This window comes from Triturus cristatus, chromosome 12, assembly GCF_964204655.1.
Source record: "Triturus cristatus chromosome 12, aTriCri1.1, whole genome shotgun sequence".
Lineage (NCBI taxonomy): Eukaryota > Metazoa > Chordata > Amphibia > Caudata > Salamandridae > Triturus > Triturus cristatus.
In genome coordinates this window covers 544767886-544912064 of record NC_140595.1, presented here as the reverse complement: position 1 = coordinate 544912064, position 144179 = coordinate 544767886, and the positions used below count along the sequence as shown (strand labels likewise).

Below are 144179 nucleotides of genomic sequence, written 5' to 3'. Positions count from 1 at the left end.
AAATATTGCACTCACACGGTAAATACCGAGGTGCACATGAAACGTGACGAGTGGTCAGGTGTATAGCACGTGTGCCATTCGTCCCACAAGAGAACAGACATAGCCAGTATCAATTCAGTACCGACGGTGGCGTGCTAAATTACAATTAAAAGTGCTTCACATCACAGAATCACTCTCGGCGACATGCGTGCGTGAACGAAAAACAGCCGGGACAGGACTGGGGAGAAGAAAGAAGAAAGGCCGGAATGGCCAGCCTTACTAGTGTTGCGAAAAAAACGTGCCTCGAGGGTGCCGAGGTCATGTTACCAAGTCCTCCCACAAACTAGAGAAAGGAGGACAGTAATTAAATCAAGTTATCTGTCAAAAGCGGGCATGCTGTGTGGAGCCCACCCACATGGAAAGGAAGAACTTACTTGGTGGAAAAAACGGAACCGCTATTAAGCCTAGAACCGTGACCCGCAACCGCAACCGCGTCTCGACAATTGCCGAGATAAGGTTGAGCACAGAAGCGGAAGTCAAATAGTCACAGAAAGGCGGCCATTGGAGGACCGGGAACCAATCCGCGTGGCTCATTACGGAGTAAGAGCAAATCATCAAAGCTCAAAGAAAAAAGAGAGTATCTCGAGCGGAGATATACAGCGTGATTGGTTGCTAGGGACGCTTGTGTTTAGACCAGCGAAAATCAATAGAAACTAAAGGCGTTGAATGACACCAAAATGACGGTCTACAAACACGTGTAAAAACAGCGTGTAGGACAAAAGGAGGGGGGGGGGAGGAGGGGGGAAAAAAGGGCAAAGTCCCAAGCCTAAGAACACACGTAAATATATTTGATGATTTGCTCTTATTCCGTAATGAGCCACGCGGATTGGTTCCCGGTCCTCCAATGGCCGCCTTTCTGTGACTATTTGACTTGGTAACATGACCTCGGCACCCTCGAGGCACGTTTTTTTTGCAACACTAGTAAGGCTGGCCATTCCGGCCTTTCTTCTTTCTTCTCCCCAGTCCTGTCCCGGCTGTTTTTCGTTCACGCACGCATGTCGCCGAGAGTGATTCTGTGATGTGAAGCACTTTTAATTGTAATTTAGCACGCCACCGTCGGTACTGAATTGATACTGGCTATGTCTGTTCTCTTGTGGGACGAATGGCACTCGTGCTATACACCTGACCATTCGTCACGTTTCATGTGCACCTCGGTATTTACCGTGTGAGTGCAATATTTCACTTGTTGGTTTCAATTGGATACACGGAGTGATCACGGGTGAATGCAAGCCCGGTCTAGTGTTTACGCTTTGCGAGACACTATTGAGCACGGTCATATTCACTCACTGAAGGTGACATTATAGTATGACTGTTGTGTTTAGTCAAGTACAACAATATTCCAACATTGCTGGATGATTGAGAGAAGCTAAAAACGATGATGTGTACAGAACATATGCAGGTGTGTATATACTGTTTCCTTCTCTTTTCTCCAACAGGTATTTTCTGCTTATGAAATATGAGCAAGGATTATCCCGCTGACAATACAGTAGGTTTTTTACATTCTAATCAAGGGTAGGGTACACCTTAGCGTGTGTAGACCGCCCTGGTTAGCACTGGTCCTGACAAAAACCTGGATATCTTCCTTTAAGGTTGAAACATGTAGACCTATTTTCACTATTTTTCACTTCACTTTTTGTTGATACCGTGGGTCAATTTAACCTGATATGGTATCCTTGCCTAATCCTTTTAATATTGTCCAGTTGCTCCACGATTAAAGAATTTTTGATAGAGAGTTAATACTGACCAATTTTTAAATCACTTCTTGCACCTGCACCTACACCAAAACTCAAAACCAGCTCCACTGTAATCAGATGTCGCAGCACACCCGGATGACATTCGGTTGTCCGGGTGGGACCCCGATGATGAAGCATGTCACCAACTAGGTTGGTGAGTGAGGGGTCTTCTACAAGATAAGAAAAGCCTTTCTTTTCGGTGCACCTCTCTACCTCCGAAGCATTAAAATTACCTTCAAGGGTGTACTCCTTTTATGGTTTGGTTAATTCATGTCAGGGGACTAGGAGTACCCCAAGCAACAGTACCCTTTCTCTCCTTTTGTTTTTCTAATAAATGCCTAAGTATCTAATCGGATGTGGGCCTCGACTATGTATCGATGCAGGGAGATCAGACGGAACTGAGTTAAATGTAAGGATCTCTGTTTCTGCTTGATTAACTTTATACCAACCTACCCTTGTAAATTTGTGGATTTCCTCCATTGCATTCTGCATGCAGGACTCTTCAGCTTTAAGATATAAAATTATATCGTCTGCATACAAGTTAATTTTAGGCATACTTTCAATGGGGGGCACAATCAACAAATTATTATGGATTTTGACAGCATGGGGTTCTATAAACAAAGAAAACAAAAGAGGGGATAAGGGGTAACCCTGCCGCGTGCCTCGTTTAATAATCACCCTCCCGGCCTCAACCCCATTGACGATAATTTTTGCTTCCGCCTGGCTATATACATTTTTTTGCTTTTGTATTAACTGGGCGGAAAAACCAAACTTATTTAAAATCGCAAATAATGTCAAGAATCAGTCCCAGGTCCAAACACTCCTCAGGATTCGGGCGACGCTATATGGGGTCCACCTCTCGACGTCACCAACTTCCTGCACTAACGGCACGGAAGACTGGAGCAATCGAGCGAGGGAAGGGAAGGATGGGAACAGCGGGGAGTAGAACCTGTAAAGAAAGTTAACATACAAAACAAAACATAACACAATGCGAGACAGTAAATACCTACTCTCAGTAATTTCTCACTAGTTTGTCTCATGAGGATGAAGAGCCTCCTTATGTCATTCGAAACATAACATCACTCTTGTCGTAACCATACACAACTGTCATAACATCAATTACGCCATAGAAAACACAGTAGGTATGGGTCATTCTTATTACACCCCCATCTATGAGAGAGGGTTGACTGTCTCCTCTCTCAGCTACTTAGTGATGGACAGTACTGCACGCACTCTGGTCAGTGTTAATATACAGAAGGCAATAATTCGCGAAACGAGCCCTCCGCCGTGATGCTTTGGTGGGTTTTATGTTTTAGTCTCGGTATTGAATATTGCATACCGTGTGCTGGATACTCTCTCCAGCGTTAGCTCCACAAAAGGAAGTAAAGTAAATGATACCCCACCTATCTAGGCACCAAACAATTCTCCTATAGTCTACTTCTAATGACTTCTCACTCGGATGTCAAACAAAGTTAGATGTAGGTCTTAATCCAGACCAATTACGGGAGAACAACTTTCAACGGCCAGCCGGCCATGCACGCCTTATGTAGCAGACTTGCTAGTACGGTATGTCACCGACACGCCTACTCTATAGATACTTGCTGTTTGTTTGTCCGGGCACCTCCGGGGGTAGCGGGAAAACTCGGAACCCTCCTGCTCCGCTACTCTGATGAAGCCAATCAGCTCCCCGTCATTCGGCCGTGAATCTATGGAACCGGAGACAACCCTCCGCTGAACAATCGCGGAAATGCCGACGAGCTCGGCCAATCAGGTGCAGTTGCTCCCAGTCGTTCTGCCGGGAACTCAGGATCCTGCGACAGGGCATTCGCGTTTTGGAAGTCGGGAAACGCCGAAGCTTTCGGCCAAAAGGTGCTGCTCACCCTACGTCTCCAATAACGCGTGAACGTGTTGTACGGGTCGCCGCCCGTCAGTCCAGGAAATTCATTAATTACGCACAACGACGTGCGTACGTTCCGGGCTTTTATGCCCGTGGCTCCTCCCATACTACTCCTTGGGTTCTGGGAGCCGTAGTCTCTGCAGGCGCGTAGTCTCGGCCGGCGCTCCACCCCCGGATCCTGACAAATAAAGCACACCAATCCACCAAATCAAAACCCTTTACCGCGTCCATCATTAAGATAGCCACTTTAGTTTTATTAACTGAAAAATAATCAACTGCTTTTTGGGCACACGGAGTAATCGTTCTAGCCCAGATCTTCATAAACAGTTTGTAATCTATATTTAGCAAACCGATTGGGCGATAGGAATGTGCATCACAAGGATCTTTATCCTTTTTGAAAAATTTACAAGAACTGATTCCTTAAAACTATTAGGGGTATCCATCCCATCCTTGATTTGATTAAACATTTTAATTAAAAAAGGGAGTAGTTCTTCCTGAAATACCTTGAATACTTCAACCGGCAGCCCGTCTGATCCACTAGCCTTTACGTTAGACATACTTTCTAAAACTTCACAAATTTCTGGCTTTTCTATTGTTTTATTCAGCACCTTGATGTGCTACTCGGATATCTGATATAACTCTAGTAATTCTAGATAGGATTGTAATTCTGAGTCCTCAACTACTAATGTGTCTGCATAAATGTGTTTAAAATGAGAAAGGAATACCTTAGATATTGCCTGCTTATCATTTTCCAGCAAGCCAGTAGATGGATTTCTAACCTGGCTAATAGTCTGCGCCGCTTTCTTACTTTTCGTAGTCCAAGCCAGGAATCTGCCAATTTGCTGACTTTCCTCATAGACCTTTTGTTGGTTGTCCTTGCTACCTGTGATCTCTTCTTAGAAAAAATAATCTTTCAAGCGCACTTTTGCTTTTGTCAAATCTCGCTGTAATATTTTAAAAGTATGTTCTGGAATCGCAATAGAGTCTAGGTTTTGTCTCGCCTCCTCTAACGTGAGCTGTAATTCCGAGATCTTTTGCCTACGTTGTTTATTTAACCTCAGTTTATAGGCTATCGCTTGTCCTCTAAAGGTGGCTTTGAATGCCTCCCAAACCACAAATATTGGGGCAGTATGTATGTTCAACTGGAAAAATTCCCAAATACAAAATGTTAGTCTCGGCCACCCAAGTGTTGTCTTCCAATAAGGATTTCTCGAACTGCCATCTTGCTCTCTCTTTTGGTATAATCCTCAACTTTAGTGTGAAGGAAACTACGGAGTGATCAGAAAAGGAATTAAACACTATCTTGGCCAACAATTTATCAACAAGAAAGAAATCTAAACGAGAAGCAGTTCTGTATAACATGGAATAACATGTAAATTGAGAAAAAACGTGTTGTCCCTGCCTCCAAGGATCCGTTAATGCGAAATCTGTTAACAGACTTTTTATTAGCTCCGCCGTCTTAGGTTTTAACTGTCGTTTTGTCTTATTAGAGGTATCTAGTGCCAAATTGTGTATATAATTAACCCCCCCCCCCAAAATCAGTGTACCTTCTGCGGTTACAGCAAGTTGCTAAATCTGCTCAAGTGCCACAATATCGTCTTCTATGGGACCGTAATAATTAAATAAATTTAGCCCAATCCCGTCCAGTTTAACCTTCCACCATAGAAGCAGTCGAATGCTGTAGCCAAGGTCGATTCCGCAGCCGGGCTAAAAGCTAAAACTCGTTTAGCTCAGGCAAAAGCCACGGCGTTAGTAGCCAGAACTGAACATAGCACACATCTTCCCGGTCTGAACTCTAGATTTGAAAGCTCAGAAGAAAAACAACATTTGTCTCCGGTTCAACTAAATGGTGAGACAACTGAGGTTCAAAAATCTATGGAAAACACACCTGCGTCAGTAAGGGAACAACAAGGCGCTAAGTATTTTCCACTCTTCCTAAAAAAGGCATCTCTATTGGCTCCCCCTAACCTTTTAGAGAAGTATCAAGAGACATCAGGACAATCATTAAAGGTTGCATCTCAGGCCCTGCTGTCTCCACCACAAGCTCAAATGTTTGGGCAAGTTCCACCTGCTTCTTCAAAGGGAGGTACGGCAACACCAGGCCAGGGCAACTCTTTGAACGATCCAGTAGCATCGCTAGCCTTAATAACATGCACAACGCAGAATCACACTCAGCCAGCGCTACTTATGCCTGAAGATAATAGTATATCATCAGTAGAGGCCCAAAAACAGCCACAGGCTCTGCTCCTGCCTCAAATACAGAGTGTACTGTCAGTTAAAAGTAGCCCAAAGGTGGAGGGTTTACTAACCGGAAATCCAAATCCTAATGGAAATTCATCCCAGGTCAGCTGTAAACCCCTGACAGAAGGGAGCTTTTCACAACAGATGGAGATAAAGGATATGCTGAATCTTATCATGGAAGAGATTAGGGAGATAAAAAAACACAAGAATTCGAGATTGCCTCCCTCCATCAGTGGCTTGGTAAAATTGAAGAAGCTGTGGCATGTTTTCCAGCCAGACTGCAGGAGGCGGAAACAAGAATCGCGTTGCTAGAAGATCAGATGAGCGACATGTGTTTGAAGACGAGTGAAGCAGTGAGAAGTAAAAACTTTCTAGCGAACAAACTTGAGGAACTCGAGAACCACTCTAGAAGATCGAATCTTCGAATAGTGGGGGCGTCAGAAGGAATTGAAGGGGCTCAGACTCTCCAATGGGCCGATACGTTCATTAAACAAAAAGTCTTTCCAGAATTTAATGGAGATTTAACAATTACAAGGGCACATCGAGTTCCCACTCACCCCCTGCCGAATTCAAACATACCACAAACAATTTTATTGAATTTCGCTGACTTTCGTGTTAAAGAGAGAATTTTAGCGAAAGCTATACAGCAAAGACAATTCTCTATAAATGAGTCTGTTAAATGTTGCACTTTTTCTGACATGTCAGCTGCTGCAGCGCGTAAGCAAAAGGAATTTGTGAAAATGCTATACCTGTTTAAAGCTCAGGGTGCCCTGGCCTCAATAGCGCAACTATCTAAGCTCCGTGTTCTGGTGAAAGGGAAGCTTCATATTTTCTCTAATCTAGAAGATGCCCAGGGTTTACTGGAAGGAATCTCCTCTAGAAAATGAAAATGATTTGTGGGTAGAAATTAACGTTTTTGCATTGCTGGGGGGAGCAAGGGGTGGTAAGGTCACCAAGGGTGTAATTCCATGACACCCAACAGGTGTATAGGGTGGGCTGAACTGTGGCTAGCGTGGCTAGTGGGGTTTTCTAAATTTCAGGAGGATGGGGTTTTGGGTGGAGGGGGTGGGGGTAGAGCAGTAAAAATTAGCAGGAGAAAAATGTATTAGATCAGTCATGGTTTCAAGTTATGAAGAGATTGCATAGTATGGGTAGGATGGGAAGTGGTGCTCAAAGAAAGGTGAGGTTTATTGAAGGAAATTTCAGATTAGGCAAAGCGGGGATAGGTTAATAGGGATGGATCTAATGTCGAAAGATGTAAAAGTGATAACATGTAATGTTAATGGATTACTGAATCCGCGTAAAAGTTCCGCCTTTTTAAATTGGCTAGCATCCCTTTCTCCTGAAAAAATATTCTTGCAAGAAACGCATTTTAGGATGGAAACTCCAAAAATAGCGCTACCTAAGAAATATTCATTGGCGTATTTTTCGTCAGCTAACTTAGCGGTACGTGGTGTGGGAATCCTCCTAGCAAATACATTAGATTGGCAGGTTGAGGAGGTTCTGCGCGATGGAAAAGGGAGACAATTAGTATTCCTCACGTGCAGTTAGTTTAAGTCAATGACTTGGAGAGGATTGATGAACAAGAATGTGTTCAGGTTTGCTCGAGGAAGCGCAAGCATTGGTGCCTTTTTAGGCCTCGCCTGGCGTTGGAGCGTGCATGCGCTCCTCGCCCTGCGAGGGCTATAGTAAACACTGTAAGAAGGGGAGCTTTAATCCACGCCCCTGTGTCTCGACCGTTTGCAATTGGCTTAGGTCATGATTAATGTTTTTTACGTGCTTTTGGTTTGCTGGCTGTCACTTTTGTTGACGCCCTTGCAGTTCTGTGATGCCGCCCATCGTGACAAGCGCATCTGTTTTCACTCAGCCCATGTGACAGCCTGCAAACCAAAAGCACGGAAAAAACATTAATCACGGCCTAAGCCAATTCAAATAAGTGCCTGAATGAAAACAGATGTCGAGCGTTTTTTTCTCTCTTTGTGCTTCACAGCCCTAGTTTAATGTAGTACTGCAGACTCCTGGTTTACATTTTGCACTAAGCCGGTGCTGTAAAACACCTGTCCCACACTCAACCCATTGAGAGAATTAGCTAAAACACGAGAGGTTGTTTTTAAAAGTGACCACATAAAAGTTGCTTGCAGGACGAAAACGGAGCGGTGGTGGGCTGTGTAGTGTGGAAGCAGTGAATGCTGCACGGGAACATTTTCTTTTGTCTGTGTAAAGACATGGGCTACGAATTGTGCGATTTTGAGCCTGCGTTTCTCGATAATAGAAGGGAATGCCGAAATTGTTACTTTCCGGGGGCGCTGTTTTTGTACATGGCCAGGGATCCTTGCTTTCTTTTGATTGTAGTGTTTTTTTCTCGCATGCATCAGTGAAGGAGGGCGTGAGGAATTTGACACTCGAAAGTAACAAGTAAAATGTTCTTGAAACAAAAGTGACCTCTCCCTACAGCACAACTTAATTAAGTACACATTTGTTTAAATACTATTTCTATCCTGATGTGAACTGCTGCAGATGGAGGGAACATATAAATTGGTGTCTGTTGGGAAAAGGTAACTTGACTCTTAGCTGTGTCAGATGCCGGAGGCTGCAGTTTAAAGACTAAATGATGCCCCACACTTGGGGTCAGAGGTTGCAGTTTGCATTAGCAGTGAGATTCTATCCCTAAAACAGCAGGCAAAAGGTATCGCTTAGCAAACAAAGAAAACACGATAGAACTAGAGCGCTGGAGGGAGAGAGCCGTGCCATTTATCACCAATTACTTGCTTGTTTTACTTCCTAGCATTGCACATTCCATGCCATTTGCAGCCCAGAGATGGGTCGGTTGGTTGTCCTTATTGTGTGAGTGTGGAAGGGGAGTGTCTCACTGCCATCTGTTTTTAAGAAACGTGTCTTTAGATAGCGCCTTTGCGCAATGTCTTGGCCTTGTAGTGCTGTGAATTAGAGAGGTGTTGCTGAAGTGAGGTAACTGGCAAGTGCCATATGAGAGGTCTGTGCGCTGCATTTTGGATAGTTAACAGAGGTGTGATCACTGGAGGTTCAGCCACGTGCTGCGAAAAGTGTAAAATTTCCAGGTTCATGTTAAAGTGTCTGTAACGTGCACTGGAATAACTAAGGGGGTTGAAGAGCACAAGTGTTGCCTGAGCTGAGCTTGCAGACGAGTGAGGGGATATATCCATCCCCACACAGCCTTTAATAGTAGTTTATAAATGTTGCCGTTCTTTGGCAGATAAAGCAACTTTGGCATACGTGAACAGTTTGATGCGCCCAGGATCACACGGCACGGTACAATTTGGCAGGGAGGATAATAAACCGTGTTGATTGTTTTCACATTGACTTGTCATTGGGTCATATCTTTTTCATATTTGGCTATCAAAGATGAAACCACTGTAAAATCTTCCACTAAGCTTGTGCAGTACAGCGAGCGCTTGGAGGCGCTCGCTGTACTGCACAAGCTTAGTCAGATACTATTGTGTTGGCCACACAATAGTATCTGACTTCTGCATCCTGGCGTTTGCACAGTTATAATATGGAGCTATGATGCAGGCAGCACAGCTACAATCACCAACCGCTTTTTCTCCAGCATAATATATCTTTTTGTTTTGTTTTCTGTTGCGTGTGCACTTACAGTCTTACACAACTGTTTCAAAAGCTTTGTAGTTTCGGACAGTAACATTTCAATTTTTTTTAATGTTTAAACACTATTTTACTTAGCTACAAGCTGCAGCTTTTTGTAAAAAAAAATTTTCATTTTCCCATGCTGAGGAACTAAATTGCTGGCACACGCTTTCATTTAAATGGAACAAGAACACAAAGCTTTACAAAATACAAATGACACAAAGGGTTGTAGCTGGAAGGTGCAGTTGACCACTCCCTAAAAGGCAGCCATTTGGTTATTTTAACTAAGTACAGTTTCTTGCATTGTGTTCACACCACTTGAAAGCAGTTTTATGGGTGCTCTAGGAAGGACACAGTCCTATTATATAGCATGCAGGAGACAGCCCTATAAAGATAAGGATGAGGAGTGAAACACTGTCTCCGTTTGTTGACCTTCTTAGCCATTCGGTTAAAACAAGCATGGCTTGTACATCAAATAAGCAGGCTGAATGAACAATGTGACCATAGAATTACATAGAAATATTGCACATAGCTAAGAGCGCTCAAACAGAGTTCTGAACTCAACATCTAATTTCTGCAATGATAGCAGGGTAGTCAAAATAGGGGATGCCAATATTGTTTCCATGAATACATTACACAACATATAGTGAACCCTCATTAAGTTTTGAAGACTGTATGACTGTTTGATTTCACTCATGTAATGAGACAAACATGTAACATATTTTCAGAGAACTGTTTAGTATTCTGATTGATTATGTTACACTGCAGTTTAATGAATGTATTGTGAAAAATACAAAAAAGAAACGTCATTGATTCAATTCTCAGTCCAGACAAAACAAACCAGAAGTCAGCATGGTGGCAACAAGCAGAAAAAAAACAGGTCACCCACATCAAAGGAGAAAGCTACCAACTCTTCTGGGAATAACGTTTTCACTTTTTCAACTATAAAGTCCCATTTTGTTGGTTTGTATTTGAAAAATTAAAACACTGTATGTGATGCCATCTCAGAATGGCCGGCCGGCATTGCACAGTTTTACTGAATATGCTCCAGCTATGCCACCAAAGGTACTTTTTTGGCAAGAAAAAAACACTGTATAGATGAGGAACTTCGAATTTAGTGAAGGGCTTGCATCTGGGTGGAATAAGTGCTGCAAAAGAGCAGGCTTCGGTGGTCTCTCCATCACACATGGATATAGCTTCAAACCTAAACAAGCATTTGCAATGCAATCTGTCTCGCCTTACTGAATGTTTGATCTATTGGCGTTCCTAATAATAATAGCTCAAACTTTCATTATTGCGAAAGATATTGCTTCTTAAATTTTTTCTATTTATTTATTTTTATGCAATCACAGCAGCCGTGCTTATTTCTTAAAAAATAAATAAATAGAAAAAACATTTGCAATGCAATATCTCTTGCATTACTGAAAATGTGAGCTCTTGGCGCTGCATGATTATTAGTAATGCCAAGAGCTCAAACTTTCAGTAAGGCGAGACCGATTGCATTGCAAATGCTTGTTAAATGTTGAAAAGCACCGTCATATTCATGGAACGGCTTATATTGTTTGTAGCTTGTTTCAGTTGCTCGTGAATAAAATCACAGCCCATGCTCTCGCAATTGCTCGAGGACTGGCTCCGTCTGTGAGTCCAGACGGCAAGAACCTGTCCTCCTTTCTTGGTAATTATTGTATTGAAATTAAAAATTCCTTTTTTCTCTAAATTCAAGCAAATAATTTTCTCTGTTTATGAATGTTGAATTTTGTCTATAATTGTGCGCCATCACTTGATTTGTTTTTCACATGATTGGTTCTAATATCCAAGAAATAGCTATACCCGACAGAACCATTGTTCCTCCCACAGGATGGGCTGGGTCCACAAGCTGCAGCGGAGGTGGAGCAATGCAGAAATAAAACAGCCTATGAAGAAGAAAGGAGCACTTTGCGTTCTAGTCTGCCAGCGTTTCCTTTTCCGTCCGGGTCATTTACTCACTGCTTCTGGTTCCCTGCAGCATCCTGAGGTCACGCATCACAGCGGTCATTGGCTTCAGCATCCTTTGGTTCCTCTGGAGTCTTCGTGGAGTCAGGGACACCATTTCCCTGGAGGTAGCTGGTGGTTGCCTCGCGTTCTGGCATTGCCTTGATTCCACTTGTCCTGCGCTACAAAAGACAAAGAAAAATAGACAGAGTTAAAGTTTCACAAGGCTCTTCCAGTGTGGTAACGCGCTTGCGCTGCTATGTGATGCTTGCATTAAAAAAATAAACGACTTATCGGACGTATGTTCCCCTTGGCTGTTCATAAGGACATATGTATTCATGTTTTCTCCATGAGAAGACTGCGTTTGGAAATAGCAGTCTGTGGTTAGCTTGCTGAATATTAAGGAGGCCACATATTAGCTTGCATATGTTTTGCATTTTTGTTTTGTTTAAACGTCCAGCTGGATACATGCATATATCGTTCTGGCTATTGGGTGTATGTATAGAGATTCAATTTTTGGACCATCATTTTTTTCCCCTTTTCTACATAATGGGTAAGGAAGTTGTCCAACATTCGTAATTGAACAGGCGAAGGTATATCCCAGCTTATCTTTACCTATGTATTTCTTCTTTTGTCTATAGAACTGTTCTGGCTCCTGAGGGATTGCTTTTCAGATTATAGTGGGAGAGGGTAGTATTCAGGTAGTGAATAGTACTTACCTCAGTGACATAAAACACTGTAATACACTACTGCCATTGCAGGGCCTCATTCTTGCTCTCTATTACAGGGATCCACACTACTTCCACTCACAACTCCTTTCTGCACTGGTCACCCGAAGAATCCTCTTCAGTTATCTTTCCTTGTTTACCCTCTTGCCCCTGTACCCTGGTCTTGCTTTGGCCACGGTGGGCATCCTCAGTGGTAGGGGGATGGGGGGACCTGTCCTTTAATTTCTTGCATCTCGGTCCTGTGGAAACATCAGGTGAGCCTTGATAGAATGTGAAGCCCATGTGACTTTTCTGCCTGAGCGAGATGGAAGACCTAGCTCACATGATAGGGAACCTACAGAAAGAAACACAAGCACTCTCACTAAGGGTAGATAAATTACAAAGGGGTTCCAGAGCTACTTCCACTACAGAGTCTGCCACAGGGTCTGCAGGTGGTGTTTTTTCTCCCTATTCCTCTTCTCCTATCCCAGGAAACCCAGTTTTTCATGTTAGGACACCTCCTACTACACCTCTAGCCCCTCCTGAAAGATTCATGGGAGACCTCACCTGGTTCACCTCTTTTATTAATCATTGTCAATTACACTTCATGTGTAGGGCAGTTTGTTTTCCCACAGAGAAAGCAGAGGTGGCATTTGTATTTTCATATTTAGGGGGAACAGCTGCTACCTGGTCCATTCTCTTGGTTTGTCATACCAATCCTCTTCTTTATGATTATACTGCTTTCAATGACAAATTAAAAAGACTATTTGGCAGACATTCTTTTATCCAACTTGTTGATTAGGAACTGTTATTTTTAAAAAAGGAACCAAAGATCTGATGACATATATTTCAGATTTCAACCGTTTAGTGACTGAAGCAGGGTGGCCGGAATCAAAACGCAGTGCCTTGTTTTCTAAAGGACTTAAAGAAGAACTAAAAGACCTTTTGGCTCAAGTGATAGACCCCCCTGATACATGTAGTACCCTTATAGATCGGGTGGTAACACTAGATTACAGAATGTAGGAAAGAAAGAGAGAAAGAGGTCGTTCTGACACATGGTAGTACTATATAAGGAGAATGAAGCTGAACCAGAAAAACCCATGCCTGACGTAGAACCTATGAAGATCGGTAGTATCAGAGGTCCCCTTAGTGAGGAAGAGTGACAATATTGCCGTGAAATAAAGCTATGCCTGTATTGTGTGAAGCAGGGCCATTTTTTGAGGGATTGCCCTGTCAAACCTAAAAGATGCAAGGCATCGAGAAACTAGTACGCCCAAAGTCTTTGGGACAAGAGCTTTGGTGGACCTAGGTTGATAGCCTCCCACAACGCTATTCAGAACAATGCAGTACTGTCTTCATATCATGTGTTTGTTTCATCTTGTTTGCACTGGGTAGATCAGTCTATTAATGTGCAGATTTATGTTAGATTCTGGTGCCACAGGAAACCTCATGGACCTGCACTGGGCCAAACACATGAAGATACCTTTTGTCTTAAAGACAACTAAAGAAGAAGTTAAAACCATTGACGGCAGTACACTCAAATCTGGTGCCATTACTCATACCACAGGAGAACTGACTTTATGTATCAATGACACTCATAGTGAAACATTGTCTTTTGACTTAATCCAGTCTCCCCAATTTCCGACCATATTGGGTGTTCCCTGGTTAATTCAGCATTATTCTGTCATAGATTGGAGGCAACAGTCATTGACGTTCCATTCTGATTAGTGTATTCATCACTGCCTACATGCCTACATGAAGAAGTAGAACAAACAGTCATAGCTGAGACTTGGGTGTCTATTGGTCCAGAGTTACCCTCTTGTTATCAGGATTCAGCTGAAGTATTTGACAAATGAAAAGCCACAATTCTGCCTCCACATAGACACTAAGATTCTAGAATTGACCTACTCTCTGGAGCTCAGATACCATGTAGTCGGATCTGTGCTCTCAAAGAAAAAGAGAGCATCTACCTGAGAGAATACCTAGAAGAAATGCTTGCACATTGGGTTTATCCGACCTTAACAGTACCATGCCTCCTCTCCTCTTTTTTTTATTCCGAAACGGGAAGGAGGTCCTCAGTGCTGCATTGATTACAGAGCATTAAATGAGAACACTATACAAAATTTGTATCCTTTACCTCTGATACCATCCTTGCTGGATCAAGTGAAACATGCCGAAATCTTTACTAAACTAGACCTGCGAGGAGCATTCCATTTAGTAAGAGTAGAGCAGGGGGGCGAATGGAAGACTGCCTTCTGCACCAAGTTCGGACTATATGAATACTTGGTAATGCCTTTTGGGTTATGCAATGCCCCTTCAGCCTTTAAATTTTTTATAAATGAGGTTTTGATGGAAATGTTAGACATATATGCGATAGCATACATTGCTGATATATTGGTTTACTCTTCGATCGTAGCTGAGCATGAAAAACATGTAAGGGCAGTACTCACAAAGCTGAAGGAGAATAATTTGTTTGTAGATCTGGATACATTTGAATTCCAAACAGATCGAGTTGCCTTTCTGAGGTTTATCATAGCTCCGGACGTGGTGCGTATGGATCCCTAAAAGGTCTCAGCAATTGCAAGGTGGTAGTCTCCCAGATCAGTGAAAGAGGTATAGAGTTTCCTAGGCTTTGCTAACTTATACAGATGATTCATTGAGAACCTTTTAGCTCTGGCCTTCCCGATAACCAAACTTCTTAAGAAAGGAGTGTCCTTAATATGGTCCCCTGATGCCTAGTACGCATTTATCAAACTAAAAATGGTCTTCACTCATGCCCCAGTACTAAGACACCCAGAACCATCGCAACTATTTACTGTAGAGGCCGATACTTCACAGATGCCCATAGGAGGAATTCTGTCCCAAGGGGTTAGGGTCAACAACCTACTATACATTCAAGGTGGTTTAGCAGTCCCACGGTGGGGTTACAAAGTCAGGCATTGGAATGGAGTCATGCTCACTTGCTCTCAGGTCATCCAGGCAAGAGTTCACATCAGGTTCCTACTGGGCTTCTGGTTCCAATGCCCATTCCTCTGGGTGCCTGGCATTCCATTTCTTTGGATTTGATAGTAGAATTACCAAAAACCACACAAGGAAACATTGTCGTTCTAGTGGTGGTGGACATGTTAACAAAGATGTCCCACTTCATTCCTTTAAAAGCACTTCCTACATCCAACAAATTGGCTTTACTATTCACATAACACATCGTGAGACTACATGGGCTTTCTTCTGTGATGAGATTGGACCACGGCCCACAATTTATTTCCAGGTTTTGGAAAGGGTTGGGTGGCCTTTTACAAATAGATGCGCATTTCTCATCAGGGCATCACCCACAAACAGATGGACGGACAGAAAGGGTAAATCAGTGCCTAGAATATTACATTAGATGTCAGTTACTACAATCAAATCTAGATTAACAGCATACGCTCTTCTAGAGACACTTCCCCTTTCTACTGCTCCTATAGGTTTCACCGATGCTTTCTGTTGTCCCTTCCCACAGCCTCTATACCCATTCCTGCCGCGCTGGAGTTTGTCAAGCAGATACATGACCTGCAAAAGGCTGCAGCAACGAATTTTGCAAAAGCGGAGTATATAAAGAATGAAGATCTCCATTGTCGACCTGGTCCTGAATACGCCATTGGGGACATGGTCTGGTTGTCTACTCACCATATCTGGGTTAAAGGAACAAGAAAGTTCAAACCGTGCTTTTTAGGCCACTACAAGATTATAAAAGTAATCAATACAGTGGCCATGAAACTTGAACTCCCTTCTACCATGAAAATACACAGTTTTTCACATGTCCCTGATGAAACCAGTGGTACAGGGTACAGAGTTGCCTGCACATCTGGCTCCCTTAACCTTGAAAGATGAACCTGAGAATGAAGTGGGTGCCATTGTAGATTCTCAAAGGGTATGGGGTAAACTGAAGTATCTGGTGCACTGGAAAGGCTATAGTCCTGATGATCGTACCTGGGAACCTGTGTGTCTTGTCCATGCTCCTCGTTTAGTGCGCCTTTTTCATAGACGTTACCCCTGGAAACACAAACCAGTTCGGATGCTATCAGGGGGTGTAGTGTCGGGGTTTTTCCGCACCCACGGCAAGCTGCAGCCTAAGTGGAGCAACATAGAAATGAAACTGCCTGTGAAGGCGGAAGGAGCACTTCAAGTTCTAGTCTGTGAGCATCTCCTTTCCGATTCGGGTCATTTACTCACCACTTCAGGTTCCCCACGGCATCCTGAGGTCACGCATCACGGCGGGCATCGGCTTCAGCGTCCTTTGGTTTCTCTGGAGTCTCCGTGGAGTCGGGGAAACCATTTCCCTAGAGGTAGCTGCATTGCCTCAATTCCACTCGTCCTGCGCTACAAAAGACAAAGAAAAATAGACAGAGTTAAAGTTTCACAAGGCTCTTTTAGTGTGGTAACACGCTTGCGCTGCTATGTAATGCTTGCATTCAAAAACAAAACTACTTCTCTGACAAATGTTCCCCTTGGCTGTTCATAAGGACATATATGTTCATTTTCTATCCATGAGAAGACTGCATTTGGAAATAGCAGTCTGTTGTTAGTGTCCTGAAAATTGAGGAAGCCACATATTAGCATGCATATGTTTTGCATTTTTTTTTGTTTAAACGCACAATTGGATAAATACGAATATTGTTCAGGCTATTGGGTGTATGTATAGAGATTCAATTTTTGGGCTATATTTTTTTTCCCTTTTCTACATAATGGGTAAGGAAGTTGTCCAACATTCATAATTGAACAGGGGAAGGTACATCCCAGCTTATCTTTAACTATGTATTTCTTCTTTTGTCTATAGAACTATTCTGGCTCCTGAGGGATTGCTTTTCGGATTATAGTGGAAGAGGGGAGTAATCAGGTAGAGAATATAGTACTTACCTCAGTGACATAAAACACTGTAATACACTGTTGCCATTGCAGGGCCTCATTCTTGCTCTCTATTACATGGACCTACACTGATTCCACTGACGACTCCATGCTGCACTGGTCACCCCGAGGGATCCTCTTCAGTTCTCTTTTCCTTGTTCCCCTCTTCCCCTGTACACTGGTCTTGCTTTGACCACGTTGGGCATCCTTAGTGGTAAGGAGACGGGGGGACCTGTTCTCCAATTTCTTGCATCTCGTTCCCGCTGAAACATCAGGTGAGTCTTGATATGCATGACCCAAGTGAGCCAGGAAATGGTCATCTGTGGCACTGTTGAGGCAGTTCATCCTCCATGAGTGACCTGTTATGGGGGGATAAAAAAGATTCAAATGAGTTAATCTACAAGACACCTGCAGGGCCCTGCTCTCCAAAGAATTCCGCCTGATATTAGAGGCTATGGCACAAATTAATAAAAACAGCCACTGAGGGGCAGGTGCAGGCAGCGATCCACGGACCCCAACAGAGGTGTGGGTCTTAAGCCAGGGGCGCCAATGATTATATTCCGATGTGCTATTTCCTCACAGAGGCATGGAGATACACTGGCGCACCACTCAGAAAATTGGAGGCTGTAGCGGTTTAGAGTGGGGTTAAATGGCAACATGGGCAAGCGGCTCTGGCAGATCTCAAGTCGGCAGGGGGACGCCGAGCCCAGGCACGCTCCCCAACCCAATGAACCTCCTCAGAAAGATGGCTGTGGGCTCACTCAAATGGAACTAGACAACATAATAAATACATTTTGCAATTTGTGAGCAAAGGTGCTCAGCTGTCGGGGCAGGTGCAGTACGGCAAGCTCTGTGTAACGCAGCGTCTCAGAGTTACAGTTCAGAAGGCGGTCACCAGATCCCGTATTTGAGAACAAAAAGATGGTATACCAGGGGAAAGCAATAACAGGAGTTTTTAGAGGTTTTTTCATAATTAGGCCTACGTGTTCAGTTGGTGCTCAGCTTTACAGACAGATTTCTTTTGAAAATGCAAGCATGTGTTCGAACATAGGACGTTTTGTTTCAAAGTTCATTTGCTATAATAAATAATATTGTGACCCTTATAATAGCTCTTCTATCATCTTGGGTGCCAGGAAACAGCTGTCATTCAAAAGTAGATTGCACATCTCTTTAAGTTTCAGATCATTAGCCCGTGTTCCCAAAAGAAGCTAGAATAAGGCAATTGCTCACAAGGAAAGATTTGGACATAGTTAAGTTAACCAAATTTCTTCTGATATCTTAATTGAAAACTGTTAGACAGGAGTGTCTCAAACCAGCTGCAGCCTTGTCTTGAAGCCAGTTAAGCCTTTGCTCTCGGCCCATGTCTAGCTGTTGTTACATCTTTGGGTATAATCATCAAATGATACTGTTTTTCATTACAGGTTGTGGAGCTTTAGGGTAGTAGGGTTAGTCACTTCAGTGTATCTACTCCTTGGAAAGAGAAACACTGTGACTTCCTGTGAGTTTTTGTTGTGCCCTGTATTCATTACATCATCGGACTCTGAGATGTTACTTACACTGTTAAATGTGCAAGCATATCATTAAGCTAATCTCACGTATAGCCATAGTATACAGTCAAATCATATCCTTACTGCTCCCATTTCTAGTTCCCACTTTGCTGGAAGTGGCTGTTGAAATGCTTCAATGTCTGAACTGGATGCAGCTTAACTGATTGAAGGTGAGTCCTAACCTGAGAGATGGTTAATTACCTGGTCCCAACCGTATCTAAAAGCAAGGCAAAGGATGGCAATCATCCAGTTTAGTTAGAGGGAAGCTTGGCATCTCCTTTTGGCTTAGGAACGGAAGGGTTGTTGCTCAATTCTCTTCTTTTAGCCACTTTGGATAAAACAATGTTGACCTTTGAAAGAATTACTGCCTTTGTATGAGGTTGTCTGGTTATCAAATTTGCCATAATGTTATTACAATCCAATATAATGATGATGGCTAGAGGAACCTCAAAATAATTAAATAGCTGTAAATCCCGTTGGCAATACATCAGTGGATTTTAGCCAGCTCTGTATAGGTAAACAAGAAACAGTGTGCACTAGCGGTGGCATACCAAAATGTGAGGGGGCCCCCTGCAGGATATGCTGCAGAGGCCCCTCCCAGTCACATCAGTAGGGGCTGAGGGGGGCCCCTCTAGTATTGGTATGGCTGGGCCCCCCGCACCGCAGGGTCTGGGGGCCATTTGTTACATCCCTGTGCTCTAGATAAGCAAGATCATGGAATGACACATACAGAAAATAGTCAGATGAAAATGCACAGGAAATGTGGTCAGAGAAGAAACGAAGTAGTTGCACAAGCATTCATAACCACTAATGATGTAGATCATGCCCTTGACCAGAAAACTATCTGAGACAGAAACAATCACCCCAGCACATGCAGGAATATGCAAGAAGGAGAGATTGAGCTAATCAGCAGACAAAGAGCAGCCAAGTGACCTCAATAAGGGAGCTAAGTGAATCCTGCCTGAGCACTTGTCTCAACCAAGTCTCAGTTCCCAACATGAATCTGCTAGGCTGTGCTTGAATAATGGAGAGACAAATTCCCTTTGATGATATAGTTTATTAATAAAATCCTTGATCAAGTGTTCTCTGATTCAAACTGGTCCTTTACATTTAGAAAACAAACTCACTTTTCAGAGTACTAATGACTTTAAAACCCACAGCTTGATGCATCCATTAAGCTCTGCCAGCTGGATTGACAGTAATTCTGAGCGTATTAAATTGAATGATTACTTACCAGTAAAAATAAATCAAAATCCCATGAGTTTGGTTTCTTTGGGTATCTATGGATCTGGTTAAAGCTTGCACATGGAAGGTAAGGTAGAGAAACTCCTCAAAGATCCCTTTCTTCATTTTTCATAGTTAGAAATAATAGCCTGGTTCACTGAATTATACTTAGCAAATGATCAGAAAATTATTGTGTCCCAAAATTAATTCTACGGCGTACTCTTATCATAAAGCCCATTGCCTGAGTGTTTGTTACAAAGGATTCCTCTTGTTCACTTTGTCTCTTTGATCACATTAACTTGTTGGTGCTTTACTGCACTGAAATCTCATAGCTGGGTTTACTAAATGTTTTTCTACCACCTTCTACACTGGTCAGCAATCAGCTCTTGCAACTGCCCTTCATGTCAAAATCACCAGGAATTATTTTCATACCCAAAACTGAAAGTACTTATGTTTGAAACCTTGTAATTGGAACCTTCTGTCTTTTGCATGTAAGTAATAGCAGAGGCGATGAACACTTCCACCAGAACTGGGGGGAAACACAAATGGTAAAGGTTCCACTAGTAGTACTTGTTGAGAAAGGGGCTATTGACTCTAATTTGCTAGTTTTTGTTCTTCAGATTTCTGTAACAAAATGAATCGATCAACTGTATGCATCAATGACAACCCCCTTTGCTTTATATTTAATCTGATTTATTATTTCAGTAAGAGATAGTGATTAGCATATGCAGTTCACACAAACCATTGATGATAGAATGATAATATATCAATAGAGATTGACTGTTACAAATTAAAACTTGTATTTTTATTCATGCTGCACACTGTATTTTTATATAGTCATCACAGACCTTTCATTTAAAAATTCCAAGAAATATTGCCATACTCTATAGACAGTGTTTGTTGCATAATTCATTTGGATGAAACTTTCATTCATTCTGCTATAGGATCATTTTGTTCAACTGGGTGTGAATGAAGATATGGCAAAGGACCAGAAATTCTGTATTAGTCATGCAACAAGATTAACTAAAAGTATTAAATTCTGAATGACATTTAATCGTGGAATCCATTTTTGGAGAGAAACCCACTGCTATTGGCCTTATCAAATGTGTGTGATTAGTCATATTACCAACTGCCATATGTGCCCCAAATAATGTATCTTTTGATCAGAAAGGCAGTTTGAAACCTTTTTTGAGACCACAGTGAGCCAATTCTTGTTCATGTCTGGACTCTCAAACTTTCGCCATAGAGGCTTCTCATAGTTGCTTTTGAGCCTTTACTATTGTATGACTACTAGTGGGAATTGCTTTCTTTTCACTTAACTATGCTTATAGAGTAATGATTCATACATTATCATCCTAAGACCCTTAGATTTTCTTAATGTCAGACTTTGTCAGGTTTCATTTTTTTTAAATTGAAAATATATTCTTCTGTTCATTCTCGCATTGGGAGATAGAAGGGAGAAGGGAATGATACACATTAGATGTGTCTTACTCCTGAATTTCCAGGAGTATGTCACCTTTAGTAAAAGAACAACACATTTGAATCAGCCTTGTATGTTTTTAGTGGAAAATAAAGCTCATGATATACTAATGGAAAGAGTGACACTTCAGTGTAATAACATAAAGCATTCACACTTGGACAAGACCACAAATGCATGCAACAGTACATCAAGTTAAGTAGCAGAGCATATTGATTTTAAAAACTTCACTAGAGGCATACATAAATAGGAGATGAAGAAGTGCAAGGAAAAGAATGAACAAGTAGTCAGTCCTTCTCCATCAATGCACCCACGATCTGGAATGACATTTCATGTCCTTCGTGACTTCCACAACCATGCCCCAATTTAGTAAGGAACCAAAGACATATCTTATTAAAGAACACTACATTGCAATGCTGAAATGCTGCTTTCACTCTTAGAAACTGTTAGACCTGATATCCTTGATATGGTTTCCACTTTGCCTTCACTCCCGTGGCTTTGCTACACTCGATTTGCTGGCCTTAGGACTCTGTGCATTTTGACACTACTTACCAGTGTGAAAGTTCTTGTGCTCAGTCCTTTAAACATGGTAAAATTGACTTACACCCAATTGGCACATTTAATTTACTAATAAGTCTCTAGTAAAGTGGCATTACAGGTACCCAGGGCCTGTAAATTAAATGCTACTAATGGGAAGCACTGACGGAGGCTACATGAGCGTGTGAACGGTAGTGTAAACATTGAGTTACTTGCTGACATTCATTGTGTTTAGGATTCATTCGTGTATGGGGCTATTGTTTGACCCATGTGCAAGATCTTTAGGTTTTGTTCCTTGTCTACACTGAGCCCTGATGAAGGTCTTGCGGACGTATTTGTCCATTTGAGACCGAAACGTCAACAGTTTGTCCTCCTTAACATCTGACTGTCCTTCTCCTGCAGCAGCACTTGAGCCAGCGGCACTGGTGTTCTATGTGGCTAGAAAAAAAAAATAGCAGTGACACCCCTCTATTCTATATCAAAAGCTCTACCTAACCATCTATTCCATCTACCTTACCCTGTAGTAGAGTAAGTCAAGTTTCCTTTCCTTGCAGCTCAACTAATGAATTTGTTGGAAATAATTTATGGTGGTAGGCAAGGCCAGGCAAAAATACAGTGCTTAGAAATCAATAGCTCCAACTCGAGCTATGTGGTGGCACTTCAACTAGGCAAATCCAGAAGTTCAGTCCGACCACAATGGAGCACGGTCAGATACAGGAGTCGTGCAGATTCGCTGATTTTTAAAATCTAGAGTTATTTGGCTTTAATACTTTTCTGACAGACATTCAGTGCTAGACGAGTGAGAAGAACCCTACCCAGTACCTTAGCTGTGGCGTTGATCAGTGAAGTGGGCCTGATCTCCCCTAATGCCCTTTTTAAAAACAGGGACCACTATTGCCTTCTTGCATGATGCGGGCAAAGGGCCAATAATAATTGCTTTAAAAACATTCATTAGTAGAGGTGCCCATAGATTTGGATTACTTTTAAAAAGGTCAAGGGGCACCCCATCTGGGCCTGGAGCTTTCAAACAGGTACCATGCCCTAAAGCTTCCTCCACCTCAAATACTGTGACGGACAAGCTAAGTTGAGTGGCTATGGTTAGGCCAGTGGGTATGTCACTTGGGTCCTCCTCTGTTACCTTGTGTAGGGGTAAAAGATACCAGAGTAGTGAACTTCCCATGCTTCACCCAAGATCAGCGAAAAATGGGCGATTAATAATTTCCCAGAATTTTTTGAAGGCTTTTAGGGATCCTGCTCTTTCCAGGTCCTCCCATGCCATCCTCCTCAATTCTGTCTTTCTATTTTCAATCACCTTTTTATATTTATGCCTTGTGGTTTTAATTAGATCTTTATCGCGGGGAGTGACACGGAGGGCGCTTACTAGAGCAGCCATAATTGACAATTATCTGTCTTTAATTCCAATGGCCCTGCTCTTCTCCAAATGCCATTCACTTTCTACCCTGACTCCAAAGAGGCAGATGAATAATAAATAAGATACTATATTGCACACCTCCTGTATAAAATGCGGATATTATCCTTACTACTTACCAAACATTTATATGTAAGCAGACGTTGGGGAAAATAATGCACTACACTACAGGGAATGGAACGGGCTATATAGATTGTATCTGGCAAGTTCGTCACAGAGTATCCCAATCGCCAAACCTGAAATCAAACAGAAAGAAGAAGAGTCAGTTGGAGGGAGAGAAGCTGCGGCAGGGACGGGAGGTGGTAAGTCACATTGCTTGCTTATTGGCAATTACATAAGTATACAAATCTGCTTTTTTATAGTTACACCGGCCATTATCAACCCTTACTACATATTGGGATTTGCACAATCTCTATAATCATCAGCTACACCTAGCACCCGTACCAGAACCTTGGAATCATCATTGACAGCAAACTGGCAGTAACTGCACAAGTCAGCACAGTCATCCTACTTCCACACCCCGAAGATGCTGAGGAAGATTCTATGGCTCCCAAGTAACACCAGAAAAAAATCTTTTTTTACATATATTTGATTATTGGCATTTTAGAAAGAAGTACATAGTTACAGTGAATAGATGAATATTGCCAAGCATTACAATAACAAGCAAAACTGTATCAGAACAGGAACAAATAAAACCACAAAAAAAGGAAGCAGATCGTGATTATGTGAGCGCAGACTACACAGTATTACTTTGGGGAAATATATCACGTCTTAATTATAGCAGACATGTGGACACCAAGTCTTTACATTAAGTGACCACTAAGCGAGAACAGCGGCTTGATCTTGGGCTGAGTTATAATCCATCAACCAGGTCAGGAAGGGGATATGTCTCTGGGCCTGGATGCTAATGGCATTAGTTCTAAATATGTTTGCAACTGTTCTTGGCAAAATGTAGTATCCACAATCCATGTCTTAATGTCGGGGGAGGTGCAATTATCCCAGTGCATAGCTACTCTGCGCCTGGCCAGCAATAGGGGCATAGCTAATAGCTTACATTGTCGAGTTGGGGCTTCTTGTACATAACCCAACAGACCCACTTTGGGTGATGGAGTTATATCGATCTCTAGTATCTTGCCTATCGTCCTGAATACTTCATCCCAAATTTCTCGAGTATTGGACAACTCCAGGCCATGTGAAGAAATGTATCATTGGGAGTCCTGCATTTCCAGCAATTCGCATCAGTGTGAATTCCCATGTGTTTAGTTATGTGGGAGCTCTCTATATGCGATGCAAATATTTAAAGTGTATGAGGCATAGTTTGTAGTTTGGTGATAGCAGTTCCAACTGCCCGCAGCAAAACCGCCAGTGATCATCTGGAAAGGGTCCTCCAGCTCTGTATTCCAGCTCTCCAAAGCCTTAGGCTGTGTTACTGGGCATGTACACTGCATGAAGTTGTAAAGCCTAGTGATGAGTTTATTGGGTGATGGGTTGGTAAGCATAGATTCCAGAGCCAGGAGGGGAATCAAAGGGGACGAAAATGTGTCATGTATTTGGCGACATGTACATCTGATACTGTAATATAGCATTAAGTCAGAGAATCTACAATTCTCACCGGACTCTACTGTTGGAAGGTTTATAAAGTTGTAATTCTGGTATAGGTCGGCAAAAATGACTTGTTGCGTGTGCATGTAGCGTTTCCCCAATCTTCTAGTATTGGCAACAGAGGGTTTTGGGTAAATGTAATAGACGGTGCATATAATGTTTATTTTTCTCCCTCGGTTGTGAAGCCTGTCCCAAGCCCTACCCAGTGTATCCAACGTATTTAAAGTGGTGTGTTGCCGCTTGTGAGGTTGATAGAGAGTTACCATTAGTGGTATTGGGGCTTCGATGTCAGCTTCAGCCGCCATAATGCGGTTGAAAGGGGGTGGGAAAGAATTGTGTCTGTGCGCAACAAGCATATAGGGCTAGATCTGGTGACCCCAATCCGCCCTGAGCCAGCGGGAGTGTCAATACCTCTCACGATATGCGTGGTTGTTTCAGCGATGTCAGTAATGATATAAGGGATTTCAGGAAAGCATGGGTTAGTTGTAAAGGCAAGTTGACGAATAAATACAAGAGCTAAGGCAGCACCACCATCTTGGCTATCTCTATGCAACCAGCCAATAAAATAGGGAGTCTTGATCATATGACTATTTTCTCCTCTAACCATGAAATAGCACGGCCAAAGTTCACGTCCCATAGCTCTTGTATGTTGATGCTCAGTCTGATTCCTAAGTATCGGATTGGTCCTGATGCCCATTGGATGGGATAATCTGGTACAAAGGGGGTCGTCGCTTGTGTAAGTGGAAGTAAAGTCGACTTGGCCCAGTTTATGTATATACCTGAGAGCCCACTGAATCTCGTAAGTTCTCAAAGGACGGGATTCAAGTTTTCAGATGAATCCCGTAGAGATAGGTTTATATCATCAGCATAGAGAGATATAATAAAATCTCTAGTCGAAAAGTTACGTCCTCACACCTTATGATGTTGCCTAATCTTTGCAGCCAGGGGTTCCATGGCAATGGCAAACAGAAGGGGCAACAACGGGCACCCCTGTCTGGGGCCACGTGTAATATCAAATGGAGCTGAGATCAGCCCACTCACACGGAGTCGCGCAGTCGGTTTGGAGTACAAAGGTCTGATTTGTTTAATATATAAGGGGCGGAATCCTAGTCTGGCCAGAATGGCAAAGAGATATGGCCATTCAAGCGAATCGAAAGCTTTGGTAGCATCGAGAAATGCCACCAAGGCCTCTATGTGAGGGTTCAGTTGGTGCACTGCAAAAGAAACGTCCTCAAATTGTGCAATGCAGCCTGCCCTGGAATACATCCGGATTGATCGGGTCGAGTGATAAGCGGCAACAGAGGTTTCAGTCTATTGGCAAGGAGTTTTGCATTGATTTTATTATCAATATTGATGAGGGAAAGGGGTCTGTACAAGTCACATCTGTCTGGGGATTTGCTCAGTTTTAAGTAATGCTAAAATGCCTCCCTAGTGGATGGGGGAATGAGGCAACCTGTAAGGACTCTTGGTACATCTCTATGAGGTGGGGTGCTAGGAGCGTGGCATAGCACTTATAAAAGGCTGTGGTTAGTCCATCAAGACCCGGGGCCTTGTCAGTTGGGAGTCTGTTTATTACTTGGACTATGTCCTCCTCAGTGAAGGGTTCGTCAAGATAGTCTCTGTGTGTGTTGCCAAGCCAGCGCAGCTCCAGTGAGTCTGGGTGTGTAGTGAGTTCACCATCTACATGAGGTGTCGTTGAGGTGTATAATGAGCGATAAAAGTGTGTGAAATGGTCATCAATCTCTTTCGGGCCTCTTAGTGGTTCCCCTGCTTTGTTCAGGATTTCGGTTATGTAGGGTGCTCTGCGCGGGGTTTAAGAATGTTTGCTAACATTTTGCCCGGCCGGTCACCCTCCCCACACCTCCTAGCTGTGGCATATTTCCCCAGAAATGTTTATTCCCTATTTGCCTCCTCCTCAAACTCAGATATCTTAGCGCGAATAGGTGCCAGCTGCGATACATCATTTGTGTCAAAATATTGCACTTAATACCAGAAACAAATGTTGATTACATTTTTAGAACTGGGTTTTATCTTTGGCCTGGTGAATAGTACTGGTCAAAAACATATATATGATCACTCTGGTCAACGATTACATGTCACCCTCACCACCAGCAAACTAGACTACGGAAACTTTTACCGAGTACAAATTCCTGAGACAGATGCAGACATGGACAGAAAGATTTATGCTTCGTAAGACTGTTGTTGTACCCTGTTTACTAATCGGCATTACCTCCCCTTTTCTCTAGACAATCTTTCCAACACTTATGGTTTGCCTACGACAGACTAATAGAAATTGACGCTTATCTTTTGACAGGTCAGTTTGATCCCAGTTTTTGATTTACTCGGTAATCATGGTATCATTTTCAACACTCAAGCGAGTTCTTTCAGTTCACATCAATCACGTTTAAACAGGAGTTTCGTTTTATCCTCGAAATTCACGTCGTTTCAGTCACAATTCACGTTTTCTCTTTGACAGCGTTCCCGCACAAAGCCATCACCTGATAGCCTTAATTGCATTAATCACGTTCAAACAGGAGTTTCGTTTCATCCTCGAAATTCACGTCGTTTCAGTCACAATTCACGTTTTCTCTATGACAGTGTTCCCGCACAAACAAGTTCGCCATCACCTTATAGCATGAATTTCACATCTTCATAGTCCGGCACTCTTCCGCTCACAAACCAATGTACTTCTTTTTAATAACAAAATGGGTGCTAGCGTAATATGTTTTGACAATTTTTGATGAAATCTGTGTTGTACCTGATTATTTGAACATAATGTTTTATGCTTTCAGAAATGTAAGTCCCCTGAAGAAGGGTTCGCCCGAAATGCATAGGGCTGAAATACTTTGAACTTGATTATGAACTTGTCGACAACCTATATGGGTTATACTATGCTAGAAATAGTATGAATGTCAAAGAAATTGTTCACAATCTGAATTAAAGAACACCTTGCGAAAGAATTCATTATTAATTGGATCACCGTTATTTGAATTTTGACAACAACGGAGTGCTGCGTAAAGGACGTTACTCCAACGGGAGACAACGCATTCACATTTACTATTTTCTCCTCTAACCATGAAATAGCATGGCCAAAGTTCACGTCCCATAGCTCTTGTATGTTGATGCTCAGTCTGATTCCTAAGTATCGGATTGGTCCTGATGCCCATTGGATGGGATAATCTGGTACAAAGGGGGTCGTCGCTTGTGTAAGTGGAAGTAAAGTCGACTTGGCCCAGTTTATGTATATACCTGAGAGCCCACTGAATCTCGTAAGTTCTCAAAGGACGGGATTCAAGTTTTCAGATGAATCCCGTAGAGATAGGTTTATATAATCAGCATAGAGAGATATAATAAAATCTCTAGTCGAAAAGTTACGTCCTCACACCTTATGATGTTGCCTAATCTTTGCAGCCAGGGGTTCCATGGCAATGGCAAACAGAAGGGGCAACAACGGGCACCCCTGTCTGGTGCCACGTGTAATATCAAATGGAGCTGAGATCAGCCCACTCACACGGAGTCGCGCAGTCGGTTTGGAGTACAAAGGTCTGATTTGTTTAATATATAAGGGGCGGAATCCTAGTCTGGCCAGAATGGCAAAGAGATATGGCCATTCAAGCGAATCGAAAGCTTTGGTAGCATCGAGAAATGCCACCAAGGCCTCTATGTGAGGGTTCAGTTGGTGCACTGCAAAAGAAACGTCCTCAAATTGTGCAATGCAGCCTGCCCTGGAATACATCCGGATTGATCGGGTCGAGTGATAAGCGGCAACAGAGGTTTCAGTCTATTGGCACGGAGTTTTGCATTGATTTTATTATCAATATTGATGAGGGAAAGGGGTCTGTACAAGTCACATCTGTCTGGGGATTTGCTCAGTTTTCCCTCGAGAAAGCATGGAGAAGAGACCCAACGCCGGACAACATGACTACCCTCAAGCTCGCCACCCGAAGGCACCATCAACTGATCCACGCCACCAAGAAAACAGCATTCAAGGACCGGTTGGACAACAACGCACACAACAGCAAGGAACTCTTCAACATCGTCAGAGAGCTCTCCAACCCCAACGCCGGAACCAACGACATCACCCCATCGCAAGACCTCTGCAACTCCCTCGCCTCCTACTTCCACAACAAGATCGCTGACATACACAACAGCTTCAGAACACAACCAACGCTCCCCACGACCAAACCAACGCCCCCCACCACCACCCTCAACGCCTGGACACCGATCAACCTCGAAGACACCATCAGCACGATGAACTCCATCCACTCCGGTTCCCCAACCGACCCCTGCCCTCACCACATCTTCAACAAGGCCGACGCTGTCATCGCACCCCACCTGCGGGACATCATCAACACCTCCCTCAACACCGCCACCTTCCCTGAGAGCTGGAAGCACGCCGAACTCAGCGCTCTACTAAAGAAACCAACGGCGGACCCCACCGAACTCAAGAACTACCGCCCCATCTCGCTCCTCCCGTTTCCAGCCAAAGTCATCGAGAAGACCATCAACAAGCAACTGGCAGCCTTCCTCGAGACGACTGGTTCCCTCGACCCTTCCCAGTCAGGCTTCCGGGCCAACCACAGCACCGAGACCGCCCTCATCGCTGCCACAGACGACATCCGAACCCTGTTGGACAACGGAGAAACAGCGGCCCTCATCCTCCTGGACCTCTCCGCGGCATTCGACACTGTCTGCCACCGCACCCTAGTGCAGCGCGTCAGCAACGTCGGGATCAAGGAGAAGGCACTGGAATGGATCATCTCCTTCCTCACCGGAAGGACACAGAGAGTCCGCCTGCCCCCGTTCAGATCAGAAGCCACGGAAGTCACCTGCGGCGTCCCTCAGGGCTCCTCGCTCAGCCCCACCCTCTTCAATGTCTACATGAGCCCCCTTGCGGCCATCGCACGCCAACACAACCTGAACATCATCTCCTACGCCGATGACACCCAGCTGATCCTCTCCCTGACCAACGACCCCGCCACCGCCAGAGCCAACCTACACGAAGGGATGAAAAACGTGGCCGAGTGGATGACGACCAGCCGCCTGAAACTGAACACAGACAAGACGGAAGTCCTCATCCTGGGCTCCTCACCCTCCGCCTGGGACGACTCCTGGTGGCCCCCTGCCCTGGGCAACGCACCCAAACCGACAGACCACGCACGCAACCTGGGCTTCATCCTGGACTCCTCCCTCTCCATGACCAGACAAGTCAACGCCGTCTCCTCGTCCTGTTTCAACATCCTGCGCATGCTACGTAAGATCTTCCGGTGGATCCCCACCGAGACCAGGAAAACAGTCACCCAGGCCCTCGTCACCAGTCGACTGGACTACGGCAACGCCCTCTACGCCGGTACCACCGCCAAGCTCCAGAAGAGACTCCAGCGGATCCAGAACGCCTCGGCGAGACTCATCCTCGACGTCCCCAGACGAACTCACATCTCCAGACACCTGAGAGACCTGCACTGGCTCCCGATCAACAAAAGAATCACCTTCCGGCTCCTCACCCACGCACACAAAGCCCTACACAACCAAGGCCCGACCTACCTCAACAGCCGCCTCAACTTCTACGCTCCCAAACGCCACCTCCGCTCGACCAGTCTCGCCCTCGCAGCCGTCCCCCGCATCCACAGAGCGACTACAGGAGGTAGATCCTTCTCCCACCTGGCCGCCAAGACTTGGAACGCCCTCCCCACCGAACTACGCCTGACCCAAGACCACCTCTCCTTCAGGAAGAAGCTCAAGACCTGGCTGTTCGAGCAGTAGCGGACCCCCCCCCCCCCCAGCGCCTTGAGACCCTCCGGGTGAGTAGTGCGCTTTATAAATGCCTTTGATTGATTGATTGATTGAGTTTTAAGTAATGCTAAAATGCCTCCCTAGTGGATGGGGGAATGAGGCAACCTGTAAGGACTCTTGGTACATCTCTATGAGGTGGGGTGCTAGGAGCGTGGCATAGCACTTATAAAAGGCTGTGGTTAGTCCATCAAGACCCGGGGCCTTGTCAGTTGGGAGTCTGTTTATTACTTGGACTATGTCCTCCTCAGTGAAGGGTTCGTCAAGATAGTCTCTGTGTGTGTTGCCAAGCCAGCGCAGCTCCAGTGAGTCTGGGTGTGTAGTGAGTTCACTATCTACATGAGGTGTCGTTGAGGTGTATAATGAGCGATAAACGTGTGTGAAATGGTCATCAATCTCTTCCGGGCCTCATAGTGGTTCCCCTGCTTTCTTCAAGATTTCGGTTATGTAGGGTGCGCTGCGCGGGGGTTTAAGAATGTTTGCTAACATTTTGCCCGGCCGGTCACCCTCCCCACACCTCCTAGCTGTGGCATATTTCCCCAAAAATATTTATTCCCTATTTGCCTCCTCCTCAAACTCAGATATCTTAGCGCAAATAGGTGCCAGCTGCGATACATCATTTGTGTCAAAATATTGCACTTAATACCAGAAACAAATGTTGATTACATTTTTAGAACTGGGTTTTATCTTTGGCCTGGTGAATAGTACTGGTCAAAAACATATATATGATCACTCTGGTCAACGATTACATGTCACCCTCACCACCAGCAAACTAGACTACGGAAACTTTTACCGAGTACAAATTCCTGAGACAGATGCAGACATGGACAGAAAGATTTATGCTTTGTAAGACTGTTGTTGTACCCTGTTTACTAATCGGCATTACCTCCCCTTTTCTCTAGACAATCTTTCCAACACTTATGGTTTGCCTACGACAGACTAATAGAAATTGACGCTTATCTTTTGACAGGTCAGTTTGATCCCAGTTTTTGATTTACTCGGTAATCATGGTATCATTTTCAACACTCAAGCGAGTTCTTTCAGTTCACATCAATCACGTTTAAACAGGAGTTTCGTTTTATCCTCGAAATTCACGTCGTTTCAGTCACAATTCACGTTTTCTCTTTGACAGCGTTCCCGCATAAAGCCATCACCTTATAGCCTTAATTGCATTAATCACGTTCAAACAGGAGTTTCGTTTCATCCTCGAAATTCACGTCGTTTCAGTCACAATTCACGTTTTCTCTATGACAGTGTTCCCGCACAAACAAGTTCGCCATCACCTTATAGCATGAATTTCACATCTTCATAGTCCGGCACTCTTCTGCTCACAAACCAATGTACTTCTTTTTAATAACAAAATGGGTGCTAGCGTAATATGTTTTGACAATTTTTGATGAAATCTGTGTTGTACCTGATTATTTGAACATAATGTTTTATGCTTTCAGAAATGTAAGTCCCCCGAAGAAGGGTTCGCCCGAAATGCATAGGGCTGAAATACTTTGAACTTGATTATGAACTTGTCGACAACCTATATGGGTTATACTATGCTAGAAATAGTATGAATGTCAAAGAAATTGTTCACAATCTGAATTAAAGAACACCTTGCGAAAGAATTCATTATTAATTGGATCACCGTTATTTGAATTTTGACAACAACGGAGTGCTGCGTAAAGGACGTTACTCCTACGGGAGACAACGCATTCACATTTACTATTTTCTCCTCTAACCATGAAATAGCACGGCCAAAGTTCACATCCCATAGCTCTTGTATGTTGATGCTCAGTCTGATTCCTAAGTATCGGATTGGTCCTGATGCCCATTGGATGGGATAATCTGGTACAAAGGGGGTTGTCGCTTGTGTAAGTGGAAGTAAAGTCGACTTGGCCCAGTTTATGTATATACCTGAGAGCCCACTGAATCTCGTAAGTTCTCAAAGGACGGGATTCAAGTTTTCAGATGAATCCCGTAGATATAGGTTTATATCATCAGCATAGAGAGATATAATAAAATCTCTAGTCGAAAAGTTACGTCCTCACACCTTATGATGTTGCCTAATCTTTGCAGCCAGGGGTTCCATGGCAATGGCAAACAGAAGGGGCAACAACGGGCACCCCTGTCTGGTGCCACGTGTAATATCAAATGGAGCAGAGATCAGCCCACTCACACGGAGTCGCGCAGTCGGTTTGGAGTACAAAGGTCTGATTTGTTTAATATATAAGGGGCGGAATCCTAGTCTGGCCAGAATGGCAAAGAGATATGGCCATTCAAGCGAATCGAAAGCTTTGGTAGCATCGTGAAATGCCACCAAGGCCTCTATGTGAGGGTTCAGTTGGTGCACTGCAAAAGAAACGTCCTCAAATTGTGCAATGCAGCCTGCCCTGGAATACATCCGGATTGATCGGGTCGAGTGATAAGCGGCAACAGAGGTTTCAGTCTATTGGCAAGGAGTTTTGCATTGATTTTATTATCAATATTGATGAGGGAAAGGGGTCTGTACAAGTCACATCTGTCTGGGGATTTGCTCAGTTTTAAGTAATGCTAAAATGCCTCCCTAGTGGATGGGGGAATGAGGCAACCTGTAAGGACTCTTGGTACATCTCTATGAGGTGGGGTGCTAGGAGCGTGGCATAGCACTTATAAAAGGCTGTGGTTAGTCCATCAAGACCCGGGGCCTTGTCAGTTGGGAGTCTGTTTATTACTTGGACTATGTCCTCCTCAGTGAAGGGTTCGTCAAGATAGTCTCTGTGTGTGTTGCCAAGCCAGCGCAGCTCCAGTGAGTCTGGGTGTGTAGTGAGTTCACTATCTACATGAGGTGTCGTTGAGGTGTATAATGAGCGATAAAAGTGTGTGAAATGGTCATCAATCTCTTTCGGGCCTCTTAGTGGTTCCCCTGCTTTGTTCAAGATTTCGGTTATGTAGGGTGCGCTGCGCGGGGGTTTAAGAATGTTTGCTAACATTTTGCCCGGCCGGTCACCCTCCCCACACCTCCTAGCTGTGGCATTTTTCCCCAGAAATGTTTATTCCCTATTTGCCTCCTCCTCAAACTCAGATATCTTAGCACGAATAGGTGCCAGCTGCGATACATCATTTGTGTCAAAATATTGCACTTAATACCAGAAACAAATGTTGATTACATTTTTAGAACTGGGTGTTATCTTTGGCCTGGTGAATAGTACTGGTCAAAAACATATATATGATCACTCTGGTCAACGATTACATGTCACCCTCACCACCAGCAAACTAGACTACGGAAACTTTTACCGAGTACAAATTCCTGAGACAGATGCAGACATGGACAGAAAGATTTATGTGAATTACAACATTTACTAGAAACACATGGATGCATTTATTTTTACCATACAGTTTAAAATTACACACTTGGCTTAATGGTTTTAATGCAAGATAGCACCAGGCTGCAATCAGAGTCAGCCCAGTTGGACGCCTGAGTTTCAGGAGATCAGGAGCTTTGGGTCTGCTCCCTTCTGCCCGTCACTGCCTCACCATGACTGCCCTGTTGCCATTGGTAGCGGGGTGGAAAATACTAGGGTGCTGGGTGCGCGGTGGGTGATTCACACTGTGAAACATGCAGCACGTGCCAACAGCCTAGCTCAAAGCATGACACACGGACCTCTTGAAGGAGCGGGGACTCTGGAAAATTGCTCATCAGCCCCCATTAGGACATTGCTTGCATGGAACTGCATGATGGACTACTTTATTAGTGTATTGCTCTAGGTTTACTCCTGCTGGCATCCTCCCATCACTATCTCTTTCCAGTGTGTCTAGTTCTTATTTTTTCATACCTGATACCCTCTTTCATTACTCCCTCTACCCCACCTTCTTTCCCAATGTGTGCTCTTCATTCTTTTCTGCCCACCACCCCATCTCGGTCATCCATTTGCCCCTCCCTCTTTCTCCTGCATGCTCCTCATAAACAACCACCGGCCAACCACTTGTGTTCCTCCTTCTTTTTCATATAGTCTCCTTATTAACTTGCCTGACATGCTCACATTCTCCCCAGCCAACCTTTCCTCCTGGTGATTTCAAATTAATACCACCAGAACCACAAGTTATTTCCTTTAATAAATATTTTACAACTGAAAGACTGTCGACAGTGAAAGCTCGCGTCCCTTCAATGCTGTCCTCTTTTTGTTTCTACATCAAATAAAGTTGGACTGGCAAGGAAGCTTTCTTTTTATTCCTGCTTGCTTTTTTTGTCATACAATATAAAGAAATCCTCTAGCGATGACTACCATGCCTTCTAACCTTATTTTACATTGAAAAAATAGGACTGTATTGAATGCAAGGGTGCCTTCCTTTTGTTTCTTTGTATGACTTTAATATATCTATACTGCATGTGCATAAGCACTTTAAATCCATACCTATTCATATTGATAATAGTTGTCTTTTAGGTCTGGCATTAGCCAAGACTTTTTCATTCAAAAAAATGTATATGTACAATATACTTATTTAAATGGACTTTCAGCCAGCTTTCTTCATCCATCGGTCTGTTGGTGTATTATTCACATTTCGCTTCAGGCCACTGCAGCATACATCATGTGGCAGGGAGTCAGCCCACTTCAGGCACTGGATTATTTCATTTTGAGTGAATGCATTTTGATCTTTCATAAGGCGCAAACTCCCACACAAGCTAACTCCCTTCCTTGCCGATGTGTTTTTTTAATTTATTATTTTGATGTTGCCTTTGTGTTTAGAGTCTGATGTGGCAGCAAGGTGTTTTACCAGATGTGAGCACAGGCCACAGCCAATGCTTTATCAGTTCCTACCTCCTGCCAATGCTGTTAAAATTCTTTCTTGAGTGTCCTTTGTTTACTGTTTGACTGCTGGTATTCACAGATAACAGACTGCATCCATTTGAAACTGTTCTGTTTATAGAGATCGAAAGCTTCAATATTATACATGTGAATTCATAAGATGACAATTCTTAAGAACACATTTATTCTGGACTCAATTTCACCAATGGTTCCTTAATAAACTTTGCCCAGGAAGAATTCCAGCCATATTGTTTAATTCGCAGCACTTCTAACACCTTTTTTCGATTGCCTTCTTTCCTTTCATCTTTCTTTTATCTTTCCTACTTCTTTTTTACTTTGTTTATTTTTCCCTTCTTTCTTGCTTTCTTTCATTGCTCTTTCATTCCCATTTGTTTCTTTTCATTCTTCCATTCCTTTTTTCTTTCATTAGTTTATTTCTTCTTTCTTTTATTCCTTTTTGCTTTTCTTTCATTACTTCTTTCCTGCTTTCCTTTTTTCTTTTATTCATTCTTTCCATCTTTCTTGCTTTCCTTTTTTCTTTTATGCATTCTTGCATTTATTCTTTCATTCCTTCTTCATTTTTTCCTTCTTTCTTGATTTCCTTTTTCTTTTATTCCACTTTTCCTTCCTACTTGCTTTTTTCAATATTTCTTGTGTTTTGTTTCTTTCATTTCTTCTTTCCTTCTTTCTACATTCTTTATTTCTCCCATGACTTCCTTCTTTCTTTGTTTCTTTTCCTCTTGCCTTCATTCTCCCTTGATTTTATTCCTTCTTGCCTTATTACTAGCTTTAGTTCTCTCTTTCTTTCTTTCATCAGTCTTTCTCTCATTCTTTCTTGCTTTCATTCCTACTTTTTTGTTTTCATTCTTTCTTTCCTGCTTTCCTACCTTTTTTTTTGCCTTTCTTTCTTTCCTTCTTTCTTGCTTCCTTTGTCTTTCTTTTTCTTTATTTTCTTTCTTTTTTCTCTCGTTTTCTTTCTTTCTCTTTCTTCCTGCTTTCATCCATTCTGTCCTTTCTTGCTTTTATTTCTTCTTTCTTGCTTTCTCTCTCTCTCTCTTTCTGTCTTTCTTTATTTTTTCCTTCCTTCCTTCTGTCTTGCCTTCCTTCTTTCTCTATTGCCTTTTTTTCCTTCTTTCTTGTCTTCCTTCTTTCACTTTTTTCTTACCTTCTTTCTTGCCATCCTTGTTTCTTACCTTCAACCTGTTCTTCTTGCCTTCTTTCTTTCTTTGTTTCTTTCCTTCGTTCTTGCCTTCTTTCTTTCATATCTTCTTTTAAAAGGCTGACAGAAGTCTTTTAAAAAACAATTGGCTTTTTAGGGCTTTGTTATCTTACAAGTTTTGGTTTTACTCACAGTATTTATATGGCATAGTTAACTTATAGGGATTTTCAGCCACACTTAATCCATTTGCCATTGGTTGTGTCGTTCACATTTTTCTGCAATCCACCAAAGCATGCACCAAGGGACACTGCGTCAACCCACTTCAGCCACTGGCTGACTTCACTATGAGTTACAGAATGCTGCCCTTCCGCAAGGAGTACATCCACACACAAAGTAGATCCCTTCAGTGCCAGGGAGTACTATGGTAATCTGTGCTTTTAGTCAGTGCCTTTTTTTTTAGATTCACAAACTCCTGGCAGCTTAACAAACAATAAAGCTTTCCAAAAGCTATGAAAAAACAAACCACAAATTGTCAAAAAGCTGACCGATGACGCAAGACCAATTGGGTTTTTAAGACTAAGGGAATCACCCAGGTTGTTAACCCCGCCCACATAAAAGGCTTCATCTCAGATTTGCATGATAATCAGGTATGCAAGAATGAAGTGGAAAATAAGAACTGTCTGCACCCACCTCCGCTCCCGCAGAGCCAAAGCCTCATTACCAAATTATGACAGCCGCAGGGAGTGAGCTCCCATTAGGAGGTAATAAAGAGACATGAATGTTCCTTATAAACGTCTTCAAGAATGCAAAGCATTTCACAAGAGAAACGGAAAAAGTGCATTTTGTTTTCTAAAGCTAATGAGCCATGGGTGGCATGTAGAAACGAAACAACAGGAGCTAAGAAGCTGCAAAATCCTGCCATTAGGTAGGTCAGGAGCACGGATATGTATTTAAACAGCTTTACACAATTACAATCAATCAGGTTGTTAATAGCATCGCTGCTGCTCGAATCCCTGTGAGGGTTAGTTAGCTATGCCTTTCATCCTCTCAGATGTGTAAAATTAGCTTACATCCATCAACTAATAGGTGCAGGAGCAGGGAAAGAGGCAAACGGACCACGTTGTAGATAGTGACAGATGATTTGAAATCTGTAGAACCTGTACGGGGAAGCAAGGAAGCTAAAGGCAATCTTTGTGCAGAAGAAACTTGCTGACACTGCTGGAGAGAGAGCAAGGACATCTTAGGGATTTCAGGGGACCTGGGCCAAACATATTTTGGGGGGCCCTGTTCGAACCAGCTTTGAATGTATGATTCAGTTCCAGCTCTTTCATGCCCTCTTGCCCACTGTGCAGGCACAGTGGTCCTAATTAGAAATATGTTTACACCTGATATTCAGGAATAGTGATGTGTTTTTTTTGATATTATGATGCCAACAGCCCACTAATATTATTGCAGTTAATATTTGTGACCCCCTCCCATTCCTCAAATGTGAGGCCGTGTTTTGATCTAAAACAAGCTTTTTTTAAATAGATGTTGCATGGTTATGAAGAATACATTTTTCTCTGCAAAATTTCAGTAATAGACTCCCATACACCACTCATACTAAAAATAAATTGAAGGAAAATGGTATTTAAAACAATCTGTTTAGAATTATTGAAGGTCATCAGGTCTGGGCTCCCTGCGGATCAGAGCAGGCTTTATCAGTGGGCCCCTGAAAGGCTCTCACCCTCGGCCAGGTTTCACTTTGCCCATACCTTAAAACCTCTCTGGTGAGGGAGTTCTGGAGGGTAAGTGATGGTGACATTATGCCTGGGAGATATGCCAGCCAAGTGCTTTCTGATCAGCCTCCTGAGGTTTTATTTACCATAGAGGGAATGATGTAACCGTAAATAAATATTTCTGATGTTCTACTCCTTCCTATTAAACCACCCCAAACCCCATAGTTCTAGTGCTTAATTTGTGCTGGTGGTTGCTGGTGTTGGGCACAAGCACTCATTTTTGGGATCAGGCCTTAAGTTTCATCATCAGACTTTGAACAAGAACATGATAAAGAATGGCATATAAGGGAGGATGAAAAGGGAAAAGGAAGTCAGTGACAAAGAGAGAAAGAAGTGATGAAAAAGAGTGTATGACTGTGATAAAGAGACAGGAGGTATAGGAGGTGGAAAAAGAGGTACCAGGTGAAGTAAAGACTAGTCAGTCTTGGAATTCCTCAATCCTGGCATTTGGCCGTACTGGCCGATGGCTCCTGCATGTCTGTTTTCTTGTTGTTTTGTTTTTTACAAATTATGCACCGCACAGTTCTACTGCTTCTTTTGCAGTTGACAACTTAGGTTAGCAAAAACATTAGAATTACATTTTTCTGAGATGAAAGAAAAGCAGAGAAAGATATACCTGACTTATGTGTTCTAAATTGCAAATAATGCACACAGTGTGACGTTATCATGTGTAGACCAGAGAAGGTGGGTTGGAAGAATGATGTTTTAAACAATCTTTTACTCTTAAAAAGTGACAGACAGAAACTGAGGGGCACTGAACCGGAGAGAGCAATGCAAGAAACAAGATTGGCCTAAAATGACCCTGGCCATGGCAGAGTGCCAAATGTTCACAACTCTCTGCTCCTTTCTCTGTTGGTAAAGACTGGATAATGTTTTTTTAACTCCTATTTAAATACAGAACCAGGCTCAGATCTCCAGCATTGTGATTATCACAGGATGCAGTCTTATATCCACCTGCAAAGGTGAGTTATATGCACGAAGGAATAACTCTTTCTTGCCACGTGCTCAAATAGATTTTTTGACGTGAGGTCTCTCATCAGTGATGTTCTCTTTGGGCGCAAAAGGACAAAAATGTTGCTGTGGTAACATACCCTTGTACTGTTTATGGCTTACTCTTAAATAGCCCTGGGTGGAGTTCACACAGAACTCCGTGAAGGGACCTAAACACTCCGTGGCGCAGAGTTTCACGAGCGGCGGAGTTTAATATGGTTGCACATTTTTAGTGCCAGGTGTATGTCCTGCGCGGAAAATCAATGCAAATGGCACCATGCGCAGCGCAAAGAGGGTGCTGCTTCTTTCTGCCGCTCAAGTAGATTTTCTACTCGAGCGGCAGCTTCCTTAACATGAACAGATGTTTCTCAACGCAAGCGGTGGTGACCATCTGAAACCGCCCGCATTGAGAAATCTCAGTGGTAAGTAGTCTTGCTTTGGATTTTCCTTGCTTGGCTCACCAACTTAATATTGGTGAGCGCGAGCGTGGACAAAAACTCCGCTCAGCGAGTTTTTCGCAACTCCGCGTGATCTGTGGAGTGCGGAAAACTCTGCAAACTCCGCAAACGGTGTGGAGTTCACCGCTCAGGCCTACTGTCAAGAAGTAGGGCAGGAGTTTGCCTGCCTTACTCTTCAATTCCATGAGTAAGCCAAAAATACTACAAGAATAAATCATAGTTACTCACAGCAAATTCTTTGTGTTTCAGGCCCTTTGAGTTTCCCTCTTTTGACTTTTGTGCTCTAATTTCCCTCCATCACAATCCGAAGTCAGAGCAATACCACTGAATACAGCACTCTTTTAACCTTTTAACTTTAAATGCCTTTTCTCATTAGATGCAATAATTCTCTTGTATTCTTTTTTTACACAATTTTGTCATTGCACTTTAAAACATGTTTATTGCTTTTGTCAGATTGTGCACATGTTCAAAGTTTTTTTTTTTTAACACATTCAGGGTTATGTATTGGCATACCCCACATCCAAGTTTGCTATCACACTGACAAAATAATGCAAATATGAAGATTGTTTCTGACCACACCTGCATATTCATGGATGTTAGGCTGGGGACTACCCTGCACCACAATAACAGTTGAGAATGAATGGCTTTTTAGCTGATTCTATTGACTTACAAAAACTCATCACTACAGACATTGCTCACTGGATAAATGAAAAAAATATTAATAATACTTCCCCTGTGATCTTCTGGGATGCTCTAAAAGCTACCATAAGAGGCTCGATGATTAACATTACTACAGCAAAACATAATAGTGACCACAAATGTCTATCAGATTTAGAAAAGAGATAAAAACACTCAAATTCATGCTAAGTCATAACAAAGTATTCTCCACACTTACAGGAGTAAAAAACCTAAATTATTAAAATAATAAATTACTAAGTCAAAATGCACAAAAATGGATCTCAGTTAAAAAGCAGAAAATGATGCATCAAAGATAAGGCAGGCTGTGCTTTAACAAACTGGCTTAAACATAACAATCACTCAACTACCATTTCAATTATTAAAAATAAGCATGGCCATAACATGACCAGATCCAAAGATATTCTAAAAGCATTTCAAAACTTTTATGAGCATCTGCATACCCCAGGCAAAACTATTTCTATTGAAGACTGCATTTCTTACCTCAACAATATTACACTCCCTATACTGAAGGAGACCATAAAAGAGAACCCTAATAAGCACATAAATCATTCAGAAATCCTGACGACAATTCAAAGTCTGAAACCTAGTCCAGCTCCTGGGTCCAATGGGTTCACTAGCAAATTCTATAACACATACACCCAATCTATAATTAATCCTCTTCATATTCTCTTTAATCACTTTGCTGATACTGGTACTATTAGTGGCATGGCAACCCAAGCCACCATACTAGTAATCATCAAAGAAGGTAAGGTTCAATCAGACCTAAAAAAGTAACATCCAATTACCTTAATAAACCTAGATTGCAAAATCTATGCAAAAACTATTGCCAACAAATTGGAACCTGCTCTAACTCATCTGATCCACCCTACTCAATCAGGCTTTCTCAAAGGATGGTTTGCTAGCGATAATTTTAGATTATTTTGTCATTTTTTAGAAAAGGCAGAGCTGCTAAACTCCCCTACAGCATCCATAGCACTCGATGCAGCGAAGGTTTTCTATAGGGTTTTCTTGGACCTTTCTACTGGCTACCCTTTACAAATTTGACTTGGGCGATGAATTTATAAGAATGACGATGGCCGTATACTCAAATCCTCAAGCCTCTGTTAAAGTCTATGGTTCTCTCTCTACCTCCCGTGTCCCTCAATCGTGGCACTCTCCCACTCCACTTACACACCCACATAGCCACTTACACACCCACTCACACACCCATATAGTCTCATCCCCTTTATTATGTCTTGAACGATAGAACCTCTTCTTGTTTCCAGGAGATTAAATAATAACATCCTAGGAATCCCTTTCTCCTCCAGTACAGGAAAGGCTGTCACATATGCAGGTGCTGTCCTACTATTTACAGAGGAAGCCCACGCGATGATTCCGCATATTTTAGAAGAAATTGGAAGGTACTCTATGGTTTCTGAATACTCACTAAATATGGGCAAAAGCTGTCTTCCATCTAAACGTCCATTGCTCAGCAGCGGACATATCCGATACAAGCTTGAAATGGCAAATTAAAACACTAAAATATCTATGCCATATATTTTGATGGGGATCTTTTAAAAAACATCACTATAAATGAACAAAAAACCCTGAAGAAAATCAAAGACCTACTAGGACAATGGTCACCGAGATCAATCTCCTGGTGGGGTTGAATCAAGACCATCACGATGATGATAACCCCCAAATTAACTTCATAACTAGTATGCTTCCTTTTTGATTTTCTCATGCTTTCTTCCATTCCCTGGACAAACTTTTTGTCGACTTCACCTGGGAAAACAATAAACCCCATATATTGATTAAAAAACTTGGACTGAATGAAGACAAGCAGCTATAAAATGCCCAGACTTTGCTAACTATCAAACAGCTTTCACAATCCAACAAGGTGTGTTAGAAATGGGGGTCTCAAGTTGGTAGGTTGTTACCCTGTCCACGTAAGGACCCTTCTTCCTATTCAGGATAAGGGAGTTACACTTCTTAAAAAAAAAAACTACTCACCCCCTTGGTAGCTTGGCACGAGCAGTCAGGCTTATATCAGAGGCAATGTGTAAAGCATATGCACATAACACACAGTAATACAGTGAAAACACTACAAAAGGACACCACACCAGTTTTAGAACAATAACCAATATTTAGCTGTGTAAAACAAGACCAAAGCAATAAAAATCCAAAATACAGTTACCAAGATACAAATAATGCAAACATATGCTTTAAATACAGTTCCTTGAAGTTGATAGCTCAATCTGGGCTATTACAGCATCTTGAACAAACAAATACAACGGTTTAGGGTGGCCATGGGGTTGCAGACCTCTACGGTATCGGGAAGACCCTCAAAACAGTACCTTTAAAAATGCAGGGTATCTGGGACTTGCGATGAGCTGCGAAAAGCCGGCGTGGGCAGGTAACGGTTCCCGAGGTTGGTGCAGGAGTTGTTGGGCCCTTGAAGTGACACACGTACAGGTCAAACTCTTTGAGGTTGAAGTCGGGAGCGTTGGCAGGCATCGAGGCTGCGGTGTGAAGTGGAGCAGTGTGGCGTGAGGTGCCCTCAGTTCGCGGTGCAGGCTGCGGATCAGTGATGGTCATCCAGTGGTGTCGGTGAGACCAGGGCTGTGGTGAGAAGTGAGGCAGTGCTCATCGCGGTGCTGGCAGGTCACGGTGCAAGCAGTGGTGTTGTTGCTGAATCACTTTTGTCGGTAGACCAGAGGCTGTAGTGTGATTCGGGGAAATGTAGTGTGTGGGGCCCACAGCTTGCGGTGCATGCTGTGGAGTCAGTTGATGATCTGGAGTCCATGGAGCTAGCTTCGGTGGGCCAAGATTGTGATGTGGGATGGGGCAGTTCATCGTCCTTTGCTCACTGTGCCACGGGAGTCAAGCTAGCCTGGCTGATGAGGGTTAATACCCCGAAACCTGTCCCAGGATGCATGTTTCCAGTCCAAGGTGGACCTGGCTTGGTACTTCGGGCTGGGCTGTTCCCATGAGGAACAGGATCAAGACTGATTTGCAAATGTCTGGGTCCAAACTTGGGTGGCATATTGAGAAAAAGAACGATGGATTAAACCCAGATCTGTGACTGGGGGTGAGCGTTTAAAATATTTCAGCACTCCGTCTATCACCTTGTTGTGTTTGCTATGTTCGCCCTAAGCGCCCAAGGGTATGCCAAGATGTGGGTCCCTTGCTCACTGTGCCACTGGATTCAAACTTGCCTGGCTGATGAGGGTTAATACCCCAAAACCAGTCCCAGGATGCTTGTTTCCGGTCCAGGGAGGACCTGGCCTGGCAGTTCAGGCTGGACTGTTCCTATGAGGAACAGGGTCAAGAATGATTTGCAAATGGCTGAGTCCATACTGGGGTGGCATAGTGAGCAAAAGTTCTATGACTGGGGGTGAGTCGTTAGAAAGTTTCAGCACTCCATCCATCATCTTGTTGTGTTTGCCATTTTCTAAAAGTGGCATCTTCAAACACACAATATAAAAATAATCTTCACTAAAAGATGTAAATTCTGAGTTCAGGTAGCCTAAATTCCAATTCTCTATCTTGTTCTGTAGTGGAGGCAGCGTTTTAGCAGCGTGTTAGCATAAGCACGTTAGATGTTAGAAACGCCCTCTTGCCACTTTTGCTGCTTTTGCACACGACACTACAGATACATGTTATTATTTGAAAACTGCTTGCTTGCCTTTTCTTCACATGGGAACTGTCTGTTGTTCACATCCCTAGACGTGCACTGCGACCTTGGTCTGAACATTGTGTGCAGAGACGGACTGAGCCACCAAACAATGTATGTTTTTGAGTTCAGGTTGATTGGCCCACGCTCTAGCCATAACACGCACACAGCTGCAAATACCTGAAAGTCGAGAGCCTTTAATATTGCAGTTTGCATGCATTAGATACACATTCTGGAGAAGAACCTTTCCAGGCGCAGAGCAAAGCTGATCCTGTGATGTGATTCACCTAAGCTGATCTTTACGGTATGGGGTTCCCCATTCAAACCTAGAGACCTTCTATTAGTATAATAATACTAGCTCACTAGCGAAGGGAGGGTGGTTGTATTCCACTGCCATTTGTAATATGATTTCTCCCTTCATTTTCTATGGCATTGTAACAATGCTGATGGTTTTAATTATAATCATTTGTCTGCTTATGTTAGCTAAGGTACTGCATCTTAGAACACGTAGTTTATAAAATAAACATTTTAAACTTTACCGTGTCTCTGATTACTCCTGTTGTGGACTGATATGAGAATAAAAACAAACAGGTATTTCAGATTCCCACCATTCCTGAGAGCACTCTAAGTCGCTTGTTCTGGGTTGTCTATACATTGGGAGCTCCGAGAGAATATGGATAACAAATGGGACACTGATGCTAGTCGGATAGGGGTTCTGGGTACTGAGGTGAGTTTTTGGTACACCGCAATTCACTGAGGTCCTAGTTTCCTGCGCATAGTTCTGTGCATGAGCAGAATCCCTGCAACAGTTCCAATGGAAAGTTATGCTTGTAAGATGTTACAAGGCAGCTCCCATGTTAACCTATGGGACAAAGAGCCTTGCAATAGTGAAAAACTAACTTGGCTCTATTTCACTACCAGGATATGTAGACCACACCAGCTCATGTCCTGCCTTTCACATACACTGCACCCTGCCCACATGGCTACATTGGGCCTACCTGTGGGTTGGCTTACATGTAAGAAAAGGGAAGGTTAGGTCCTGGCAAGTGGGTGCACTTACCAAGCCGACATGGCAGTTAGGAACTGTGCGCAGACACTGCAGTGGCAGGTCTGAGACACCTTTGAAAGGCTACTTGTGTGGGTGGCACAACCAGTGCTGCAGGCCCATTAGTAGCATTTAATTTATAGGTCCTCGGCACACACAGTGCACTGTACTTGGCACTTACTAGTAAAACAAAAGCACCAATCATGGAGAACCAATCATAGCACAATTTACAGTAGGAGCTTGTGATCAAGTGGAGGCTGTCGCAACGGACGGCCCCGAGAATTCCAACAATGCGGCCGTCTCTCGCAATCCCAGAAGTGAGGTTAGCGGTCTAGACCCTCCGTCGGAGTCCGGAGAATGAACACCGCCACCAGAACTTAGGAGGAGTGAACGGAGACATTTAAGAAGCCGCCGCAAGCAGCAGAACAGAAAGGAATACATACAGAGGAGCTCAGGAGCAACCAGGAGACTGACCCCCTTAGGAGAAAACGGACAAAGCGGAGGATAACGGTGCCTCTCCCCGCGAAGAGAACAAGGACTATGCTGGAGACCACTCAGGGAGCATCGCGAGCCAGTCCAGTACTCCCCAGAGGAAAGAGGAGGCTGCGACGCCCCTCCTCACGGCCCTGGAGGGTTGTGGGTCCAGGCAAGTGCACTACAAGCCCTTATCTTCTCTAAAGGGTTGGTGGGCAGGTTTTCGGGCTGCACCATCATAAAGTCACCAAAGTGTTCCCTCACTAAAGCACAGCACCAAACAGGGCACTGGTGAAGGATGCACACAAAGCCCTCCCCTTATCTTCTTTTCTTTTGATGGCCAAGAGAATTATATCCTGACCCTATTTCCCTGTTTTCTTTGCCGGTTCCTCTGTCCTTACAGTGGGAGACTGCCCCAATGCAGCATCAGCAAGAAGCAAGGGACAACAGTAACAACCCTTTCACGCCACTGAAGACTGTGACCAACAACCACAATCTCTTCACTACCACAACCCTCTCTGTTCTTACTTTGTTTCTTATCCCAAGAAGTATTGGGACTTACTAACTTACTACTGAACAATTAAATGCCCTGTTCTGCATTCCTGAGTTCTGTGGTATTAAGGAAGATAAGGGGACTTAGGACACCCAACCCCGTCACCCTATAACAGAGCACTTGCACATTAACATTGAACAGCAGCAAGAAAGTGCACAGAGACACTAAACCTCAAAAACAAAGTCCAGTATACTATCAAAAACAGGAGGTCAGAAAGTAAAAAGACAGGGGAAACACGAAAAAACAAAAAAGGCCAGGTCTAATATGGTGCCTGGTGGTTATATTTGGAGCAAAATAATTCCCCAATATGACTTCCTACTGAAGTGGATCTCCTCAAACCTCTTCTCCTAATAATCCTTCTGATAATACCAAAGATCAACCTTCGCCCATTAGCTCACTCCATCGACATAATTAACAAAATGACCCACCACCTGCCTAAATCCACCCTAGCCTTCCTAGGGCACAACAATCACATTCAAATTGATGGCAAAAGAATTTACACGGACAATTGGGCAAACAATGGTATTTACAATGCATGACATTGACACTACAGAGAACCCCAAATCGTTCTCAAAACTCCAAACTAGCCATAACCTGTCCAACAAAAAAACTAAAAGCAGAGCCCAAAAGTAAGGCAACATTTGCATGCCTATTCTTCCATCATTAAAAGGGAAGCTCTTTAAACAAGGCCACATTACATCTAAGACATACAAACTGCTACGTACTTCCAACATCCAACCAACAAGGGACATTGTTACGAAATGGAATGTAACACCCAAAGGCTCAACTGACAATACTATTCTATTGAGATTGTGGCCAAAAATATGGTGCTCCTCTTTCAAAGGAATAATTTCATCCACCCTTGCCCAAACCAGTTTCTGTCCATACATGACGTGTTCTGGACACCCAAACAACTCCATAAACTAGGTCTAATTGAATCCCAATAATGCTGGAATTGTAGCTAAGAAACAGTTGACCAACCTTGCATGCGATTACACTATAAATATATTCTTCCTCTCCAGAATCAAATCCAAAACTTAATACAGAAACTGTTCAACATTAATTTTACAATAGCTATCCCAATGGTCTCACTATGGATCTTTGCCTCCACAACTCTGCCTCCTCTCAAGGTACCATACCTTTTTACTAATTTACCTCATACTAGTCTCAGGGAATAAACTAATCTTGTCAGAGTGCAAATCTACCCCGAATATATCCTATCACACTTGTTGGGAATGGCTTTGCTCACAGGAAGTTCAGACAATGACGTAACACATTTCACAAACTCCCTCCCTCCCACACAATTGAATCTGGGATACCTTAAATGCCTACCTTCAAACTCATAAACTGCATTAGAATCTCCCAATAATACTATTGGGGTCCTCAACTGCCTCGCTCCTTGCATACTCCATGTCCACAAACTATTAATCCTTATTTACCCTACTCCACTCTTCCTACAGCTCTTGCATTTGCTCTTTGGTCTCTCCTTCTCCCATCGTAGCCTGTTGGCATTACTCTTTACAAATGTATCTAAACGATTTCCTTATGTAACATGCTTTATGCTCTTCCAGCGAAGTTTGCAAAGACATACATCTGTTTCATCCCCTAACGACTATGGATTTTCCCAACACTTATTTGTATCCCATTGCTGCACTTCTCCTCATCTCACCCAACAAGGACTTTTCTTCCTTTAAGCAATTACTTTACTGTGACTTATTGATTTGAGTACATCCATCTGGATACTACTATCGCCAACTTTGTTTATTGGCTTCTGTATATTTTAAATGCAAATAAACGCTTTTGGGATTAAATAAAATATGAAGATCTCTTCATGTTTTATTTTAGAAATTCGCTGCATATTTTCTGCATTTGTAAAACATAAAGACTGCACAGAATTCTGACAAGAGAAATGTTTCTTAAATCCATCCTATTTAGGTGTTTTCATCTGCATTGTGATTTGCACAGACATGAATGTATGTTTTGCTTTGCTAAATTGTGACGGACTCACTGGTGATGATGCACTGATAATTTAATGACATTGTTCAACCAGAGGAACATAGCAAAACTATAGACAAAATATATGTCCTATTCCCACAAATTCTAAGGCATAATTTGTTGGCAGTCTCATTTGCCTAATTTTGGTTAGTTGGCCAGTAGAGCTTTTGAAAAATATATTTTTTAACATTTAGATTTTCAAGCAGTTATAAAAAAAATATATTTGTGCTCTTCAATCATACTCACAAAGTAAACAGGCAAATTACCTCCAAATGGTAATTTCCTCAGGACTCCTGCGTATGGGAATATCAGTTTTCTATATCTTCTCAAAGGGATTTTAGTGCTACTAGGCTTACTTTTGGACACCAACCACCAGAGGAGATTAGGAAAGGCATGCAGGTCATATAGCACTACTCTTCCAACCAGGCTGACTAGTTCCAAAGAAACGTATTTTGAATCACTGTTTCTTGAAACTGTAGCTCTTTTCGTCCTGTGTGTAAATGTAATCTTTACCCCATGTATCCAGCATATTTCACAAAAATAGATGCTAATAAATGCAAGGAAGGCTGTGCACAGGGTGAGTTTGAGGCAAAATAAGTTTCTTAAAGGTCAGTGCCCTCCAAAGGAGCTCAGCTAAGGGTAGTTAAATGAGGTGGAAGGATCAGGGAGTGAAGATATTGTGTGAGATGTCTCATCCAGAAACAGAGGGTTGGTTGCAGTACTTCTGCATGCTGAGAGAGGGGAAGGCGTGTCAATTTTTTTTTTGTCCCAATGCTATCTGAGCTAAGGCCAGCCCTAGATAGAGCTAACAGGTCTCAGGTTGGTGGGAAATGATGTGCCAACTTCATGCTTAATTTCTCCTCTACCCACAAAATAATAAGCCCTGCTCAGCTGAAGCTTGCCCTGGATGCGGATATGGCTGCTGCTCACTTGCGGCATACATCCCAGGTCACAGAATAAGACGTCATATGCCAATAATGGGTACCAAGTTAACATTGCTAAGGTCTTACAAAGCAGGCTTCTTCCTCGACAATGGTCACTTAGAGAAAAAGCCTGCACCACAGCCATCCTGAGACATAAACCCCTACGAGGAACCACCCCGCCATCCACCCATTCTTGGGGATCCAAACTGGGTCTGCTATAGTTTCTGCACACTGTCCTTGAGATGCATATGCCTGCAGAGAATCTCATTGTGATATGGTACTATCTTCGAATTTTGTTCTTGTAAGCTTCAGGCATTATTCCAATATGATGAATAACGTTTACCTCCATCATCATCTATTCCTCCCTTCTCAGGCAAAGGTGCCATCAACTGCTCTTCAGTATGAGTCCCTCCATTGTGGTCTTTTGTGGCTGCTAATGGAGGAATTCAGCTTTGACAGTGTATCGTGTATCAAATGTTTTACACTGGACTTCATTACATCAAGTCTTACATCACAGAACTCGAAGCAGAAAAACACAAAAGGTGTGATTCACAAAAGAAAATGAGCAATATGTAAAACTGTACTCCAGTAGTACTACTTCACATACTGCAAAATGTAATTCATAAACCTAGCAGGGATGGCTGGTGGTAATGCGCATTGGGGGCATTGCCCTACCAGCATCATGGAGGAGGTAAAAGGGGTAGAATGAACACCACAGAGCAGCTTCAAAAAGAGAGCCCATTGCTTGGTGCTCCCTTGTAAAATTGATCACCATTCTGTGTTTGAGAGGGAGGAGTGAGTAGTGCCCCTGAGCATATGCTGGTTGGGCGAGGACTATTCCTCACCATCGCGGCACAAGGGAGGGGAGTGACGTCACCCTGGTGGGAGTGGCCGCACAAAGCGACAAAGGTAAGATTTGAAATGGGGCGCTTACTCCTGTGACCAAGGGTTGGTTCAACAGACTACCATTCACCATCCTAGACCATCCAGAGCCACTCCTGCTCCTCAGCCCCTGTCCTCCAAAACCCAGACAGTCAATCCACAAACCTAGCAGAGGCACACTGGATGGTTAGGCAAGAAAATACCTACTTTCTGAAAGTGGTATTTTCAAACACAGAATGTAAAAATCACATTCACTAAAAATTGCATCTTTGATTTGGCATACTAAACTTTATTTTCTAGTTCCCAGGGTCAGTTATGTTTATAAGATGTTATAAACAAACTCCCCATTCTGTCCTATGGGGAACAGTTAGCCTTGCAGTAGTGAAAAACGAAATTGGTAGTATTTCACTATCAGGACCTACCACACACACCAGGGCATGTCCTACCTTTCACATACACTGCACCCTGCCCACAGGGGTACCTTGGGCCTACCTTAGGGGTGACTGACATGTATGAAAAGGGAAGGTTAGGGCCTGGCAAGTGGGTGCACTTGCCAAGTCGACATGGCAGTACTAGACTGCACACAGGCTCTGCAATGGCAGGCCAGAGTTACATTTCACAGGCTGTTTGTGTGGCTGCCACAATCCAGTGCTTACCTATTCCTCTGTAATTCTTGGAAGAGCTAATTTTATTGTAAAAGTTGTCATCATAAGAGTGATATAATATCATTATAAAGCCAGTGTACCTCTCATTTTCAGGAAAATTGTGTGGCTTTCCTGACGAAGGCGCTAGAGCGCCGAAACGCGCATCGAAGACGATCTACTGCCATATTCCATTAGTTATTTTTATGAATTGTCTATTTGTATTGTTGTGTTTGTATCTGTTTTTTACTGATTGTTTGACCATTATATTTGAACTATACAGCGTATTATTTTTTATTATTTGTGAAACATTTTGAAAAAATGTATGTCTTTTTAAATGTGCTATTGTGTAATACTTACATGTCTTTTTAAGAAAAAATTAGCTTCTTTTTATAATAAAGGAGAAAAAAAGTCCAATTACAACTCCCTTGTGGTACACTGGTCTTTATTAGAAGTAATTTTGTCTGTTGGCTCTATATAAATACATCTACTGTGATATATATATCTACGTGATTGCCTAGGAATTTATTATTCATTGACAATCCAGTGCTGCAGCCCACTAACAGCATTTGATTTACAGGCCCTGGCACATTCAGTACACTTTACTAGGCACTGACACATAAATCAAACAGGTCAATCATGGAAACACCAATCCATAACACATTTTACCACAGGAGCACTTGCACTTTACCACTGATCAGCAGTGAGAAAAGTGCGCAGAAACACTTAGCCAGCAAAAACAGTAGAAACCGGGAGGTCAGAAAGCAAAAACTCAGGGGAAACAAGCAAAAAGATGCCAAGGCTAACACATGTCCACTCCAGCTGAAAGTAGGGAGACCTACTCACACTCCTGGGAGTTCTCTTCACTAAGGCGGACGAACCTGGACTGACCATCTGCATTGGCATGTTTTGTGCCAGGACGGTGTTCCACGGTAAGGTCCATTCCCTGTAGGGAGGTAGACCACCTCAGCAGTTTTGGATTCTCATCCCTCATTTGCATTAACCTTCTGAGGGGCCTGTGGTCTGTCTGAACCTGGAAGTGAGTTCCAAACAGGTAGGGCCTCAGCTTCTTCAGTGCCCAGACCACAGCAAAAGCCTCCCTTTCTATGGCACTCCACTTCTGTTCCCTGGGGAGTAGTCTCCTGCTAAAGAAGACTACAGGCTGGTCTAGGCCCTCTTTGTTTAGTTCTGAGAGCACCGCTCCCACACCATGCTCTGAAGAGTTAGTCTGCACGACAAATTCCTTAGAGAAGTTGGGTGCCTTGAGCACGGGTGCCGTGGACCTGGCGGCCTTCAGGGTATCAAACACCTTCTGGCAGGACTCAGTCCAGATCACCTTCTTGGGCTGCTCCTTGGAAGTCAGCGCTGTCAAGGGGGCAACAATGGTGCCATAGCCCTTAACAAACATCCTATAGTACCTGGTGAGACCTAAGAAGACTCTCACCTCTGTCTGGGTCTTGGTGGGCTCCCAAGCCAGAATGGTGACAATCTTGGGTTGTAGGGGCGCCACCTGGCTGCTTCCTACCTGGTGTCCCAAGTACACCACAAAACTCTGCCCGATCTGGCACTTGCTGGCCTTGATTGTGAGGCCTGCCCTCTGCAGAGCCCCAACACTTCTCCGAGGTGTTGCAAGTGTTCTTCCCAGCTGGAACTGAACACTGTAATGTCATCCATGTAGGCGGCACTGAAATCATCCAGTCCAGCCAACACCTGCTCGACCAACCTCTGACAGGTGGCAGGGGCATTCTTCAACCCAAAGGGCATCACCCGGAACTGGTAATGTCCTTCTGGGGTTGAGAATGCTGACCTCTCCTTGGCCCCCATCGGTTAAGGCAATCTGTCAGTACCCAGACGTTAAATCAAACATGTTGAGGAACTTGGCAGCTCCCAACCGATCAATGAGCTCATCAGCTCTGGGGATGGGGGTGCGCCAGTCCTGGTGACAGCATTGAGCCCACGGTAGTCCACACAAAACCGCAGTACTGGAGGGGCACCGGGTGCAGCAGCCTTGGGGACCAAGACCACTGGGCTTGCCCAAGAACTGTTGGAAGGCTCGATCACCCCTAACGCCAACATCTTAGAGACCTCCTCTTTGATGCTGGCCTTGACCCGGTCAGTCAACTTGTAAATCTTGTGCTTCACAGGAGGGCTGTCACCGGTGTCCACTTCATGGGTACACCTGGGGTCAGAGAGAACAGTGAGGCAAACTGTCCCAACAACTGTTGACAGTCGCTCTGCTGCTCTGGGGTCAGTGTAGGGGAGAAGATCTACCTTCCACTGACCCATCTTGCTCCTTGGTAGACAGGAGGTTAGGGAGAGTTTCACTCTCCTCTTCCACCCCATCATCTGTCGCCAAGAGCATGCTCACTTCAGACCTCTCGAAGTGGGGCTTGAGGCGGTTCACGTGGAGGACCCTCCAAGGGTCCTTGCAGTCTGCAAATCCACCAGATAGGTAACATCACTTTTGCGCTCCACCACTTCAAAAGGCCCAGTTCCACTGAGGCCATGACCCACACTTTTTGCCCCGATTGAAATTCGACCAGAGTGGAATTCTGATCATACCATTTCTTCATTTCTTCCTGGCTTGCTTCTAGGTACGCCTGAGTGAGTTTCCTGAAGTGGGCAATTTGGTTTCTGAAGGCCAGCAAGAAGCTAAAAACATCCTGGGGAGTTTTCCTGGGAGCTGCCTCCCAGCCTTCCTTCACCAAACTCAGAGGTCCTCTCACAGGGTGACCATACAGAATCTTAAAGAAACTGAACCCAAGAGACTTCTGTGGCACCTCCCTTTACTCAAAGAGAAGGCTTGGTAAGAGGACATCCCACTTACACCTTATGCGTTCTGTTAGACCCTTAATCATGCCCTTCAAGATCTGGTTGAATCTCTCTACCAGACCGTTTCCTTGTGGGTGGTAAGGAGTGGTGAACCTGTAGGTTACACCACACTCCTTCCACTGGGATGTCATATACTTGGATATGAAATTGATCCCCCTGTCAGAAACCCCCTCTCTTGGGAATCCCACATGGGAAAAGATCCCCATTAACACCCGGCCCATCACTGGCGCCGTCGTTGTCCTGAGAGGGATTGCCTCTGGGTACCGGGTGGCGTGGACTACCAAGACCAGGATGTACCTGTTGCCCATGGCTGTCTTAGGATCCAGTGGCCCCAGAGTGTACATCCCTACCCTTTCAAAGGGTGTTCCAACAACTGGAAAAGGATGGAGAGGAGCTTTGACCTTCCTCCCACTCTTACCACTTGCCTGGCAAGTTTGGCAAGACCGGCAATGTCCATCTTACTGCCTTCGTATTTGGGGACAGAAGAAGTAGGTGGCAAGTCTGTCAAAGGTCTTGTCCTGACCCAAATTTCCTGCCAAAGGCACGTCATGAGCCAGACCCAGTGGGAAGGTCTTGAAGTGCTGGGGTACCACCAGCACATGGGCTGACCCAGGCTCAGCGACCTTAGGCTCACTATACAGGAGATCAATCTCTCAGTAGATCCAATGTGATCTGGACTGATCACCAGCTGCCTGGTCTGCAGCCTGCCACCGCAGACCCTTCAGAGAAGGGCACTCTTTCTGCTCCTTGCAGAATTCCTCCCTGGTTGGACCCCCTTCTAACCACCAATGGGTCAGCTGAGAGAATTCCCCCAGTTCAGCTACCTGTTCCGCTGTAGGCACCGGGGCGTCACCCTCAAGGTCCGCCTCCTCCCGGTCCGTGGGAACCTCAGGGGGCGGTTTTCCACGCCCCCTGCCCTTTCTCTTGGCAGGGACTTGGGCCAATGTTTCAGGCTCCAAGTCCTCTTGATCGCTCTTTCTGGCCATCATTGACTGAGTAGACATGCATGTCCACTCTGGCAACCCAAGCATCTCCAAGTGAGACCTGAGCGCAACATCCTTCCATAAGGACTGCTCCAGGTCATTACCTAGCAGACAATCTACAAGCATGGTGGGGCTCAAAACCACCCTTAAGGGACCTAAGACCCCCCATTTTAAGGGAACCTGGGCCACCATACACGGGCGCTCTGAATTGTCTACAGCAATTACTTGGTGGATTACCTGCTTCTCAGAGACCAGGTGACAGGGGACTGAGGTCACACTGGCTCCAGTATCTCTGAGAGCCTCTACCCTTTTCCCATTGATGGTCACCCAGGTGCAGTATTTCTTTGTGTTAGGGGGCACTTGGTTTCCTAGAACCACCTCACTGTCCCCTAGTGAGATGAGGGTCATTTCTGTGGGATCCGCACCGTCCTGTGGGCACCCCTCCACTAGCCAACACCTTGGACTGCCCACCGGTGGGTGGCTGGGCCCCCTTGGGGCACTTGGGGTCCCCCTCATGTGACCCACCTGGTCACAAGCAAAGCACTTGCGGGGGCCGGCCTCTGCAGGCTTCCTGAAGAGACCACTGCTTTCTTATCTCCTGGGGGATGGAAACCTTTACCCTGGGGCCCTTTAGAGAACTCCGGTGTTTTACCCTTGTCCCCCCTACTCTTCTGCTGGGGACCCTGCCCACCTTTGGCTGAGTCTCCCCCAAATGCTTTCTTGTGGACCCTGGTACTCACCCAGCGGTCCGCCTCCATAGCAAGTTTCCTGGGGTCAGTCAGCTTACTATCAACTAGGTGCTGGCACAGATCTGCAAAACATAGACTAGACAAGTGCTCCCATGCAATCAAATTGTAGAGCCCCTGAAAATCTGTCACATTACTGCCTGTTGGAAACGGCCCTTTTTGCAGGGTTATCCCCAAACTTTTTGCTTCTTCCTCCTTTATTTTTTCTGACCCGTGGTTGTTGGCCATAGGACTCTGGGCACTTTACCACTGCTGATCAGTGCTAAAGTGCATATGCTCTCTGTTTAAATTGTTATATTGATTGGTTATCCCTGATTGGTATATTTGTTTCACCTGTTAGCCCCTAGTAAAGTGCACTGAGTGTGCCAGAGCTGGTGATTCAAATGCTACTAGTGGGCTGCAGCACTGATTGTGCCACCCACAGGAGTAGCCCTAAAATGATATCTTAGGCCTGCTTGCAGTGCCTATGTGCAGTCCAGGACTGCCATGTCGACCTGGCCAGTTCAACCACTGACCAGGCTTTATCCTTCCCTTTCTGTACATGTCAGGCATCCCTATGGTGGCCCTAGGTACCCCCCTGGGCTGGGTGCAGTGTATCTGAAAGGTAGGGCATGTACTGAGGTGTGTAACATGCCCTGGTAGTGAATTACAGCCATTTTCGTTTTTCACTGCTGAGAGGCTATCTTGCCCATAGGATAGAATGAGGAAGGCTGTTTACATGCCTATCTTCCCATAAGGGCAAGATAGAAAATCCAAGTTTGGTATCTTTGTGTTCAGAATTTAATTATACATCTTTTTAGCAAGATGGTTTTTAAATTCACTGTGTGAGAATAGCACTTTTTAGAAAGTAGCTATTCTCCTGTTTAACCTTCCTGTGTGCCTGTGTGCTGGTTGGCTGACTGGTGTCATGTGATGGGCTAGGTGGCTCCAGGAGCCTGGATGAGTCAGAAACAGGGTGAATAGGGAGATCTGCTTTAGATGGGTGGGAGGAGTAGTCCCTGGGTTTGAATGGGGCTGCCCCTGCCAGCACACTGCTGGCTCCGCCCCCTGCTGGCCAGGCTGAGGACTCTGCCTCTGCTGGCACAAAGAAGGCTCCACCGCCTGCTGAGCGTCTAAGGACCCTGCCCCTCGCTCTGAAAGGAACCAGGTGCTCCAGGGCAGAGCACACCCAGGAAACGGTTTGAGCAGGGGAATCCCCCCACTGAAACACAGAGAGATAAAGACTTGGAGGGGTATAAGAAGAGGACCCCAGACACCTAAACTTTAGATCACTTTGGAACTAAGAAGAAACCTCTGCCAAGGAGAAGGCTGAAAAGGAGTGAAGAGGAGAAGACTGCCTGCTTGCTGCTGTTTTGCTTTGCTGCCAAGGAGAGGGGAAGGACTTTGCTGTGTCCCCTTCTTTTGATTCTGATCTCCAAGGGCCTGAGAAGAGCTGGCTCCCTGTTAAGAAGTCCCAGGAACAAAAGGACTTCACCACCAGCTCCCCTGGAACTCTGCTGAAGGAGTTCTGACTGCCTTGGAGTGCTTGCCCAGTCTTGGGGCCTCAGGAGGTCGTTTTGCTGTGTTTGGGAGCTGGGAAGCAGAAGCGTGAAAAAGAGTAACTGGTACCCAACGCATCATCCGATTGCGTGTCGCAAGAACGAGAGTGTGAGGAGAATTTCATCGCGGCGTCATCGCAGCACCCGGAGTCCCCGCATCGCCGAGTGCGTTGAGCATCGTCCCGGTGCGAGAATATTCCTGACGCTGCGAGGGTCGTCGCAGAACCAGTTTGCGGGCCGCACCACTGCCGGTGCGTGAAATTATCCAGTCGCTGCGTGCGTCGATGCAGAGTCCCGTTCCGTGGCGCGTCGAGAGTTGCGGCGCCGGAAGTCAACGCTGCGCTGCGCATCGTGCCACATCGAAGAGTGTCGCATCGAACCTGTGCGTGAAGCTTCCCCCTAAGAAACCTACGCAACGAAAGCCAAAGTCATCGCATCCTCCCCTTACAGATCAGAGCCGGCGCATCCACCTCTGCTGCGTGAAGCAGGGCTGCTGCAAAGCCTCCCCAGGATCTCAGGAGTATCGCATCGCCTTTGCCATCTTCCTTGTTATAGCTTTTGGGAACCTTATTGCAACTACAGGTACTGTTGGGCACGAAAGTGTCGCATTTTGTGCATTGAGAGTCGCATTGTGCAAGACACTGACTTTTACATCCTGGAGTACTTTCTGCAAACTCTTGAACTATCTTTAAAGTAATCTTTTTAATTGTATGTTGGTTTTTCTGTAGTATTTGGTCTTGTGAAGTTTTTAGTAAAGATACATTATTTTTCTAAAACTGGTGTGGAGTAAATCTGTGGTGTTTTCACTGTGTTACTGTGAGTGTTGGTACAAATACTTTACACATTGCCTTTGATAGCCTAGACTGCTCAGGCCAAGCTACCTAGAGGATGAGCAGGGGTTATCTTAACAGTGTATCCCCCTTTCCCTGACTAGAAGCAAGGGTCCCTACTTGGACAGTGGTACCTACCCTGCCAACTAGAGTTCCCCAGATCTAACATTGGTGGTCAGCGGTGAGGATTGAACTTGTATTTGTACTTGACCCACAGTAATTGGTGTACATCACTAGTTAAAGTGCAGACCAATACGCAACCACGTACTGTATTTTTGATTCTATTTTTGTGTAACTCTTCAAGAGCAGCATGTCTCAGGTGGCAACAAGTGAGAGGGCAGAATTGGAGTTTTCCATTGAGGATTTGTATTCGTACAAAGTTGAGGAGCTCAAGCAATTCTGCAAAGACCTTGGTTGCCCTGTGAAAAGCGGATCTAGAAAGGATGTGCTACAAAGAGTCTTGAAGGCCTGTTGGGAGGCCCAAGAGGAAGATGATGCAGATGAAGAGAATGGTTTTGTTCCCCCAGATCTGCCCGTGGTCGGACCAGTCTCAAGGGCTGGCAGCTCCCATTCCAGTAGGAGTCTCACTCCAGAGGAGTTGGAGGAGAATCAAAGGGTTAGAGATCATGAGTTAGAAGTCATGAGGCTTGAGTTGAAGCTGATGGAAATAGAAACCCAGAACAAAGTAGAAGAGAGCAAGAAGATGTATGCCTTGGAAGAATTGAAATTGACCTTGGCACATGAATTAAGAATGAGGGAGCTTGATTTGGAGCTCGAGAGGCTTGAGGCCATGAGTGTCTCAGCTGAAGAAGAATGGTTAGCTCAAGAAGTGAGCTTTGCTGAGTTGGAGGTGGAGTCCAGCTCAGATGGTGGCAGCAAGATTGTAATATCCAGTGCTGAGGGAGAGGTACAAACACCCAGAGATGTGGCGCCTAACTTGAGGAAGGGGGTTGACATACACCAGGGGGTTAAGGTTTATGATGTAGTTCCAGTGGGGTGCTGTGTCCCTGAAGTAGATTGGGGAACTGGCACAGGGGACCATATTCCTAGTGGTGGGAGGGACACTCTACTGACCCTAGATGAGAGGTACAGGGAGAGGGGTTCCCCCATGGTAGAAACCTTGGTGTGTGAGTGTGAAGACCGCCCAGAAGAGTGTGAGTTGTGTGACAGAGACAGTCAGGTACTGTCTTGCCAATCTCAGGAGAGTGGTGTGGGGTACTTGTGTTAGGCATTGGAGGGTGAGGCAAAGGGTAGCTTGGTTAACAACTGTGGGGGGCTGTGTGATTCATTTGTTGGAGAGCATATTTTAAGTCCCTGTTTTCCAGAGCTATGCCAACACCCGGTGGAGTGTGAGTTCTCTGGTTCCAGAGAGCTTACGTTGGAGGCAGACCTTTGGTTGGATGCCAAATGGTCTGGAGAGGCATTGGGGAGTGATCCCAAAAGGAGTGGCCCAGATATCTTCCAGACCTGTGAGGTGGAAGAGGTTCAGTGTAGCCCGGTTAGGTCCCAGTGTAGTGGGAGGGGTGTAGGGGCTCACGTCCTGTCTCAGTGGAGAAGGGGTGAGTGTGGGACTGTGGGTCCCAAGGTGCCCGAAACCCAGTCTCAGGGCCTGGTGGGTTCCTTAAGGGAACACCAGGTTGGGGGCCTAGAGAGTGCTAGTAGGCCATTTGAGGAGGATCTCCTAGTATCAGGAGAACCTGGAGCCTCTGTAAACAGAGCTCCAGTGGTTCTGGTGTCTGGCGGTACCGCTCCAGTTGGGAGGGTGCAGAAGTCCAGACTGAGGGGTGAGAGGGGGATGTGTTCCCCAGTGGGAGAACCAGTGGGTCAGGGACCAGCCAGAAGGGCTGAGTCCCCTAGGAGTGACCATGGTGACACCACTTCTGTCCTGGGGGATCTTCGCGCACTGTCAGGTGGACAGGGGCCGGGAGATCTGTGCCAGGCAGACTGTCACGAGACACATGAGTCATGTGTCACCCTCGGGGAGATACTGTGTGAGTCCCCAGAAGTCCTGGCATGCCAGGCAGGTGTGCAACCGCAGGGTTTAGTCCCTGGGTTGGGAGGCCAGGTTCAGGATCTGCCTGACCTGGGGGGAAGGACATCTGTAAGCTGTGTCCTGCCCGGTTTGGCTTCCAGGGGTACCACTCCAGTGGGGAGGGTGCAGAACTCTAAAAGGGGGTGCAGAGGGAGGGAGTCCTCGCCTCTGACCCCGGTTCACCTGGAGGGTGTAGACCCTAGGTTGGAGGGCCAGGTTCGGGGTGTCCCCCCTGACTTGGAATCCCAGTTGCAGGATAGAACCCCTGAACTGGTGGGCGAATGGTACAGGACACCTGCCACAGGTGCCCTGACTATTCTAGAAGGGGGTACCGCTCCAGGTGGGAGGGTACAGAGCCCCAAGGAAGAGGAGGACTGGGTATGGAAAAGCCTACCCCAGCCTCCTGTCCAGCCACCGGATACTGGCCCGGGGCTGGTGGGTCAGTGCCAGGTTGTCAGACCCGACCTGACAGGAAAGGGAGTGGACAAAGGGTGCCAAGCACCTGGGGCTACTGCCCCCCACCCTCTGAAGCCACAGGGGTTTGAGAGCCCTGAGAGGCATAAGGCCTGGGTCTCATCCCTGACCACTGTCACTGGTCACTGCGGCTTGCTGTCTGTCTGTTGGGACACACCTGTGAGCAAGTTAAGGCTAGGTGCTGCACAGGTGGTGTCCACAGGTGAAGAGAAGGGTTCCACATGGGTTGGCTTGGTGGGCCCTGAGAGTATGGATGGAGAGATCCAACCGGGTTCAGGAAGGCGTAGAACAGGAATAGTGCCCTGCTGTTTGGGCCAGCTTCCGTGTTCTATCGCCCTAAGCAGGGAATCCCATCGAGGTATCGCTTGGTCTACCCTGGCTTTAGGCTGGAAGGGGGTTGTGTTGGAAACGGCCCTTTTTGCAGGGTTATCCCCAAACTTTTTGCTTCTTCCTCCTTTATTTTTTCTGACCCGTGGTTGTTGGCCATAGGACTCTGGGCACTTTACCACTGCTGATCAGTGCTAAAGTGCATATGCTCTCTGTTTAAATTGTTATATTGATTGGTTATCCCTGATTGGTATATTTGTTTCACCTGTTAGCCCCTAGTAAAGTGCACTGAGTGTGCCAGGGCTGGTGATTCAAATGCTACTAGTTGGCTGCAGCACTGATTGTGCCACCCACAGGAGTAGCCCTAAAATGATATCTTAGGCCTGCTTGCAGTGCCTATGTGCAGTCCAGGACTGCCATGTCGACCTGGCCAGTTCAACCACTGACCAGGCCTTATCCTTCCCTTTCTGTACATGTCAGGCATCCCTATGGTGGCCCTAGGTACCCCCCTGGGCTGGGTGCAGTGTATCTGAAAGGTAGGGCATGTACTGAGGTGTGTAACATGCCCTGGTAGTGAATTACAGCCATTTTCGTTTTTTACTGCTGAGAGGCTATCTTGCCCGTAGGATAGCATGGGGAAGGCTGTTTACATGCCTATCTTCCCATAAGGGCAAGATAGAAAATCCAAGTTTGGTATCTTTGTGTTCAGAATTTAATTATACATCTTTTTAGCAAGATGGTTTTTAAATTCACTGTGTGAGAATAGCACTTTTTAGAAAGTAGCTATTCTCCTGTTTAACCTTCCTGTGTGCCTGTGTGCTGGTTGGCTGACTGGTGTCATGTGATGGGCTAGGTGGCTCCAGGAGCCTGGATGAGTCAGCAGCAGGGTGAATAGGGAGATCTACTTTAGATGGGTGGGAGGAGTAGTCCCTGGGTTTGAATGGGGCTGCCCCTGCCAGCACAATGCTGGCTCCACCCCCTGCTGGCCAGGCTGAGGACTCTGCCTCTGCTGGCACAAAGAAGGCTCCACCTCCTGCTGAGCGTCTAACGACCCTGCCCCTCGCTCTGAAAGGAACCAGGTGCTCCAGGGCAGAGCACACCCAGGAACCGGTTTGAGCAGGGGAATCCCCCCACTGAAACACAGAGAGACAAAGACTTGGAGGGGTATAAGAAGAGGACCCCAGACACCTAAACTTTAGATCACTTTGGAACTAAGAAGAAACCTCTGCCAAGGAGAAAGCTGAAAAGGACTGAAGAGGAGAAGACTGCCTGCTTGCTGTTTTGCTTTGCTGCCAAGGAGAGGGGAAGGACTTTGCTGTGTCCCCTTCTTTTGATTCTGATCTCCAAGGGCCTGAGAAGAGCTGGCTCCCTGTTAAGAAGTCCCAGGAACAAAAGGACTTCACCACCAGCTCCCCTGGAACTCTGCTGAAGGAGTTCTGACCTGCCTTGGAGTGCTTGCCCAGTCTTGGGGCCTCAGGAGGTCGTTTTGCTGTGTTTGGGAGCTGGGAAGCAGAAGCGTGAAAAAGAGTAACTGGTATCCAACGCATCATCCAATTGCGTGTCGCAAGAACGAGAGTGCGAGGAGAATTTCATCGCGGCGTCATCGCAGCACCCGGAGTCCCCGCATCGCCGAGTGCGTCGAGCATCGTCCCGGTGCGAGAAGATTCCTGACGCTGCAAGGGTCGTCGCAGAACCAGTTTGCGGGCCGCACCACTGCCGGTGCGTGAAAGTATCCTGTCGCTGCGTGCGTCGACGCAGAGTCCCGTTCCGTGGCGCGTCGAGAGTTGCAGCGCCGGAAGTCAACGCTGCGCCGCGCATCGTGCCACATCGAAGAGTGTCGCATCGAACCTGTGCGTGAAGCTTCCCCCTAAGAAACCTACGCAACAAAAGCCAAAGTCATCGCATCCTCCCCCTACAGATCGGAGCCGGCGCATCCACCTCTGCTGCGTGAAGCAGGGCTGCTGCAAAGCCTCCCCAGGATCTCAGGAGTATCGCATCGCCTTTGCCATCTTCCTTGTTATAGCTTTTGGGAACCTTATCGCAACTACAGGTACTGTTGGGCACAAAAGTGTCGCATTTTGTGCATTGAGAATCGCATTGTGCAAGACACTGACTTTTACATTCTGGAGTACTTTCTGCAAACTCTTGAACTATCTTTAAAGTAATCTTTTTAATTGTATGTTGGTTTTTCTGTAGTATTTGGTCTTGTGAAGTTTTTAGTAAAGATACATTATTTTTCTAAAACAAGTGTGGAGTAAATCTGTGGTGTTTTCACTGTGTTACTGTGAGTGTTGGTACAAATACTTTACACATTGTCTTTGATAGCGTAGACTGCTCAGGCCAAGCTACCTAGAGGGTGAGCAGGGGTTATCTTAACAGTGTATCCCCCTTTCCCTGACTAGAAGCAAGGGTCCCTACTTGGACAGTGGTACCTACCCTGCCAACTAGAGACCCCCAGATCTAACACTGCCCTTCACCCAACCATACAGTGACCTGTAAAACACATCCACACATTCCAACCAAGTGTTGGCATCAGACTTCTTACTGGACCTGAACTGATCCCTGTACTTTTCAGGAGTGAGACCATAATTAGTGAGAAGGGCCTCCTTCATGTCAGCATAGGTCAGATTATACCCCTTACCCAAAGTTATTAAAGTATCCCTTGCTTCTTCTGGAAACAGAGGCCCCAATCCTGCTCCCCAATTCTTCTCAGGGACCCCATACATGTGTATTGCTGCCTCATAACCCTGAAACCACCTTTGTATGTCATCCACCTTCTTGAATTCCTTGCCCACATTTTTAGGCATGTGCACGATTCTGTCTGCCTGTCATGACGGGTTGCTGCCACCATCTGAGCTGGCTTTACTCCTCTGATCCAGCTCCTTTGTCCTTATTTCATAGTCTAACATCATTCTTTTATCCTCCATGGCTAACTCAAGCTTTTCTAGTTCTGCTGCTACTTTCCTTGCTTCCAGCCTGTCCTCCAGCTCCTCTGGGGACAACCTGATGCTGCCTGGAGGGTCCCCCCTCCCTCCCAAAAGCACATCTACCCTAGGAATAGGCACCTCCGCCTCTCCACTGAGACCACCAGACTGCTATCTGGCATGTCTGGCTGCTATCCAGGCCCTCCACACCTTTTGTAGCTCCCCCTTCCTAGTGAGGCCTCTAACTTGGACTTTTAGGTTTTTGCAAATCGCTTTCAATTCCTTAACATTGTAGGATTCCAACCTATCCTCCTCAAAGGCAATTTCCAGAGATGCAACAGATGATGCTCTTGATTCAGGTATGATGAAGTAGCAAGTTCAAAACTGGCAAGATCAAAAATAGACCAGCAACAAGGAGCTGCAGAGGGAAACAGACCACAAGTCGCCCTCCTCTCAATCAATAATCATACACAATAGACTGGGTCTATGAAGGTATCACCACTAAGTGACAAAATAAGCTGCAGTCCAAATGCCTATATCTTTCGGTATTTTGAACTCCCCTCCTTTCTTGGTTTAGGGTACTCACCAACAGCCCTTCACCTTCAGTTTTTTTCTCTAAAACCTACAAAGAGTATTACTTACAAGAAGTTTTACTTATGGCAATCCCCACTAATAATTCTCTCAGAAAAGATGCAAAAAGAGAATATCAAGTCCCAAATCAATTACACCAAGTGATCTTGGATTCTTAAAACAAAATATTTTGAAAAAGTGTTTTTGAAAAAAATGTGAAAAGATGACACCTCACGTGCGCAACACCAATTGAGCTTGCTGATTGGTACTCACCAGCTGTGCCCACTTTTATCATCATCGGTTGTCATCTTGCTTTGAAAATATAAATAAAGTGTCCATGTAATTAAACCCAATTTGTGAGAATGAGTGGTGAAACAATCACATACCAAGATGCGACTGAAATGTGAGAGTAAAAATTAAAAAGATGCACTTTTTATAGAACCAATTTTATTCCTCCTTATATGTGCACCTGATTCAAAGTTTAAAAAGGTTGCTTAATATGCATACCATTGTATTATGCCGACATGTTTCATCGCCTTTAAAAGTTTCTTGGCGATTTCATCAGGGCAAACACTGTCGCTTGGCACCAGTCGGGGACACCTCTTAACCTTTAATTCGGGGACTGACAAAAGTAAAAGACACAACACACACAATTCTTACTAAATGACCAATTTAAACAAATGGGCATTCTCTCTGAATCTCTCACTTAGATATATTCTTTACCCTTATTGAGCCATAATTCCTCGTACCAGCTCGTTTCTACAGGTCACAACACGGGCTCCATATGTGAGTCCTCGCAGTCGATTCACATTCAGCTGTAATGCAAATCTAGAAATAACGGAGTATCTCATTAGACCCTGCACCCCACATCAATCTTCTATCTAGCGCTCACCGAACAGAGTTCTGACAAAGCTAACTAGGAACTTGGCACACAGCCTTGATTATTTAGCGTGAATTGACCATTGCTCTCTGCCATTTATTCACATACTTATATATGTTCCCCTCCTTTCTTATAGGAGCTTCTCCCAGGCATTCTCGATGCCCCGGTGTATTTTTTCTAATGCAAACACATAGTCCTTCCTGCATCGCTCAATATCCTAGATCTTAGATATTCAGTATCGGGGAGCTAAAGCACACTTCCTTCCACTCACCACACTATGTATCAGGGTCATAATCACCGGGAAAGGAAAGAGCTTGCTTCCCCTTCACCCATGACGGACTTTGCTCACATAATGACCATACTCAAAAACGGGCTCATAGGCAATCCTGACGATGTTAACACACAACAACCTCCTTTACAATCATTCTTTATAGTCATTCCTCCTTACCACCCCAGGCCTCACAGAGCTCCTTGTCTCCACCGCTTGAGCTTGTCCGGCATCCTCCTCTGTTTTTAAACTCTCGCGGGAAGACGGCAGCGTCACGTTATTGTAACTGTGGGCGCCATCTTGGAACGGGATGCTAAAGACAACTCATTTTCTGATACCAATACTTGACTCAACCCGTTCTAAAGGGGCCAGTGTTTTTCTCCTCTTAATCAACTTCATAGTCTCAATATCATTTTTCATGCCTTGTTGTATCAGGGGGCACTATTTATTTTACAAATGGGACCCTTCATGCTAGGAAGAAGTTTTTATTCGACACTCGTTTTCTACATAATATTGTGGGCCTGTCCCTATAGATTAAATTACCCAGTGGTTGGAAGGCAAAATCACATTTCTCGGTCTGCACGCGATAAAATGATAATTCTTAAGAGCAACTTTCAAGAAGATTGGATAATTATGGTGTGCATTTCGTCATCCTTGTACACGGAATTATTTCAGCTATAAAAACAATATGTGCTTACAAACAACAGGTACTTCAATGGGCGCTACGATGGCGCCCAGTCTGGCCTGTATTTATGTGGGCCAGTTTGAGGAACACGTCATATACCATCAGTCTAACCCCTTCCAGAGGAACATCTGCCTCTGGAAGAGGTATATAGACGATGTTTGATCCTTTAGCAACACGGATTCGTCAGTCTATACGTAAGCACTGGTCATTACTGTCAACTAAAGATTTTATTATGCCTTCCCCTAGATTTGCCTTTAAAAGATCTAGTAACTTAAGGGATAAACTTGTGCACACAGGGGTGGAAGTTTTGCAGAAGCCGACAGAGTCAACAGTCCCCTCAGGGCATTATCCATGTGGATCATGCTCTGTATGTGGACTCACCAAAAAGACACTGAGTATTGTTTTGAATTCAGGAAAGACCTGGCACTTGAGGCATTTTAGCAATTGCAACACCGCGAATGTGGTATACAGACTGACTTGCCAATGTGACCTTCAATATATAGGTCTGACGACGAGGAAGGTGAAAATCAGAATGCAGGAACACCTGAGTACGATCAGAGCGGGAAAGCTAACCACCAAACTGGTGCAACATTGTCATGAAACTAAACACACCTTCACGTGGGTTGTACTTGAGAGAATAGTAGGGAATCCCCTAAATGTTGAGGACCTTCTTGCCTCAAAAGAAGCACGATGGATTTTCCAGGAGAAATGTGACCAAGTTGGGCTAAACGACCAAATTGAATGGAACAAGGCTAAACATTGAGCCTAGTTGAACGAAATCCCTTCTTTTGGTAAGGCGCTGCTGGTGTACGCAAGAGACAGTATAAGCCATTTCTACTTTGTATAAGGAAGACGACACTGTACTACACTAGATAATATCTGGATGTTACTGATATGCCCGAGGGTAACAATCAAATAGCCTCTAAAAATACTAGATATCAGTATATAGTGCCCAACAAAACATAGAAACAAAAAAGAAAACGAGAGACAGGGTACCCTGTTTTGAGTGGCAGAGTATTTAGCATATAACTGAGGGCACAGTAATAACATCAGTATGGTGGTTGATTCCCAGAGAAACAATGGAATGTTGTTATAGGGACAGGCCCACAATATAATGTAGAAAACGAGTGTCGAATAAAAACTTCTTCCTAGCATGAAGGGTCCCATTTGTAAAATAAATAGAGCCCCCTGATACAACAAGGCGTGAAAAATGATATTGAGAATATGAAGTTGATTAAGAGGAGAAAAACACTGGCCCCTTTAGAACGGGTTGATTCAAGTATTGGTATCAGAAAATGAGTTGTCTTAAGCATCCCGTTCCAAGATGGCGCCCACAGTTACAATATCGTGATGCTGCCGTCTTCCCACGAGAGTTTAAAAACAGAGGCGGATGCCGGATAAGCTCAAGCGGTGGAGACAAGGAGCTCCGTGAGGCCTGGGGTGGTAAGGAGGAATGACTATAAAGAATGATTGTAAAGGAGGTTGTTGTGTGTTAACATCGTCAGGATTGCCTATGAGCCCGTTTTTGAGTATGGTCATTATGTGAGCAAAGTCCGTCATGGGTGAAGGGGAAGCAAGCTCTTTCCTTTACCCGGTGATTATGACCCTTATACATAGTGTGGTTAGTGGAAGGAAGTGTGCTTTAGCTCCCCGATACTGAATATCTAAGATATAGGATATTGAGCGATGCAGGAAGGACTATGTGTTTGCATTAGAAAAAATACACCGGGGCATCGAGAATGCCTGGGAGAAGCTCCTATAAGAAAGGAGGGGAACATATATAAGTATGTGAATAAATGGAAGAGAGCAATGGTCAATTCACGCTAAATAATCAAGGCTGTGTACCAAGTTCCCAGTTAGCTTAGTCAGAACTCTGTTCAGTGAGCGCTAGATAGAAGATTGATGTGGGGTGCAGGGTCTAATGAGATACTCCGTTATTTCTAGATTTGCATTACAGCTGAATGTGAATCGACTGCGAGGACTCACATATGGAGCCCGTGTTGTGACCTGTAGAAACGAGCTGGTACGAGGAATTATGGCTCAATAAGGGTAAAGAATATATTTAAGTGAGAGATTCAGAGAGAATGCCCATTTGTTTTAAATTGGTCATTTAGTAAGAATTGTGTGTGTTGTGTCTTTTACTTTTGGCAGTCCCCGAATTAAAGGTTAAGAGGTGTCCCCGACTGGTGCCAAGCGACTGTGTTTGCCCTGATGAAATCGCCAAGAAACTTTTATGGCGATGAAACATATCGGCATAATACAATGGTATGCATATTAAGCAACCTTTTTAAACTTTGAATCAGGTGCACATATAAGGAGGAATAAAATTGGTTCTATAAAAAGTGCATCTTTTTCATTTTTACTCTCACATTTCAGTCGCATCTTGGTATGTGATTGTTTCACCACTCATTCTCACAATTTGGGTTTAATTACGTGGACACTATATTTATATTTTCAAAGCAAGATGGCAACCGATGATGATAAAAGTGCGCACAGCTGGTGAGTACCAATCAGCAAGCTCAATTGGTGTTGCGCACGTGAGGTGTCATCTTGTCTTTTCACATTTTTTTTAAAAACACTTTTTTCAAAATATTTTGTTTCAAGAATCCAAGAACACTTGGTGTAATTGATTTGGGACTTGATATTCTTTTTTTGCATCTTTTTTGAGAGAATTATTAGTGGGGATTGCCATAAGTAAAACTTCTTGTAAGTAATACTCTTTGTAGGTTTTAGAGAAAAAAACTGAAGGTGAAGTGCTGTTGGTGACTACCCTAAACCAAGAAAGGAGGGGAGTTCAAAATACCGAAAGATATAGGCATTTGGACCACAGCTTATTTTGTCACTTAGTGGTGATACCTTCATAGACCCAGTCTATTGTGTAAGATCAAAAATAGGCCAAAAAGAAAAAGATCCAGTATGTGGCACGTAATGGTCTGCAAAATGGTGGTAGTGCACACCAATCACTGTAAGTCAATTGCAAACGCAAGTCCTATCATCACCACTGACAACCAATGTTAGAAATGGGGGTCTCTAGTTGCAAGGGTTTGCACCTTTGTCCAAATAGGGACCCTTCTTCCTAGTCAGGATAAGGGAGTTACACTCCTAAAATAGCCCCTGCTTACCCCCTTGGTAGCTTGGCACGAGCAGTTAGGCTTATCTTAGAGGCAGTGTGTAAAGCATTTGCACATAACCAACAGTAATACAGTATAAGCACTACGAAAGGACACCACACCAGTTCATAAAAATATCCTATATTTGTATATACTTAAGACAAGACCAAAAGCGATAATAATCTACAATACAGTACTTAAAAATCTTCAGTTATTAAAATATGCTTGAAAAACAGTTACTTGATGTCAATATCTTTGTCCGGGGCTATGGCGGCATCATGAGCAAACAAATCCAAATAGGTCAGGCTGACCGGGGCGTCGCGGGTAAACTACGGTGTCGGGAAGACCCGCAAACAGTACCTTTTAGAAATGCAGGATGTCGGCGACCTTTCATTGAGCTTCCAAAAGCATGGCATCTGCAGGCGTCGGTTCCGGAGGTCGGAGCAGGAGTCGTCGGGCCCTTGAAGTCACACGCGTTGCAGATCAAACTCTTCTCTGTTGAAGTCAGGAGTGCTGGTGTTGGCAGGCATCCTGTGCAGCAGTGCGAAGTGAAGTGGGGCGGCATGTGGTGCCCTCAGGTCGTGGTGCGAGCAGCAGCTCGGTGGCAGTGTCAGGTGGCATCGTCGGTGAGACCAGTTTGCGGTGCGAAGTGAATGCGGTGCTCGTCATGGTTGCTGGCAGGTCGCGGTGCAAGCAGCCGTGTCGTCATTGCGGAAGCGCTGTCGTCAGGTGACGCACTGGAGACGAGGGTACCGGCGTCGGTAGGCCCAGCCTGCAGTGTTGGATGAGAGCGGTGTGTCGTGTAACTTTACGAGCTGTGCCCTCGAACAACGGTGCAAGCAGCAGCATCGATTTCAGCGTGGAGCGACGTTGTCGGGGAGGCAAAGGCGTTGTTGTGAAGCGAAGCGTTGCAGTGACCACAGTATGCTCAGAGAGCAGCGGCTTGGTGGCGGCGTCAGTAGGCATTGTCGGTGAGCCCAGGGTTGCGGTGTAGCGTTGCGGCGGTGCCCTCTGCGGTGCCTTCAGGACACGGAGTCGGCAGTGGCGTTGTAGACGGCATTGGCTTGCTTTTTCTTCTGCTGCAGCACAAAACACACAGCTCCCAGTGATGAGGGCAGAAGAGCTTGAAGTCTCTGCTGTTCCTGAGACTTCTTGAACAGTGGGCAAGCTCTACCTCAAGCCCTTGTAGAAACTCACAAAATTAGATTGCAAAAAGTTCAGTCCAGTCCTTTCACTGCCCAAGACAGAAGCAGCCCCTGCAGGCCAACACAGCAGAGCACACAGCAAAGTGGTAGTTCCTCATCACAGCTTCTCCAGCTCTTCTTCTCAGCAGTCTTCTTGGTCCAAAAGAGTTCTAAAGTTCAGGGGTTTGGGCCCCAATATTTATGCCACAAAATACTTTGTTCTCTCAGGCAGAGAGTGTCTGTGCCCAGCGGGTACCAGTTCTGCCCTCTCTGGTGTGGTTTCCTGGCAGGAGGTGGAGACGGCATTGCAGAGGCACGCCATGCCCATTCAGGTGCAAGGAAATCTCCTCCCCCTACTCTAAATGCAGCCCAGGTCTATTCAGCCTTTTTCTGACCCACCTAGTCTATCCGGAGCCACTCCTGCTCCCCAGCCCCTGTCATTCAAAACCCAGACAGTCAATCCACAAACCCAGCATAGGCACACTGGATGGTTAGGCAAGAAAATACCTACTTTCTAAAAGTGGTATTTTCAAACACAAAATATAAAAATCACCTTCACTAAAAGATGCATCTTTAGATTCTGAGTTCAGGTATACTAAACCTAATTTTCCTACCTAGTTCCCAGGGTCAGTTATGTTTATAAGATGTTGTAAACAAACTCCCCATTCTGTCCTATGGGGAACAGGTACCTTATAATAGTGAAAAACGAGATTGGCACTAATTCACTATCAGGACCTGCCACACACACCAGGGCATGTCCTACCTTTCACATACACTGCACCCTGTCCACAGGGGTAACCTTGGGTCTACCTTAGGGGTGACTGAAATGTAGGAAAAGGGAAGGTTAGGGCCTGACAAGTGGGTGCACTTGCCAAGTCGACATGGCAGTACCAGACTGCACACAGGCTCTGCAATGGCAGACCAGAGTTACATTTTACAGACTGTTTGTGTGGGTGGAACAATCCAGTGCTAGAGCCCACCAACAGCATTTGATTTACAGGACCTGGCACACGCAGTGCACTTTACTAGGGACTGACACATAAATCAAACAGGTCAATCATGGAAACACCAATCCATAGCACATTTTACAACAGGAACACTTGCACTTTACCACTGATCAGCAGTAAGAAAAGTGCGCAGAAACACTAAGCCAGCAAAAACAGTCGAAACCGGGAGGTCAGAAATCAAAAACTCAGGGGAAACATGCCAAAAGATGCAAAGTCTAACATCAGGGTACTGCTTACCTTCTGCTCCTGGCATTGCTTTTCCAACTACCGACAGTAGAGGTCACAAAAGCAATGTCTAGGGTCACATGGATGAAGCCAGGGGTTGCAAGTGCGACCCCTGTTGAACCCCAAATGACTTCCATGAACAGCTCTCACATAGATATAGTTGCCAGTTCAAGTGTGTGCACATTCATGGAATATAGTGGTAATAATAGAAGAGGGCAGTATCTCAGCACACTTCCATTTCCAGAGGGGATGTTCTTCAACTTCTCAATCCTTTAATGACGATACAAGATAGAGGTGTGTGAGAAAGTGGGTTTCTGTTGCAGTGACCCCCCCCCCCCTTTTTTTCTGCCTAATAGCTGATGCACTTTTCCTTGTTGTGCCCTGGGCTCCTGCCAATCAGGTGCCCAGGGCCTATGTTCCTTCCTTAAAACACACAAACTCCCAATTGGCAAACCCTGGCCACATGTCAGCCCCTGGTAAATGGTACCCTAGGTACCCAGGGCCTTGTGACCAGGGAAGGCCTCTAAGGGCTGCAGCACTCATTGTGCCACCCTTAGAGGCCCTGTACCCTTACACACACACACTGCCTTTGCAGGCTGAGTGTCTGGGTGCAGGACAAAACAAAGAGTCGACATGGCACACATCTCTGTGTGCCATGCCCATCACCTACACTGCCAAGGCATATGTCAGCCACCCCTCTGGCTGGGTGCCTTATGCCTATGGTGTGGGCACAGGAGCAGGAGCCCTGTGCCCCTACAGTACCCAGGTCCATTCCTGGGCACTGTAAGTATAGTGCTGCCTCTTACAAGTACATGGTGCTGAGAGCTCGTCAAACACGAGCTCCACAGCACCATAATGGCAACACTGAAGACTGGGAAGTTTGGTATCAAACTTCTCAGCACATTAAACCCACACTGATGCCAGTGTGGGATTTAATGTACTAAGCACCCCAGAGGGCATCTTAGAGATGCCCCCTAACAGCTAACCTACAATCCACGTCTGCTCTGAGGCTGCCCAGGCTGCCACACAGCAGACACGTTGCTGGACCCCTGGGTGGGAGAGCCCCTGCTCTCCCGTACCTGCAACAATGCACATCCTGGGTGAGGTGAGAAATCTCCTCCCCCAGGATGAGCAAAGGGAAGCTTCAAAGGCATGCCGCCAGTTGGAGTTTCCCCAGGCCACTGCAACCCCCCACTCTGGCAGGAAGCTTGGCCGGAAACCCCATACAAGGACAGGGGATGTGCCAGCCTGCCCACCCCACCCCTCTGGTGGGGGAGGCGAGGTGAAGCACATCTCCGGGCTCTCGCCATCTTGAAGATGGGAGGCCCTACCCTATCAGGATTAGGCTACTGCCCCCCTCCCACAGGAGAGAGGCAGGATAGGGGGTGTCCCCACCCCAGGACAAGGACCCATTGGTCCCTGGCCTTCACCTACCTGTAACGCCCCTAAATCTAGTATTTAGGGGCCCCCTGAACCTTCCTTCCCCAGATCCCAGATTCGAAACTACAAGAAGAGCAAGAAGAACAAAGACCTGCCCTGCAGCTGCTAAAAAGAGGAAGACACCAACTGCTTTGGCCCCAGCCCTACCGGCCTGTCGACCCTCGAACCTGCTCCTGCTCCAGCGCGGCATCTCTTGTGGCCAGCAACCTCAAATACCCCGGAGGACCTGGCTACCTTTGAACTCTAAAGCCCCTGGGACTCCCATGAGTAGAGGCTCTACTCAGAAACCTATCTCTAACCCCTGGCAGCAGCCCGGAACCGCGAACCCAGCACACTCTGCACCAGCCAAGCCTGGCCAGTGCCGGAGTGAACAAAGACCCTGAGGACGACCCCACGGCGACTGTGACCCAGAGTCCGGCACCCAAGGACCCCCCTCGACATTCCGGAAGAAGCCTGCAGCCTCAGAACAGAGTGCCACCCCAACCGCGATCAACAAGAGGGTAAGATTCCCGACCTCAAAAGGCACCCCTGCACCCGGCGCCCTGCGGCCCCCTGTGCCCAATCCCGGGGTACCCACCTAACCTACAACTACCCAACTTACCTCTCGAAGTGGTGGTGGCATCTGAAGCATCCTCGTCCCCGAGCTTGCAGCCTTTTTCCAAACCGGAACATTCCCATTGACTTCCATTGAGCGCCCGAAGGCTCAAAAGCACCCTGCACCCAGCCGCCCGAGTGGCCCTGGCAGTGCACTCTCTACACTAACCTACGTCCCCACTTGCCCTGAGTAAGTGACCAGGAGCCCAGCTCCCACAGCCGCGTGGCTTGCCAGACAGCAGCCACCAACCAAGGCCCCCCTATCCCTCATAGGATAACATTGGGCCTAACTCTCTCTGCACCCGGCCGTCCTGAAACCGCTGAGGGTGAACCAACTGTACCTACCTGACACTGGGGTACCCCTGAGTCTATGCCCGGAATTTCAACTCTGCCAGTCGGGTACTTACCCTTAAACCGCTAACTTCATTTTCCTCATAGGGTAACATTGACTGGCTTTTTCTTGAAAAATCTTCTAAGTGTGAACTTTTCAAAACTGCAAATATTCACTAAAAATCAGCCAAGTGACAAAAACGAATTTACTCACCTGCTCTTAGGTGAGCTCCCAGTGCTGGATCTTGGTGCCCAGCCCTGACTCTGAAAAGTGTCCACAACTGTACTTACCTCTAACTCATTTTTCTTCCATAGGAAACCATTGTCTGCTTTTCTGTGAAATTTCTTCTAAGTGTCTATTTTTGCAAAATTGAAATATTCTTTTAAAATCGTACCATTTCTGCAAACAAAATTACTTACCTGTTTCTGATAAGGACCCCAGTCCTGGGTCTAGGTACCCAGTCCTGGATTACTAAAGTAACGATAAAGTACTCTACCTGCAATTTGAATTTCTTGCCATAGAGATCCATTGAATGTTTTCTTTGAAATATTTTCTAAGTGCTAACTTTTGAAATAGCTAAATATTATTTAAAAAGCATTACAGTTATTAAGTCGACTTTCATCACTTGATTCTGAGTACTGACCCAGAGCTGGATCTAGGAGCCAGACCTGGAATTTCAAAAGTAATCTGAAAAGTAATTTATTACAAGATAACCTGAACTTACCATTGAGCTCAATGCATTGTTATGTTTAGGAAATAGGATTGTTTATTGCAACCAACTGTGACTGTTTACAAAAATCCATTGCTTATTGCAAAAGTATTTATATTCAATCTCTCATTCTGAGAAAAGTATATTTTTATTCCCTTTGTGGTTCTAAAAATAAAACAAGCATATATTTTATATATATAAACCATTGGCCTAGGGTTCAGTTATTGAGTGTGTGAAACCATTTGCTGACTGAGTGTGTACAATAAATGCTTTACACTGTCCTCAGGTACTGCCTTACTGCTCGACCAAGCTACCACTTTTGAGAGTAAGGTCATACCTAACTTTGACCTCTATCAGCCTCTGGGGGACTGTGGACTCTGTACACCCTGTACCCATTAGGGAACAGTATATACAGAGCCACTTTCTCACATTGGTGGATCAGCGGTGGGATACAAACTTGCATTTGTTGGACTACTTGGTTACCATCTGATCACACGACAGAACTCTTAAAAATTGCCTTTAGAATTCTGATTGGTTTTTCCAAAATTACTAAAAGTCTTGTTAGGGCCATGGTTAAGTCCCATTAGAATTTTAGAAAAATAAGTCACTATAGTCAGGGTAGAGGGTTAGAACTGTCAGGTTAGAATGTCTCAAACAAACCCAGCTATTAGTGATAATAATAACATGGACCTGGTGGAGGAGCTCGACCTCACACCTTACTTACACTTGTCTTTCAAGGAATTGAGGTCCTTATGTAAACTCAAAAATTTACAAATGGGTCTGCATTCAACCAAACAAGGGCTCCAGGAGCTCCTGGCTGAGAATGCTAAAGACCACCCATCTGAACATGGTGATGGCCAGTCAGATGAGGAAAGGGAAACAGAGGAGGTGGACAACAACCTCCCCATACTATTCCCTGGGGAGGAGATGGCACCCATACCCTCCAACTCAAGAATTAGCATCTGGGCACCTAGAGACCACACAGGTGGCTCTGGTCCCAGAGACAGCACTGGGGGACCCCCCAGTGAAGAGGACAGCCTTGTGAGGCTGGCCAAAAGAATAGATCTAGAGTCCAGGCTCCTGGCTCCAGAAAAGGAAAGGAGAGAGATGGGTTTAGCACCCATCAATGGTGGCAGCAATAATAAAAACAAGGATAGGGAGGAAACTTCTGACCTTAAAATCCCCAAAGGGATTGTCCCTAAATTTGAGGAAGGTGATGATATCACCAAATGGTTCACAGCCTTTGAGAGGGCTTGTGATTTCAGAAAAGTAAAGAAACCTCTCTGGGGGGCACTCCTATGGGAACTGTTCTCTGGTAACTGCAGAGACAGGCTTCTGACCCTCTCTGGGCCAGAAGCAGGATCCTATGACCTCATGAAGGAAGCTCTGATTGAGGGATTTGGATTCACCACTGAGGAGTATAGAATTAGATTCAGGGGGGCTCACAAAACCCAGACCCAGTCCTGGATTGATTTTGTAGATTTCTCAGTGAAGACACTGGATGGTTGGTTAGCTGGACATGGTGTGCAGGATTTTACTGGATTGTACAATTTATTCATGAAGGAACATATTTTGAGTAACTGCACAAATGAAAAGTTGCATCAGCATTTGGTAGACCTAGGTCTAAAATCCCCCAAGAATTGGGAAAAAAAGCAGACCACTGGGTCAAGACTAGGGTGACTAGGACGTCCACTGGGAGGGACCAGAACCAAGGGGTCCCAAAGCCTTCCCAGAAGAAAGAGAGTGAACCCCTTGTGGATAAAAGAAAGGAGTCCCAGGTAGCCCCCCAAAACCCTGACCAGGAGGGTGGGCCCAAAGACACCTCACAAACTAAACCAGGGTACCAAGGTAAGAATTGGGATCCCAACAGAATATGGTGTTTCAACTGTCAGAAGGCTGAACACCACACCCAGGACTCTAGCTGTCCTAAAAATAAGGTTCCTAGTACAGCTCCAGGGGTGACTAGTGTAGCCCCAGGGGTTGCCAGTGTAGCTTGGGAGGGAGGGTCCTCAGATGAGGAAGTCCTCCTAGCTTTCAACTGGGGAATGGGCCCAAATAGCAAGCTGGAGATCCCAGAAGGAAGTAGACACTTCCACCACCTACTGGTGAACGGAATCCCAGCCACTGCCCTGAGAGATACCTGTGCCAGTCACACTGTGGTACATGACAGGTTGGTATTCCCACACCAATATGTCCCAGGGGAAACAAGAAGGGTAAGAACTGTCCCAGGGGGAGTCACTGTTAGGCCTGTGGCTATAGTGCCCCTAGCCACAGCTGGGTCCCTTAGATGGAGAAAAGTGATAGTCAGTAAAAACCTCCCCCTTGATTGTCTCTTGGGGAATGATCACTTAGATGTGGAACTGAGCCAAAGAGAGGTGCTGGCCCAATGCCAGGTCTCGCCCAAAGAACCTGTGGGGGCTCAACCTGCAGTCAGTGCAGCTGAGTCCCAAAAGAGTGAGAAGAAACAGGGTAGGAAAGGTGGGCAACTGTTAGCCACAGTTCCAGAGAGCCAGGGAGATTCTATCCCAGTAAGGGAAAACTCCCACAATGGCACTGGTAAAGCCCCCCCTAGCCAACAGCAAGACCTGACTAGTCAGGCAACTGTCCAGCCTGAATTAGTGGCTCCTCAGGTGGCAGAACAAAGGGTAGAGGAGGGGTGTTCCCTACCAAGAGTAGGGACCCCCTATCCTCAAACAGACCAACAGCCAGGACCCAAAGAGAACTATAAAATAGCCCCCTCACTTGCCAGTCAGGAGCTAAAGGTGTGGTTCTGGGCACTGACAGCTGTCAGCAGCCTCTGCTGGGTGTTAGCCTTCATGGCAGCCCTATCCTTGGCATGGTGGCCTAACCCCCTGCCAAATAGCAAGTCAGGCCCCCTGACCTTATTGGTCATGGTGGGGTTGCTCAAGCTGTGGGTAGCCTCTGTGGGTAAGCTGGGCCTAGCCCTGGCTAAGTTAGAAACTACCGAGGTATACACCTCTAAACCCAAAATAGAAAGATGGGACCAGGACAGTAAGAGACAAGGAGAGGAGCCTTGGGAGTTAGGTCCTGAAACTAATAAGACAGGCCAGCTCCCCAAAGGGACTGACCTAGGCAGAAGGATGTAAGGCAGAGTAGGCCCTGCAACTTTCAAACCACTTCCCCAACTCTTCCTCGCCTGAAAGACTAGGTAGACTCTCCCAGCTTTGGCAGAAGTCTCCTGGCCTTTGGGCTGGGGGGGCTTGTGTGAGAAAGTGGGTTTCTGTTGCAGTGACCCCCCCCCCTTTTTTTTTCTGCCTAATAGCTGATGCACTTTTCCTTGTTGTGCCCTGGGCTCCTGCCAATCAGGTGCCCAGGGCCTATGTTCCTTCCTTAAAACACACAAACTCCCAATTGGCAAACCCTGGCCACATGTCAGCCCCTGGTAAATGGTACCCTAGGTACCCAGGGCCTTGTGACCAGGGAAGGCCTCTAAGGGCTGCAGCACTCATTGTGCCACCCTTAGAGGCCCTGTACCCTTACACACACACACTGCCTTTGCAGGCTGAGTGTCTGGGTGCAGGACAAAACAAAGAGTCGACATGGCACACATCTCTGTGTGCCATGCCCATCACCTACACTGCCAAGGCATATGTCAGCCACCCCTCTGGCTGGGTGCCTTATGCCTATGGTGTGGGCACAGGAGCAGGAGCCCTGTGCCCCTACAGTACCCAGGTCCATTCCTGGGCACTGTAAGTATAGTGCTGCCTCTTACAAGTACATGGTGCTGAGAGCTCGTCAAACACGAGCTCCACAGCACCATAATGGCAACACTGAAGACTGGGAAGTTTGGTATCAAACTTCTCAGCACATTAAACCCACACTGATGCCAGTGTGGGATTTAATGTACTAAGCACCCCAGAGGGCATCTTAGAGATGCCCCCTAACAGCTAACCTACAATCCACGTCTGCTCTGAGGCTGCCCAGGCTGCCACACAGCAGACACGTTGCTGGACCCCTGGGTGGGAGAGCCCCTGCTCTCCCGGGCCTGCAACAATGCACATCCTGGGTGAGGTGAGAAATCTCCTCCCCCAGGATGAGCAAAGGGAAGCTTCAAAGGCATGCCGCCAGTTGGAGTTTCCCCAGGCCACTGCAACCCCCCACTCTGGCAGGAAGCTTGGCCGGAAACCCCATACAAGGACAGGGGATGTGCCAGCCTGCCCACCCCACCCCTCTGGTGGGGGAGGCGAGGTGAAGCACATCTCCGGGCTCTCGCCATCTTGAAGATGGGAGGCCCTACCCTATCAGGATTAGGCTACTGCCCCCCTCCCACAGGAGAGAGGCAGGATAGGGGGTGTCCCCACCCCAGGACAAGGACCCATTGGTCCCTGGCCTTCACCTACCTGTAACGCCCCTAAATCTAGTATTTAGGGGCCCCCTGAACCTTCCTTCCCCAGATCCCAGATTCGAAACTACAAGAAGAGCAAGAAGAACAAAGACCTGCCCTGCAGCTGCTAAAAAGAGGAAGACACCAACTGCTTTGGCCCCAGCCCTACCGGCCTGTCGACCCTCGAACCTGCTCCTGCTCCAGCGCGGCATCTCTTGTGGCCAGCAACCTCAAATACCCCGGAGGACCTGGCTACCTTTGAACTCTAAAGCCCCTGGGACTCCCATGAGTAGAGGCTCTACTCAGAAACCTATCTCTAACCCCTGGCAGCAGCCCGGAACCGGGAACCCAGCACACTCTGCACCAGCCAAGCCTGGCCAGTGCCGGAGTGAACAAAGACCCTGAGGACGACCCCACGGCGACTGTGACCCAGAGTCCGGCACCCAAGGACCCCCCTCGACATTCCGGAAGAAGCCTGCAGCCTCAGAACAGAGTGCCACCCCAACCGCGATCAACAAGAGGGTAAGATTCCCGACCTCAAAAGGCACCCCTGCACCCGGCGCCCTGCGGCCCCCTGTGCCCAATCCCGGGGTACCCACCTAACCTACAACTACCCAACTTACCTCTCGAAGTGGTGGTGGCATCTGAAGCATCCTCGTCCCCGAGCTTGCAGCCTTTTTCCAAACCGGAACATTCCCATTGACTTCCATTGAGCGCCCGAAGGCTCAAAAGCACCCTGCACCCAGCCGCCCGAGTGGCCCTGGCAGTGCACTCTCTACACTAACCTACGTCCCCACTTGCCCTGAGTAAGTGACCAGGAGCCCAGCTCCCACAGCCGCGTGGCTTGCCAGACAGCAGCCACCAACCAAGGCCCCCCTATCCCTCATAGGATAACATTGGGCCTAACTCTCTCTGCACCCGGCCGTCCTGAAACCGCTGAGGGTGAACCAACTGTACCTACCTGACACTGGGGTACCCCTGAGTCTATGCCCGGAATTTCAACTCTGCCAGTCGGGTACTTACCCTTAAACCGCTAACTTCATTTTCCTCATAGGGTAACATTGACTGGCTTTTTCTTGAAAAATCTTCTAAGTGTGAACTTTTCAAAACTGCAAATATTCACTAAAAATCAGCCAAGTGACAAAAACGAATTTACTCACCTGCTCTTAGGTGAGCTCCCAGTGCTGGATCTTGGTGCCCAGCCCTGACTCTGAAAAGTGTCCACAACTGTACTTACCTCTAACTCATTTTTCTTCCATAGGAAACCATTGTCTGCTTTTCTGTGAAATTTCTTCTAAGTGTCTATTTTTGCAAAATTGAAATATTCTTTTAAAATCGTACCATTTCTGCAAACAAAATTACTTACCTGTTTCTGATAAGGACCCCAGTCCTGGGTCTAGGTACCCAGTCCTGGATTACTAAAGTAACGATAAAGTACTCTACCTGCAATTTGAATTTCTTGCCATAGAGATCCATTGAATGTTTTCTTTGAAATATTTTCTAAGTGCTAACTTTTGAAATAGCTAAATATTATTTAAAAAGCATTACAGTTATTAAGTCGACTTTCATCACTTGATTCTGAGTACTGACCCAGAGCTGGATCTAGGAGCCAGACCTGGAATTTCAAAAGTAATCTGAAAAGTAATTTATTACAAGATAACCTGAACTTACCATTGAGCTCAATGCATTGTTATGTTTAGGAAATAGGATTGTTTATTGCAACCAACTGTGACTGTTTACAAAAATCCATTGCTTATTGCAAAAGTATTTATATTCAATCTCTCATTCTGAGAAAAGTATATTTTTATTCCCTTTGTGGTTCTAAAAATAAAACAAGCATATATTTTATATATATAAACCATTGGCCTAGGGTTCAGTTATTGAGTGTGTGAAACCATTTGCTGACTGAGTGTGTACAATAAATGCTTTACACTGTCCTCAGGTACTGCCTTACTGCTCGACCAAGCTACCACTTTTGAGAGTAAGGTCATACCTAACTTTGACCTCTATCAGCCTCTGGGGGACTGTGGACTCTGTACACCCTGTACCCATTAGGGAACAGTATATACAGAGCCACTTTCTCACATTGGTGGATCAGCGGTGGGATACAAACTTGCATTTGTTGGACTACTTGGTTACCATCTGATCACACGACAGAACTCTTAAAAATTGCCTTTAGAATTCTGATTGGTTTTTCCAAAATTACTAAAAGTCTTGCTAGGGCCTTGGTTAAGTCCCATTAGAATTTTAGAAAAATAAGTCACTATAGTCAGGGTAGAGGGTTAGAACTGTCAGGTTAGAATGTCTCAAACAAACCCAGCTATTAGTGATAATAATAACATGGACCTGGTGGAGGAGCTCGACCTCACACCTTACTTACACTTGTCTTTCAAGGAATTGAGGTCCTTATGTAAACTCAAAAATTTACAAATGGGTCTGCATTCAACCAAACAAGGGCTCCAGGAGCTCCTGGCTGAGAATGCTAAAGACCACCCATCTGAACATGGTGATGGCCAGTCAGATGAGGAAAGGGAAACAGAGGAGGTGGACAACAACCTCCCCATACTATTCCCTGGGGAGGAGATGGCACCCATACCCTCCAACTCAAGAATTAGCATCTGGGCACCTAGAGACCACACAGGTGGCTCTGGTCCCAGAGACAACACTGGGGGACCCCCCAGTGAAGAGGACAGCCTTGTGAGGCTGGCCAAAAGAATAGATCTAGAGTCCAGGCTCCTGGCTCTAGAAAAGGAAAGGAGAGAGATGGGTTTAGCACCCATCAATGGTGGCAGCAATAATAAAAACAAGGATAGGGAGGAAACTTCTGACCTTAAAATCCCCAAAGGGATTGTCCCTAAATTTGAGGAAGGTGATGATATCACCAAATGGTTCACAGCCTTTGAGAGGGCTTGTGATTTCAGAAAAGTAAAGAAACCTCTCTGGGGGGCACTCCTATGGGAACTGTTCTCTGGTAACTGCAGAGACAGGCTTCTGACCCTCTCTGGGCCAGAAGCAGGATCCTATGACCTCATGAAGGAAGCTCTGATTGAGGGATTTGGATTCACCACTGAGGAGTATAGAATTAGATTCAGGGGGGCTCACAAAACCCAGACCCAGTCCTGGATTGATTTTGTAGATTTCTCAGTGAAGACACTGGATGGTTGGTTAGCTGGACATGGTGTGCAGGATTTTACTGGATTGTACAATTTATTCATGAAGGAACATATTTTGAGTAACTGCACAAATGAAAAGTTGCATCAGCATTTGGTAGACCTAGGTCTAAAATCCCCCAAGAATTGGGAAAAAAAGCAGACCACTGGGTCAAGACTAGGGTGACTAGGACGTCCACTGGGAGGGACCAGAACCAAGGGGTCCCAAAGCCTTCCCAGAAGAAAGAGAGTGAACCCCTTGTGGATAAAAGAAAGGAGTCCCAGGTAGCCCCCCAAAACCCTGACCAGGAGGGTGGGCCCAAAGACACCTCACAAACTAAACCAGGGTACCAAGGTAAGAATTGGGATCCCAACAGAATATGGTGTTTCAACTGTCAGAAGGCTGAACACCACACCCAGGACTCTAGCTGTCCTAAAAATAAGGTTCCTAGTACAGCTCCAGGGGTGACTAGTGTAGCCCCAGGGGTTGCCAGTGTAGCTTGGGAGGGAGGGTCCTCAGATGAGGAAGTCCTCCTAGCTTTCAACTGGGGAATGGGCCCAAATAGCAAGCTGGAGATCCCAGAAGGAAGTAGACACTTCCACCACCTACTGGTGAACGGAATCCCAGCCACTGCCCTGAGAGATACCTGTGCCAGTCACACTGTGGTACATGACAGGTTGGTATTCCCACACCAATATGTCCCAGGGGAAACAAGAAGGGTAAGAACTGTCCCAGGGGGAGTCACTGTTAGGCCTGTGGCTATAGTGCCCCTAGCCACAGCTGGGTCCCTTAGATGGAGAAAAGTGATAGTCAGTAAAAACCTCCCCCTTGATTGTCTCTTGGGGAATGATCACTTAGATGTGGAACTGAGCCAAAGAGAGGTGCTGGCCCAATGCCAGGTCTCGCCCAAAGAACCTGTGGGGGCTCAACCTGCAGTCAGTGCAGCTGAGTCCCAAAAGAGTGAGAAGAAACAGGGTAGGAAAGGTGGGCAACTGTTAGCCACAGTTCCAGAGAGCCAGGGAGATTCTATCCCAGTAAGGGAAAACTCCCACAATGGCACTGGTAAAGCCCCCCCTAGCCAACAGCAAGACCTGACTAGTCAGGCAACTGTCCAGCCTGAATTAGTGGCTCCTCAGGTGGCAGAACAAAGGGTAGAGGAGGGGTGTTCCCTACCAAGAGTAGGGACCCCCTATCCTCAAACAGACCAACAGCCAGGACCCAAAGAGAACTATAAAATAGCCCCCTCACTTGCCAGTCAGGAGCTAAAGGTGTGGTTCTGGGCACTGACAGCTGTCAGCAGTCTCTGCTGGGTGTTAGCCTTCATGGCAGCCCTATCCTTGGCATGGTGGCCTAACCCCCTGCCAAATAGCAAGTCAGGCCCCCTGACCTTATTGGTCATGGTGGGGTTGCTCAAGCTGTGGGTAGCCTCTGTGGGTAAGCTGGGCCTAGCCCTGGCTAAGTTAGAAACTACCGAGGTATACACCTCTAAACCCAAAATAGAAAGATGGGACCAGGACAGTAAGAGACAAGGAGAGGAGCCTTGGGAGTTAGGTCCTGAAACTAATAAGACAGGCCAGCTCCCCAAAGGGACTGACCTAGGCAGAAGGATGTAAGGCAGAGTAGGCCCTGCAACTTTCAAACCACTTCCCCAACTCTTCCTCGCCTGAAAGACTAGGTAGACTCTCCCAGCTTTGGCAGAAGTCTCCTGGCCTTTGGGCTGGGGGGGCTTGTGTGAGAAAGTGGGTTTCTGTTGCAGTGACCCCCCCCCCTTTTTTTTTCTGCCTAATAGCTGATGCACTTTTCCTTGTTGTGCCCTGGGCTCCTGCCAATCAGGTGCCCAGGGCCTATGTTCCTTCCTTAAAACACACAAACTCCCAATTGGCAAACCCTGGCCACATGTCAGCCCCTGGTAAATGGTACCCTAGGTACCCAGGGCCTTGTGACCAGGGAAGGCCTCTAAGGGCTGCAGCACTCATTGTGCCACCCTTAGAGGCCCTGTACCCTTACACACACACACTGCCTTTGCAGGCTGAGTGTCTGGGTGCAGGACAAAACAAAGAGTCGACATGGCACACATCTCTGTGTGCCATGCCCATCACCTACACTGCCAAGGCATATGTCAGCCACCCCTCTGGCTGGGTGCCTTATGCCTATGGTGTGGGCACAGGAGCAGGAGCCCTGTGCCCCTACAGTACCCAGGTCCATTCCTGGGCACTGTAAGTATAGTGCTGCCTCTTACAAGTACATGGTGCTGAGAGCTCGTCAAACACGAGCTCCACAGCACCATAATGGCAACACTGAAGACTGGGAAGTTTGGTATCAAACTTCTCAGCACATTAAACCCACACTGATGCCAGTGTGGGATTTAATGTACTAAGCACCCCAGAGGGCATCTTAGAGATGCCCCCTAACAGCTAACCTACAATCCACGTCTGCTCTGAGGCTGCCCAGGCTGCCACACAGCAGACACGTTGCTGGACCCCTGGGTGGGAGAGCCCCTGCTCTCCCGGGCCTGCAACAATGCACATCCTGGGTGAGGTGAGAAATCTCCTCCCCCAGGATGAGCAAAGGGAAGCTTCAAAGGCATGCCGCCAGTTGGAGTTTCCCCAGGCCACTGCAACCCCCCACTCTGGCAGGAAGCTTGGCCGGAAACCCCATACAAGGACAGGGGATGTGCCAGCCTGCCCACCCCACCCCTCTGGTGGGGGAGGCGAGGTGAAGCACATCTCCGGGCTCTCGCCATCTTGAAGATGGGAGGCCCTACCCTATCAGGATTAGGCTACTGCCCCCCTCCCACAGGAGAGAGGCAGGATAGGGGGTGTCCCCACCCCAGGACAAGGACCCATTGGTCCCTGGCCTTCACCTACCTGTAACACCCCTAAATCTAGTATTTAGGGGCCCCCTGAACCTTCCTTCCCCAGATCCCAGATTCGAAACTACAAGAAGAGCAAGAAGAACAAAGACCTGCCCTGCAGCTGCTAAAAAGAGGAAGACACCAACTGCTTTGGCCCCAGCCCTACCGGCCTGTCGACCCTCGAACCTGCTCCTGCTCCAGCGCGGCATCTCTTGTGGCCAGCAACCTCAAATACCCCGGAGGACCTGGCTACCTTTGAACTCTAAAGCCCCTGGGACTCCCATGAGTAGAGGCTCTACTCAGAAACCTATCTCTAACCCCTGGCAGCAGCCCGGAACCGCGAACCCAGCACACTCTGCACCAGCCAAGCCTGGCCAGTGCCGGAGTGAACAAAGACCCTGAGGACGACCCCACGGCGACTGTGACCCAGAGTCCGGCACCCAAGGACCCCCCTCGACATTCCGGAAGAAGCCTGCAGCCTCAGAACAGAGTGCCACCCCAACCGCGATCAACAAGAGGGTAAGATTCCCGACCTCAAAAGGCACCCCTGCACCCGGCGCCCTGCGGCCCCCTGTGCCCAATCCCGGGGTACCCACCTAACCTACAACTACCCAACTTACCTCTCGAAGTGGTGGTGGCATCTGAAGCATCCTCGTCCCCGAGCTTGCAGCCTTTTTCCAAACCGGAACATTCCCATTGACTTCCATTGAGCGCCCGAAGGCTCAAAAGCACCCTGCACCCAGCCGCCCGAGTGGCCCTGGCAGTGCACTCTCTACACTAACCTACGTCCCCACTTGCCCTGAGTAAGTGACCAGGAGCCCAGCTCCCACAGCCGCGTGGCTTGCCAGACAGCAGCCACCAACCAAGGCCCCCCTATCCCTCATAGGATAACATTGGGCCTAACTCTCTCTGCACCCGGCCGTCCTGAAACCGCTGAGGGTGAACCAACTGTACCTACCTGACACTGGGGTACCCCTGAGTCTATGCCCGGAATTTCAACTCTGCCAGTCGGGTACTTACCCTTAAACCGCTAACTTCATTTTCCTCATAGGGTAACATTGACTGGCTTTTTCTTGAAAAATCTTCTAAGTGTGAACTTTTCAAAACTGCAAATATTCACTAAAAATCAGCCAAGTGACAAAAACGAATTTACTCACCTGCTCTTAGGTGAGCTCCCAGTGCTGGATCTTGGTGCCCAGCCCTGACTCTGAAAAGTGTCCACAACTGTACTTACCTCTAACTCATTTTTCTTCCATAGGAAACCATTGTCTGCTTTTCTGTGAAATTTCTTCTAAGTGTCTATTTTTGCAAAATTGAAATATTCTTTTAAAATCGTACCATTTCTGCAAACAAAATTACTTACCTGTTTCTGATAAGGACCCCAGTCCTGGGTCTAGGTACCCAGTCCTGGATTACTAAAGTAACGATAAAGTACTCTACCTGCAATTTGAATTTCTTGCCATAGAGATCCATTGAATGTTTTCTTTGAAATATTTTCTAAGTGCTAACTTTTGAAATAGCTAAATATTATTTAAAAAGCATTACAGTTATTAAGTCGACTTTCATCACTTGATTCTGAGTACTGACCCAGAGCTGGATCTAGGAGCCAGACCTGGAATTTCAAAAGTAATCTGAAAAGTAATTTATTACAAGATAACCTGAACTTACCATTGAGCTCAATGCATTGTTATGTTTAGGAAATAGGATTGTTTATTGCAACCAACTGTGACTGTTTACAAAAATCCATTGCTTATTGCAAAAGTATTTATATTCAATCTCTCATTCTGAGAAAAGTATATTTTTATTCCCTTTGTGGTTCTAAAAATAAAACAAGCATATATTTTATATATATAAACCATTGGCCTAGGGTTCAGTTATTGAGTGTGTGAAACCATTTGCTGACTGAGTGTGTACAATAAATGCTTTACACTGTCCTCAGGTACTGCCTTACTGCTCGACCAAGCTACCACTTTTGAGAGTAAGGTCATACCTAACTTTGACCTCTATCAGCCTCTGGGGGACTGTGGACTCTGTACACCCTGTACCCATTAGGGAACAGTATATACAGAGCCACTTTCTCACAAGGTGGCAATGCGAGGAGCTAGAAAAAGTAGTAACATCTCCCAGGCTACCGGTTTGCCACTCTCCCTATAACATCTTGCTGGATGGGAAGGATGGTGGATGAGTATTGGTGAGGTTCCAGACAGTTCTCTCCACTCTCTCTTTTCTCCCTCTCCCGCCAAGACCAGCAATAAACCCGAGAGAAGAAGGATGGAAGTGTGAAGTGAAATCACAGGAAAAACTCACAGTCATTGCACATTATGTAGCTACCCTGCAGCGTATGTATGTCATTACACCGCACATCTTTTCCACACATGCCTTTACCACGTGTCCTTTACCACGCAATGCCTTTACCATGCATTGCCTTTACTATGCGAGTCTTTACCATGCATATGCTTATTCCTTTACAATGAAAATGTAAATATATTTCAGGTAAGTGAAAACATATATATATATATATATGGCTCAGATTTCACTTGTACGAAACCATAGACATTCAACAGTTATAGTTACAGAGCTAACTATAACTTACACCCCAGCAATGCACTGCTTATGACCGCATATATTACATCACTCATGACATGGTCAGTGACATAACTGATGACATCTCAAATGAGACCTTAATTTTTCTTCCTTCTGCTCGTTACTGGGCTTTATTCTGCCTCTTCCTGTTCCCTTCTCATCTTTATTTTGCATCTTTCTGTTCGTTTCTGGTCTCTATTTTGCCTCTTTCTGCTTGTTTCTGATCTCTATTTTGCATCTTTCTGCTCATTACTGGCCTTTATTTTGTCTCATTCTGCAAATTTCTGACCATTATTTTGCCTCTTTCGATCATTGCTGATCTCTATGTTGCCTCTTTCTGCTCATTGCTGCTCTCTAGATTGCCTCTTTCTGCTCATTGCTGAACTTTATTCTGCCACGTTCTGCTAATTTTTTTACACTTATTTTGCCTCTTTCTGCTCATTGCTGATCTCTATTTTGTCTCTTTCTGCTAGTTGCTGGCCTCAAGACCCAAGCGCTCTCAGCCGACTCCCCCCACCTCCTGCGGCAGCCGGCATTGCTCTGACAGACAGGGGGCTGCTGAAAGGCAGCACCTTGTCTGTCCAAGGAACTTTTCTCATCTGTTTTACTGTACCCATATTTTCATGCAGGGAAACAGATGAAAAATCCACTTTCTGCAAGCTGGAGCTGTGTGACAGCTCTGGCTTGCAGAAAGCGGAGATATTTTTGCCTTTGCTTGGCGGGAGCTGCCGGAGCTGCCAGCTCCCACCAAGCAAAAGCAAACAGCTACCTTCTGAGGGTGGGCACCTTGGATGGTAGCAGGAGCCCTCTCTGGGGTCCCCTGCATACATTTTTTCTATAGCCCCGGGGAAGTGGCAGTCACTGGGACTGCGGGGCAGGCAGTATGCCCCCCCTGCAATTATTTGATCAATAGCCCTGGGGAGGTGGCGGACCCTGGGACTGCGGCAGTGGCTGTACAGCCCCCCACATTCATTTAAACTTTAGCCCCAGAGAGGTCCCTGGTGCTGTGGGGGCCACGCATGGCCCCAAATTCATTTGATCTATAGCCCCAGGAAGGTGGTGGTCCCCGGGGATGTGGGGGAGGCCACATGGGCCCCCCGCAATCTTTTTATCTTTAGCCCCAGGAAGGTGGTGGTCTCCAGGGCTGCGGAAGAGGCTGTTCTGCCTCCTCTGCATTCATTTTAACTTTAGCCCCAGGGAGGTGGTGGTCCCCATGTCTGTGGGGGGTCATGTGGGCCCCCGCTTTTATTTACCATTTGCCCTGGGAAGGTGGCGGTCACCAGGGTGTGGGGGTGCTGCATGGCCCCCTCATACTTTAAAACCAGTACCCCAGGGAGGTGTCAGGTTTTGGGGCTTTCATGAGCCTTGGGAGTGGCACCCCATGCGCCCCCTCCTGCATATATTTGTTAACGCCCCCCGGACCTGGCCCACCAGGAGCAAAACATTAGGGAAGCGCATGAGCCGGCACTTTGTTTTTTTTTCAGCCGGAGCCATGGATCTAGCGTGGTTCACACTGAGAATGTTTTTAACAATGCTTATTTGCCGAGGCAGAGTCCCTCTGTGATCCCACCACCACATCTAGTGGGTCTCTTTTTTTTAAAGCATTTTTATGTGGGACTCAGCTGAAGCCAAGTCCCAAATTGGCTGCCAGCACTTCCTGGTTTGAAGTGTTGGAAGCCGATTCCACAATCCAGCCTTAAAAGAGGTAGATGTTTTACTCCAGACAAGGGCTGGAGGGCTTGTGTAAATGTGTTTTAAGGATCATAGGAGGACTAGATCATCCCCAGATTTTCTGAGATTTAGGGGAAGGGGTTTCACACGCGGACATATATTTTCCAGGCAGAGAAAATCAACAAAAAAAAAGCTATGGAGAACTCTGCATAGCACAAAGGATCCCACTGGAAATGTCACGTGAGGTTTAAAGGAATCCAAGTGGAAGCTTGTAGATTTCCATGCAGATTCCTGAGAATGCTTGTGAATTGCAGAAAGTAGTAAATCCACACTTTCATATAGATTTTTTCTTCTTTGATTTGGGAGTTTTATATAGCGCAAACTAGACCCGAAGGTATCAGAGCGCTTTACGTGAACACCAGTTGCATTACAGTTGGACAGATTCATTTTTTGTTAGGCAGAGGGAGATTAAGTGATTTGCCGAGAATCGCAGGATGTTGACCGTCCCAGCCAAGACTTAAACCTGGTTCTCCAGCTTCGAGGTCGACGGCCCTAGCTGTTAGGCCACATCCTCTCCCCAATAAATGTAGGCGCAAATCTAAAATAGTAGATCTACTGCTTTTTTGTGAATTGGGCTCACAGATGATTACAAATCTATGGCCATATTCACATGGTAAATAGGGTGATCTCTGCACTTGGAGATCACAGCTACATTCAGGTAGAGATCGCCGCGTGGATGGAATCCACCATTTCTGTACGGATATCTCTGGCTAGAATTAGACTTGTAAGTCTCCAACCTCTCAAATGAAGTGGTGGAGACGCCTACAACCAAGTTTACAGATGTAAAGTTTCAATTATTAACTTTCCAGCTGTTTAGTGGTGAACTCTGCCATCAAGATCACGATATCTGTGTTTTGAAACTAATTGGGAAAAATTAATATAAAGTTAAGTTTATATTTTATAAAAATAATGCATATTATTTTGATAACAAAAATATAAAAACGTCCTTACATAACTTCTCTTCACCTAGGACTATCACGCTAACAAGACTCAACCCACCTGCTCCAAAGATTAACGTCCTATTTAATTATATTTCAAATTGTTTTATGCTTTAATTTTTTTCTCATCATAAAATGTTAACTGCCCTCTCATTAAAGTATCAGTTGTACAGAATGTATTACAAGCTTGGTTGCAATTTATGTTTAATGTTAATGTTATTTTTAAATAATTTTAATTTAAGTTACAATTTAAACTAAATTACATTAAAAAGTAATTTATTTGTTCAAAATAATTATTTTCAATTAAAAAATAATTTGAAAAAATATTTTAACAGTGAGAGTAATTTAAAAAATAAATGTAATATAAACAGTAATTTATTTTATTTCATTTTATATTTGTTCATATATGTTGTTATGCCCGGTTTCCGTTGATTTCTAATAACGTGTTTTACAATGCCAATGGTGTGCCATGTTTGGTGCTTGTCTTACTCCAAGGCTTGGTTGAAATAGATTTCAGCCTGTTTTTCAGCAGTACTTCTGTAAAGTAAAATGTTATTAGTATTATTTTAATATGCTACTTCATATTTAGATGCTATCGGGAAGATCAGTGTTACGTATATGCTGTTCAAATCTTTTTAGTTCTCTGTAACCTTAGTATTAGCACAGATGGCTGATGTATCAGACTTTAAAATCTGTTTAGGTCTTTTGTGTAGTGCCTGAGATTGTGAGGTGTGTTTCTCTGTGCATTTTTTTTATTTTTCCCAGTTTCAAAAGAGTGGAATTGAAAAATGAAAGGAAGTGAAATGTTGAAGTGGATAAAGTTGCTAACAAAATAATATGCCATCTGAGATACATTGTTGTCTAAACTGATGTATCATCAATAGCTTTTAAGACATTGTTTAATGAACATTTTTTTAAATCCACAATTTTGCCACCATGTTTGCAAACATTTCATGAGAGAAATGTACTCCTAACACCCCTTAAGAGAGACAGGTGAACTCCCAAAACCCATGGAGAAGGTCAGGTTGCCTGACACACCATATAATTGTGTTGTAATTCCATTTATTTAATGCTTATAACCCCTGACAAGGTGTTGAAGTGCTTTAAAGTGGGCAGCACGCTGTTTCAGAACCCATGGTTACTTCAGTGGTTATTGCTTAGTGTTGGGTATACGATTAAATACTTCATGAAGTCCTCCTAGGAATATACTGCTTTTTACAAAATGTACGTGAATAATCGTGGTCCATTATGCACCATTTGAGCATATTATAACTAACTTTTCATGTGGAGAGCCCAGAACCATTCTGGTGGAAGTCATGCTTACTCACTTTGATGGATTTTGGGTGTGTATTTATGTTACACAACTTTTATTGATTCCAAAATTTTACTTCAAGCAGTGACTTTTTCACCGAAAGCACAATATCTGGAATTGTTTAGAATGAGAACAAGAGTGTTCTCCTTTATGTCCTGAAATATATTCACTTTGTGTAATATTTACATTCCATTCCATTCCAATCAACTTTATTTCGGTCACAAAGACCATAAAAGCACATATCAAAAAACACAATAAAATATATACAATTACTTCATACCCGTGGTATGATGAAACATTACGTTATCTTAGGGCCAAGTCCTTTTGCAATTCTACAATGCTTTGCAGTCATCTTCTAAAAAGAATAGTCTTCAAACTTCGTTACAGTGCAAATGTTTGGAATAAATACTTATAACCAATAAAATTACGGGAAATGAAAGTGGAAAGAGTAAGCTAATACATTACTAAAGCATCGCTAAGTTAAAAAACTCCTCCGCACGTGCCACATAGAATTAAGAAAACGGGAAACTGTGAAAACAATTGGTACGTGGGACTCGTATTTTAGTACTCTATCAGCACATTGCACAAAGCCCAAATTCTTACAGAGTTGGATAAGCCAATGCCGGTGAGATAACGCATATGCAGGACTAAAGAAAAGAATGTGTAGCTCAGTTTCTTCCTTATAATTGCAGGCGGGACATTCACCAGTATGAGATTTGGACCATTTGCTTGTGTTGGCATGGAGAGGCAAAGTCCCTAATCTAAGCTGCATGTTCAATTTCCTAGCCAAGCTTGGTTGGATGTTGTCCAGGAAAAGTTCCAGTTAGTATTCATCTTTAACCAATAAAACTCTGCTGTTAATCGGCCACCAAGTGGATTTTCCTGGACAACAGAGAGCCTATAAGATCTTAGGCTCTTACTAATTCCAACCGTGGGATTAGGGGACATGACTCCTTAGGTGATCTCCATAGGTCCACATTCCCCAGCTCTGTACAGAGATCCCTAATATAGTTAAACCATGGTATTTTTGTGATACCAGGGATGCTCAAGAGCTCTTGAGCTCAGATCGGTAAGTGTCCAATTCTGGGGTCACCCAGAGGCAGCGCCAAAAAGTCAGAGGTCTAAGGGCCAATTCTTCATTGATGGGCCGAATACCCAAGTCCAGACGCAGAGGAGTAAGAGGTGTGCTGGGTGGAAGACCTAATAACTGCCTCATAAAGTTATTCTCCACTTTGTTCAAACTAGTGCTACGGCGATGCCTCCATTGTTCTGCCCCATACAGTGTAGCAGCCCGCAGTTGAGTTTTGTCATTTTCAACTACTGACCCCACTGGTTTGAATGATGAGGATCTGTATTGTTTCATGAGCCCTCCCACTGTCTATGGTAGCTTAAGGCTGAACTTAGCCAACTGTGGTCCCCAATCTAGATGCTCGGTCAGGGTGACACCTAGATAATCGAACATCATCACTCTGTCAAGGGGGAACCCATTCAAGTGTGGATTTGGGCGAGATATATTAACAGGATTAAACACCATCTACTTGGTCTTAGATGTGTTTATCTCCAGCCCCTGAGTATTACAAAAAGTGTCAAAGCTTTCTAGAATGTACTGGATTCCCATTGGTGTCTTTGAAAGTAGGAGGGTGTCATCAGCGAACATCAGCACTGGCACCTTGCCCGATGCTAGCCTAGGGGCATCATTATCCTGAACTTTTCTAAATTGTTCAATAAGACCATTAACAAATAGGCAGAATAGGGTAGGTGCTAGCACGCAACCCTGGTGTACCCCTTTATTAACAGGAAAGCTGGAAGTAAGTTCGCCGTGTTTCCCAAATCTCACTTGCGCAAAGTTTGCTGAATGGAGCCTCACTAGAATGTTAAGCAGATAAGGTAGAATCCCCAAGTCTTTGAGTACATCCCAGAGTTTCTCTCTGGGTACAAGATCAAAAGTCGATTTCAGGTCTACGAATATTAGATAGAGGCTGCCACCCGCTATTGCCACCATTTTCCAGAACAGAAGTTGGAGTCTGAATATCTGGTTGATGGTTGAAGTGTTTTTCCTGAAGCCGGCTTGGTAAGGGTTCAGTATCTCCTCTTCTTCCATCCACACTTGGAGGCGATCAAAAAGAACCAGCGCAAAGAGTTTTTGGGATACATCGATGAAACTGATCGGGACTATAGTTAGTGGGAAGAAGGGGGCAACCTTTTTTATAAATTGGTACAATTTCTGCCCCGCGGCAAGTATCGGGGAGATCCATGCCATTCAAAATGGCATTAAATAGGGTCCACATATATGGTCCCCACATTGTTGGTTCCTCCCGAAATAAGTCCCCTGGTAATTTATCCAAGCCTGGAGCTTTGTTGCTATGGAGCTTGTTTATAGCATTCGCCACTTCAGATAAGGTAATCTCCTCCGCCACCCCCTGACATGACTCGTGGTTACTTTTCAAGGTACAGGAGCTTCAGTTACATTTTCGTGTAAAGGGTAAAATAATGTTTCTCCCACACTTCAGAGGCGATATTTGGCTCAATTGCTGACTTCTCTTGGGAGTCTCCCGAGCTCACAATGGCCCAAAAGGACTTCATGTCCTTGTTCGATAGTGCGAGTTTGAGATTGTCCTATCTATCCAATTCCCAATTTTTCCTCTCCTGCTGAGTGGTCTCTTTGTACAGAACCCAGCTTAATTTGATTCGTGGCTTGTCCTTTGCCTTCACAGCGTCCAATGAGGCCTGCTTGGCTTTACGGCATTTAGAATTGAACCAGGTACATTTGGGCTGAGTATTTGGCCTACAGCGTACTGTTGGGAAGAATATGTCTGCCAGTTTTGACGATAGCTCTTAATGAATTATGGCAACTTTCCCAGCATCCAACATCGGATCCTCTACAAATATTACCTCCCACATTTTTACCATAGATGGAATCATTAGTTGGTAAACTGTTGCCAGCTTATGGGGTGACTGTTGAAATTTCTCCCATCTAACTTTCCTTCTATTGTTTGTTAAACTTAACACACTATTCACAGATATAGAGGTGGATTGGGAGTTGGAGGGACCCAGATTCAATGACTTCAGAACCAGAATCAGGGCATTATGGTCGCTATCCTGCCCCGTGATGACATATAAATCACTAACCTTTTGCCATAGTCTGGTTTCCACCAGAATATAGTCCAGCAGAGAAGCCTGGCCTACTCTATTAAATGTTAACTGCTCTGGTGTGTCCGATTTAGTTCGGCCATTGCATGCTCTTAACAAGTGTACTAATGTAAGTGAGTTGAGCTGCAATGCCAGTGGGGACCATGCTTTAATAGGTTGGATGTGTGGGTCTGGGATTAACCATTGTAGATCTTCTTCACTAGGGGAGGTATTACTTGAGTCAGTAAGGGGTTCGAATTGGCAATTAAACTCACGCCCAACGATCAACCGTGTGGCTGGTTCAATAGTAGGTAGAAAAAGACCCAGTTGGTCTATGGTGGCAGATTCTTGGCCGATGAAAACGGGTCGAGAGTAGACATTAATAAGGGCAATTTTTATCTTGGAAGGGAAGGTAAGCAAGACACAATGTATGTCACTCAAGGGGGTTGAGATTTGATCGGCTCTACAGCCTAAGCGTGATCGACAGACCACCTGAGGGTCTGCCTCTACCTCTTGACATGGCTAAGATTTTCAAAGTTGCAAAGAGCAGCCTCTGGAAGTCTTCCTTAGCCCAGGATTCCTGGAACATACAGATGTCCTGCTTGTCCATTAAAAGCCCCCAGTCTGGGGAAGGTAATTTATTTTTAAGTCCTGCCAAACTCCAGGATAGAATCCTCAAGCTATTGCCTTGCCCTTTATTGCCCGTGAGTGCCTTGGGAGCACTAATACTACCATTTTCAAGATCCCTTGCTATAATCGAGTGGTGACTATCTAGTTGCCTTGTGAATTGCCCATCTCTGGATAATGTATCCACCGGGGCAGGGAGTGTGGTAACAGAAGGCCCAATGGTTTGTAACCTACTACCTTCTGGATCGACCATATGTGTTGTATCTATAGTGTTAGCTAATGTAGCTGACCTCGGTTCACGGCTCTTTTCCCATCTAGAATCGTGCCCCTGCGATCCAGAAATCCCATCTCTCATTAGACCTTCCTCTTGTCAATCTACCTCCTCCAGGATTCCATACCTTTTATTAACTGGGATGTTAAATAGTAAGGGCCTGGGGGGAACATTCCATCCACCCTCCCTTTGCGGTCTTGCTTGCCATCTCGGGATAGTGGAGGGAATGTAACCACTTGATGGCATTTGGTGCTGGATGTAGAAGAACTCCAGAGGGTAGAGTCTAATTCCTGTCGCTGTATCCTGGGGGTAAGTAGTCTGGTTCAGTAGATTGGTCACAGTATTGGGATTTTTGAAATATATAACTACGCTTTCCCCTTGAACTTGTTTTTGTCGGTTTCCCACCCAACCTACCCTACGAACCATCAAAATTTCCCCCGCCCTTCCATAATCAAACTGTCTGTGCTTTGCTAGCCAGAAGAGACATTTATTTCTAAGGTCAAGTTGTGTTTCCCTCTTATTGGATGTAGTTGTAGGGATTTCTGCCAATATAGCTACATACGGGTAACAGGCGGGGGTAGATTTAATAGTCTGTAAATTGGCTGTTTCGGGCATGACATTGGACCCATCTAACGGTGCCTGTCTGCTCAAGTTCCCACTTGGTCCAGGTAGAGAGGGGGTGATTTTATCCCTTACAGGGGGAGATATAGTCTGTGTCCCAGTAGCAAAATTAAGACTTGTGCTTGCCTGTTGGTGATTGGCGCTCAAGTCCCTTGTCTCTTGAGTTGTGGTGGGACTGGCATGAGCTTGCCCACCCAACCCATCCAGAGATGTTAGGACAAGTGTATCCACCTGGCAGCCCATGTCTATCCCTTTTCCTGTTGGACGGGAGGGATTTAAGTTGGAATTAAGTGATATATTCTCCCCAACTGCTATCAGTTTATCTAATTGGTTTAGTAACGGAGCCAATTCCTGTCTTACAATCACTCTTAGATGATTCTTCAATTCAGCCATCAGGTCTGATGCCCAAGTAGAGGAATTCAAGCCTACTCTGGGAGATAGAAGGCTATGTTGGTTTTGTTCCTGCCCTTCACCCTCCTCAATGGTGACTGCAACATCCTCACAGAGTTTCTTTCTTTTTGTTCCTGCCTCAGATGTTTGTTTTCGTTTCCCATTCTTTGGAATACTAATAGTGTTCCTAGCTCTTCGGGTGGCTTTCCTGATTGGGACATCTCGGGGAGGTGGTGGTGGTGAATCTACTGGAGGAGTTTGAGAAGGAATTAGCAGGGCAGTTGAATCGGGCATTGGAAATACAGAGGTCAGGTGTAAGTGACAACCTCCTTTCTGTCAGTTCGATTTCTGTATTAACCACCCTTACAGCTCTCTGCAGCATTTTGTCAATCGAGGTTGGAGGGAATGTTGGTCCACTGTTTTTTTTTTTATTTGGGGAGACACGCATGTTTCCCTATTTTACAATCTAATACAACTACAGCACCTAACCCACAAATTAGCAGCACCCTTACGCAATTCTACAACGAGTACTTTGAACTTTTAGGTAATACTATAACAAAAAAATGAAGATGCTACCACCACCCCAGCCGAAAGATTAGTTTTAAACAGCCATCACACATTTGAGTGTCCAAGTCTTTCCAAGAGCGTCCGCTTCTGCAAGGATGCCAATTTAGGGGGGACCAGACAAGAGTGGTGTCTCAGGGATATGTTGTCACAGACAAATGAGACCCCAATCGTGTTGGCAAGTGAGTTGACAGTCCCGCTCCGTCTCAGTTTTTTTTTTTTTCCTTCTCCCAGTAATGTTCAGAAAGCTCAACACCAAGTCTAGGGGTACAAATGTATCCTGATGGTAGATGGATCACTTGGCCAATACAATATACAGAATACAATCAGAATGTCTTACCCACTTGGACTGATGTTGCGAGGTGGGCCTAAGAGTTGTGGCCCTGCCCTGCCTCTTCCTGTCGCTGACAGGCGCAGGACGGGCCCACCCTTGGCCTGGGCTTTGCCTGGGCGCGGCCACGCAGGTCCCGCCATGCAGGACGTCAGCGGTGTTCTTATTGCGCCTCCGGGTGCGGTTGCAGCGTCAGAGGCGCAAGGGCTGCTGGGAGCTGTAGTTTAGGCCGTTCCCCTCACGGCTTGCAAGTGTCAGTGTTGGCCGTTCCCCTTACGGCTTACGAGTGTGAAGGTTGGCCGTTCCCTTCATGGCAGCAGCAGCGGCAGCACCAGCAAAAAACCAGACCCTTGGGTGTCCCGCGCTGTGGGAGGTCAGCGGTGTTCTTATCACACCTCCGGGCGCGGATGCAGTGTCAGAGGCGCGGGGGCTGCTGGGGGCTGTAGTTTAGGCCGTTCCCCTCACTGCTTGCAAGTGTCAGTGTTGGCTGTTCCCCTCACGGCTTACGAGTGGGAAGGTTGACCGTTCCCCTCACAGCAGCAGCGGCAGCAGCACCAGCAAAGAACCGAAGAATGTAGACCGCGCAAGTTGGCTTATAACTGTTCAGCTCACTTTGTTTTTATTTTGCTCGCATTTCTTTGAACTCGTTCTTATAGTTGTCGTTTTTCACTTGTGTTGTAATCTTCTGCTTTAACTCTTTTACTTATGATAATATAACTGATGTCATCTTTGTTATTGTTCAACTGTTTCTGTGGTCACTGGGAGAGCTGGACGTTCTACTCCTGGCAGTTGGCCTTGAGCTGGCGTGAAGAGAGGTCACGCTCGACCACGAAGCTTAATAAAGCCATCCACTTCTAAAGTCTATGAGCCCTAGTGAGTTTTATTCACCACAACTTGTCTTAGAAATATAGGCTTGGAAGGTTCAACCAGGTTGTCAACTGTGGCTCTAGGAAGCCTAGGTTCCATCACTAGTTTCCCAATCTCACTTGACCACCTTGCCTACCTAAGGGTTCTGACGCATCAAACGTTATTAAATCATGGCAACATGTGTTGCTGTGCAGTAGAAGGCCCTTTGCAACGCTTGACTGTTTATCTTTCAGCTGCTTATTGCTGTAAGTAGTATAGGTTGTATACTACTCGTCACCATGTATTTTTTGACAGGTGGCCACGCCCCTTTGACCACGCCCCTTTGGTCCGTGTGTCTATATTGGACGCGTTCCAAGTCTGATTTTAATCGGGGTTTTAATCGGTCCTTATAACGTATTGATAAGATTATAGCATTTTATTGTTTTATAGGTCGTTATTTTGTGAATCATGGCTTATAAAATGATACGGCGATGAAATCAAAAATAAAAATAAAAAAATAAAAAAAATAAAAAGCGTATAAAACGATAAGTTAGGATTTGTGAATCAAGGCTTATAAAATGATACGGCGATGAAATCAAAAAGCGTATAAAACGATAAGTTAGGATTTGTGAATCAAGGCTTATAAAATGATACGGCGATGAAATCAAAAAGCGTATAAAACGATAAGTTAGGATTTGTGAATCAAGGCTTATAAAATGATACTGCGATGAAATCAAAAACGTATGAATCGACCACGCATGCAGGAGGGTTGCTAAGAAGTGGGGGTAGTGTGAAATACGAGTCTACAAACATACCGCGGGGCGTGTCTAGTATGTTCACAGAGGATATAAGCCAGCATTCCGAGGACCGTGTGTTAAGAAACCCCCGCTTTTTTCCGACAAAGAAAAGCTCGAGCTTTAAGACAACTTTGAGAATGTCTTGCTCTAGCGTGGAAGCGGGGCCCCTTGGAGAAACTATAACAGCGATGCTGAAGGAAGCGGCAAATGCTGCAGACGACGCTGCAGAACTCGACGATAGTGATAAGGAAAATTGCGCGCCAACAACGCCTGCGGGTACTACGTCGGAGATGTCGTCGGCGATGCTGAATAAAAAGCCCGAGACAGACGTCGAGGCATCGGCTATGCCGAATATAAAGCCCGAGACCGGAGCCTGCGAAGAGGCGGTTGGTGGCGTTGCTAAAATGGCGTGCAATACCTCCGATGCTACAGACGGCGGTGGAAGAGCGGAACCAAGTGAAGATGACGAGGGTATTGACCTGCAAGAGCCTGAACCCGAGGACTCCAGCGACTGTACAGAGATGGATTCCGGAGAAGAATCTGTAAACGAAACAGAAAAGTGCGAAGTTGGAAAACGAAAAGTAAGTACGAACCGCAATTTTTCGGCAAATCCTCTGGGGTGTTTAAGAGTGTGATGATGAGGCGTGTAGTTGTGAGGAAGGCTGAGGTCGAAAAACCCCTTTTTTCTTTTTATCAGCAAAAGAGAGGAGGAGGAGCCCCAGGCGACAAAACCGCTAGCACGACTATGGAAGTCACACAGCCATCGCTACGTTTTTCATGTCTCTGCTGCTCAAGACAGAAAAAACTTGCCGTAACGCATAAAAACTGCAGCTGTAAGCGCTTAGACGCAATTGTACAATTTTGTCGTGGTGAAAGTTGGAGCACGGATCGATATCGCGGACTTTTGACAGCGATAGCCGCGATCATAAAATTGTGCTTAAAGGCGGGGTGGTACGACGAATGCGAAGGTTGTAAAATTGACGACCCGAGTCAGTTGCATCACGACTGTCTCACGACGGGTGATGAATATGAAGACAGTTTGATACGGAAACTATGTTACAAGCTGGACCCCTATAAGATTATGGCGACGTTGGGGGCGGTCTATGGCTTGAAAGAAATGTCAGTACCCGAAGATTGTAGTAAGATGATTGCGAATGTTTTAAAGTATATTAAGAGAGTACAGTCCCCATCAGAGCATGTGAAAAGTATGTATGAAGCGGGTGATGAAGACATACGCTTGATAATGAAACAGCATTTGAGAAGGAAGAATTACCGTAGATATTTTAAGATCAAGTATCTTTACAGGAGTTTAAAACCGAGGAACATGACATTTCTTAATGTAGAGTAAATGAAAACATGATGATCTTCGCGATTGCTACTATTATGTATGTGTGTTTTTCCGTTGCAGGAAAGTGTGTTTCGACACATGGTTGAGATCGGCGTGCGACCGAGCGTTAGATGCCTGGAAGACGCTTTTTATTTTCTGATCAGAGCAAAGATGGCGTACCCCAAACCAGTGTTTCGCCCGACCGCGCTATGTCGTAACAAGCGATGTGAAATCATCGAAGAGCTTGAAAAAGAACTGGGTCAGAAACCTAGAGGCTTTTACGACGTTGAAAAGAGCAAAATCTTCTTGGGCGCTGACGACGTGCTCGAAGATTGCATCGACAATTATATCAGGCGGACATTTTGCACCCTAGGAACTACTCTGAATAAGAAACAGTTTTTCAATTTCATGAATACAATATCTGATTTGTTTTGTCGAGCCTTCTTGAAGGGGCGTGGGGAGGATGTAAGAAGACTGGTACCGTTCATAGCTAGCAAAATCCAAATATTGATTCTACGTCACGAGTTTTTGAGAGCATTGTGTTAAATATCTATGTTTTTATCGTTATTATCGTTTATAGCGCTGTACATTCCTATATTACCAGTTTAAATCATACACTGTTTAATTCGTGTGTTATTAAATAATCTACTATTGTAAAATAAACCGGCTTCTAGTTCTGATTATTTGATAAAGAAAAATAATAAAACAAAAGTGAATTAATAGAATAGGGGGGCGGGAGTAGGGGTTGCGGTATTTTAGTTCAAGAAGCGCTACGATGCAGAAGCTTTTCAAAAGAGTTTATTACAACCCCTCGAAAGTTGGTAGTTTTGGCGGTGTAGAAGCCTTGTACAAGGAGAGCAAAATCCACAACGACGGTGTTAAAAGAACACAGGTACGCGACTGGTTATCGGGCGAAGATGCCTACACGCTACATAAGGGGTCGAGAAAGCGCTTTCAAAGACGGCGTGTGATAGTCAGCGGCTTAAATCATCAATGGCAAGCGGACCTTCTAGACGTCCGTGAACATGCCGCGGTTAATGATGGTGTAAAATTTATATTAACGGTGATAGACGTACTGTCAAAGTATGCATTCGCCGTTGGCCTGAAGGAAAAATCGGGGAGCTCGGTCACAAAAGCCTTTGATTACATTTTCAGCAGCGGGAGAATTCCTAAAAAGTTACAAACAGATAGAGGAAAAGAGTTTGAAAACAAGACGCTAAAAGCTCTGCTGAACAAGTATGGTGTAAAACATTTTGTTACAAACAACGAAGTGAAGGCGGCGATTGTAGAAAGATTCAACAGAACTCTCAAGGCACGAATTTGGCGGTATTTTACAGCGTACAACACATTTCGTTATATAGATCGTTTACAAGATTTTATTGAAAGTTACAATCATAGCTATCATAGAACCATTAAGACGTCCCCTGTAGAAGTATCCCCGCAAAATGAGTTGAAAATTTGGAGAACTGTGTACGGGTCCGTGTTCACCAACAACCCTGTTTCAAAAAACACTCTCAAAAAAGGTGATCATGTTAGGGTATCTAGATGCAAGGGGGTATTTCAAAAGGGGTATGAGCAGACTTTTACAGATGAGATCTTTGTGATAGACAAGATTTCCAAGCATTCAGGCGTTACAGTTTTTAACTTAAAAGACTATGCTGGGGAGGAGGTCGAAGGGTGTTTTTACAAAGAAGAGCTGCAAAAAATAAAACAGGATCAAGATCGTGTGTACCGTATTGAGAACGTTTTGGCAAAGAAGGGGCACGGGGCACAAAGACAGTGCCTAGTTAAATGGCGGGGATGGCCTGATAAATTTAATAGTTGGGTCTCTGAGAGTGAATTAAAGGATATACAAAGTCTACAACAGCGGATATAGGCATTTAGGTACCGCGGAAGCGCCATGGAGGTCGGACCTTTTTATCTGACGCTCCCGAGTAACGCGTCTTTGGACACTTTCCCTAATAACAAAATTTCAAATTTTACGGTGAAACTAGCAAAACCTATTCATCTACAAGGAGATTGGGAGGTGGCCCTAACAGAAATTCAGTACCCGCACACGTGGGACACTTTTGAAACAGAGGATGTTAGATTTACGGTGGTACGCAAGAAGGAAAGCGCCCACGAACTTTCTTTCCCGCCGGGGCACTATGACAACATACGAGACATTGTAGAAGTAATGAATAAATCCATTGGTAACATATCGGAACTTGTTGACCTTAGATTAACGTATGAACCACGACTTCGAAAAGTGCAGTTGAGGAATGCTCAAGACTACGGTATTTTGGTGCGTGAAAAACTGGGGAGAGTGTTGGGGCTGACGCCTAACGTTCACCACTCTTCATCAGCGGGGAAAGCCTACACGGATGTACACGGCGGATTTTATATGATGTTTGTATACTGCGACGTGATAGAGCATCAGAGAGTGGGGGATAGCTACGTGCCTCTCCTCCGGTGCGTGGAAATCACAGGCAAGAATAATAGCATGATAAACATCATTTACACCAAAAGAGATTATGTACCGATCAGCAAAAAACATTTTCACACAATAACTTTGGAACTGAAGGACGATTTGAACACTAATATAAGATTTAAAGTGGGTAAAGTCATAGCGAAGCTTCATTTCAGGCCGCGACGTGGTGAAGTGTACTAGAATAATGATTTTACCTGAAAATTACGGCGACGCGTCGCTCTATAGGGATTACTATAGAGCACAAGCCGGCTCAGGCCTCCCGGGGTTCCACGGGGCACCTATTATGTACGGGGCGGGTGTTGGCGGTATATTCAGAAGCCTTTTCAGAAAAGCAGTACCGCTTTTAAGAAGAGGGTTCCAGTTGGTAAAACCGCACGTGAAAACCGCTGCAGCAAATATTGCCCGAGACGTCGCAGGGCACGTTTCGGGGGCGGTGATGAAAAAGTTTACCAAAACGGGTCAAGAAGGCTCAGGTTTAATCTATCTCGAAAGAGGAAGGAAGAGAAAAAGGGGTGTATCACTAAGGGGGCCGCCCGCGTTCCTTCAAAGCGTTGTGAAGCGCCGGCGACCGGCTCAAAAGAGTTCGCTTAAGACCCGGAGAAGACACGGAAAAAAACGAGTCTCTAAGGGCAACATATTTTAAATCGGACCATGGCCTCCGTCCCTTGCGGTTCCCAGGAATGCACAAAGTCAGAGTTGGACCTATTCCAAGTACCACCAACGCAAACCAGCATTGAAAGTTCTCTATATGTCGAAGTACCGCCACTTTCAGCCCTGTCAGACACAGCCCCCTTAGAGTTCTTCATAGCTCGGTCGGATGACTACCTGGACCTTTCAGCTACCCTGATTTATCTGTCGTGCAAAATTACTAACGCAGACGGATCCGATTTGGACGCCGCAGCCCGAGTGGCGTTTTCTCCATACCCCATAGCCTCACTTTTTAACCAACTGGATGTGAGCCTCGGCGACCGGCTCATCAGCCAGTCAAACAACACGTATCCATACAGGGCTTATCTCGAAACGGTACTTAATTATGGGGACCCCACTTTAAAACGCCAACTTTCTGCAGGTCTCTTCTACAGAGACACCGCTGGAGAGCACGAGGACACGACTTTAACCGGTGCTAACGCGGGATTTAAGAGCAGAGCTAGCTTTACAGCCCGAAGTCGTAAAGTGGAACTGATTGGGCAATTACACTGCGATTTATTTTTCCAAGACAAATTAATGCTTAACGGTCTAGATGTGAAGATTAAACTGATTCGAAATAAAGACACTTTTTGCTTAATGAGCGGCGACGCAGAAAATTACAAAGTGCATATCTTAGCGGCGTCACTATTTGTGAAACGTGTCAAAGTGAGCCCGGTGGTGCGTTTAGCTCACGCCGAGACTCTGTTAACCAGTAATGCCAAGTACCCCATCGAAAGAGTGGAGCTCAAAGTGTTCAGCATCCCAGCCGGTGCGCTACTATCGAATACTGAGAATATTTTTTTCGGATTTTTGCCAAGAACTGTAATAGTAGCGCTGGTCGATAACGCAGCATTTAGCGGTGAATATGGCAGAAACCCCTTTAATTTCAAGCATTATAATATATCTCACAGCAGCCTCTCCGTAGACGGCCAAGCTATACCGGCAAAACCATACACGCCGTCATTTGGAACTGGGGGTGTGGCTAGAGAATATTTGGGTGTGCTGCAAGTTGCTGGGAAGTACGCATCAGACCGACCCTTCTTTGTGGATCGTGTAGAGTATTCGAAAGGCTATTCTATGCTGGCTTTCGATCTATGCCCTGACAACGACGTGGGTGGCGGCCATTTTTCGATACAAAAATCAGGCAATGTACGTCTGGAGCTCCGTTTTAGCGCCGCTCTACCGTCTACTATAAACCTTCTGATTTACGCTGTCTTTCAGAATGTTATACAGATTAACCATAGGCGAGAGGTGCTAATCGACTATATGTGATGAATACGTGGCAACTGGAACGTTTTCTCGCCAAAGACGAGACGGCAAAACATTCATTTTTAGGTGTATTCGCAGCTGACACTCTACCAATGTATCTGGGTAATCGCCAGCGACCGCTTCATTTAATAGTTAATACAGACGGTAAAGATCAAAGGGGTCGACACTGGTTAGCAATATTTCTAACAGAAAAGGACTCTGAGTTTTTTGACTCCTATGGCGTGCCACCAAACAGTTATCTGTACCCCAATACCATATGGCAATTTTTAAAAAGAAACACTTCAGGCCTAATAACATTTCATGAAAATCAGATTCAGGATGATGTATCATTTACCTGCGGGGCACATTGTTTGTTTTATTTATTTCATAGATGCCGTGGTGTAGACTTTGAAAGCATTTTAAAAATGTATTCAGCTGATTTGAAGGCAAATGATGCTCTAGTAACAAGGTTTGTGTTGAGGCAATTACGCAGATTGAAAAGAGGCCGTGTAAATAACAGACCGATGCAAAATTGTATTTCATTCACTGATAATATGCATGTTTACAGTGTTTATGATAACTAGCAGACATCCACAAGGTCTATTTTACGCTCTCATTGGACTTTTAAAATCATATTTGTACCGAACATTTTTACTCTGTGATATAAAATGTATCTAAATAAATTGCATGAAAAAAGCCCTTAACTTTACGTGTCGGTCTGACTTTTTTCAGCACCTAGCTGCCACGTTAATGCACAGCTGTTATATTCATCCTGAAATGCTTAGACAGGCTATTGTACGCATATGGTGCCTAGTGTCCGGTCGAGGTTTGCAAAAAAAAATGAATGAATAAAAAAAAAGGGGGCCTAACTTTACGTGGCGGTCTGACTTTTTTTCAGCACCTAGCTGCCACGTTAATGCACAGCTGTTATATTCATCCTGAAATGCTTAGACAGGTTATTGTACGCATATGGTGCCTAGTGTCCGGTCGAGGTTTGCAAAAAATATGAATAAAAAAAAAAGGGGGGCCTAACTTTACTTGGCAGTCTGACTTTTTTTCAGCAACTAGCTGCCACGTTAACGCGCAGCTGTTTATATTCAACCTGAAATGCTTAGTGGATTGTACCGTTGTGAATTGTGGCGGGAAACTGTCGGGTTTTGGGTATAAAACGTGAGGTCTGCAAGAACATTCAGGCTGGAGCTCTCAGGAAAGCTACGACGCTCCAACCAACGGCGCTGGTGACACCTTCATTCTCCCACCACATCGGTCGCTTGAAAAGCTGAAGCCCCTGAAAGATTTCACCACCTGATGACTGAGCACCGTTTCCATTTATGAACATGTCTGAGGAGCAAGAATTGTTGGTAAGAAGTTTGTTTTATGTTTTTTATATAATCCTCTAGCTCTTTTTGAAGTTGCGCTTCTATTAGCGTCATCTCTCAAAGGTTAAATGCTTTTTATCAGGGATGTAAGCTTTTATCCGGCTCAGACTGTCAAACTAAGACGTATTAGACCGAAGTCCCTGGGCAATGTTCTAACATGTGGTTCTAATTAAGTCTTGCGCTCCTCTGTCAAAAGGTTTTAAGCAATAGATAAAATTAGGTGAAACTCGGGGTGTTTTGAATTAACTGTAACTGCTAGTCAGGAACCGTGAAAGATGCATAAAAAAAGCGTGTGTGTGTGTGTGTGTGTGTGTGTGTGTGTGTGTGTGTGTGTGTTTGGTTTTTTTGCCGGACCCCGTCTGAAATGTTCTAGCATGTGGTTCTAATTAAGTCTTTCGCTCCTCTGTCAAAAGGTTTTTAGTAATGTTACAACAGCTGGCATTTTAAGCAATAGGAAATATGACATGATACTCGGCGTGTTTAGATTTTGCACATGCTCTTACCTCAAAGACTATCTGCTCATTGATCCGTGTTTTTAAGTCAAGGACTAGTCCGCCTCCTTGCTTTACAGATCATGATTTAATAGCGCCCGAGGTCTTAAATAATGTCACTATATAGCCTGGGGCCAGCGAGCCGGGGTTGAGCTGCGGCTTGAAAAGCAGATAATTTGACAACTAAGGTCTGGGTCTATTTCTGCGGTCGTGTGTGTGTGTGTGTGTGTGTGTGTGTGTGTGTGTGTGTGTGTGTGTGTACTTTTGTTTGCATGAGCTTGTAAATACGTATAGCGGTGCTTTCAAGTAATTTAATTTAAACCGATATAGGAAATGTGTTACAGCTGTTTGCATTTTTGTCTTCGCAGGAAGTGGCCGAGGCGGCAGACGCACTTTTATTCGACACTGCGCTTGAAGGCCCTAATCCTATCGCAGCCAGTCAAATTTGCGGCTTCAGCGCGCATGCTGGTAAGAATTAATTCTCTTTTCTACTGGTAGTATGTTCTATCATAGACCATGCTGATGTGCGCGTGCTTGTGCGTGTGTGTGTGAGTGTGTGTGTGTGGGTTTGTGTTACTATCCTTGTGGGGACTTGAGTATGATAACACACTCACGCTGTGGGGACTTGATTGCACTGTGGGGACCTGAACCCAGGTCCCCACAAGGCAATGTCTTCTAAATGATAAAAAATGACTTCAAGAACACCTGTGCCAATTTTTACAACTTTTTAAAAAATGACCTTGTGGGGACCTGTGTTTCATCAAGTGTGTTTATATTTTTGCTCAGCTCTGCCCCTGTAGACAGGTAGCGGTACTGCAGTCTTAAACACACTTTGCATTTAAACACACTTTGCTCTGCAGAATCACATACTAGCAGCAGATAGGATAGACATTTGGGAAAGCTCAATTGCTTGTGTCTATCCAAGTATTTTTCATGCATATTAACCTTTCCTCTATTTATTAAAATAAAACTTTATTAATATGAAGCTATTGAATTTAGACATTTTGTGTCTGAAAATTGTTAGTGGTTTTATGAACATTGCTAAAGCAATTTGAATCAGTTTCAAATCCGAAAACATTTCACTATTGCCATTAGATGCAAATCTGCAATTAAACAATGATGGTGCTTAACACTGTAATTCAATTTAAACTTATATGATCTTGTTTTGCACATAACTAACAGGCATCAATGCCTATTGTTACATTTTACTGCTTTTACCAGGAATTCAGAGTCTTTATTTTGCTTTTTCTTTGTTTGGATATGAATATACACAATAGAATATGTTATTTTAAATGATGGCTGGATGAGTGAGTGATTTGGAGTTGCATTTCACAAAGGGCTACGTTCTTGCAGGCAGGGAACTGAAGCAATGTTATGTCAGGAGTACTGCAAAGTTAATTTTTACCAGAAAAGGCATGCTCTTATAACATTACTGAACTTCTTGGAATATATATTCAAATATTGTCATAACATGTGACTACATTTAAATCATTTGAATTTTTTATTTAAAACTGTTCCTAAGGCTTTACAAATTAAAACAGTTTTTTGACATTCCAAAGGGTGGGCGAAGAACAATCAAATGAAATGGAGGATGCACCAAAATAGTTTTTTTCTCTCCTGAATTGGTGAGAAGCGAGGATTTATGTGACACCACATATGCTAACTTTGTATTGGAAATGGGTGAAGTGCAGTTATCTAGCAAGCACTAGGGTTTCTGATTTCAATAGTGCAGCAGGTGTAGTGGCACTGGGACCAAAAGCTCCAGGCACCCCACTAAACATCTAATATTGCTATATGTTATTCCTAAACTGGCAAACCAAAGTGCAGTTACCTTAAAGACAACAGGGTCATGGTTTGAATGGTGCAGGAGGTGCAGTAGCACCAGGCCCAAAAGTTGTCAGAACTCCTCTAAACACATAATATTGTTATATTCAACTACTAAACAGGCAGTTAAAATTGCAGTTAAGGGGCCTGCTTTGAATGGTGCAGCAGGTGCAGTGGGGTCAAAATCTCTAGGGACCCCACTAAACACCAAATATTGCTATATTTAACTACTAAATAAGCAGTTCCCTTGCAGGCGCTAGGGTCATGATCTCAATGGTGCAGCAGGTGCAGTGACACCAGTGCCCAAAGCTCTAGGAACCCCTTTAAACACCAAACATTGCAATATTTTACCACTACACGGGCAGTCACAAGTGCAATTACTTTACAGGCAATAGGGTAATTTGAATGGTGCAGCAGGTGCAGTGGCACTAGGGCCAAAAGTTGTCACAACTCCTCTAAACACATAGAATTGCAATTACATCAATTAATTCAATTATTTCCCACTTTAATTTCATTTTTAAAAATGTTACTTTTAATTGCCCGCACTATACGACTAGTAAGAGCACAATATATTGTCTTTTTGTACACAAACAAGTCATAACACTTTAACAGACTTTCTGTAACTTATATTGTACAACTACTCAGCAAGCTACATCTTACAACGAAAAAACAGCTTATTATTAATCACATAGGTGAAACCTAATGCATTTACCAATGCTTGTTTGTTTTGTTTACATGTGTTTTCTTTCTTTCCACCTCTGAATTGTGTTCTGCTTCTTTTTCAAATCCATGCCCTCATCTGCTCTGTGTTTTTGTCATCCCTCTTCTTTCTGTTGCTTCTCATCCCTTCCCTTGCCACTGGTTAATTTCAATCACTGCTGACAGCAAAGTTGACTTCCTACCCCTGCCACTCTGCTCCTCTGTTGGTGTCCTGTCCCTCCTCATCCTGTTTTTAGGAGATCTTGGCAGCTGCGATTTCCTACCAGGCCACTCCTTTTCTTAAGTGTGCTTTCATTCACTTTTTAAAAATGTACCGCTCCATGGTGCAAATCTGCCAACCATGAATGGAAAGTTAAAAAAGAAATTGCTTATGCATGCGTTGTGACACATGCACACACATACATCATCACGTTGGGGCTGCCATAGCGTCATGATGCATAAATGCACGTGTGGTGATTTGGGCGCACACATCATAGCACTAGGTTTTTTGCCCCAAAAGAGGAGACCTATTGCTTTGCTTGTATTTGTTGTTTTTTATTTTTTTTTATTCTGGTGCTTGTGGGCCTGTAGTTGTACAGGAAAAAGGAAAGATAAAAGTTTCAGATGTGTTTGTGCGCTAATCTTAAATCAAGTTAAAGGTTCAAACTCATACAAAGTAGCTTACATTGTGTGAATTTCAAAAACAACCAACCGTTAATACATGAGTTTAAATCGGCTTGTTTTTGAGCAACGGTTTACAGACTTTATAGGAAAGATGTTTCTTTCACTAGGGATATGCAATTAATTTTGTTAGGTGAATTCTATTATATTCGTAAACGTGGCTTGCAGATGGTAGTCGATTTTTGAATTGGGTTTCCAAGTCAAGCGATTAAGGTACCGAAATGTCTATTTCCTCTTTACTGGGAATGAAAGTTACCGCTCTGTCTTGGCTAACTCTGCAACCTGAAACATGCAGGCAGTTGTATCCTGTTTGCAGCCCTCCAAGTGTACCTGTTGATGTGCAAGTTGAGAGCCTCGCCCTGGCCTCCGTTGTCATGACTATGGCCGAGGAGAGGTGTGAATGTGCTCTACCCCAGGATCAGCATAACAAAGGGCCGTGAGCTTGACTTCGCTAGCAGTGAGCGCCTTCCCGGGAAACACCTGCAGCAGGCAGCAGGCTCTAGTTGGGAGGGAAGAGATCCAGGGGCTGGTGTGTTGTCACACGAAGCTGTCTGCACACGAGCTTAGCATATAAAACACTGGCTTTTAGGTAAAGGTAATAGCCTTGAATTAAGTACGGCATATATGTTTGCAACATGCTTTTCTTTGAAAAACTAACTTGCTCAGAACTTTGACTCTCCAATGTCCAAGTAAAGCAAGGTATAGCTACATATATAACAACTTGTGATGGCTATTTTCAGTTTAGTTCCAAAACACAATTCTCAAATTTTAGTGCGTTCTCCACATGCAAAATGCTTTGATGTTGCAAGCTGCTCTTATCAAAATTCTAATTTTACACTAAATCGCTTTAAGTTTTAAAATGTTTAATGGTGCAATGACGGGCACAATGACAAGAGCAATCTGAACTTGATAAACCTAAATCAGAGTGCTACAAGAAAGGTGAGTGTTCACAAGCGTGGCGTAAGTAAAGATTTAGCACAAAAAACGATTTATTTTGCATTTCTATATGTTTTTAGATAGTTTATATACAAATGAGCATTCATAGCTGAAAGTATAGCAGGTGAAGAAAGAATGAATTATGAATTTTCTTAGAAGAATTTAAAGTAACAGTTTGGCCCTTGACACTTCAGTTTTAACAGTGTCTCCTGCGCTAAATATTTTTTTTTTGCACATTTGAGGAAGTCGCTTAATCTCCACTCTTGACTGCCTCTATATTCTACAAGTTCCTATCATATCCTTGTATCTGTAATTCTCTCTACTGGTGCTGCATGCATTTTTCCGTGTACAGCACCTCGTGTTTGGGAAGCTCCTTCTAAATAAAATTCTTCCCTGTACATTGTCCCGCAGTTCCTGGAAATTATAGGTCTGCTCTATTTACCGCAGACTTTAATTTTGCTGATGTTTTGCAATCAGCCATTGGATATAGACACATGTGACGTCATGGACACAGGGGAAGACTGACAACGAGAGACAGTGGAAGGTAGACATGGGAAGATATGGAAACAGACAGATGTAGGAAGACAGAAATACACAGATAAAAAGAGAGATTAATATAGGATGCTTGGACTCGAGTAGACATGGGAAAAAAAAAATTATGAAAAAAAAATCAGATAGGCACAAGAAGAAACAGACTTGAGTACTCACTGCCACAGGCATTGGACAGGAAGACACAGAATGAACACTATGGGAGGACGAATCACGAGGCAGTGACATGGGGAGATATAGACACAGAAAGCAAAAATGGTACGGTAAAAGCAGGAAAGCACACTGAAATGGGCATTCACTGCTAATGAGACAGGCTTACATTGACTCTGATATAGGGAGACACAAATATAGGCACAGAAAGAAATTAGCACTAACACAGGGACACTGTATCAGTGAAAAATAAACTATGAGATATGGCCGTAGGAGAGAGCAATGGAAGAGGGAGATGTAGCGAGGTCCGAAAAAAGATAGAGGTATGCGTTAAGACTTTCCTGGAGTTAATCGAAGAAGTTACAGCACCAAATGAGGAAGGCTGTTTCCCTGGTAAGTCTGACCATCAACTGTCACCCACAATTTCCTGCCATTTAATCTCACGCACACATCAGACTTGCACAGACTCCAGAACAAACCATACATTCCAGACTCTCAGCCATTATGTACCATTCCACTGCCAGCTCTACCACAGCAGATACCAGTGGCAGCTCCTTTGCTAAGGCGGAGGAGCGTCACCCCACTGCTCTGCAGCAGTTAAAGAAAGGATAACGTAATGTTATCATTTTATTTTGTCCTCCTGCTGTGGCAGCTTTGCGTGAGGGGGCGGGGCTGCAGAGCAGGTGAGGAGTGGTAGTACCCTCCTAAGTGTGCAATGCGTGTTTGGCCGGCCCTCTCGGGCCGCCCAAAACAGTAATGCACACTTTCCCTGTTCTCCAAGCAGGCTGCATTACATCCTGCTTGGAGAACATGCCCACCTCTCCAGCCCCTGGCTGAGCGCCATGTCACGGCGCTCAGACCAATCTGTGATTAGTCAGGGGAGTCCAGCTGTGCTTCCTGTTCCCGGAGTTGGACGCAGGAGAGCAGGAGCAGAGACACAGGACCCAGCGGCAAGGTAAATGTTTATTTTATTTTTAAAATTACATTACGACCTGCGACCCCCCCCACACGCCCACCCCACCCCACCTCCCGTGAGCCATGCCGGCCACCACTGGGAGATACAGACAAGACAAAGATATATTACTATAGGAGAACAATCGGTCATGGATATCAGTTTAGGGAGTCAAAAACTTTAACAGGGTTATTCACAAAGGTAAATAACACATGTAATTTACTTTTTCACTTTTGAGTTAGAACTTTTGGTTATTCACTAAATCTGAGTGTAAAGCTACTCTAAAGGGTAGTCCTATATTTCTTCACTTCCCAAAGAAGGGAGAGGAGCCATATTTACAAGTGTAAGGTGAGTTACTACTACTAAAAGAGCAATAGTAAGTCCAGCACCACACATGTTTAACTACTGATACTGCACTCACTCATTAGGACTGGTCTTCGTAGGAGGGACAGCTCTTGCACTTCACAACTGGCGTTATATAACAGTAATGGACAATACCAGCACTTGTCATGATGGCTGATATATTTGTGAACAGGATTTTCTCACAGTATTTGGGACTTTACAAGCACTTCTCTTCTGGAATCCCGTCCCATTTATGGGGTGTACCCATGGGACATGGCACCTAGTGGCACAACCAAACAGCAAAGCACAAATATGCCTTATAACCTTCCGTTATTCCACTCCCAACAAAATTCATCACACATATAGATCCATTATAATGCATTAGACAGAACACTTCACATACATCCCAGACAGACGTGTCATATTGTCTGTTATGCAGTTACTTCTGTGAGACTACCTTTTTTCAGCTTTACCCCCACCTTTTTCCCCCAATTGTTTGACTGTTAGGTGCTGGAGTAATGACTCTGCAGTGCCCTGGATCCTGCTGATGAGGCCTTAGTGCATGTGATCTGATACATTTAATTGACTTATCCCCAAATGACATGAGGCAACTTAGTATAAATCCATAGTATATAATACCAGATGTACCCAGGGCCTGTAAGCTAAGTGTCCAACATAGTTGCCGCACTGATTGTGCCACCACAAGTGTGCAAAGCCCCAAACATTTTTAATATATATGTTATCCCTAGTGCAGGGTTAATTAGCCCTAAGACTGGGTGGCTCATATTAGAAAGAAAGACATGGGTTGTGTTTTTACATGTCCTGACAGTAAACACCATGCATTGTCATTTTTACTGTGGAGAGGCTGCTGGCCCTCTTGGCGAGTATGGAGTTACATGCGGATAACTCGGGAGCGCTAACTTCTAAATGCTACAACTAAATATGGTACTTCCATGGTATCGAAAGAAGAAGTGTATTAAACCCATGTTGTTGCTCAAGTCGAAATTAATGTCGCTAGTTCGCAAATGGCAAATTTAGAAAGTTACCACTTTGTTGCCCAAAGTTGTCCATAACCATTTTCTGCTGCAAATAGCTGTTGTCCTCAAGACAGATTCTGTTTTTATGTAAAGAGGTGTGAATGGCTCTCAGGAAGAGGAACAAAGGACCTGCCTAGGGAACCGGTGCGTCGTCCTCCTGGCAGGATGGCCAGAGTGGGTGTGAGCCCAAAATGACGAGCTTCAAAGGGGACGCCGCCTTTGAAGGTCAAATGGCAATCACTGTGAAGAGGCTGTTCTTTTGTTTTAGCAGACAGGCTGGCATCTCGTACATAATTCTCCCATATCTCACAAATATTAATTGTCTTTGTGCTGAATTGGCACCCCTGAAGGGTTGGGGAGACCCTGAGAGGGTTGAGAGCCTCCTGCTCCACAAAGGCTGCAGGACCCTGCGTTACGCCCCGGTTTACCAGCAGTACTAGTTTGGAGAATACAGAAGTGATGTTAGTAACATACGCACAAACGCATTTACCACCAACATATTGAGTCTAAAATAGTGTTGCAAAAAAAGTGGGGGGGAAATATTGTCAAGACAAAGCCATAATATAGTTTCATCATCAGGTTACCAGTAAAATCAGTATTATGTATTTAGGACAAGGGTTAGATTCAAGGTTATTCCAAGGCTTATGTTCAGGGCTAAGGGTTGGCTCAAGGGCTGCAATTAGGCTCCTGGCTTTGGCAAGATTCAGAGCTAGCTTTAGGTTCAGGGCTAGGATTAGATTCAGGATTAGTGTAAGATTCAGGGTTAGGTAGTGTGGTTATGTGTGGCAAGGAGGTCCTATATGTCTTCTGCATGCACGACGACAGCATGAACACTGCTCACTGTGAAGTGACTTTAGTTTGGTCTCCAAAAGGTAATTGAGATATGTTAAGATTCATTCTGTAATGTATAGGCTAATGTAATTTTCACGTACCAATTTAAAGAATGGTTGCTCAAACAATACTAGGAATGGCCTCTCTACCACACACTCCTTGTTCTGCATGGGAAAGATAAGCATATCTTATCCTTATGAGTATAATCCTTGTACTGTGCAAAATATGATTTTCTAAAACATATTCAAAATTCTTAGTCTAAGAAACAGATTCATATTTTGTTTATTCAGAATAGGTCTGGGCTTAAAATTCGGCTCCGCTCATAGAGTTTGTGGAGTTTTTCCCACTCCCCACTCCACAGTTCCAAAAAAACTCAGCGGAGTGGTGTCAAGAATTCCTGTCATACAAGGGAAACACGCCCTTATGTAAACAGGAGAGCTGTTACATAACTCAAGGGAAACACGCCCTTATGTAAACAGGAGAGCTGTTACATAACTCAAGGGAAACACGCCCTTATGTAAACAGGAGAGCTGTTACATAACTCAAGGGAAACACGCCCTTATGTAAACAGGAGAGCTGTTACATAACTCAAGGGAAACACGCCCTTATGTAAACAGGAGAGCTGTTACATAACTCAAGGAAAACACGCCCTATAAAGGGAGGAACCGGGAGGTACAAGGCTGTCGGATATTGTGTTTACACCGACGTACCTGCTTCGTGAAGAGCAGTGTTCCGGAGTGGTGCTCCAGTAAGGCAAGAACGGAGGTAGGTCGAGTCGTTACTCCCTGGGCCGTGTCTTGCCCCATCGTCACCTGTGAAGGACCCGGAAGCTCTACCGGTCAACCATTGAGCTTCGCTTTTTGACTCGGCTGAGTCAAAGCGCAGTGGCGCTTTTGCTGGTTGGAGTCGTTACTCCCAGCCCGACCAGAGATACAGGGACTGCCAGCTGTAACGCACACCAGGAGGTGTTTGCCGCGTTACAGACTCGGAAGTCCACAGGATTGATCGAGCGGCTGCTCTCGGTTCAGTCTTCTTGCTTTTGATTGGGGTATCGGTGACGCATCACCAGGAGGTGACTCCGCGTCCCGGTGCAGTCGGAGGAAGAGGTTGAGCGGCTGCTCCCTTCAGGTAGAGACCCCGGCTGGGTGTTTCCCTGACTCCTCGATTCTCCCCAACACTCGTCGTGCCCCTCACAGCCTACCGATTGGCATTGTCGGCCATTTCATTTCTGCCCTCTGTTGGCATACGCCGGGATCGGCGTATATGCAGAGGACGGTTAGGACCATCCGTGCTGTGGGCTGGTAACGTACTTAGCCTGGAGGATTCCAGTGACTATAACTTTTGTTTATTCGTTGTATTGTTTTTGCCTTCATTAAAATAACTAACCCTTCACAAGTGGTTGCGTCCTCATTATCGTGTCTGTTAAACGATCCTGAGACGTTCCGGGCGTTACAAAATATCCGACCGTAATAACACTAACTGTCTCCCGGTCGATAACAGACATGGCAACACTTGATGATGTGCTGGCTGCTTTAGCGACCGTGCAAGTTGAAGTGGCTGCCTCTAGGCAAGAAACAGCCGATGTAAAAGCCAGACTGGATGCTATCCAATTGGACCCGCTCACGCCCAGCACCTCCCTCACGAACCAGACCCCTGCGGTAGTAGTGGAAATGCCGGTAGCCATCCCCTTGGCAACACCAGAGAGGTACAGTGGGGATCCTAACACAGTGCAGGTATTCCTCACACAAGTGGCGCTACATTTATCGTGCAAACCAAAGGCGTTCCCCACGAGTCAGGCTCGTGTGGCTTTCCTTATTTCCTATTTGGCTGGAAACGCGGCACAATGGGCCGTACCTCTGGTGAGCAGGGACGACCCCATCTTATGTGATTGGGGTGCTTTTCGCGAGGAATTCCTGAAGGTATTCGACAGAAGGGCTGACTCGTACACGGCGGACCGTGAAATGCTTGAGTTGAGACAGGGATCCAACGACCTGGTGCAGTATCTCAACGCGTTCCGACGGCTAGTTGCGGAAACCAAGTGGCCTGTTGCTAAACAGACGGCGCTCTTCCATCACGGGCTGTGCGATGAGCTCAAAGACGCCGTGGCTCATATTGACCCTCAACCCAAGACATGTGAGGGCCTTATCAACCTGGTATTACGGCTGGAACATAGGCTGAGTGAAAGAAAAGGGGATCATGGGAGAAAAGGAAAATCCCTTCCATCCTATGTGACGGTGGGAAGTCCTGAAACTTCCACCGCATCCAAGGGAGAACCCATGGACATCGGCGCAATACGAGCGAGCCTCACAGCCACGGAGAAAGAGTCACGCCGTAAACAAGGATTGTGCCTATATTGTGGCAAAAAAGGCCACTACGTACGTGAATGCCCTGCCAAACCGAAGACGTCACGTTATCGGGCCAACCGGTCGGTAACAGCCGTGGTGGACATACCGGCGGAAAACTAGAGGACTCCCAGACCAAAGAAGGGGCATCTCGGAGTCACTCATCCATCCCTTCACTCTCCAACTCGGTCACTAAGGGACACAGACACCTGTTTCTCACGGTGCACGTGGGAGTGCATGACCAGTGGATACCCGTTGTGGCCATGGTGGATTCAGGGGCCACTGGCATGTTTATGGACCACAACGAGGCATGCAGGCTAGGGCTAGTGCTTCTTCCCAAAGCTGTACCCGAAGACGTCTATGCTGTAGACGGAAGGCGATTGGTGACGGGGCCCATCGGGCAGCACACGGGGGTCCTTCCGATGAGATATGGGAGGAACCATTTGGAACAAATCGATTTTAACATCATCCGAGCGCCCCAATACGGCGTCATATTGGGATTGCCGTGGCTACAGAAACACAACCCCTCTGTGGATTGGCCAACACATCGCGTCGAAATGACGTCACCGTATTGCATCCTGCATTGTGGAAAAAGAACGGAATCCCTTGACGCAGATGAGAGCGGGAGTCAGACGGTGGCTACAGCGGCAGAAAAAGATGTGGCTCTCCCCCAGGCTTATCACAGTTTTGAGGATGTATTTGATGAGGTGAAGGCGGAAGTGCTACCACCACATAGACAGTTTGACTGCCAGATCGACCTGGTGCCGGGGGCCAGCGTTCCCAGCGGCAGGCTGTATGCCCTGACGGAGCCTGAAAACGTGCATCTCCGGGGGTACCTGGATAAACTCCTCAAGCTAGGATTCATCCGCCCGTCCAAGTCTCCGGCCGCCTCGCCACTCTTCTTCATCCCGAAAGCTAATGGGGAGCTGAGAGCCTGTGTGGACTTTAGGGCATTGAATGCGATAACCATAAAGAATCGGTACCCCTTGCCTCTCATCAGTGTACTGCTGGAACAGGTCAAGAAAGCTCGTATCTACACCAAGTTGGATTTGAAAGGGGCATACCATCTGGTGCGCATGAGGGACGGAGACGAGTGGAAGACCGCCTTTAAGACCAGGTTCGGCCTTTTTGAGTACCTCGTCATGCCGTTCGGTCTGTGCAATGCCCCGGCAGCCTTTCAGTACTTTTTGAATGAGGTATTCAGAGAGGAGTTGGATATCTACGTGGTCGTATATATCGACGACATCCTCATCTACTCGTCCAGTGTGGAGGAGCACGTACACCACGTCAATGCTGTGCTCCAAAAGCTGAGGGAAAACAAGCTGTTTTGTAAACTCAGCAAGTGTGACTTCCACGTCACGTCCGTGGAATTCCTCGGAGTGATGCTGAGTCCAGAGGGACAGGAGATGGCAGAACGAAAGATCAAGGCGGTGAAAGAATGGCCGGTGCCCCAAAGCGTGAAGGACGTCCAAAGTTTCATTGGCTTCGCCAACTTTTACAGGCGGTTTATAGATGGATTTTCAGGATTGGTGGCCCCAATCACACAGCTACTGAGGAAGTCCAAGGAGTTTGTCTGGTCCCCTGAAGCGAACACAGCCTTTGAGGCCCTGAAAAGCGCCTTTGGTAAGGCGCCGGTGTTGGCTCACCCCGATCCGGATCTCCCCTACGTGGTGGAAGCGGACGCTTCGGATGTGGCGCTGGGGGCTATCTTGTCCCAACGCAACCACGACACAGGGGTGCTTCATCCCGTTGCGTACATGTCCCGCAAACTCAACGACGCCGAACGCAACTACCATATTGCGGAGAAGGAGCTTCTCGCAATCAAGGACGCCTTCACCGAATGGAGGCATTGGTTGATGGGGGCAAGACATGTGGTATCGGTGTACACGGACCATCGGAATCTACAGTTCATGACGGCCACAAGACACCTTTCTCCCAGGCAGCTGCGGTGGATGATCTTCTTTGCGGGGTTCAACTTCCGCATCACATATCGGCCGGGGACGGAAAACCGGAAGGCGGACGCCCTGTCCCGTCAATCTGCAGTTAAGGAACCATTGCCTGCGACCGAGCGTTCCATCATTTCCCCGAGGATGGTATTGGGGGTTATCCAACTGGATACTTTCCTGAGGGGAATAAAGAGAGGGATCAGGTCATTCGCATGGCGGAGGTGGCTCCTCAGTCACAGAGAATGGCAGCTGAAGGACGGGATACCCCTGAAGGGCAGGTGCCTGTTGATACCCACGCCTAGGCTAAGGAAACAAGCATTCATCTGGTGCCATGACTCTCCATGCGCAGGTCATTTGGGCTTTGAAAAAACGGTGGCTAGCATGGGACGGCATTTCTGGTGGCCAACCATGAGAGTGGATGTCAGGAGGTGGGGACAGGAGTGTCCTACGTGTGCTACCATGAAGGCCGACCATGGCCGAACCCAAGGGCTCTTACATCCACTTCCGACCCCGGATAGACCATGGGATAGCATATCACTGGACTTCGTGGTGGGCCTACCGGTAGACCAGGGGATGACGGCAATACTGGTGGTGGTGGATTACTTGACGAAAATGGGGCACTTCATCCCCTGCAAGAGAGTCCCTACGGCCGGGGAATTGGCGTCACTACTCCTAAAGAATGTGGTACGACTGCATGGATTACCTGGGGTGATCGTGTCGGACCGGGGGTCGCAGTTTACTGCGCAATTCTGGAAGACTTGGTGCACTGCGCTGCATGTTAAGACCGCCCTGTCCACCAGCTACCACCCTCAAACGGACGGCCAAACTGAGCGCCTGAACCAAACGCTCAAACAGTATCTGCGATGTTTTGTGGACCAGGGCAGGGAAGAATGGGTCGACTTGCTATGGGTTGCAGAGATAGCCTATAACAACGCCACTCACAGCTCCACACAGTCATCTCCGTTCTATAGCAACTATGGCCAACATCCCAGGTTCTTGCCATTTCTACATCCGTTCAGAGAGGACAGGATTCCCGCCACAGCGGACAGGGTGGCACACATAAAAGACACGTTGATGCGCTCAAGGGCTGTCCTAATAGAGGCCAAGAGAAGATACAAGGCTGCGGCAGATAGGAAGAGAAGGCCCGGGCCACTGTACCGCACTGGAGACTACGTCTGGATATCCACAAGAAACATGAGGTTTCGAAAGAACAGTGTGTTCCATCCCAAGTACATGGGCCCCTATCAAATTACCAAGTGTATGGGTCCCGTGAACGTGAAGGTGTGCTTGCCCCAGTCATTGCGGATACACCCTGTCTTTCATGTATCATTGCTCAAACCAGCACCCTCCAAGCCGTCTGGGACACCTAGGCCGGTATGCGTGGAGTCGGAGGTGGAGTATGAAGTGTCGGGCATACGGGCGTCCAAATGGCGCAGGGGGAAGCTGTGGTACCTGGTTGCGTGGAAAGGCTATGGCCCGGAGGAGCATTCATGGGAACCGGCTGAAGGGGTTCATGCTCCGCGCTTGGTCTCCTTGTTCCATCGGCGTTTTCCTGCCAGCGCTGGACCCGTGGGGAGCCGCTGAGAGGGAGAATGTACTGTCAAGAATTCCTGTCATACAAGGGAAACACGCCCTTATGTAAACAGGAGAGCTGTTACATAACTCAAGGGAAACACGCCCTTATGTAAACAGGAGAGCTGTTACATAACTCAAGGAAAACACGCCCTATAAAGGGAGGAACCGGGAGGTACAAGGCTGTCGGATATTGTGTTTACACCGACGTACCTGCTTCGTGAAGAGCAGTGTTCCGGAGTGGTGCTCCAGTAAGGCAAGAACGGAGGTAGGTCGAGTCGTTACTCCCTGGGCCGTGTCTTGCCCCATCGTCACCTGTGAAGGACCCGGAAGCTCTACCGGTCAACCATTGAGCTTCGCTTTTTGACTCGGCTGAGTCAAAGCGCAGTGGCGCTTTTGCTGGTTGGAGTCGTTACTCCCAGCCCGACCAGAGATACAGGGACTGCCAGCTGTAACGCACACCAGGAGGTGTTTGCCGCGTTACAGACTCGGAAGTCCACAGGATTGATCGAGCGGCTGCTCTCGGTTCAGTCTTCTTGCTTTTGATTGGGGTATCGATGACGCATCACCAGGAGGTGACTCCGCGTCCCGGTGCAGTCGGAGGAAGAGGTTGAGCGGCTGCTCCCTTCAGGTAGAGACCCCGGCTGGGTGTTTCCCTGACTCCTCGATTCTCCCCAACACTCGTCGTGCCCCTCACAGCCTACCGATTGGCATTGTCGGCCATTTCATTTCTGCCCTCTGTTGGCATACGCCGGGATCGGCGTATATGCAGAGGACGGTTAGGACCATCCGTGCTGTGGGCTGGTAACGTACTTAGCCTGGAGGATTCCAGTGACTATAACTTTTGTTTATTCGTTGTATTGTTTTTGCCTTCATTAAAATAACTAACCCTTCACAAGTGGTTGCGTCCTCATTATCGTGTCTGTTAAACGATCCTGAGACGTTCCGGGCGTTACAAGTGGCATAGAGTAGAGTGGTATAGAGTGGCATAGTGCAGAGTGTTGTAGAGTGGAGTGGCACAGTGGCATAGTGCAGAGTGTTGTGGAGTGGCATAGAGTAGAGTGGCATAGAGTAGAGTGGCATAGAGTGGCATAGTGCAGAGTGTTGTAGAGTGGAGTGGCAGAGTGCAGTGTGCAGAAAACTCCACAAACGCCGCGAACGGAGTGAAGTTCACCTCCCAGGTCCACTGATTTTACAGCACCGGACAAACACCCGGTGCTAAAAATCAGCACAGGCAGTGCGACGCATTGCACACGGGCGCTTGCGGAACTCCACGTAGCACCCCAGAGTTTTTTGGGCACTACCGCGAAACTCTGTGAACTCCGCCCATGCCTAATTCATAACAGCCTTTTATTCTGATATTTGTCAGTTCTAAATATATATTTTGTCTTCTGGTTTCATCTTAATTTATGAGCACAATCCTAATTTGAAAATTTTGTGCATCCACACAAATTGTAGGTAAATCCAGACTTTTTTTATTTATATAGTAGTGTTTAAGATTATTGAGAGCAAAAAAGTAATGAATGGAATGCTTAGGTTAACCTCAGTTTCTGTAAACTCCCCTGGATGGAGTGGAGTGGAGTGGCGTGGCGTGGCGTGGCGTAGAGTGGCATGGAGTGGAGTGGCATAGTGCAGAGTGGCATGGAGTGGCATGGAGTAGAGTGGCATAGTGCGGCATAGTGCAGAGTGGCATGGAGTGAAGTGGCATAGTGCAGCATAGTGCAGAGTGGCATGGCGTGGAGTAGAGTGGCATGGAGTAGAGTGGCATGGAGTAGAGTGGCATAGTGCGGCATAGTGCAGAGTGGCATGGAGTGGCATGGAGTAAAGTGGCATAGTGCAGAGTGGCATGGAGTGGAGTGGCAAGGTGGAGCAGAGTGGCATGGAGTGGAGTGGAGTGGCATAGTGCGGCATAGTGTAGAGTGGCATGGAGTGGCATGGAATAGAGTGGCATAGTGCAGCATAAGGCAGAGTGGCATGGAGTGGAGTGGCATGGAGTAGAGTGGCATAGTGCGGCATGGAGTGGAGTGGCATAGTGCGGCATAGTGCAGAGTTGCATGGAGTGGAGTGGCATGGAGTAGAGTGGCATAGTGTGCCATAGAGCAGAGTGGCATGGAGTGGAGTGGCATAGTGTGGCATTGTGCAGAGTGGCATGAGTGGAGTGGCATAGTGCAACATAGTGAAGAGTGGCATGGAGTGGCATGGAGTAGAGTGGCATAGAATGACATGGAGTAGAGTGGCATAGTGCAGCATAGTGCAGAGTGGCGTGGCAGAGTGGCATGGAGTGGAGTGGCATGGAGTAGAGTGGCATAGTGCAGAGTGGCGTGGAGTGACATGGAGTAGAGTGGCATAGTGTGGCATAGTGCAGAGTGGCATGGCATAGTGCGGCATAGTGCGGAGTGGCATAGTGCAGAGTGGCATAGAGTGGAGTGGCATAGTGCAGCAGAGTGGCGTGGAGTGGAGTGGAGTGGCGTGGAGTGGAGTGGCGTGGAGTGGCGTGGAGTGGCGTGGAGTGGCGTGGAGTGGCGTGGAGTGGCGTGGAGTGGCGTGGAGTGGCGTGGAGTGGCGTGGAGTGGCGTGGCATGGAGTGGAGTGGCGTGGCGTGGAGTGGAGTGGCATGGAGTAGAGTGGCATGGAGTAGAGTGGCATGGAGTAGAGTGGCATGGAGTAGAGTGGCATGGAGTGGAGTGGCATAGTGCGGCATAGTGCAGAGTGGCATGGAGTGGCATAGTGTGGCATAGTGCAGAGTGGCATGGAGTAGAGTGGCATAGTGCGGCATAGAGCAGAGTGGCATGGAGGGAGTGGCATAGTGCGGCATAATGCAGAGTGGCATGGAGTGGAGTGGAGTGGCATGGAGTGAAGTGGTGTGGAGTTTCATGGAGTAGAGTGGCATAGTGCAGAGTGTTGTGGAGTGGAGTGGCATGGAGTGGCATGGAGTGGAGTAGAGTGGCATAGCGCAGAGTGGAGTGGAGTGGCATGGAGTAGAGTAGAGTGGCATAGTGCAGAGTGTTGTAGAGTGAAGTGGAGTGGCATGGAGTGGAGTAGAGTGGCATAGTGCAGAGTGTTGTGGAGTGGAGAGGCATGGAGTTGAGTGGCATGGAGTGGAGAAAAGTGGCATAGTGTAGAGTGTTGTGGAGTGGAGTGGCATGGAGTGGAGTGGCATGGAGTGGAGTAGAGTGGCATAGTGCAGAGTGTTGTAGAATGGCATGGCATAGAGTGGCATAGAGTGACAGAGTAGAGCGACATAGAGTAGAATGGCATATTGTGGCATAGTGCAGAGTGTTGTAGAGTGGAGTGGCATGGAGTGGAGTGGAGTAGAGTGGCATAGTGCAGAGTGTTGTAGAGTGGAGTGGAGTGGCGTGGAGTGGCGTGGAGTGGAGTGGCGTGGAGTAGAGTGGCAGAGTGTTGTAGAGTGGAGTGGAGTGGCGTGGAGTGAGTGGCATAGTGCAGAGTGTTGTAGAGTGGAGTGGAGTGGCGTGGCATGGCATAGTGCAGTGTGTTGTGGAGTAGAGTGGAGTGGCATGGTGCAGAGTGGAGTAGAGTGGAGTGGCATGGTGCAGAGTGGTGCAGAGTGGAGTGGCATGGTGCAAAGTGGTGCAGAGTGGAGTGGCATGGTGCAGAGTGGAGTAGAGTGGAGTGGTATGGTGCAGAGTGGAGTGGAATGGTGCAGAGTGGAGTGGCATGGTGTAGAGTGGTGCAGAGTGGTGCAGAGTGGAGTGGCATGGTGCAGAGTGTTGCAGAGTAGAGTGGCATGGTGCAGAGTGTTGTAGAGTTGCATGGTGCAGAGTGGTGCAGAGTGGAGTGGCATGGTGCAGAGTGTTGCAGAGTGGAGTGGCATGGTGCAGAGCGGAGTAGAGTGGAGTGGCATGGTGTAGAGTGGTGCAGAGTGGAGTGGCATGGTGCAGAGTGGAGTGGCATGGTGCAGAGTGGAGTAGAGTGGAGTGGCATGGTGCAGAGTGGAGTGGAATGGTGCAGAGTGGAGTGGCATAGTGTAGAGTGGTGCAAAGTGGTGCAGAGTGGTGCAGAGTGGAGTGGCATGGTGCAGAGTGGAGTGGCATGGTGCAGAGTGGTGCAGAGTGTTGCAGAGTAGAGTGGCATGGTGCAGAGTGGTGCAGAGTGTTGCAGAGTAGAGTGGCATGGTGTAGAGTGGTGCAGAGTGGAGTGGCATGGTGCAGAGTGGAGTAGAGTGGTATACAGTGGAGTGATGTAGAGTGGAGTGGCATTGAGTGGAGTGGTGCCACATGGAGGTTCGTAGAGTGGAGTAAAGTGGCATACTGTGAGGTAGAGAGGAATAGCATAGCGATAAGTGTCACAGAGCGGACTAAAGTGGTATAGACTATAGTAGAGTGGAGTGGCATAGAGTGGAGTCTCTTAGAGTGGCATGGAGTGGCAAAGAGTGGAGTGTCATAGAGTGAAGTGTTATAGAGTGGAGTGGTGTAGTGTAGAGGGGAGTAAAGTGTCAGAATGGAGCGGACTAGAGCAGAGTAGACTTGTATAGTGGAACAGAGTGTAGTTGAGTGGCAGAGAAATAAGTTGCATAGCGTGGTGTAGCTTAGAGTGGCATAGAGTGGGGTAAAGTGGGTTAGAGTGGAGTGGCGAAGAGTGGCATAGAGTGGAGTGGAATAGAGTGTCTTAGAATGGAGTGATGTAGAGTGGAGGGGTGTAGAATAGTGTTGTAGAGCAACATAGTGTAGAGTGTTGTAAAGTAATGTAGGAGCTATATCTTCCTCCGAGTCCTACGTTTTCCACCTCGACAACCTCAACACTGCCATCCTCCTCAAAAGCATGAACAATATCAGCCTAACCCAACTAGTTACCAGCCACACTCACAACCCATAACACATACATGACCCCATCTTCACGGCCAGTGACAGTCAAGTACAGTCATGTCACAAGCTCACCTAGACAGACCACACCATTATCCCCTTCGTCATCAAAAGACCCTCCCAGCACTTCCACCAAGCAGTGGACCGATGCCCTTAACACTTCCCACCCTGATACCACAGCAAACCCGGAACAGTCAAGAACCTCTTTGTCTAAATCACTGACTGTACCGACAGAGTCGCCCCCACCAAGCCCAGCAAATGCAAAAGATCCACCAAGCCGAAACGTTGGTACACCATGGAACTAAGAACCATGAAACGCAACAACAAGCAACTAGAAAGGAAATGGCGCACTAGCAAGGATTCCGCAGACAGAGCCACCTTCAAGACAGCCTTCAACCACTACCACCAGCTCCTCAAGGAGATGAAGAACAACACCCTGGCAGACCGCATTAAAGCCAGCCCAAACCACGGCAAAGAACTCTTAAACAACATAAGAGGGTTATCCAACCCCTCAGCCACCGAAATCATCATCACCCCGTCCCAGGAAATTTGTGACACCCTGCAAACTTCTTCCATGACAAGATCTCCACCATCTACAAAAACTTAGAACCCCAACTTGCCCCCTCTGACCTCATCAGCCACCTCGCTCCTACAAATGTGACCCCTGACCACCTACTCACTTCCTGGGACCAGCATACCACACAGAACACTGCAGCCCCCATGGACTACTAACCCTACCACATCTGAAACCGCGGGAGCAAGTAAATCAGCAGTAAGCTTACTACCATTTTCAATGCATCCATTGCCAACACCACCTTCCCCGAATAATGGAAGCACGCATAAGTCAAACCCCTTCTGAAGAAACCATCTGTCGACCTCACCAAACTCAAGAACTACCATCCCATCTCTGTGCTACCCTTTTCCCGCCCGAGTCCTCAAAAAAGCCATCAACCCCCAACTGGCAGAACACCTGGAGAATAACAATCTTATGGACACCTCCCAATCTGGATTTCACACAAACCACAGCACTGAAACTGCCCTGATCGCTGCCTTCTCCAACATCAGAACCCTCCTTGACCGGGGAGGAATGGCAACCTTGATCTTCCTCGACCTCTCTGCAGCATTCAACACTGTATCCCACTACACCCTAATCAAAAGACGTCATCCCATCAGAATCCAAGGAGATGCCCTTCAATGGATTGCCTCCTTTCTCACTGGAAGAACCCAGAGAATCTGCCTAGATTCGTTCACCTCGGAACTCGAGAACATCATCGGCGGGATCCTTCGGGGCACATCCCTCAGCCGCACACTGCTCAGCACTTACATGGCCCCTTTGGTCAATATCAGAACCCATGGACTAAACATCATATCCTATGAAGACGAGACCCAGCTCATCCACTCGTTCTAAGAAGACCTCACCACCACGAGGGCCAACATCTGCAGTTGTATGATGAGTGTCACAGACTGGCTGAAAAACAACTGCCTGAAATTCAACACAGACAAAGCAGAAGATCTGCTCTTCAGCAACACCACCTCCCCATGGAATGACTCCTCATGACCGTTCAAACTAGGACCGCACCAACTCCAACTGATCGTGCACACAACCTCGGCATCACCCTGGACAGTAAACTCACCATCAAAAGCCAGATCAATGCAGTTTCATCCACCTGCTTCCTCACTCTTTGCATGCTCCAGAAAATCTTCAAATGGCTCCCCATCAGTACCAGATGAACCATCACTCCAGTCCTAGTTATCAGCCGCCTGGACTACGGCAACTCACTCTACGCAGGAATCACCACTAACCTCCTGAAGAGACTGCAAACCATACAGAACGCGGATGTCAGACTCATCCTTGACCTCCCCAAATAGACCACATCAACCCTCACCTCCACTGGCTCCCAGTACAGAAGAGAAGTCAATTCAAAATGCTGATCCACGCCTACAAATCCCTACACAACTAAGGACTAGCATACATCAACCACCACCTGAACGTCCACCAACTCTGCAGACACCTGCGCTACTAATCCCTCTATTTTACACACAACCCCTGCATCTGCTGAAGCAACATTGAAGGGTGCTCCTTCTCCTACCTTGCTCCTAAATCATGGAATGACCTCCAGTTTCACTTCCGGACCTCAATCTCTCTCCTAGAATTCCCGAAGGCAGTTAAGACCTGACTGTTCAACTGAACCCACCCGAAGCAGCAAGTCCCTTTAGCACCTTGATACCCTCACAGGTGATTAACCACGCTTTATAATTCCTGCTTGATTGAGTGATTCATTGGCGTTGATTAGCTAGAACACCTCAGAAAAGTGTGTAGGAAATGGGAGCCACTTTAAATTATTGTCTCATTCACCTACATATCAAGAGAGAACCTGATTCTGAAAAATCTGATTAGTCACAAGAAATTAAATACAGTGATAAGGAACTGGAACACTATAGTGAACATGTTAGAGACTATAGGGGCACTAAAGGAATATAGGAATGAATCTGAAAAGACATTGGTGGAGCAATGTACTGTATCCAAGGAAGAGATCCTTCAAACCTTTTGGGTAGAATATGTAACTGAACTATTTAGTGTTCATAACAGCATAGCCCCTGTGCTCATATTTTACAGTTCTGTTTTTATTGCAATTAGGATAACACATTAAAAAGTGAGAGTGACTATGCTAATTGATTAAGGGAATTTTCTGATATCAGTAGGACCAGATGGCCAAAATAAAAAAGAATATAAAGCAAGCTCGTATTGGGTGCACCATGGTCTTAGCCTCACTTTTTCCGGTCATCGTAGAAGGGCTCCCTTGCACTGCAAGTGTGAAAGGGAGCACTATTGGTGCCTATATTTAAGAGGATCAATAGTTTAATACTTTGTATTAAAGACTTCTTGTCCTGCTATGTCCACCTAACAAAATATTCTCCAAGATACTCTATTATGAATTACATACTTGGATAGCCGTGAAGGAAATATTACCTTATAAATAGAAGACCATGTTGGCAATAGCACTCATGGTTAGCCAGAGCTTTACAGAGAATGTTGTTCCATTGCATAGTGTGTTTGTTAACTTTTCTAGGATGTGTGATTCAATATGGTCGCACATAGCCCATATCCTGGAGTTCTGAAAGGTGCCAATGCTTGTTTGCATTCTATGGCCTGTAGTCGTTTTTTGAAATCGGAAAATTGATACACTGCTAATTCTATAATCTAAATAATAAAACCATGATTTCATAGCATGCTCTTAGAGAGCCCAGCGTTTTTGCACTAAACTTCAGCTTTAAGGAGAAGCTTGCTACGATCTAGTGCTGAAATCGTACATGTAGCACTTAGTGCAACACATTTAAAGCGAGGTCGAAGTAATGCTAATAAAATTCACATTACAGTAGAAGTGCACGCATATTTTAGACCGTTCCCAGTGTGCATGTTTCGCAGGAATGCAAAATTAGTTTGTTTTAAAAAATATTAACAGATTTAAAGTAGCATGTCTTTTCTTTTCAATTTAAATTGTTCTCCGTTTCTTTCCCAAATTAACCTGATGACTGTGTTTAAAAGCAATTTGCCAGGTCAGTAAATGCGCCCTCTCACAGGCCTAAGACTAGAAGTTCCTAGTCCCGTCACTGCAAACCCTTTAACATTACACTCGAAGGAGAACAGCTCTGTCTGATCCCTGCTCCATCCTCTGTGGCAACCCATCCCCCTCCTGTTGATGTGCAAGGTAAGGGCTTCCATTGTCATTCTTGTGGCCCAGGAAGAGGTGCGAACGAGCGCTGTCCCAGCAGCTGTGAATGGCAAAGGCGACCTTGACACTCCCGGCTCTAGCGGAGCCGCTTTAACCCCCTGACCCTAGTGTCTGTAGATGTCTCCCAAATGCAGTAACATCTCAGACTGGAGTCACCTTACATTAGCTAATAGCACAATTTTAAAAGCGAGTCATACTTTGCTGTGAAAAATATCTTCAAACCAGCAACTTGTGACATTCTTTACCTTATGTGATGAGGCTTAGCCCCACAGAAGTAAATCCCCCCCAAAACAAATGCATATTGCAATTCGATATGGTAATTTTTTTGCCATGGATAGCTCAGATTTAAACATTAATTTACGCACAAATGTTGACAATGTGCCAATATCTGTGTGTGTTTTTTAAACATGTCCTTTACAGTCTATTGGTCATTTATTCCATATAATATACCTTTTACACGAACACCCTATGAGTAGCACTTGTTTAAATCAAAAATCTTTCACATCGTGTGGTGTTCTGCTCCAAGGTCAATGACATAACTACATTTGTAGATGGTATCCCTGCCTTTGATAAAACGTTGGAAGACTACTGCTCAGATCATAACTTCTATTCTTGCCCATCTGGCATAATTTTTAGGTCTGGGCGAAACTGAAAACACACCATCGTAATTTGTGCAATTTTGGGAATTTCTTGTTACTCGAAATTCCTGAAACTATGCCATTTCTCAATGTTGCGTAAGTATGTGCTTTTGACAGCAAAATGTTACCATAAACATATGGAGATAACGCATATGGCCAGAACAAAAGCTGCTGTTGCTCTCTCCACCCGTGTTTTTATGTGATATTTTTCCATCGAAATATGTCCTTGCATCAAAATTGTTATGAGGACACATTTCACGCTAAAATATAGCGTTAAATGATGGATTCGCATTTGGCATTGTTATGCATTCATTTTTCTAAAATGTAATGTAATAACACAAAAGCAAATTTCGCATACCCCTCTCATTTTTCTCATTTGACAAGCTCTTTGCCCTGTGCATGCTGCCAATTGGATATCTAGGCTTCTCTGATTGTCCCCTTTCTTTGGTGTACATGAGCACAGAAAGCCATTGTCCTTCTGATTAGGCTAGCACTGTGTTGCTGACCATAGATATGTTGTATTCCTACCAATATTGTAATTTGTGTGCCTATTTCTCACAGCTCGTGCTCCATCCATAGGTACTACTCCCCAGAACAAAATAAAAGCACCTCTCTTGTGACTCACAAATGACAAAAATCACTTCCCACATAGTGTGATAAATACAACATTCTGCAAGCCATGCACTCCCTGATGGTGTATCATGCTACCCATCCAAAAATGTGCTTCAGAATCACACATGGGGTATGAAGCACTAATTAAGAGCTATAGTACCACACAATTCAATGATAGCAGCACCCCAGTCCTTACTACTGGGAGCAGGCTGCTATTCGCTCTTAACCCCGCCTGTGCCTGATACCACTGCACCTGCTGCGCTTGTGCTCCGTGCTCGGACTAGGATTTGGCTACAGTGAGCTCTTCTCCTCCAGTACTGGTGCCACTGTATCTACTGCACTAATGATAGCTGTGACCCGTGCTCTAACCTGGCAACTGTTTGCACTGTGATCCTAAGCTACTCGGGCAATGGAAGTGAGTTGCACTGGGCTCCTTACATCGTTATCCCTGGATTGACTCTACCTGCAGCATTAAGGTTAGCTCCATTCCTGTGCAGAAAGCATGCTGCAGACGGCCCCTCAAAGGTCTACGCCCCGCAGCCACTGCACCTGCTGCAAAAAGGCTGGCTGCATTCCTGTGCTGAAAGCATACTGCAGAGGGCTCCTCAAACGTCTTATCCCCAGTGCCATTGCACCTGCTCAATCACCATCTCTGGGTTTTCCCAGCAGTTCTCTCAAACAAACAAACTTCAATAAAAGTGGTGATTGGTTATCCCATTCACATCAGTCACCATATAGATCTCTTTCGAACACTTACATGGAAAATCTTGAGGTGGCTCCACTAGGGAGCTTGTCTGTGTAGAGCGGAGTGGCATATAGTGGCCTAGAGTGTTTTAGAGTTGAGTGGTGCAGAGTGGCATGGAGTAGAGTGTAATGGAGTGTTGTGGAGTGGAATAAAGTGGAGTGTCATAGAGCGGAGTAGGGGGGCATAGTGTGAAGTGGCATAGTGTAGAACAGAGTGTCGTAGAGTGAAGTGGCGCAGAGTGGAGTAGCGCAGAGTGGAGTACAGTTGCAGAGTGTCATAGAGTGGAGTAGAGTGGAGTGGCATAGAGTGGAATGCCATGGAATGCCATAGAGTGCAGTGGAGTAGAGTGGGGCAGAGTGGCCTAGAGTGGCATAGAGTGGAGTGGTATAGAGTGTGATAGAGTGGCATGTGGCAGAGTGAAGTGTTGTAAAGTGGAGTAGAGTGCCCTACAGTTAAGTGGCAGAGAATGTCGTAGAGCGGAGTGGCCTACAATGAAGAAGCTCAAGTTTGACATCCTTGATGCCTTGCAGAATTCTTAAGTCCCGCTGCCGTCATTTACGCTAAGCAGGACTTGCAGAAAAACCCTTCATTCAACACAGGCATTAAAGTGCCAGAACAATCCATTTGGGGATGATGCTCAGCAGTGGGAAACAAACTTTGCAACGCAGCTGTTTCCATGCATGCCATTACAATGCAAGCGTTACAATGCATGCGTCATTACAACGTGTAGACTTTATTATGCATTTTTTTACTAGACATATGCTTTTACCACGCATGCCTTTACAACGAATAATGTGGTAAAGGTATGTATGGTAAAGGCATATGTGTAGTAAAAAATGGATACAAATGCGTAGAAACAGCCCTGTTGGTAGGCAATCCATGTTGATAGAGACGGAGAGACTCTTCCTCATTATAATGTGCACCACCCCCTCTGATGAGCTGCCTGCACGAGTCACGAGGAGAGAGGTGAGTGGGATTGGTCCTGGGGCAGAGGGCTATTATTTAGGGGCTGGGGTACAGGGGAGGTCACGCATAGGTAGTGTTTTAGGGTTTAGGTTTAGGAAAAGACTCAGGGCCGGGGGGGTCATGCAGGGGTAGTGGTTTAGGGTAGGCAAAGGGCTGGAGCCGGGGGAGGGGGGGGACAAGCAGGGGTAGGGATTTAGGGTTTGTGGTAGGGAAAGGGCTGGGGGCCGGAGGGCAGCGCAGGCATAGGGTTTTAGGGCAGGGAAAGGGCTGGGGGCCAGGGAGAGTTCTGTTGGGGTAGAATTTCAGGGTTTAGGGAAGGGTATTTTCTTTGGCAAGGTTGGGGGCCGGTGGTGGGGTGTGCCAGGGACAGGGTTTAGGGTTTAAGGTAGCGGTCAGGGAAATCTTTACTATGTGCATGCTTTTATCATACATGCTTTAACAACATATTTTGTTGTAAAGGCATGCGTGGTGAAGGCATATTGTTTGAAAAAATATGTGTGATAAAGGTTCAGGTTGTAATGGCATTTGCATTGTATCGCGTATGTGGTAAAGGCATGCGTTACAATGGAATGTGATGTAACGTCATACATCCCTCAGCTGTAGTATAAGTGGCAGTTGACAATATGCTGATGTACAATCTATGAAATGCTTCTTCTCATTCTAATCTCTGAGGACTGATGCATCACTAGTAATATGTAATCTTGGACTTTATACAATAATTCCATGACTCCTTATCCTAGAGGGACAAATATCACATCCCTGATTGAGAAACAAGTTAGTCAGATGCAAGGTGCCCATGGCATCATGTGCTAATTAATATCACCAGGTAAGAGCAGAGATGCCCCAGGTGGTAATGGAATTAAGGACACATGAGTGACAGAGTAAGGGCATTGCAGTCACAGCGATCCATACATATATTGCCATGCCAGCTGCAGGATTGAAGGTGGAAAGCCAGGTGTGGGTGATTTGTTTTTTTTCTATAGTATATACCAAATGGTGGGTTTTAGATTGGAGGTGTTGGGTTTCTGCAGCTCTTGAATTTAGAATAGAGTTAACCCAGCATGTTTCAGCAGTGGTGCGGTGATCAATTCAGGAGCCACAGGAGTGGCCGCCCACCTTGGCTGTCAACCGAGAAGTGTGAGATGGCCTGCTCAGCAGCAATCAGCTTGGTGTGGCTGGTAAAGAAATGTCTAATGGTAGTCAGGTGTATGGGAAGTAGAGAAGTATCTCTATGAAAAGAAACTCCCACCACTTCACCAAACCTTCAGGTTAATTATGATATGGCTTTCTATTTACATACTTCTCTGACACCTTGTTGCCTTTGACACCCAGCAAATCTGTCTATTCTGTCTTCTCCCATTTTTCCAAACCCATGACCCAGGCCAGCCGGTCAGCTCCCAACTTTGGGCTGAACCTACAAGCCCTTGAACATGTGATACACCTTCCAAGCCCACCATGTGGTTGACATTTGCTTGCCCTTAGCAGTTCCAGGTGTACTGAATGGAAAGATGGACAATTGTGGATTAGGATGGCATACCATTTTCTTTCTCTGGTGCTCCTTTGAAGCCTTAATTCTGAAGGCCATGTACCTGGTATTGATGAAAAGGCTTCGAAAGGCAAGCATGCATTTCAAACCAGACCTAAGGCCTTTTTCAATGCATGTTTAAATTATAATTGTGTGCCTCTGAAGTGAAAAAAGCCAAGTTCCTGAAAAATGTGCAAAAGGTTTTAATCTACTCATCAACCTCTAATGTGCCAGTAGTACCTTTCCTATCAACCAATGAGGATCATAGGCAGGGCCACTGGAATTTTGCTATTCTGTGCCTTTTACCATAATTATAGATTTGCTGCTCTTGCCACATAATCCATCAACCTGGAGGATTTACTAAAAAAACAATACGTTTCCAGCACGAATAGGACAAAAGTTAATAAAAACACTGCCACGTCTCTTGCTGCGCAGTAGCAAGCCCTTTTTTGTGCAGTCACCTTTGTTTGCTGACTGCTGTATTTAAGTATTAATCAGACACTATTGAGGTGAAACCTTTGTCCACACAGTGTTACAATGTGTAAAAATAATAAAATAGTGATTTAATACTGCCACAACATATGCAACATTATGTCATATAATTTTCCCTTTCATGCTGTATAATTTATTCAACCTTGCTGCTCAATTTGGTCCGGATGCATTATTCCAGTGGCCCTGGTCACAGATGATGCAAAAGCAATGCAAGCAGGTGTAAACTACAGTGAGGATCAAATTTAGTGTGCAGAAATTCCTTTGAATGCTACATTTTATGCTACATTTTACATGAGTTTAACTGTTAAATCCCACTTCTATTTCATGTAAAGGCAGGCCTACTAAACTTACATGATCAGGCTTTGGGTGAAATCCTAGCAGCAAATGAACCCCAATGCAAACAATGGGCAAGCAGACTGTGGCATGAAACTCCATAAACGTAACTTGTAATTTGTGCTTTCGATGGCTGTTTGTCTTCACATAGCCATTTACTTGATGGTGTACTTTAAGTACGATTTTCATGTAAGAGACTGCTGTCTGACCTTTGTGCGTGACAATGCCTAGCATCCTTGGATGAGGTCGGTGGACATAAATATTGTTTTACTGTTTGCACAATGTAGCACTGTACACTTTCACGTAGTGTTCTACAGTCCATCTTTTTGGTACATTTGGGCTGAAAAGTAATAGAATGATTTGAATAATCAGTTCCTTTTTGGGGTTTTTAACAACAATTACAAACAAACTGAACTTTTTTTAACCTTTAGTAAATACTGTGCGCCTTTTACCCCAGGCATTTCTTACAGACTAGCCTTGCTGTTTCCTCCTTCGAGGTTTCCAATTTCTCCAGAATGTATTTGGGACAGCAGGATATGCAGGTGCTCCCAGGCTCAGTATCTGGACTTTAACCTCTGTGTCCTAGCCAGGGACTTTGAAACACAAAGAACGCAATCTGCATACATTAACACCTTCAAGAGCACGGCCTAGAAAGCTTTGAGTTGTTAATACAGGGATTCCTCCCTGCCTGAAAAGAGTGGAGGTTTTCATTTATTTTATTTTGTAAACAACTGCTTTGCAGTGCCTCTGCTTTCAGCGGGGGAACAACCTTTACAACGCAACTTTTACAACGCACTACCATTACAACGAAACTGTTACAACGCAAGTGGATTTACAACGCATGCCATTACAACGCAAGTCTTTACATCGACTTGCGCTAGATGGCGTGCTAACATTACAAATAGTGTAGTTTACTATCCCAACACCTTCCCTACTGTTAAGTGGACTGGAGTTGGAATAGTAAATTACACTTTTCTAATGTTAGCACGCCATCTAGCGCAAGTCGATGTAAAGACTTGCGTTGTAATGGCATACGTTGTAAATCCACTTGCGTTGTAACAGTTGTGTTGTAACAGCATGCGTTGTAACGTCATACATCCCTTTCAGCGTGACCCTGCAGTAATAGTATTTTTATAAGGAGCTTCATGGCACATTTTTGCAGCTTTTTAAAATTCTGTAAATAACAGGTTCGCATAATTTAATGATGAGAGAGGAAAATGAGGGAAACAACATTTAAGGTCTCGTTTTTCCCAGACGATTGCCATCTAATGTCCATTGTCCATTATTCATTTAATAACGGACAGCACTTGCCCGTACTTTCACAACTGTTGTACTTTTAAAAGTTAGCACGCTTTGGTGCATGCTCATGTGTCTCCGCTGTCCGTGTCATGTTACAGAATTTGATGCTCCGTAGTCGTAATACATGAAATAATACATATAGATATTTTACCCAGTGATTGTTCATTGGGATGGGTAGTTTCCCACATTTTTGCATTTTTGGTTATCAACAGCATTTGTGACTGAGCATCTTTGTTTCTATTCTTTGTGTCTCATTTTCAGCGGGGAGGGCTGAGTGCACTGGACTGAGTGCACTCACTTTGCAAATCTAAGTGGAAAAACAGCAGCCATTGAATTCTGTGATGAAGCCTTGCTGTTTGTTCAAACTTCATACACCATGAACTGCGAGTTTCCTTGCCATCCAATGACAAGGCAGGCTGGCATTAGAGTTCTGGGTTTTTCAGATAGCACTCACAGTTTCATCTTTAAACCAATGGCATTTTTGTCTACTTCAGGATGCACAGACAATGCTGGTATTGATTAGCAGCTCCGTAGTAGCTCAGATCATGAAAGGGAGAGGCTAGCCTATGATATTTTTTCACTGCTTGTCAATGGTGCGAGCTACTGTTTGGTTAGCAGAAGTTTAGTGGTTATCTAGTGGTGTTGTGTACAAAGTTATACCCATGATCCTCTTTATTTCTCATATTGACCCAGCTGCAGCCCTCCCACTGCCATGTTCTGACAACAGTAATAAGTTAGCCATTTGTAAACCAGGAGCCAACTGGCAATGCTGTCAGCAGGATCCATATCCTTTCAGTACAAGAATCAATCATGGTCTTATGGTCTTATCTAAGCCAACTAGAGAGTTTCACTGTGGATCCCTTCAGGCCAGAAAATGCAAGTTCTCCAATCCACAGCTGGAGGTGTTGACCAATGAGATTGTAAAGCACCACACACCAGGTGGACCACATTATCATGCTGCAAGATGTTGTTGTTGAGCATTAACAGGAGATCATGGCCAAAGTGGAGGACCCACAACCACATGTATCTGAAACTGTGAGAAGAGAAGGTGCATGCTAACCTCCATATACCAATAGCCCATAATGAAAGATTGGGATGCCAATACTTGAAACATGGAACATATGTACAATTAGCAAGAACTCTGGAAAGGGAAAATCAGTTTATGACTCATTACTTTATACTGCAATCCACGTTCCACAACACCTGTGATTAGTGCTTCAGGATACCCAGGAGGCAGCGTCTGTGTAATTTGTCAGTGGTAAAATATGTTAGAAGATGCCAGAGAACAGATACCTGGTCTCTAAGTGAACTGGCATGCAGGTTTCTGTTTCATAACAGGCATTGACAAAATCTTACAGGTTTCACAGTAAAATCACACAATCCAACATTGGTATGCAACAGATTGCCACTGGTGTTGTGCAGAACAACAGTATAAAGCATGGGTACTCACAAACTTTCTCTCGGGGGCCAAATTTACAGTGTGGTTTCTGGCTGAGGGCCGCACCGGTGGGGGCGGGGCCAGTGGGGGAGGGGGCGGGGCTAGAGCAAAAAAAAACTATGACCATGAGGTTGAACACAGGCCACTGCAGCGGACGCCTTTATCCACTGAGCCACCAGACCCGGTATGCACACATATCTATCTATCTATCTATCTATCTATCTATCTATCTATCTATCTCTCACTCTGTCTCCCGCCCTCTCTATCTATCTATCTATCTATCTCTCACTCTGTCTCCCGCCCTATCTATCTATCTATCTATCTATCTATCTATCTATCTATCTATCTATCTATCTATCTATCTATCTATCTATCTGTCTATCTATCTCTCACTCTGTCTCCCGCCCTATCTATCTATCTATCTATCTATCTATCTATCTATCTATCTATCTATCTATCTATCTATCTATCTATCTATCTATCTATCTCTCACTCTGTCTCCCGCCCTATCTATCTATCTATCTATCTATCTATCTATCTATCTATCTATCTCTCACTCTGTCTCCCGCCCTCTCTCCTCCGTTCTCCCTCTGTCTCCCTCACTCTGTCTCCCTCCCTCCTCCGTTCTCCCTCTGTCTCCCTCACTCTGTCTCCCTCCCTCCCTCCTCCGTTCTCCCTCTGTCTCCCTCACTCTGTCTCCCTCCCTCCCTCCCTCCTCCGTTCTCCCTCTGTCTCCCTCACTCTGTCTCCCTCCCTCCCTCCTCCGTTCTCCCTCTGTCTCCCTCCCTCCCTCTCCCTCTGTCTCCCTCCCTCCCTCCCCCTCCCTCTGTCCCCTCTCCCTCTGTCCCTGTCTTCCCCCCTCTCCCTGTCTTCCTCCTCTCCCTGTCTTCCTCCTCTCCCTGTCTTCCTCCTCTCCCTGTCGTCCTCCTCTCCCTCTCTCTCCCTCCCTCTTCCTCCCTCTGTCGCACTCTGTCTTCCTCCCACTGTCACCTCACCCCCCTGCTCTCACTCCCTGCTGCCCTCCATCACCTCACCCTGCTGTCCTCTGTCACCTCACCCCGCGCTGAGACGGCTTCCAGGGAACGCACAGGGCCGTCGCACCCAAGTACTTCACAGGTCTTTTAAAGACCATTCACTTGTTAATGAGACTTTGTTGTATTTCACCTCTTCTTAGCGCCCCTGCATCTCCACTCATTCAGAGGGGAGATGCAGGGGCGCTAAGAAGAGGTGAAATACAACAAAGCCTCATTAACAAGTGAATGGCCTTTAAAAGAATCGCCCGGCCTCACAACTCCGTGCTGCTATAACCGGCGGTGTTCACTGACAAGCACAGGGCACAGGCACTGTGTGCAAGGTCCGCGGGCCGCCAGGGAAGGCTTGCCGGGCCGCTGACGGCCCGCGGGCCGTACTATGAGGACCCGTGGTATAAAGGAATGTTAGACATATTAAAAGATCTGCTCGTCAGCACAGGCCCTAGGCATCCCTATATGCACACCCTTTCAATGAATTTCATATAATGCTTGTTCCTGAGTACCACTAGCCATAGGTGCCAACATTACATGATGTGTAGATGTGCACTACTGTGCCAATTGAAATTGCTCCATCAGTGCTAACCATCAGGACCACACCTATGGCAAGCACCACTGCTGCCTCTGTACCTACCATCACTCATACCTTAGAGGCCATCAATCCACCACCTCCATGACTTCCACCATATTCAACTCAGCAACACCTACGAGTGTTGTACCAACAGAAACCACACAGCCTAAGCCACTGTTCAGAGCTCTGCCTTTGCTGGTAGCGGCCTCTCTACAGCAAACAATACAGTGCCCATTGAAACATCTGTAGAGGTTCAAGCTCAGATTCATCATGGGCATATAATCCCATTTCTACATGAAGGTATGGGGGAGGTGGAGGAGAGTATTGAGGCAGTGGGGTTGTCAGATGCTCAGGAAAACTGGAGGTCACAACACCTCACAGCAGAGGAGCATACAGCTGTCACTTCTCAGGACGAGGCCCAATAACCTGCTAACTGAATGCAGGAGCTGACCAAATAACACTCCTACCTACCTTTGGTACACAATTTAAAAGCACATTTGCACTCATTATGATCAGGGACAACTTGTAGGGGCTGCTACATCACACACATAAGGTAGACTAGTAAGCTCAATGACACAGCACGCTAGAGGCACTTCACATTCTCCTAGACATGCTCTCTGAAATGACTGAGTGCATTCGTAATGACATAGAGTCAGCAGATATGCAAGTGAAACATCCACTGGCTCAGCTTTGAACAGTTTAACCAACCTTTTAGATATGAAGGAGATGGGCGTACAATGTATGATGCGCTTTACAGTAAGCAAAGCAGCATCCACCAAATTGCCAACATTCTCCTCACAGGCCTCACCATAGAGAGGAATTAAAAATTTGGCCTTTACGGCAAAACGTTCAGTAAATCATGGGAAGGCTACTCACAGCAAGATGGAATAGGCATGATTTATTTTTATAACTTTTGGTTTGCTGCAGTTACAGATCTTTAAACTTCAGAGGTGTTCATATGTTTTTTTGAGTGCACTCTTTATGATTTGTGTTGCAGGATATAGTTTGACCATTAAACCTTTATGCACCAGTGCACCTCTCTGCTGTTTAAAGGGAACAAATGTTATGCAAGCCTAATCTAGGTTAATTACCAAATATAGGAATAACACATTTTGCAGATTGTATTTTTTGGGTGGTTATCCATTTTAAGTAACTTTTGTCTCACCGGATATGCCAACTTGGTTCGGGCTAAGAGTACACCAGTGGACTGATGACGTGACCGAGTCAAGCCCCTGCCAGTCCTCTACAGGCACCACTCTCTACAGTCCCCATCACCTGTGCTAAATCCTGAGGCATCATCACAGAGTGTTAGAGCGGCACTTGTGAGAGAAGCCTGTCACAGGCAGAACAGGCAAAGACCCTGCACACCATCACCCAAAAAGAATGGCGATGTTCCTGTCCATTGGAACCCTGTGCTCTTTTCATACATTGCAGGTGGTAAGAAAACCTGCTCCAAATCAATTAATGCTCTGAATCCCACGTTTTATTTTATAGCAGGCTCTAAATCTCAGTTTTTTTATTTACAGCAGATGGGAAATCAGCGGCTGCTCCTCATAGTGGTTAGGTGATTCACACTCCAGATGCATGGTGAAGGCCCTTCCATCAGCTCTGTAGGAGGGTATGGATCCCTCCTTGCTATTTCTGAAGAGTTGGTAAAGAAGTCTTCTGGTTCTTAAGTACCATCCCTCCATCACCTGAGGTATCAGAAGATGGCAAGTGCAAACTCATGGTTTGTTGCAGATGGTATATACCCCTCTGTGTGCTCCAATGTGTCTCTTGTTTCATGGCTTGTTGTAAACCCCTATTGCCCCTTTTGTGGTATAGTGGCACAACAGAAGCCCACAGTATAACAAACATTATCTTCATTCTGCAATGGCTAGCATGGCTTCCTACAATACGCCGTGGACCAAAACCATTATTGTAGGGTCTGATGCATCACTCAAGAAAATAAACACACCACCCTGCTCTTAGCCCATCACCCACCACACACCCACCACCAAACAGTCGGTACATTTATGAGAGAGCTGTCCATCAAAATTAGTGAAGAATGCTCTTAAGCACTGGATAGTCTTTTTATCAAAATCATATGATTCAGATCTAGCTGGACTATTTTCATTTCAGTTTAGTGAAGGACTCCTATCTTTAACAGGGTCACATGTTATGTTTTAATTTCCCACAAAAACGTCTATTTGCCTTTATCTGTTCCTGAAGAGAGGATTTACTATCCCCTTTGAGGAAGTCTAGTTGTATGCCCTACACACACTGACATATAACATTTGGACTCCTTAAACATGTTTATGCTGACATTGTGGAAGACTCCTATAATTAAGGGGGCATATTTTGAGATGTTTAGTCACACGAAAAAGACAGCTGTATGTAGGCTAAGGTGAAATTATCTACTCTTACACAACGATACCAGCTCAGTTTAGGAACTCAATTTGTTTGACTCATCAATGCTGTGTAAGACTCTTGTAGTTAACATGGGCAATTCTGGGAATGTGCTTTTTTTCATGAAGGCAGTGTTTAAGAACTCCTGTATTGCACCCAAATATGAAACTTGGCTCCCAAATTGATTTTTCAACTTTATTAAAGGGCACATTTTGATTTTAGTCTCTATTCCCATTAAAAGGCAGTCATACTATGCCACTGTCAATGTGGTTGTTTTATAGTCTTGCACAAAATGACAATCAGGCTCGCTCTGGAAATACAGCTGTATGTTCCACTTATAGAACTTGTGCTCCCAAACACAGCAAATGTTTTAATCTTTTTGAATAAAATGTATGTCTGTACATACAATAGTTTATGGAGTGTGAGCCAAGGTAGCTCGAAGGAGCCCCAAGCGCAGGTAGAAGAAACACTCTGAAAGGAGAAAGAGCTTTGGGAGGAGATGCCCATTATGTTCCCGAATTCTAGACACAAAAATAACAAAGATGTGCCAGTCCTTAAAGCTATTTCTACAATGTAATATAACCAACAGGGTCAGAAAGAATTAGTGCTGGGAGGTTGTTACAATCAGAAATGTAGTTTTGTCTTCAATATGGAGACTAGTAGATAAGGTGGTGACTAGAAAAGAGAATGAGAACTCAGATGTTTAGATTTATAGGGAAGTTTGGACCTTCAGGGATGAAAACAGTTCAATTCAGTTATTGCTGCATTTGAAGTGGGATTATTCCAATCTAGCTCCCACAGGGACTTGAATACCACTATTATCACATCACATCATCCGATGTATATTTATAAAGCACACACTCATGCCTGGGGGTGTCTTGGTGCTGAATAACAATAGATTTTTGTTACCCAAGTCAAGGGTACTCATTTTATCAACCGTTGAAGAATGAAAGTCTAAGTGGGACACTAGGATTCAAACGTGTGCGTGTGTGTTCAAACACAAATCCCTTAAGTGGATATATTAGTTTACTAAGCCACCAGACTAATACTATCTATTTCTTCTGGGTCTTCAAAATAACTATAATCACACACATCACTGTGGAGACTTGAATAGGACTATAATCACACAATCACTGTATGTACTTGAACATCACTGTGTTCACACACTATCTCTGTGGGGACTTGAACATGACTATAATTACACACTATCTCTGTGGTGTCCTCTGCATCACTATAATCAATCGAATACTATCTTTGTGGGGTAGTGAACAAGACTATCATCACACACTATTTCTGCAGAGACCGTGGGAACACTGTAAACATACACCAACTCCGTGGGGAACTGAACATCTCTACAATTACACACTATCTCCGTGGGGACCTGGGAATTCATATAATCACACACTATTGATGTGGGGACCAGGGTATGTCTATAATTTCACACTATCTTTGTGGGGACCTGGGCATCAATATACATTCACTTTGTGGAGACTTAAATAAGACTGTCATCTCATACCATCTCTGCAGGCACAGCATCATGTCTATCATAAAAGACTGTCTCTAGAGGGACTAGAACTCGACAGTTATCACACACTTTCTCTACAGGTCTACAATCACTATTTCTGTGGGGCATGTGGACATCCCTATTATCACACACTATCGCTTTGGGGACCTGGGCTTCACTAAAATCACACAATATCTTTGCATCAGAAGAGCATGAATTTAATCACAAACTATCTGTGCAGGCACCTGGACATCACTCTAATCACATACTACTCTGTAGGGACCTGTGCATTACAATTATAATACACCTTCTCCCCAGGAACTTCAACATTACTATCATAACACTATCAATATGGGGACTTGAACATGACTGTAATCACTCACGATCTCTGCAGAGATGTGAACAAAAATAATCGCACACCATCTGTGAAGGGACTTGCACATGAATATAATCACATACTGTGTCTATGGGGCCTTGAGAGTGACTATAATTAAATGCTATATCTGTGGAGATACTGTAATGCCACTATTTCTGAATGAATATTTGAATAACACTATCATAATACTTTCAATGTGGGGCTTGAATCTGATTATAATCCCACACTATCTGTGTGGGGATCTGGGCATCCAAGTAATCACACACTATCTCTGTGGGGACCTAAGCATCCCTATACTCACACACTATCTCTGTGGGGATATGGGCATCCTTATACTCACACACTATCTCTCTGGGGACCTGGGCATCCCTATAATCACACACTATCTCTGTGGGGACCTGCGCATCCTTATACTCACACACTACCTCTGTGAGGACCTGGGCCTCCATATACTCACACACTATCTCTGTGGGGACCTGGGCACCCCTATAATCACACACTATCTCTGTGGGGACCTGGGCATCTTTATACTCACACACTATCTCTGTGAGGACCTGGGCCTCCCTCTACTCACACACTATCTCTGTGGGGACCTGGGGATCCCTATAATCACACACTACCTCTGTGGGGACCTGGGCAACCATATAATCACACACAATATCTGTGGGGACCTAGGCATCAATATAATCATCTAATCAATCAAATACTATCTTTGAACTTAACTATAATCACAAACTATCTCTGTGGGACCAGGGCATTACTCTAATAGCACTATTTCTGCATGAACTGCAGAATGACTATCATCATACACCAAAACCAAACACAATATCTGTGGAGACCTGGGCATGACTATAATCAGACACAATATTTTGGAGGATTTGAACAAGACTATAATCACACACTATCTGTGTGGCAATTTGGGAATCCCCTTAGTGACATACTATGTCATATGACTTCAACATAACCATCATTACGCACTACGTTTATGGGGACTTGAAAGTAACAGTAATTCAACACTAGAGCTGTGACGAGCTGGCATCAATATAATCATGTAGTGAATATGATTATCATCACACACTATCTCTGTCAGCTCCCTAACATTACTATATTCTTGTGTCATATCTTTGGGAACTATTAACGCACAGACATACGAACATGATGCTAATTGGTGAAGTTGATCAAAAAGATCTAGGTGGTCAGATGGCAACTTGGCCACATTGCAGGATCTTCGACCTCTAAATTAATTTAACTGTGTTGTTTTCATAGTCCTTAAAGTTTGTGAGCACTCAGTAATAGGCTAGGTATCTGTGAATACCTTTCCATGCACTTGATATGCTATT

At 45.4% G+C, this 144179-nt stretch overlaps 1 protein-coding gene across 2 annotated transcripts; it reads left to right on the top strand.

The window, feature by feature from the left end:
- Nucleotides 1–98666: 98666 nt before the first annotated feature.
- On the top strand, nucleotides 98667–100894 carry LOC146776250 (uncharacterized). Of its 2 annotated transcripts, none has more exons than XM_085637791.1 (2): nucleotides 98667–99485; nucleotides 99602–100894. In XM_085637791.1, exons 1-2 carry the CDS (start codon nucleotides 98835–98837, stop codon nucleotides 100250–100252), a joined length of 1302 nt encoding a protein of 433 aa, XP_085493917.1. In that variant the 5' UTR covers nucleotides 98667–98834; the 3' UTR covers nucleotides 100253–100894. The 2 variants fall into 2 exon arrangements, with proteins under 2 accessions (XP_085493917.1, XP_085493918.1); XM_085637792.1 differs by having other exon boundaries at nucleotides 98676–99485; nucleotides 100313–100894.
- The last annotated feature ends 43285 nt before the right edge of the window (nucleotides 100895–144179 follow it).

Excerpts from the sequence above, each read along its gene's own strand:
- LOC146776250 (XM_085637791.1), top strand. The coding sequence starts at position 98,835 with ATGAAATCAAAAACGTATGAATCGACCACGCATGCAGGAGGGTTGCTA. Across the intron at positions 99,486-99,601 it reads GCGAAGTTGGAAAACGAAAA|CAAAAGAGAGGAGGAGGAGC; the intron begins GTAAGTACGAAC and ends TCTTTTTATCAG.